Source organism: Malus domestica, chromosome 15, assembly GCF_042453785.1.
Source record: "Malus domestica chromosome 15, GDT2T_hap1".
NCBI classification, from domain to species: Eukaryota; Viridiplantae; Streptophyta; class Magnoliopsida; order Rosales; family Rosaceae; genus Malus; species Malus domestica.
The window spans coordinates 37,330,880-37,475,058 of NC_091675.1; the positions used below are offsets into that span (position 1 = coordinate 37,330,880).

Here is a 144,179-nt window from a genome sequence, read left to right on the forward strand (position 1 = left end):
GCGCGGGTGGCCAATTCCTCGAAGGTCCGTGGTTTAATGCCTTGAAGGATGTATTGCAAACCCCATTGCATGCCTTGGATGCACATCTCGATTGAAGAGGTTTCTGAGAGCCTGTCTTTACAGTCGAGGCTTAGTGTGCGCCATCTGTTGATGTAGTCAATAACTGGCTCGTCCTTCCACTGCTTTGTGCTTGTTAGCTCTAGCATGCTCACAGTGCGGCGAGTGCTGTAGAAGCGGTTGAGGAATTCCCGCTCCAATTGCTCCCAGCTGTTGATGGACTCAGGCTCTAGGTCCGTGTACCACTCAAAGGCATTTCCTTTCAGCGAGCGCACAAACTGCTTGGCGAGGTAGTTCCCTTCGGTCCCTGCGTTGTTGCAAGTTTCAACAAAGTGGGCAATGTGCTGTTTCGGGTTTCCCTTTCCATCAAATTGCATGAACTTTGGCGGTTGATAACCCTTCGGCATCCTTAAGGCGTCGATCTTCTTTGAATACGGCTTCGAGTACAACCCGGAGGTATTTGAGCTCCCTTCGTACTGTGCCTTGATGGTGTTGGTGATCATCTCTTGCAGTTGCTGGATAGAAAGAGATCCCATGAGTGCCGCTACTTGGTCTGGCTCCGGCTTCACATCGATTCTCTCCACCATAGGCTCATCTTCTGGGTTAGGGTTCTCGCCGTCCTGTGGCTCCAGTCGGCTGACGAGTGCAGCGATTTGCAAGTCTTTTTCTTCCACAGTCTGTGTTAGCCTTGCAATCACTTCATTCATTTGAGCCAGTTGTTCTTCGATGGAGGTAACGCCGATAGTTATGACTTGTGCGACCAATAGACGTGACTTTCCTTTAGACATCCAGGATGCTGATGAAGAACGTCGTTGGTTGCTTTGGGATGTCATCTTGTGTGCCTCAGCATCATGCTTCGGTGCCCCCAGCGAGGTCAGGTTGATGACGGACTCGCGCCTTTGAAACTCCCCTTGCTCCTTTAGCGGCACCAACTTTGAAGTGGAATGTTGAGGAGCGGTTGTGGCACCAATGGATGCTCCGTTCATGGCAGAAGTGCTCATGTTTCTTCCCTTTATGAGAACGGCTTGTCCTTTGCTTGATGCCATTGATTTTGGAAGTGTGCTTGAATTTCTTGAACGGAGAAAGAGATGAGAGGTAGAGATTGTCCCACCGAGCGTGCCAATTTGTGAACACGGAAAATTCTTGAAAGAAAAGAGACAAGAACAACGTGCACAAACAAATATTTTGTATTTGATGATTTTGGGTTACAATCTCTCTCAAATTTGATCATCTGATTCGATCTCCGTAAGGTGTGTATTTGTGGATATGTGATTGATCCAAGGGCCGTCGAGGCTTGATCTTGGATGAACGTTCTTTAAGGGCCATGGGCTTGATCTTTGAAGGTGGATTTGAGCGGATCTTCAAAGAGCCGTTGGGGCTTGATCTTGAGGATGAGTGTTTCTTCAAGGGCCGTTGAGGCTTGATCTTGAATAATGGTGATGAACGGATCTTCAAATGCTTTTGGGCTTGATCTTGAAGAACAGTGATGAACGGATCTTCAAGGGGCTTTTGGGCTTGATCTTTGAAGGTGGATTTGAGCGTATCTTCAAGGAGCCGTTGGGGCTTGATCTTGAGGATGAGTGTTTCTTCAAGGGCCGTTGAGGCTTGATCTTGAATAATGGTGATGAACGGATCTTCAAAGGCTTTTGGGCTTGATCTTGAAGAACAGTGATGAACGGATCTTCAAGGGCTTTTGGGCTTGATCTTGAAGAACAGTGATGAACGGATCTTCAATGGCTTTTGGGCTTGATCTTAAAGAACGGTTGGATGTGTGGATCTGTTGATGTTGTTGATCCAAGGGCCATCGGGGCTTGATCTTAGAAGAACGATGAACGAAGAACGAAGAACGAAGAACACTTTCCTCAAGGGTCGTCGGGGCTTGATCTTGAATTGGTGGATTGTTGATCCAAGGGCCGTCGGGGCTTGATCTTGGAAGAACGATGAACGAGGAACGAAGAACACTTTCTTCAAGGGCTGTCGGGGCTTGATCTTGGAAGAACGATGAACGAAGAACGAAGAAGGCTTTCTTGATTCTTCGGGAACCTGGATGCTTGAAAGCTTCGGAGTTTCAGAGCTTCAGAGCTTCAAGGTGTAATATGAATTGGTTCCCTTCAAATGAATGAATTAGCCTTCTATTTATAGAAATTTCCAAGGCCTAATTTTGAATATAATATTCCAGATGAAATAAGTCGTTCTGCCAAGTGTTGACACGTGTCCTGTTTGATGACTTTTCCAACTCATTTCAATTTTTTCGTCGAGTCACACGCTACGTGTAAAATTTATATAATACATGAGCGTTGAAACTTTGATTTATCGATCAACATTTATTTACCGAAATTTCGATGTCTACAATAACTACTTGGTTTCTAAGTACTGAATCTGCATCTTGGTGGAGACAAGAGGCTTATCAATTGACGCCAGAGGAAATTGCTGATTGAAAGTTGTTTAAGGAATTGTTTAAGAAAAGTTATTCCTCTAACATGTATGGATGATAAGAAGCAAGAGTTTACAAATTTGAGACAAGGAAAGATGTCGACGAATAAGCACTATAGAATGTTTATGGACTTGTCTCGTTACCATTCAGATGTTGTTGCTAATCCGGTTGAGATGTTACGTCACTCTAAGCTGGGTAATAAGAAGATCCGGTGTCCCTTGGCGACCACTACTCATTGTGTTTCTACCCGGAGTTTACGAGATTTTGTTGAAGACTCTGAGAATATGTTCAACATTAGTGATGAAGAAGAGGAAAAGAATGGGAATTAGAGGAAAGATGACAAAGGTAAAGGTCAGTAAGATCAAGACCTCGAAAGACTCGGAATTTCAAAAGAAGTGAAGCTAATTCTAGTTTTTCTAGTAGAAGTATTAGTGCCACTGGTCTGAGAAGAGGTGGTAGATTCAATAGAGGTCCCAGGTTCCAGAGGCAAAGATATATTGGTAAAGGAAATATGCTTTGTGCCGTAAGTACAATAATGGTCACTTTGGAGAGTGTAAGTGAGGAAGCAGTGGATGCTTTACATGTGGATGAATGGGACATAGAGCTACAAATTGTCCCAAAAAATCAGTAGATGCCCAACAGTCTTATTTGCCACCACTAGCACCAATCCAGCAAATTCCTGAATCTATTAGTTATGGTCAGATAGGCTGGGGCGAGGTATTCAAGCTAATAGAGGTCGTGGGGGACGACAACAAGCCCAAGGACGTGTTAATCACATATCGCTACAAGATGCTTAAAATCATTTGGATTTTATCAGGGGCACGTTAAACATTTTGGTCACTTTGCCAAAGTTCATTGGTGGTGATGCAGAAATCTTATGTTTGGAAGATGCTGTCAAAGAAAGTAGTGAATAAGCATGATCGAAGCATGCATATGTATTTCCCCATGAAGGACAAGATGGTAATATTACACCCTCGGCAATTATTACTTACTTATCAAGATAACAATAGGTTATCAGTATTGCAGGCTGCAAACCGTAATATTAATAATTTATTTGTTGGATTCGTTAAGTAAGTAAGCAGGTGGGTCATTATATGATAGTACTGTATTTTCAGGGTGTCTGATGACGGTGAAATATGTGGTTATGCTTGTGAATCCTATTCCTTTGGATCTGATGGATTTGGATGTTATTCTAGGCACAGATTGGTTGCTTTATGATCATGCCAAAGATAGATTGCTACAGGAACTCAGTTACTTTCCATCATTTTGGATCACCAGAGATTACTGTTATGGGTGAGCAAAATGGAATGAGGTATGCCATTATGCTGTTGTAAGAGCAAAGAGATTGTTATCGAAAAGCTGCCAAGGATACTTAGCTTATGTGGTGCTAATTGATGCTACATTGAGTAGTGTGGAAAATGTAAAGGTGGTTAGACATTTTCCTGTTGAGATTTCGGATAAGTTACCTGGGTCGCCGCCTGGCAAAGGTGTGGAGTTCACCATTGGTTTATTTCCAAGTGCAGATCGTATATTAAAAATGGCTCATGTAGAGTTAAGGGAATTGAAAATGCAGTTGCAGGAATTGGTGGATAAAGGTTCCATTTAACCCAGTGCATCACCTTGCAGAGCCCCAGTTTTTGTTGTGAGATAGAAAGACGGGACATTAAGGCTATGCATTGATTATAGGCTACTGAATTGGGTAACGATTGAGAATCATTATCAGTTACCATGCGTTGATGATTGTTGATCAGCTTTGAAATGCCTGTGTGTTTTCAAGATTTATTTGAGGTTTGGATATTATCAGTTGAAGTTTAGCAGTGAGGATGTTCCTAAGATTAATCTCAGGACTCGTCGTGGTTTATATGAGTTTTTAATGACACCATTCGGAATGACGAATGTGCCTGCTGCTTGTATGGGTTTGATGAATCAAGTGACTTTTGGGATATATGATATCCACTCAAGGTATTCAAGTGGATTCGTAAAAGATAGCAGCGATATATGACTTGGATCAACTACGAACCATGACTGAGGTACGGAGCTTTCTTGGCTTCGCAGGTTACTACAGACGGTTGTTGAGGAATTTTTCAGTCATTGCTTTGCCATTTTCAAGTTGGCAAAAAAGAGGGTAAGTTTGAGTGGGATGAAAATTGTAATCAAAGTTGTCAGCAGCTGAAGTATTATTTTAGCCCTAGTCTCGCACCCACGTGCGCCACACGCCGAATAGCCCACTCGCATGGCCCAGCCTTCTTCCGTCAAGCAGCCCACTCTCGCAGCCCAGCTTGCTCCCATAACCTAGCCTGCTTCCGTGGCCGAGCATACTGTTGGAAATGTGCCCTAAAACCAATCATATGATGATACTTTACGGACATTTCACATGTTAAACTAATCTAGTTTAATATCAAGGGCAAAGATTATTGTTTGAGCCGTCTCATATAAATGTTATATGCTTAAACGATAAGTCCAAGGAATATGTGATTGGGAGAATGCGATCTAAAGAAGTTAGATTCATGAGACCATTCTTTCGTAGACATATCCTAAACGTTCCTGATCATAGGATTGCCAATTGGGCATTGACAGTCCGTTAAGATTAGTACGTGCTGTGTCTTCTCTCAGGGAGAGTGACTAGTCTCGAGTCATTGGTGTGTGTGACATCAAGACAAGTACGTAGGTGCTCAATAGAGAATGAGTTCACTGAACACGATCAACGAAGAGTTCTCATATTCATGTCACATGAGAACTCATGGTTGGGATAATGCAAAGTAGTCCTTTGACCTGAGGCATCATAGTTGTCTTGTGGTTCAGTCCTTGATCTTTGATTATGTCAAAGTCACTCCATCAGGAGGGTGTCCACGGCATAGTTGGGGTTAAGCCACTTAGCTATGGAGGCAAGTGAATGCGCAACAAGGGATCTCTAACCTTCAAACCGTTTGAGGGAGAATACTCTTTGATATGATTAAGAATCTCTGGCCGGAGTATGAATGAGATTTAGGAAAGTCGTTCCAAATCACATTCAAGGTAATCGTATGAGCACACGAATTACATTGGATAGTAGACATGAATAAACTATCAAACCAAACAATGTGGTCAAGAGTATTGTATTAGAGAAAGACCGTATTGCATTCGTAATCCTAAACTGAATAGGTTCTCTACCTCTTCTGATTAGCTTGGGTAACCATGATATGCTGCTAGGTGTCACTCTTGGTTTGTGGAAGCCCTAAACGTGTATAAACACTAAAGGGAGAATTGAAAGTAAGTTTCAATTCACAATCGATTTGAAAGAGTTTTAATCGCCCACTGCCTCGCTAAAAGGAACCTAATGGATCGTACACCGTGTAAGGTGGAGATTAAAGAAACAATGGAGATGAGTAAGAATAATTAAATGGTTTAATTATTTATGGCAAGGATTAATTAATATGTTAATTAATCAAACGAATAAGTTCGTTAAAGACCTCGGGATAGTTTTGGACCTTAAGGCCCAATGGGCTTCGAACGTCAAGCCCATTGACTTAAGTTGTATGACAATTTAATAAATAAAGATTCATAAAGACCCAAAAGCCCAAATCCCTTATGTGGCCGGCCATGTGTGTTGAATTAGGGTTTTTGGTTCTTTAGGTCATTTAAAGAAATGACTATATAAAGAACTTTATAGCCTAAAATTCATTAAGGGTTCTTTTGGAGAAAAATTGGAGAGAACATGTCTCTCCCTTTTCTCTCTAGGAGGCCGGCCCCCTTGGAGGGATTAGCTAGCAATCCCACTCCTCCAAGGTCACTCATTTCTTCTTCAATCTAACCTTGGTGTAGACACTTAGAGGTTCTCAATTTTGGGAACTTGGAGAACCATATTCTTCCATCCAAATCCATGGATCTAAGAAGCAAGGAATAAAGGCCCTCTCCTTGGGTGATTAGCCTTTGCTTATGCAAAGAGGAATCTACAAAGGTATAAATTTCTCAACTCACTTTGATTTGAGTTGAGTCTTGGTTCACCAATCTACTAGGCTTTGAATTTCATGGTTAATGTTTTGTTTTTGAATGCATGCAAGCATGATTCCGCCTTTTAATTGTTAAATGCATGTTATAGATGTAATTCAAATGAACATGTTTTCACAAAATAATCCTTCACATACTCCAGCCGAGCAGCCCACTCTCGTGGCCCAGCCTGATCCCGCAGCCCAGCCTACTCTTGTGGCCTTCTAAGCAGCACAAATCGGTCCAAGATTAGTTCAACCACCCCGGCTATAAATTTCCAGACCGACGATCAAATCGGGAGCATTTTCACTACATTTTTTTTACGGATTTGACATTTCCCAACTCAAATCGCACGCCCGAAGTCTACCACACTTCCACTGCTCAAGGAGATACATTCCTTCCAAGCTCTTCTAACCCAAATGGAGAACAACACTTGTCTCGACAAGTCATAGAGTTGACGAGCACCCTTGCATAGTAGACGACCTTGGTGAACCAGCTTTTTACAGCACATCGAGATGCAACGTGCCCCAAACAAGGTGTCCCGAAGTAGAACAATGGCAGACAAAGAACCTCTTCAGCAGTGTCCTGGCAGGTAGCCACTCGACCAGCCACGAACCGAGGGTTCGGGTAATGTACACTCTCGACTGGGTCCTCGAGATAGCATATACTCCCGTCTTAGCGTGCGGAGGAGCATGCACTCTTGACTAGGCCCACGGACGAGCATACATTCACTGTTAGAGTTACACTCCGATAGTCAACTTGAGCAACCTTCCATGTGAGGTGTTCATTCGCGGTTAAGCCCTCAATGAGCATCTTCCACCTCATATCGGAGTAGGCAGCACGACAGACGGAGAGAAGTAGTCACTCAATCCGGCTCAAGTTCAATCGGTAGTTTACGAGAAATTTGCTCTTCTGCTAAGAACATACCACGTACATTGCAACCGTGGCATAGACGAGCCAAATACATAGAAGAACAACCTTGACTAGCAGGTCACGACTGGGGGCAGTCGAGAGTTCCGTTACCCCAACAAAGGTAAATTCAGGAAGAAGTAGATAGACTCTTGGCTAAGCGATTACGCAATTTCTAACGTAACGAGGTCACCGACAAGGCACTATGACAGGACATGACCAACACAAGCAGGTCACACTTCACGGATAAGATCGAGCATAGCAGCCTTCCAAAAATGACTTCCAACAGACCACCTGCTGTTCGGAAAATTGATCATTTAACTCTGGCAGACTCTTTTGTTCTAGTAGAGAAGTATGCACTTTGGGATGAGGCTCGCTGATGCACATTCAAGGACTTAAAGAAGTACTCAACATCACCTCTCTACTATCCAAACCGAAAGCAGCGGAAGACTTATTAGCATGTATGATGGTATCTAAAGCAACAATAAGCTTTACCATCATACGAAAAGAGATGAGGGCCCGACTATCTGTATTCCATAGTTCAAAAACTCTCATCAATGTTATTAGAAATTCAAAAGCTAACTTTGGCGATGGTTGTTGCAACCCGGAAGCTCAAGTTTTGCCTTTAAACGCACATAATTATCTTCATGATGCACTATTTTGCCTAATCCAGACGTGTGATGTTAAAGGCGTAGACCCTAGCGGATGTAAAGTTTTCTGACGAACGCAACAACTCGGCCCAAAAGACATGCCAAGGGTAGACGAACACTGAAAGGGCACACTTGAAAGCAAGTTTTTTCCTCATAGCCCCAAAAGATTCTACATAGGAGCAACATGCACCGGCAGTTGAGCACCACCTTCTGTTGCGCATCACACGACCCTAGCTTACCTTTACTCCATAATTTAGCTCTAGAGTGGTCCAATACTGGCATTTGAGCATCTCCTGCTACTTGTAACATGGCCCCAACTCCACGACTCCCTACCACGCATTCACGAGGTAACAGAACGGCCCAACGATGCCCCGAAGGTAGCCGAGCATGCCTTAGCCAAGCCTACTCCACCCGATGGAGACTTCTGGCATTTGCATGTTGACGGCGCATCTAACTACAAAGGTTCGAGAGCAAGCGTAGTCCTTGTCACCCAGACGGTTCGATGCCCGAGTAGGTAATCACTCTAGGCTTCAAAGCATCCAACAACAAAGTAGAGTACGTGACCCTACTAACAGGCTTTCGAATGGCAAAATACTTGACGATGAAAAAGCTCGCAATTCATTCTGATTCCCAGCTAATCACTAGCCAGACTACTTGAGGTGTTTCAGACTTACATCCTTACTTAAGTTTCGCGGGCAGACAAAGCTCACGCAGACGTACTAGTCGGCCTATGCTCCGCTCTCGACCACCAACATAAACGCTATATTCCGGTGAAGTATCTAGACATGCCAAGCATAGAGGTGGAGCCAGCAACTTAAGTGTCACAGGTTAATACAACTCCAAACTGCCAAAGTTTTATTATAGATTACCTGGTCAATGACACATTCTCCATGGAAAGGTTGGAGTCTAGAAGCTCCAAATAAAGGCATCACACTACTACATGTGGAACAGCATTTTCATCCAAATATCTTACATTGGACGAAATTTCCGCTGCCTAGCGCCTCTTGACGACCTAAAGGTTCTAAGCTTAATCCACGAAGACGTTTATGGAAACCACTATAGAGGCCAATCCTTAGCACAAAAGGCTCTTAACGCATGCTACTGCTGGCCTATCATGCACCGAGATACTAATAAGTTAGTACAAAAGTGTGAATGTTACCAATGCTACAAGTCGGTACCATTACTGCCCGCCAGCCAGCTACACCGGCAGACGAATCATTGGTCATTCATGCAGTGGGCAATCGATCTGGTATGACCTATGCCGCCTGCTACTACAGGCAGAGGCATAATGATCGTGCAACCGATTACTTCACCAAATAGGTAGAAGTAGAGCCCAAGATGACCAAGACTTAAACAGACATAAAGCACTTTATATAGAGGAACATCATTTGCCGATTTGGCATCATTCAGTTTATCGTCATCTACAATGGCCCGCAATTCGTGGGCAAAGATATGACGAAGTTCTTCCAAAAGTATGGCATCAAGCAACACATGTCCACTCCAAGATATTGTTAGATCCCACATTGCCTAGGGGAGTAGATCATTTATGCCTTATATGTACATGCTCACCTCCATACAACATGAGGCCTTTTGGGAGCTCACCGGCTTCGGGTTCCATAGAAACTCCGAAGTTAAGCGAGAAATGGGCCAGAGCATTCCCAGGATAGGTGACCCACTGAGAAGTTCTACTCGCGTGAGTTCCTAGAAATAAAACCATGAGGGCGTGATCGGGGCCCAAAGCGGACAATATCATGATACGGTGGAGTTGAGCCCAGGATGTGGTGGAGGACTAGGCTGGGATGTGACAGATATCCTCAAGGCAATAGGTGGGCCGAAGCATTGAGTAGAACAGTAAGGAGATGGCCACAAGCTTAGATCTGGTAGAGGATAAGCGCAAGTAGACCATCACCCGCATCGCAACCTACCAGCAGCAGTTCATCTCCAGCTACAACAAAATGGCCAAGATCCGACAATTCCATCCCGAAGATCTAGTCCCAAGAAAAGCCTTCATCACTACCTGCAGAGAAGGCTCCAAAAAAATGGATCCCATCTGGGAAGGTCCATACAAGATCAGCAGAGTAGGCGGCAAGAGTAATTACACTCTTGCCACCAAGAAACGATAAAAATATCGAAAAATAGTGGAATGCCTACAATATGAGGAAGTACCATGCGTGAACTCCCACTACATCAAAACCTGAAGACTCAAGTAGCTCGACGGGCACCATCTCACAAGTTGAGGACTATCTAGTTATTATGCAGTTCCTACCTTATAGCTAAGTTTTCGTTCGTTTCACTCATTTTTCAATGAGGAATTCATAAGTAATCACAACTTGGCTCATCTGTATGTTTACAACAACTGATTATTCTTGCACTTCAAAAGAAGACCACGTCCTTCTTAGGGACTCATCGCAGTAATTATGCCCCTCGAGGGACTAACCATGCTCTCTAGTGTCAGAGGGTAAACTAATTGCTCTCCAGTGCAAGAGGGCAAACCAATTCCCCTACACCCACATAGGTTAGCTCTCCAAGACAAGAGGATAAACTCTACAACTCCGAATATCCAGACGTGGATGAGCCTGGCTGCCCTAATATAACTATATGCACGATGGCCTACGTTGGGATTCCTCGAAGTAGCCACAATGGTCTTTTTCAAGGCTTAGCTAACTGAATGATTTTGGGTCTTTTGGCCTAATCCACGGGGAACCGGGCCCTAGAGACGAATGCGGCATATTACGCAGTACGCCCTAAAGCTACTATCGAGTGCACTAAGGTAGCCTACGGTTTCCAGAAGACTGCCTACGGTTTGCCCTTCGAGCAGTAAAGCCACGCTAGACTTATACAACCACACATTCTTGTGAAAGGTTAAACAAGCTAGCATGCATATACGAAGCTTTATTCACTACCGACATGCTACTTAGTTGACAAGCTTCACCTCTGCCAAGTGCGAAACGACTTACACCAAGTCCTAAAGTTAACAGCCTAGTGGTCTCGCAGACTTGTATGCTTCTGTAAGTAAGGCGTTCGGTTGTCGACCATATGGCTAACAACTTTGCAAAGTTTTACACCGACACCTGCGGCTGCATCGGCTACACTGGCCTATTTACTTATAGAAAAGTAGCACGCCTACCACTGATCTATAAAGTCTAAAGGTTAGGGCATGAACGAAAGAAACGAAGATGGAGAAAAGCAAATGAAGAAAGTTTATTAAATTTTCTAGCTAAATTGATAAACAACTAGCAAAGATTGAAGGAGTTCAAGCAAAGCAAAAAGAAACGAGGGAAATAAAGAAAATCCTAAAAACTACTAATCTTCAGTAGCTTGGACATTCCACGACTACTCGGTCGCTACACCTTCAGCAGTTGCAATATTCTTAGCAACAGCACCATCCAATGTTTTATAAGAAATAGAGAAAGTTTCGAAGTCTCTCCCAGCAAACTCGAAAGCAGACGGTCTACCAAAGAGATTATCTATATAACCCAGCTTGTAGAAATCAGCCTGACTCTGAACAAGCGAAGCTTCGAGCCCATCCTTTTCACCCTTCAGCTGCCTAATCTCATCGAGTAGACTAATATAGACACGATGTAGCTCATCCACTTCTTTCTTCAAACTTTCGTTGATCTTCAGTGCACCTTGGAGTTCCAACACTTGGGGTTCAAACCTATCAACAACATTCTTGAAGTGGATCACTTGGTTATAAGCAGCAATCAACTCTTTATCCTTTGCATAAGCAGCGGAACGAAGCTCAAAAAACTGCAAACTCAAGATCTTGAATCTGAGGTATATAACATCCAATATCTTTCTCTGCACTTTCATACTTAACTTGGATCGCGTCAAGCCTAGTCTTCAAGTCAATGATCTCTTGGTGAGCGATCTCAAGCTGTAGAGAAGTGAAGGCAGAAGTATTAGACCCCTTCAAAGCAACAAGCTCAGAATCCAACCTTTTGATCTTCTCGGCCGAGAAATAAGCTTCAGCTGCCATAATTTTGGCAACTTCTTTGGCAACCTTGCTATATCTGCATCATAGCAAGCAAATTAATCCTTCTATATTATGTCTATGCTTCGTAAAGGAACTTGGGCAAACAAACCTTTCTAACGCCATCAACAAACTTGGCACAAACGTCCATGTCTTCAAGCAGATCTGGTTTCAAGAGCACACAGATCTCAGTAGCCTTTATAGAAGCAGGCTTAGTACATTTCTCACAGTTGCCCATGCGAGCAGTCTCATCCTTCCCAGCAGGTGAATCAGTCTCAATAGCAGAGGGAGTGGGCATTGGTGTCACTTTAGCAACAAAGTCCACTTTATCGCTCTTCATAATAACAAGCCTCTCCAAATGTGAACCGGACTTAGCTCCCAAAGGACGACTTGGTACAAACCTCGACACTGAGGGCATGATAGGACCTTTACGCTGAACAATCCTATCAGCAATCGTACAAACCAATCTTGACATGGCAGGCGCCACATGCTCATATCTAGCAGCTTTATTTTTCTTCCTATTGGAAGAAGTCATGTTAATCACAGGATTTTCGGCAGCAGGCAGACCCTCACAAGCAATGGAGAAAATCTTCAGTTTTCTTAACCAGCATTTCTTGAGCAGGCAGGGAAGATCTCTTATTTCCACCTTTATTTATAATAGGCTCCACGACAGCGTTCAGACGAGCCAATGCATCCGCCTTGATCCTCTTTACCTTCTCTCTCAGGAGCAACCCATCTTTCTCTCTGCAAAGAAAAATAAGCATCCCACGCCATTCACGGTACTCAACATAGGAGCTCAACCCATATTGGTTTTTCCCTCATTTTTTTCTTGGACCAGCAGGTAGGAGACCTGCATGCCTAACATTTTAACAGCCCATGAGGCCCACGACCTTTTCATTTCTCTCAATCGCCGGCTTGTTTCGCCTCAGGACTAAGAGCCCAAAGGACATGAACCATGCTGCTTGCCTAGCACTGCGCCCTAGTGCCTCAATCCGCAACCCTAGCCGTGCAAGCTGCCTTTGGCTCTAGCCAAGCCAAGCAGCACAAGCTATGGTCCCTGCCACAACACCTCATTGGCCTATGCCGAGTTGACTCCTGGCCCCTGCCAGCTGACGTGCCGCACCACCCCAACGTAAGAAGACAAGGAAAATTAAATTTTTCTTGCCTCGGTGCGGCGCGGAGAAGACGAAGAAAGCAACGAAAGACGATCCTTTAGACGTGCAAGATGTAGAAGATCGCTAGAGGAGGGGGAACAAATATCCTCTAAGCTCTCTCTCTCTTGTAGGGTATAATAAATTGCTCTCCAAAGTTGATTTAATAACCCACTTAAGGTGGACTTAAATGTGCTTTGAGAGAAATTTATTTCCCTTTCCTATAAGGATCTAATTTCCTATTAAAGAAGGAATCAACATCAAAATAGGAAACAATCTTATGTTTCCTCAAGCAAGAAGATCTCTACACCTGCTGCCCTTTACTGCAAGCAGCCCAATAGGTGTGGGGGCGTTTGTGGAGCCAAAAATAATCACAAGGCAACACGTGGATTTTTGCGTAAAAATGACAAAATTACCCTCGAGGCACATCGGGATTCCTACACGCGAGTAGTGGACAATCATCCCTCAATCAAGTCAAAGGTGCCCAAATAGGTATTTATTTTTTAGACCTATTTCATCCGTCCTCAACATATCTTCTCCACAAGGTAACCTCCAAAACATTCCTTTTAAATTATGTTAATTAGTTAATTAATAGATTTATTACCTAATTAAACTACCAATCATAACCAAAAAGTACACAAGAGGTCAGTCACCTTCTCTCCCAAAGGGACCGGCCATGCATTATATATTTGACCTCATTTTCTCTAAAAAGTTAGGTCTACACTCTTGCTAAACACTAAAAAAATTCTCCAAATACTTTTCCCTCAAAATTCTAACTTTGGCATCGGAGGTTTTTCGGCCAAAGCCCCCTCCCCCCAAATTCATCGTGGGCGCGTGAGGCTTTTGGCCTTGACCTAAGGTGTTATTTGTTTTGTAAGTGCAATTTTGTCCAAGAATAAGGAGGTATAAATTTGCATCCACAATAGTAGAAGCAGTTTTTTAAAAGGCACAACAATACCAAACTAGCCATAAATGCAATCTTTCTAGTATTTTCATATTTTTATAAAGATATTTTTTTTGAAGTGTCATATAAATTTATACATATTTTTAAATTTGTATATGAATTAAATTTTAAGCAATTTGTCATATGAATTTTTTGAAATTATTAATTTGTTATTTCACCTAACTCTATTAAGTTTTCCATTCAATTGAAACATATATAAACACACGAAACACATATGAAAGACACGAAACACACAAAACCCCACGAACACATATGAAACACATGATACACATATAAAACACATAATAGAGATGCATAATACACCAAACACATGAAACACACGCAACACATACCAAATACATATGAAACACATGAAACACAACCTTCAACCATCCTCTGTACAAGCATAGGTTTAATATCTAACCATCACACAACATATTCACCAATCATCCATCTTTCATAATGTTTATGTTTCCTTAAAATCATCCAACTTTCATAGTGTTTTTGTTTCTCAAAATCATCAATTTCTTGTCAATAGGTGACACAGGAAGGCGTAACTTGTCAATGCAGATGACACAATACCAAGTAAATGTTGTAGCTGGGGAAGCAGAAATGAATAATGAAGAAGTCGAACTTGCAAACTCACTTATGCAATATGGGCACCATGCTAAATCTAGTTACCGTGGTTCTGTCATAGGTCGGCCATTTGTGCAGCATGATAGAGAAGAGTATCATGATCGGATAATGAAAGACTATTTCATCGAACGTCCGAGATATACTTCTCATGATTTTCGAAGGAGGTATCGGATGAGAAGAGAACTTTTTGAAAGCATCTTGAACACAGTTGTCCATCATGACCACTACTTTGCAAGGAAGATAGATGTCGTAGGCCGACAAAGTCTATCACCTCATTAGAAGCTCATATCTGTATTTCGGATGCTAGCCAATGGGTGCTAGTACATTGGCAATATTTTTAAATGAATACAAGTGTACAACAATATGACATCAAGTCTTTTGTCTAGTACATTGTTAATAATTATTGATGGCACCCTTGAATTATTGAAGGCATCTAGTGTACAACAATGTGTGTAGCAATGTGTCCAACAATTATTTAAGACATCTAGAATAAGCAAAAAAAAAGTATTGTTATATTAATAAGTCATAAAACCAGATCTAGAATAAACCATAAAAAAATGCATAATTAATAAAGACAATAATTAGCAATTAGCACAATTAATAGCACAAATCGGATCTTGAAAGAATAAACTATAAGTAATAGAAGCAATAGTTAATAACACCTAATTAAAAGAATAAATTATATAATATTAATACAATGATAATTAATAAATTACATAAAATTAATATAAATAATAATTATTAAACTACATAAAAATTAATACAACAATTAGTGATCATAATAATATTCACCACTTTGACTTGGTTGTGGATTTTGTGGTTGACTTTGAATATAGGCTTGAGATAAATCATCATCTTGAAAAATAGTCCTTGTGGTATTCTTTTGCATAATTTCCTTTTGCTTATCATGGAAGAACTTCTTCCTATTTGTAGTGTATTTGTTGAGGTCCTCCCTCATCATATCAAAATTGAACATTTCTTGCTCCATTTCTACTTGCTTCTCAAATGCCAAGAGCATTTGGTCAGTTTTTCCTCCCAAAAGCTATGGCTTTCGGTCAATTTTGCAAATCCAGAAGAAATCGTTGCACTAACCCGATCTTACATCTTCCCTTTTCTCTTTGCTTGTTTTTGCTTATCTCTTCCCGGGGGTCTTGCAAAAGAAGAAGTTGGGGTCACTAAACACATTCAATGATAACATTTGTGCTTCCGGCTTCACTACCAAATAATTTTCCCCATTGTTGGTCTGCATTGGTTCCCCACCTTGGACAATCCTTGAGGACGTCCCAAGCATGGTGAAACTTAAAAGCTTGATTTTTGGGCGTAGTTCTTGTCTTGTAAATCACCATTTCTTTCTCACCCTATGCAAGGAATACATAAATACAATTAGTTGCAAAATAAGATTATGTACATGACAAAATAAAATATCAACAAAGACACTCATCACTTCTACGACGCTCTTTCCACTAGCCATGTTAACCCCGTCTCTCTCCAAGCTTCCCTTCCATAAAGGGCACGCTTTGTTGATAACCTTCCACTAATTGTAAATACTACCAACTTCCCTTTGGGCGATTTTGGAATTTTCATTAAACTTATCAACGATTTTAGCCCACAAAATCTTTTTATTTTGATTCATGCCAACGATACCATCTTCGCTAATACAAATCCATGCCAAGCACAAAGCAACATCTTCCTCATATGACCAATTACAACCTCTAATATGATCTTTTGTTATCTTGAAAAATTTGGAAATGGGAAGAAATGGTTTTGGAAGATGGTAGAAAGAAAAATATGAAGAATTGTAGGAGAAAAGTGATATTTGTGTGGATATTTGGGCTTCAACGCTGGCTAACCAATGACCCATTTAAATTATGGTCGTAGGATTAGAAAAAAGAGCCGTTGGGATCATTATTACAACAGACAAGTGGGCGACAAGCCCATGTGGGTGGGGTTGGCCTGCTGCAGCTCTTGGCACGTGCGCGAGTAAATGCTGGACGTTTGAGCTTCAACGCTGGATTTTCACTCTCACATGTAGCCCACACCACTAATCTTAAGCCCAAATCCTAGTCGAAATTTGTCCAATTTATAAATTGTAAACACATAAACCTCATTTTGACCCAAGAGTTGGTGTTTTGGGGGTGGAATAGAACCCAAATTTTGAGACTTGCTCCAAAAAAAAAAAAAAAAAAAGTAGAAAAAGAACCGTGTTGATTTCAGGAACACAATCCCGCGCTTATTCAAAGCAGAGGCGGCGTAACCAAAACCCGACCTCAGGGAGTCGACTCCGCCTGGGTTTCCGTACTTCGTTCATTTCCGATCACCATGTCGGAGCCAATCGTCCTCTCCGACGAAGAAGATTCATCCCCATTCCAACTGTTCCACTGTAAGAAACGCCGAACTGAACCAGACCTAAATCCAAACCCAAACCCGAACCCGAACCCAAACCCTACGGTTCTCGTCCTCGACGACGACCCTACCCCACAGAAGCCCCGCCCCACCTCCACACCTATCGTCGTCCCGGAGACCCCCATGTCTGATCTCGCAATTGTGAAATGCACGAAAGCCCCTTCTGACTTCCAATCTAGGGTTTCAGACTCCGATCACAACTTCCCTGGTTGGTTGATTTCATTGCTATTGGAAATGCTTACTTTGCTTTTTGTTTAATATAATTCCTTATCCATTGCTTCTTGTGATAATTTTACTTTTGAATTAGTTTTTTTACTGTTTTGCTTCAAGTAATTGGTGCGTTTTACTGTTCTGTTCGGATCAAGTGGAATTAGTTTTGATTTCTGTTTCTCTGAAAATGCTGGAATTAAAAGATGGTGAATCCTCGAGTTTTAGCACAATATAAAACTGTTTCCAAAGATGGTTAGAAAAAAGTGTTTTGGCCAGAAAAGCTTATGACCAAGTGGACTTGGATTTTAGGGATTTCGTGTCAGAGAGAAAGGGTTTTGGCAGTTTGGAGGAACTGCGTGAGGATTAATGTTGAAAGGGTTTTATGGATTATGTGAAATATGTCACTTGTTTTGTGATTCCTCACTTTGGTTGCTGAAGGTTTGAGTATTAATGTTGAAATCTTTATTTACTTGTCAATATTAGACTTTTCCTTTTCGTACCGATACACATTGACTTCACTGGTCTTTTGTTTATATTCAGGTGTTAATGGATTGATATGTTTGGAATCTGATAATGAACCTGAAAGTGGTCGTGGAAAGCAAAAGGAGAAAGAGAATGAATCGATCACTAGTGGCTTTGGTGTGGTGGAGGACTTAGATTGGAGGTTTAGTTTTGTCGAGTCCACATGTCCTCTTGGTATGTTAATGTTGTATCTGGAGTTCCTTTGATCAGGGTTGAGGGATGACCTTTATTTATTGGTTTTGAGTGTGAAAATATTCAACAAAATGATTCCACTCTCTGGAAGATGCTTTCCTTCTAATATGGACACCTATTTACATTCTTATCAGGAGATGATCTAGCACATATGTCTGAGGGGAATTCTTCACAACCAACTTTGCAAGATGATATTGATCAGGTATTTTGACCTGATTCATTGTGGTAACTTTTATCCCCTAAAGATTATTGAACGGTTGTGGAGTAAGCAACACCTTTGGCTCGTGTTCCTAATTAAGGTCAGATGTTATAATTTCTGTTTGTGCAATTGACAGCCTCACCTTTCTTGTTTAATAATTATGTTTGTTTGGTCGGAGACTTGCCTCTTGTTACTCATGTTTTTTTTTTTTTTTTTTTTTTTTTGGGGTATAATCTCTGTGTGAGGCATTATATTTTCAAGAATTTAGACAATACATGGTTCCAAATGGTACAAAGCTTGTAAGAAGTGAAGTGAGTAAAGTCCCATGTTAGGAAAGATGAGGAAAAGTTCTATGAAGTAACACCTAATAATAAACATGAGACATTACTCGAGTAGTTATTTATCTTTCAATCAGAAACTTGATGAATTTCAGATTCTTTCTGATTTGGATAAAAAACTGATTGAGGAAGACATTTCAGATAGGAATGGTGAAAGTTTCATCCTGCAGTTTCCAATGGATGACAATTCACATTAGAAGATATTAGTCCAGTTATCTTCTAATCAGAAACTGGATGTGTTTCAAATCTCTTCTTTTGAGTGGGCCTTGCTCTTTGAATCCAATTATTATGTGTGTAGAATCTCCATGACCAGCCATAAAGGTATTGAAAATGCCCACTAGACCTTGTTCTTTAATGTAACCAACGGCAATAGACTAAAACTGAGCAAAATAGAGAAAACTAGAAAACACACAAGACTTATACTGGTTTGGCAGAACTTTTGCCTACGTCCAGTTGTGATTTCTCTAGGTAGAGAAATCACCGCTCCTTTGATTAATAATAGAGATTACAGAACTTTTGCAAACCCTAGAACTAGTCTCTCTCACTTGTCTCGGCTGTCACAGTTTTTCTCTTAAGCCTTGCCGCACCCTATTTATAGGCATAGGGTGCAGTTTACATGTCCTTTACAGATTATAATTCCTATTCTAAGTGGAATAGGAAATTAGACTTCCTTTCCAATTCCAAATAGACTTCTAGGATGTCTAATCTAAATTGGATAAGGAAACTAAGATTCTTTCCAAGCCCTTTTAGGAGAAGAATAGGTGCACCTTTTTTTTTCCCTAAAACAATCCTAAACAGAAAAGGACACTAATTGACGAGCCAAAACCTAACAAAAGGTTCACTTTTTTGAATTTCTTATTTTATATGAAGCTGTTTCACTTCTTTGCTGCTATTTCACACCTTCAATTGGGTATTTATCCTCAATGTAATGACATGCCGAGATTAGGTACTTGATTATCCTGAGAAAGAAAATATAATGGATCAGATGGGCAACATTACAAAACCGAGAAGAAAAACTAAAGTTGTTACTGATAATGAAAATACAACAAAAGAAGCAACAGAAAGAAAGAAGCTGGCAAAAGAGGAACGGACACGCTTAATGGAGGAAAAGAAGCTCAAGAAGCTAGTAAGTTGTTATTATGATTTGAACTTTATTTTTTCTAACAGAACAATAAGCTGATGGATATCCATGAAAAACAGGAAGAGAAGTTGCAGAAAGAAGCTCTGAAAGCTGAAGCAGCAGAGATGAAAAAAATCCAAAAAGAAAAGCAAAAGTGGGAAAAAGGGAAGTTTGCCTTAAAATCCATTGTGGCTGAGATTGATTCTAAAGTTGTGGAGTTGGGGTCAGTTGGAGGTCTGGTGTCATTCCTCGTTTCTGCTGAAGTACTTTGCATGTGCTTTTATATCTGGTAGCTGATACCTTTTTAAACTTTTTTGTAGGAAATTTGCTTACAAGGTTTGCTGAAAAAGGGTTAACATATCGTATAACATCAAATCCAATTGAAAGATCAATTGTCTGGACCATGACTGTTCCAGAACATCTTTCACAGGTAATAATTAGTTGTAGTGTTATCATATCACCTCGGACTCTAGTGGGATTCATAAAAGCAAAACTAGCTGGAATTTTTCTTCAAATAACTTCTGTGTGGTTCAACATTATTAGCCTTTGTAGCTTAATGGATCATAAAATTAGGCCAATTCAATTATTGTATAAAAATAGAAACCACATCATTAAAGGATAATTGTGGGTGTTATATTGTGTATTGCTGGAAGACTCACGAGTCGCTACCAAAGGTCTATGATATAATGATTGACTACTGTTGTGTTGCATCTTCATGGGTTATGTGAGTGGCTAGGTCAAGATCATTCTTTAAGGATTTCATGAGCTTCCTGCCTCTCAGATTAATTATTCAGAGGATGCCTTTACACTTCTTGTTAAAGTTTATGACAAAATATTATTTTTTGCGCTAAATAAAGGAATTAGAATTTATTTTTTTATGCATCCACTTCGTCCATGTATTAGCATAATATTATACATCTATTAACCTGAATATCTAATTGCAGCTTTCGCCCAAAGAAACAGAAATTCAATACATGTTGCTTGTGTATGAAGCTGAAGAATTTTGTAATGTTGTCATCAATGAATCTCTTTTGGATCATGTTCTTAGTGTTCGAAGTCGATATCCATCTTATACAGTGTGTTGTCTTACAAACAGGTTGATGGCATACATTAAGAAAAGGTGAGAGATTGCTAATAATATGTACTGTATCTTGTATTAGAATTTTACCTAGCTAAAGATATTGCACTGAAATTTTCAAGTATCGAAAAATGAAAATAAAAATGAACGGTGAACATGATTTAGATAATTAGTCTATGGATGATTTACTAATGTTATATACTGTTGCTTTCCCTTGGCCAGTGCCCTGCCCTGTGAGCATACTTATTTGTTTTTCTTTCTCATTATCTATTTAGTTAATTCATTAGAACATGCGAAATTCAGTGGAGTACAGAAACTATATTATAACTTGGACGCTGATTTCTACATCGTATGAAATGAAAGGTTACAGACATGGACTGTTTTTGTTTTATTTTTGTAAGAGAAGAAACACAAAAGTGATAAACTTGAGTTCACTAATCATTTGGATGGTAGCTCAACATAGTTGATTATGCGTCTGAAGTGTTCTTATCCCCTTCAGTAAGTAATTGGCATTCTATTCAAATAGGAGCAATTGATAAGTAAAAGAACAGATTATCAGAAAGGATACGCTTTATTTTCTTCATTTCAACTGGAGAGAATTTATATCCTTGTTGGGTATCATCATTTTATTATGATTACCCGTTAAATATCACATCAACAAAACAACCTGTGATGTTAAAAAAAGTTACTCTATTTTATTGTGTTTCCATTCAGATTGGTGTACTTTTTAAACAAATTATAGAATGTTTAGCTTTATTAACATGTCTTCATTTGTGTTATCCATAGAAATTCTTAAAATGTGTTTGTGAGAAGCATGCAACAATATTTTGTAAGATCTTATGTCTTTTTTTATTTTTGATCTATAAAATTTACTGTTTTTTAATTGTGATCTATAAAATTTACTGTTTGTGATGGCATGGCAGTTGCAATAGCTATTCTCCACCTTACAATAATTTTTACTTCTTGGATTCGTGCATACGGAGGGTGTAATGCTGCATCACATTGAGTTTTTTCCTTTTTTACAATGTTAGGGAACAAGAACTGTACAAGAACCCAACAATTCATAATAGCTGGAGACGCCCACCTGTTGAGGAGGTTGGAATACTAACACTTGGGTTTATAAGACATTAATACTTTCTGACAGTGAATCTTTAAATTCATAGTATTTTGACCTCTTTTCCTTTCTAACAGGTGCTGGCAAAATTGACCACTAATTTTTATAAAGTACACTCCAGGCAGTGCGCAGATGAGGCTGAACTTGCTGAACATGTTGTTGGTTTAACATGCAGCCTGTCATCTTGCCAATTTAGGTATTTGATGCTTTTACTTTTCTACTGAACTCAGAACCTTGTTACAGTTTAAGTGTGCTGTTAAAATCTATTTCCCACCAAATACAAGTTTTCTGGCCTCAAGATTTTCTAAATGCATTATACATTAATTATACACACTCATCTCCTCTAAAAAATTCTGTCCAAGGATCACAGAGCTTCACTCATGTTCCAACTTATCACTTGTTTTTCGCTCTATTTTTAGGGCTTGTTTGGATGTGCCACTCTAAAAAGTGCTTTTTCTCACTAGCGCTTTTTGTCAGTAGCACTTTTTTGTAGGCTACAAAAAAGCAGTGTGTTGTTTGGCAAGCAACTAAATAGGTGCTTCTACATTGCACAAAAGTGCTTTTGATATTAAAGTATGGTGATAAGTTAAGGACATTATTTTCCAAGGAGCTCCTCTCTCTTTCTTTGTACCAGATATGCATCAACTTCATCTCATATCATCATGATATGCACTGTTCATTTGAAAAACATGAGAAAGGTTGATGTAAATCATCAAGGTTTCTGATTTTTTTTTGAAAAATCAAGGTTTCTGATTTAGTGTGCAAGTTTTTTATAACCTGTCTCTGTTTGAACTTTGAACACCAACCTCCAGCAGAAAACTAAAGCAACGGATCCAATTTTTTCCTCCCCTTCCAAATTTGCTGCCGCAAATTGCAATGTAATTTCTTGTCCAATAAATATACTTAAAATATATACAATTCATCAAAAACCAAATAAACATATATCTTCCTCTTCTCCCCAATAACCAGTCTCGCACCACCCATAGTGAATCTAGGCAATCTTTCTTCAATTTCTTCTAATGGTTTTCCATTTTTCATGTGGCCTTCTTCAATTCCATTGAAATATTAATTTCTATGGAACTTTTGCAAGTGGATTTTGTCAATGAATTCGTACTAATTGTTGAGGATTAATTCCACGATATCAATTTCGAAATGGAAGTGCTTTTACTCATTAGGAAGCGCTTCAACTCTCTTAAACCACCATCCAAATGAGCCCTTAATTACGTAGAAAATGATTGTATTATCACTTGACGCAGTTTCCATTTCCTTGTTAAAATTCGCTTTCCCTTTGCATTTTCACATTTTAACTTATCAATATTCTGATTCTGCATCTTGTTTGAATTTACAGAAAGAAGTTAACGAGACTTGATGTAAATGCTAATGGATCCCTTATCCCTAAGGACTGCATTGACCGAACTTCAATTAAAAAGAGCCCATGGTGAGTAACATGATATTAACAGACTGATCATTATACTAGAATTAGAATATAAAAAGATAGCAGATTCAGAGAAGGATGGATTGTGAAAAGAAATAATAAGCTGCGGCTTCATATGATGAAAGTAGTAACCAGTGATAAGATGAAGCTTATTTTTAGGGGTCTGAACTCTGAACTGTGTAGGGCCTGTTTTGGAGTACTTCTACACAAAACACTTATGCTCATAAGAGATTTGTTAATTATTATTATTATTTTGAAAATTCAATCGCTTCCTCAAGGAGTAGTTGAAAGCACTTATTAACTGTTCTATCAAACGCTGCCAAAGATGCATTTGGTGCTTCTAAAAGCACCGTCAAATAGACCTTTCATTATTGTTCCCAGCACTCTAGGACAGAAGGGGCAACAAGAACCATGCACGATTAAAGTGGAGAGAATACAGAAAGACCTGCAACCTAATTGTCTAGTTGGTTGGGACAATCTGCCTTCCTTCAAGCCCTCCAACAATTGCCCCACAGAACTGGACCATGAACTTCCAAACTAAAACCAGATTTCTGGAATTTATGCTTATGAATAAGTCTTATTTAAATAAAGATCTCAAACACCAGTTTGAAATAGTTTCACGTAATCTTTTTCTTCTATTAGTTATCAACCAAACCTTCTCTGTACAGATAAGTTTGATTTGTATGTTTTTCATATTTGTATCAATTTTATTTGTGAGCATTTTATTTTTGTTACTAATTATTTTATTCGTCCAGGTTAAAAGCTTTGGTAGCTATCCCTAAGGTACAACCGCGATTTGCTATTGCTATATGGAAGAAGTACCCTACCATGAAATCTCTTTTGAGTGTTTACATGGACCCAAATATATCAGTAAGTGAAATATGCCTCTTTCTCTTTAAGTGTTTTGATGTATTTGCTTCAGTCTCTTTGGAGTGTAAGGATACTTATTTCTTTACAACATTTTTTTTTCCAACTTGGAATGGAGTTTGTAGAGTTTTCGGTTCCTTAACTGGTTCTCTGTTGTTTTTAAAATTTTGATGCTGTTTTAGAAATATTTAGTTCTTTGCTCCAGTGGACATCTTGTCCATTGTTTGCACTATTGCTCTCTTAATGAAATTTTGTTTCCTATTAATAGAGAAGTAAAGTTGTAAAAATTTGTAGATCAATACAGTAGTAACAAGTTAAAGTTTGAACATTGCTCATCCTTTCCGTTGTATAGGAGCCCTAAGGGCTTGTTTGGAAGATAACATCTGTAATCTTGGGTTACATTTCACTAGTCTGTTTGGAAACCGAGATATTAACAAATGCAATACATTATAATGAAACTTCCAATTTCTAAACCCTAGATTTGGATTAGGTACTTTAATGTTTCTTAGAATTGAGGCTAAATTTGTTAGGAATGCACTACCAAAATTAGACAGAGCAACATAAAAATGACTAGACGTAATATATGTGAGAGAACTTTTGAGCGACTCTTTGATAGGTGTCCTTTTGGAAATCCTTTTTTTAGTATCTTAGTGGTGCATTTCTAATGTTTTGGTAGTAGCTTGTAGTGCTTGAGTAGTTCATTGGTAGTGTCCTTGTAGGGCATTTAATTTCCTCGAATTGGTAAAGTTTCTTACTTAAATACAAAATTTAATATGCCAATTAATAAAAGAGAGGTGGTAGTTGGAAAATGTGCTGGTGGGTTTAGTGGTGGTAGTGCAGGTAATGGTGGTAGTAGGAAAACAAGAGGTGGTGGTGCCAACGAGTGGGGTGGGAGTGTAGGTGATGGTCATGGACTAGTGGTGGTGGCAGCATTGCTGGGAGTGCAGATGATGGTCACGGAAGTTTGGAGGTAGTAGAGGTGGTGGTGGGCACCGAGACGGTGATGATAGTTGCAGGGTTGGTGGCTGCAGCAGTGGTGGTGGGCATGTATGGGTTCTCTAACCTTGTGGAATTATAAATGACAATTGTTTATATGGATCTTAAAGTTGAGATTTATTACTTTCAAATTCCAAGTTTCTTTTTTTCTTTCCACACAAAACTTCTAAATCTATCTGATTATGAATCAAAAGAGGGAAATGGGTATGTCTCTTAATTATTTTGAGTTTTGTCGAGATTCCATGTTTATTTCCCTCATCCAAATGGAAATCCCTAATCAAAACATTGTGTAAAGGAACTAAAAGTCACCATCCTCTCATTTACCAAACAGATTTAAAAGGATTTGGGCTAACTTTAGGTTTAACTAGGTGAGAGAGTTTGGGTAAGGAGGATGGAGGGAAAATTTTGCCATAGAGTTAGACTACTTGCTTCTCTTTGTACATCATTTGTCAAAGCATTCCAGGAAAATTCCTTTTAGAATAATTATTCTTGATTGGGATGGGGAAGGGAAAAGTTCGAGCTAAGGGTTGACTGATTTTTCTCTTGAGTGTATCGATTGGTTTACAATGTAAGGTGAAATTACTCATTTGTCCCCATATTTTACGAGAAAAACAGAAGGATTAACAGAAGGAGTTATATGTCATTAGGCAGAGTAGTAGGACTCCAGGAGCTAGTTGAGGAACTAAAATGTAACTCGTCTAGAAGTTCAGGGGCCATTGCTACACTTAAGCCAAGCATGTATTTCTAATAAAATGAATGATTATTATGTTTCCTTGAGAGCCTGCAATATGACAACGGAGCAATATGACAACGGAGCAATATGTTTTTTCATTGTGATATATATTTGCTTGAGAATTAACTGTAATACAACCATTCAATATACAATATAATTTTATCATAGGCTTACATATGGAAAGCCCTTTCGATTATTGAATGGTCATTTCTATGTCATTGTGAAAATCATTTTCTTTGTTGTCTCTTAAAACAAAAATGGAAAAAAATGGCTTTGATAGAGTTTGTAGAGACAACAACTTGGAGGTTAAGTATGCAATGTTAATTGTTATCATTACAAGATTGATATTTGTTTACATATATGATATATCCCATGCTTCACAAGGCATGCTTACATCTATCAGCAATTCAGTACGCACATAGCTAATATCAAGGCAGAACTCAACATTGTTTTGTCTTGTATTTTTTCCTGAGTGTGGCCTTTCAGCTTGTTGACTCAGTGTACTCCCTACGTCGAACAATGAATATTTTCAGTTCTAATTACTTCTATGTATAGGTTCATGAAAAGGAATTTCTGCTCAAGGACTTGACAACAGAAGGTTTACTTGGTGATGACAGAAGATTAGGTGACGTTTGTTCCAAGAGAGTGTACAGAATACTTATGGCACAAAGTGGGTGCATCAAAACTGATGATATTGAGGATGGTGCTGATTTTTTCCGGTGTTGAATATCATTTATCTGGACAAAATAAGGTACGCATATATGCCTCTTTATCTACAATTTATTCTGCAGCGGAGCCATATCTTTTAGCAAAATGTTCTTTTTGGATCAATTACAAGTTGCATACTGTATTTACCAGTCAGTTTAATTTAGTACCAACTCTAGAAAACCATTCAAGTCAAACTCAAAATTGAAATGCGGCTATTTACTTCGTTGTTCTGACCATGCGACCTTTGAGGATCGAAAGTGTTTTTTTAACCCCAAGTAAATTGAGAATATTCTAAAATGCAAATGGCCCGTGTGGGCTTCTCCACCTCTACGAAAATTATGGTGCCATTGAGCTTCTTTCCAAAAGTCTTGTGGGTTCAACCTCCACCAGGCCACAATCACACTTGTTTGTCCCCACCATTAATTGATACCCAAATGACACATCACAAGTGGCTTTAATCTATTGAATAGTAGGAGGAGGTCCACCAGTGTGCCCTCTCTCATGATTCCATTTCACTCCATGAGCAGAGCAGATCAGAGTACCTACTCCAACTATGGTATCGCCAAACTTCTCCACTAAGAATAATTGTTGCTTTCTTTTTGTGAATTATTAATTGCAACCTTCGATTTTCGAATAGCTATATGCACAGTACAAACACAGAATCTATAATTTTTTTCTTATCGGAAGCAATATACAAGTTAAGGCATCCAAATTTCGTTTTTCTTTGTGGATGTATAATGCTCGATGCTTGTAATATTATGGAATATTCCGTAATATATTATGTAAGCAATTAGCTCCTGTAATATTCTTAATTGTCTGCCACCATATTTTGTCCTGCGCACAATATTCAATTCTTTAATTATCAAGTAAGGCATGTCATAGCCCATACATACCACACTTGGCTGTTATATATATTGAGTTTCTCATGCTGCATATGTATTTGGAACTTGAAAAGGTACTCTTGTAAGATCTCCCTCTCCCTGAGCAAGTCCGTTCTTTAATGGAGAAGAGCAAATCATTTTCCGGGTGCTACTCGAGCAACTACAAGGAGGTCCAACTTGGATTTGAGGACCGGTCGAAATCATATAGCTTCAATGGTCCTGTCAGCTACGGCAAGGCTGACGACTTGTCTTCAACATCTGGCAATCCAGAGCTGGAGAGAAGGAAGAGGGTGGCATCTTACAACATGTATGCCACAGAAGGTAAGTTCAAGTCGTCGTTCCGCAACAGTTTTAAATGGATCAAGAGCAAGTTTGTTGACACCTTCTACGATGAGTAATCAACTAAACCAAATCCTTTTCCTCCCTTTTTTTTGTTCGATTTTTTACTTTGTGAAGGTCAAGTAAGGTTCCATTTACCGTATAGTTTGTGTCAAGAGCAAGGCCTAGTTAATTGTAATGGACGATTTTCTAGGGATTGAATCCAGTGATCATATTAAGCTGTTCGTGCAGATGAGATTGCTTTGTTTTCTATGTATCAAATTTTCTTTTTTGTATATAAACATTGTGCTTTTGCTTTTCTTTTTTACTATATTCTACCGTTTTTCTATTAGAGATTGAACATACCAATACAAGTATTCTCTACCGAACATCTCCAAGGTACTAGGCAAATTATTTAAGGTAAATTTGTACTTCGATGGTTGATGTATCAATTTGCCATCAGGATTTGCCTTGCTAAAAGTTTCACTCAAAAGGGGTAAGGTAAATTAGTGAAATTTTTATTATTTTACTATTTTTTATTTCCTCATTTTAACAATTTTATAACTCAATTGTATACATGAGTTTTCAAAATTTTACTTTTTTTTTTTTTAACTAAAACCCTAATTGCTTAAGAGCAGTTCCACCTCTATAGGCAATTGGGCAATATTGCTCAAATTTAGAAAAGCAAGCATCAGCCCAGCTCTAAAATTAAGGCAATTGGTGGGCCCAATTTTGCCAAACTAGCCACCCAGTCAATTCTGAGTGGATCTAAATCTGATGTCATCATGATGTTTTATGTTTAATTATATATGTATTTTTTTTGGGGCCATTCTTGCAATCACAGGGGCAATGTGCCTATTTCTATGTGTTGGATTTCCAACAGTAAAAGATTTGGACTGTTAGATTTACAACGCTAAAAAAATTTGGATTCAAAACCAACTACTATTACACTGGCATGTTGTGGGCCGTTGGATTTATAATGGACATATTATCCAATTGTCCATATTAATCCCTCCTTTTAGGGTTAAATTTAAAAAAACAAATCATAAAAAGTTCCACGGATGTGCTATGCCTAGGAGGCACAACCTGGGTTGTTGGATTGCAAAAATATTAAAAATATAGAAAAATTAAAAAATTAAAAATTTTCCTATAAATACTTGAAATTTAAAATGATATTATCTTTCTATTAATTTTAAAAAATAAATTTTTAATACCAATTGTGCAGACAATTCATTTACAGGGTGGAAAAGCACTCAGTCAATTACTATTATTGAGAATGAACCCTACATTGATAGAAGGAGAGACATTTCATGGCTTATAAGTAAGCTAGCTACTCCATGTATTGTCAAATTAGTTTTATGGTAGAACTAGGGGTAGGCACAGTTCGATTTGGTGCAATTTTGAGTGAAACCGAAACTAAATTTTTTGTGGTTCGTTTCAGTCAGGTTTGAAGCCAAAACCAAGGTTCTAAAAAAATCTAGGCGCTAGTCAGACGGTGGGTAGAGGCCTAGCACCTAGGCGGGGCCTAGGCGGATTTAGGTATATCATATAAAATTAACTAAATTTACTATATAATATATAAATAAACCTTGAATAAAATGTTATTTTAAACAAGAATATATATAGGTAAGTATATATCTAAAATTTTAGACACCTTATGTTAGTTTTGTATCATTTTCTAAGCCCATAAGTTTTGTTGGGCCTATTATTATCATTAATAGAAAGATGGGCCTTTATTCTTGTTTTTGTCAGTTTGTTACTTGCTTAATACAAACCCTAAATAAAGTCTAAAGCTTGATAAAGCTTCTAAAAGCTATCGCCGTCAACCATTCAACCATTCAACCATTTCTGCAATTGCAGATCCATTTTTGCGCCTCTTCTTGCCGCCTAATAACCTAGCGCCCAGCCGCCTAATAACCTAGCGCCCAGCCGCCGCTGAGGTGGCCGCCTCAACCGTTTTTTAGAACACTGGCCAAAACCGAAATGAAAGCAAACTGTTTGGTTCAGTTTGAAGTGGTTTCAAACGATTTCGGTATGGTTCTTAAGAAAAAAATATACAGTTTTAAATTTACACCTATCGATGAATAAGACAATTTCAAACAGTTTCTGGTAAAGTTAGAGACGTGATGAGCCATAGTGTTTAAAGAATTTCCTCTATGCTAATTCACTACAAAATTCCTCTTCTAGTAGTGCTCCTACATACATATTGGGATATTGTGACGGGGGCCATTGTCATAATCTATCATGAATGTGTCTAGAGCTTTTGGGTTGTTGGCATGGGGAACATATGTATATTCTAACCAAATATAGTTGGAACGAACCGGAGGGGAACGATTTGCAGAGTTGAGGGTGAGGGCCTGAGGCCGACTGATGTGTAGAGCTTCTGTGAAGGGGAAGGATTTGCAAAGTTTCTGCTGAGACCGAGAGGCGATGTGAGCATCGAGAGCACTGAGGTCATCGAGAGAGAGGAGTAATGATATTGAAATTTGATATTATGTCCAAGACTAGAAAAAGATGAAATTCTTGTGTGGTTGCGTCTATATGGACTTTAACAAACAATTAATTAAAACATGACATCTCATATGTCATGTTTTAAACTTTACAATGTCATACCTTAATTTACAAATTCTTTGCAATGTTAGAGTTCCTAAATTTCGGTTCCAAGTGCCCACCCCTAGGTGGAACCCCAACTTTCTTCATAGTATTAGAGTATGTGTGAAGTCAAACAACCACACGCGCTCTATGTCACCTTATTGTGTTGTTCACGTGATGGCTTGAAATCACTATATGTGAGGGGTGTGTTGAGAATGAATTTCATATTGATGAGAGGAGTGACCTTGCATGAACTTATACAAGTAAGATGAATTATTTCCCATATTGCCAATTGATTTTATGGTGGAAACTTTGTTGTACTTTTATGCGCAAATGACAGCGAATTCTAATAAAATACCAAATATCAACATTGTAGACGAAAGTTAGAACAAACAATCTCAAAATAACACAAGAGATTTACGTGGTTCAACATAAGCCAACGTCCACGGGCGACGGGCGAAGCACGACGAGGATTTTCACTAAACAAATGGAGTTTACAAAATAGTGTTTAACTCTCAAAACTCAATTCTCACAAATTACAAACCTTAAACCAAACAAGTAGAGAACCCATAATAAACGAAGAAGATTCTTCTAAATTATTCTCTAACTCACAAATGGATTCTCACCAAATTTCCAAAAGAATGAGTCATGAGTTTGCCACACACTCATGACTCCAAAAGGTGAGCTCCACCCTAAAACCCAATTAGAGAAAACTCTCTAAACCAATGGTGACGACACACAAAATAAACTAACCCTAAGGTCTTATTTATAGTGCATATGGCTTAGGTTACCATGAGAATTCTAATCCTAGTTGGAAGTAATCCAAATACTAATCAAATAGGTAATTAACAAAATCTCACCACCAAGCAAAGAATACAACTACGAAGTCAAATCCAAATCCAAATAAGATACCAAAACAAAATGGGTGACACAAACCCAATTTCTGTATCATCCTAATTTTGATGCAAATCACAACAATCTCCACATCGGCGAGAAATTAGTAAACTTTCAAATCAATACAAACTTCAAAGTGGGATACAAAAAATACAAACGCAAACATGCACCAAATTCGTCCAGAAAGTGATCTCCACCACGAGTCAAAAAGTTCAAAAGTCTTTAGAACTTGAAATTGTTTGAGAAAATTAAATATTAAAAGTTTAATTTCTAATAAGTGAATGGAAATTATAGGATTCTATTTGAACCATCTTTTGACATATGGATTCTGGTTCGCAACCTTTGTAAGCCAATCGTGGTTGTTAGACGCAACCTAGCTTTGAGAAATGCAATGGTTGTCAGACACAACCTGACTTGGAGAACTGCAACTTTTCAAAAAGGATAATACTTAGGTATTGATTAGTCGGTACCCATTTTGCTCACCAAACAATGTGGCCCACTCCAATAAAATTAGGGATGTGATATCCACACACCCTATTTTATTTCTCACACACATTTTTAATTTTTCGCTGTCGGATCGGATAAATTGAAGAAAATCAACGGACAAAAATTATTAAGGGTATGTGAGAAGTATAACAGGGTGTGTGGATAGCACACCCCTAAAATTAAGATAAATGTTGATGTTTAAGTTTTATAATCAAGTACCCAAACATACTCTTCTCTTATTAATCACGTGACCAAACAAACCCTTTCGTCTTTTCTCCAACAAATCTGAGCATCTTCCATGCAATGGCAACCATGGCTTCTCTTATCCGGCGACCCCAATGGCACGAGTCCTCTTCTTCGGCAAGAAGCGTATGAGGCGGCGAAATCGAATCAGAATTCTAGATCGTCATTGTCCTGGTCATTGACGGTAGATGAAGACCACGACCTGAGATACCAAGCCATGGCTTTGGTGGCAGAGATTTGATTTTTCTGTCACGATTAGACCAGACTCACAAGTCTCCGTAGTGAAGGTCTGCTTCTTTCTCTTGGTTTGAATAAAAGCTGATGGACATTGTGAGGAAGAAGAAGAAGGGTGTTTTGTTGGTGGAATAGTAGAACCGTTGTGTTGGTTAGAGGGTTATGAGTAGGGATGGGTAAAATACCCACGGTTATGGGTAACTGTGGTTACCGTCTATTTAAAACTCACGGTTATGGTTATGAGTAACCGTTTAGATAAATAAACAGTTATGGATATAACCATTTACCCGTGAAATTTAAATGGACGATTATGAGTATAACTCACGGTTATAAACAGGTACCCATTTAACGTAAAAATGTGTTGTAAGTGAATAGTACCAGGAGTAACTTTTTAAAGTAAAAATGTCATTTTCATTTAAAATGAACAGTACCAGAAGTGTTTTGTTAAAATTCCCTTTATTTTAATATATGTAAGATTAAAAAAAAACATTAGCATCTAGCTAAGTTAGTATCTAGAGACATAAATGATTATGAACGGGCCATGTATAATATATATCTCTATCTATCTATATATGCCTCACTTGAGAGAAAATATAGTTGATATAAATAGGCCTATGTTTAATAAATGTGATTGAACGTGCTAAAGCATTTGAGTGTTCGAAAGTTTTGTTTTAGAGTATTTTGGAGCTTTGAATCATCTAGTATTCAAGATAATGATTACCTTGAGCCTTTAAAAGCATGTTATTGCCGGCTAATGCATACCTATATATATTAATTGAATTGATCTTGAGTTTTCAATAAATATTTGACCCAGAAATTAGAAATCGATTAAAGGGCCTGGATTGATGAACATATCTTTCTAAATAGAAATCCAAATATTTATCAAGTTAGCTTATTAGCAGACTGATGTGTAGTTCTATATATAGAAGAATATTAATTAACCTACAACCATGCATGATTCTTGTAATAGATTGACCATCAAATAATTGGGAGACATCACATATATTCATAAACAATAATGCTATTCTTATCATGTAATTGTACCACAATTATATGTTGGATAATATAAATGATTATGATCCTAATTCACATGTAAGTTCAATCAATTAGATAATACCCAAATGCACCAAACATATATATCAATAAATAAAATAGTAAAAAGGAAAAGGTAAAGAATGATCTAGACTGTGATATCAAGAGATGCGTGTTGTCATTGTCCTAAAGTCGTAGATGTCTCCTTACGTGCCAGTTATAATGGCTATCTACAACTCCAAGATACAACCTTTGAATCTCACAGAGTGTCTAATCCATAAGCACGATTACAATAGACGGGGTGCCAAGTAGTGATCAATTGCCCATTGATGATCAAGATGAGTAAGAAAATAATAAGGATTATATATGAGTACTGTAGTAGGGAGAGAAGGAAGACATTTGAATCTATGTTAACTTCTTTGTTCTGTTTGAGGAGTTCGCTATTTATAAAACTCTACATACCCCTTGATCAAAGATATGACTTCTCTAATGAATATGACTCTTCATATTTTTTATTTAAAATATTAATAAATAAAGTTTTGAATCTTTAAGAAAATAAATTAAATAACCAACAATCCCCCACAAGATTCAAAACTCCATAGAAATGTAGAAGAAGTAAATATATAGATATGAATGGAAGAAATTTGGGCAACTTGTATACCATGCAATAGGTGTAGGTGTCTTTTGGACTTGAACCTACACTTAGTGTTCACAACTTTCATCTGAAGGAATCATAGTGAACTATGTCTTGAACTAAACTCCTTTTGACCATAATACTAATTGTAACACACATGGTATTGATAAAAAACTTGGTGCGGGTTAGCACTATTTATGGTCATGTGCTTAATCTTGATTCTCATGAGAGTTATTAGAGAACAGCCCAATCCTCACAGTTGCAGCCTCACAACTACTCTCACTTAGGTGAGTTCTCCAAGAGTACATGTGACATGTACCCTGCGGGAGATTGCCCGCCTCGAAACTCATCCAGGGTTAATACCCTTCCTAACGTCACATAAAATAGCACTAAAGTCCTAGGGATGAGCGAAAGAATATCTCATGGATATCTTCATTATAATATGAGTGCTATAATGAGTCACGCAATATGGATTGTTTCTACCACATTGAACTTCCTTCATGGGATCTCCAATCACAGAAGTTCGGTTTATTCCTTAGGTGACTCCCTTACGGGCTTAAGCACATCCCCCTCGACAATGATGCGATGAAAGTTAAGCACTCAAATTAAACCCTCTTGTTGTCAAATTGTAGTATAAATGCAAGTAGAGATCGTTCTAAACCGGGGATTAGGAGGGCTTGCTAAAACCTCTAAACTAACTCAAAGACATAAAAACAAAGTTAAAAACGTTTGAATAGACTCAAAGGACTCAAAACAGATTCTAAAGACGCAAAACAACTTAAAAACACTCAAAATTGCATAAAAACACTTATTGGGCAGATTTGACTCTAACACAACTTTGGACGAAATTTGGGTTTTGACTTGAATCAAAACACTAAAAAACACTAACGAAATAGAAATTTAACACTTTGAAACAACAAAGTAAAAGGGGTATTTTGGTTTTGATGAATTCGAAACAAACAAACAACTTATAAAATTAGACAGATTGTAAAGCGAATTTAAGAAATGAGATGATGGATGGATTAGTTAGAGGTCCGTTCTTCGCACATGACACACTTGTACATGAATTGATTTCCAATTGCTTTTCAATAAACTATGATGCTCAACACCCCAGATTAACCGTGATGCACAAATTAACCCTCAAATTTTCCTTTACTCATTAAATTGGATGGATGCATGCGACAACCCAAATCATTCTCTAAAAGTCCCCTATATGAATGCATAATAGAGATACAATCAGAGATCATTACGTTCAATGAAAATCATAAGTGTTGACGAGACAATTATAACTATGAATGCATGATACAATTGCCAAGAATTCAATTAACGCGATTGTGATCAACAACCTTCACTACTCATGAATATAAACTTGTAACGATTAGGTGAAACTCATTTATATTCTAGCATCTAATTCATGCATGAAAACTAAGTATGCATCCTTAATAAACATACAAGAATCAGTTATGAATAAAATAGATAATTGAATTGCAATCACAACTTATCAAATCACAATTGGAAGAAATCAATTCAAATCTCAAGCATGTTCATGGCTTCAAACTTCCCCCTAACTAAATAGGGGTTTAGCCACTCTTAATTGCAACAAAATTAGAAAATAACAAAGTAGACATTGAAAGCAAGAACGAAGTACACCTAAAACGCTCCAAAGTTCCAAGCTTGAAACGCCAAGGACCTTTGTTTTCACCACCTTGTTGTAGCACAAGTGTCTAGTATGTGTATGGATATATGGATGGAATGGATTTTCACGGCTAAGAGATGAAAATGTATGGACTGGTGAGATGTAGTATGGCTAGATGAATGGATGGAGGTCACGGCAAGGAAATTGGGTTTGTGAATGAAGCTCTTTTGATGGATCAAGATTGTCCTTAGGAAGAGGAATGGTGGATGTATTTATAGGTTAAGGAGAGGACCACTTCAATTCCTTGCATGTGCAGTTTGTATGGGTGTGTGATGTCCATGTTTCCCTTTACATTTGCACACACATGACCTCCATCATTTCAGCCACAAATCAACCCATTTTCTGCCATGTTTCTCCTTTACATTTACACACATGTTCTTCATCATTTCAGCCACAAATCAACCCATTTTCTACCCATGTGTGTGTCTTTCCTTTGTTGTGTTTGTGCTGTCCATGTAGAGTGTGTGTATGCCCTCCAACCTGTGCAGTTTGCATGTGTGTAACTGTCCATGTTTCTCTTTTGCATGTGCCGTGCCTTCTCTTTCTAGTTGTGCATTTCCACTTGCTCCAAAGCCAAATGAGTGCAATCATAACCCGATTTGCTGCTGAGTGTTGATGACAAAGCAAAACACAAAACAAGTGCCTTTACTTTCTCATTTTATTAGCCAAATCTGCTTAGCCCTTTTCTGAACCTTTCAGTGTTACAATGCCCATAACTTCTTCTAGGAAAATGATATTAACAATCTGTAAATTTCTCCAGAAAATAGACATCCGTAGCTTTCCAAGAATATAAGGCTCATTTTCTCATTCATTCTGAGCTGTTCGTAACATGCTTCCAAAGTCAGCTAATCTGCACATGCAGTTTTGACGAATTTGTTACATAATATCTCACTTGTGCTACTTTTCTTTTCTTTGCTTGATAAATCACACAAAACACAAAAATATAGTAAATAGCTCAAAAATATAAGGAACTAACTAAGAAAAGGCAAGTGAATTTTATGTAAAATATATATAAATATGAGCTTATCAAATACCCCCACACTTAGCTTTTGCTAGTCCTCAAGCAAAATAAAGAAAACAAAACACAACCTAAACCTTCCAACGTTTGCCTCAGGGATTTCCAACGCACATGACATGTTAAAAATCATTATTCCCACAGATTTTAGTTATCTTCACATTAGAGCACATGCTTAATCACAGTCAACACTTACTAGTTCACATTTAACCAATTACAACGATGTTTTGAATGTAGTAACATGCCTTAGAGAATTTGCTCAATTCCTTACAAGATACTCTCTATTTTCACACATTTTCTGACTACACACTCTACACTAGTTATATGTGAGAAGATTGATGTAAACATGAAAACGAACACTCACATATATGTATAACAAAGAAAGCGATTTTCTAGAGTTATTAAGCATGTTTAGATATGATCTCATGAATGGAATGCTACTACTTAGATGCAAGAACCAGTGACACCATATGCTCATACCAATTCCAAACTCCACATATTGAAACGCATGACACTCAAGATGAAGTTAGGGGTTGTAACAGGGTTTAAGGGTAATGGCTAACAAAGAAAGGATAGGGATAACAAACGTTCTGAAAGCAATAGTAAGCAAAGTAATGAAATAGACGCTTGGAATTCACTTAATAATGCAGAAATTAACTTTTAAACACAAAGGGAAGATTTATGCAACACTTAGGGCTCCTTTTCACAACTTTTCTTCTTTTCATTCTATTTTCCACAAATGTTTTTTTTTTCTTTTTTCTTTTCTACCCGTGCCTTATTAAGGACTTTGTCACACACACACACAAGAATCACTTCCCCCACACTTGTTTTTTCTACAAAAGTTCAACAAAAGGAATTCCTTCTAAATTATGTTTTACTATGCTTCAAGAACAAGGGTATGGATGGTCCTAATCTAGGCTAGGTGAGGATAGTGTGGGTTAACAAAGAACATAGGCTACACAAGGCTCAACGGGGTTAAACTTAAACACATAATGAAATAGGGCACGACAATTTGGCTGTGGTGGTCACTACACAACTTCATCTTGAATATGTATTATGCAAATCAATAACATGCTTTGAATGAAATAGGCATGAGTTCTAGCATTTGGAACTAACTGATGAAACGTCTTCTAAGTAGCAACCAAGCAAAGAATAATGAGATCATGCAACGACTTTAGAAAATAATGATGCACAGATTATTCACTCTCCAAATAAACGTTTAGGCTCAAGTCTCACAAGGTTGTAGCGTACATTTGAGTTCCTTCTTTCAAGTATGTTACAAAACGGATTTTTCCTTTATGATTGCATGTGAATTTATAAATTATAACCACAACCAAGCATACACCAAAGAGTAAATCAAATTTTCATCCATGTTTATAACTCTCTTTAACAGTCATGCAATTAAAAACCAAATCCTCATCATTGAGTTGGAAGGTACCCTAAGACACAAATAAACATACAAAAACAACTCTTTTTGGGTTTTTCAAATTTTTATGAGATTTTCGGATTTTTATGTCAAAACACACTGAAACACTCCAAAACAGCTTAAAAACACTTAAAACAGTATGGAACAACACTAGAAGTAATGGGTGATAAACTCCTACGAATTTCATGCAAAGAATTTTATGTAAAACAATGGTTACCCCCCCACACTTAAATCAAACATTGTCCTCAATGTTTCAAGTATAAACTCACACAAACAAAAAACGAATAAAGATGACAAGTATGGCAAAGTAAAAATTAGACAGAGTAAAGTTTAAGAACGCAAATCTGGTTTTGGAGATAGATGATCTTGTTATCTTTCCACAACTTTGATCTCGAACTGGTTTGGAATTCTGAGCGAGGAATATGAGAGTTCCTTGGTTTCAAATCAGACTCATTTTGCTGGGTTGATTTGATTGTGCAGTCTGCATTCTTCTCTGCTTGTTTCTTCTGCACGGCGAGCAGACACGAGGTAGAGGTGTTGATCTGTTTCTTTCTTCAATCTTTCCAAGTGCCCACCTCTTGCTTTCTTTCTCCTTGTCCCTAGCTGATGATGAATTGTCAAATTGTCTCCATATGCTTCGAGGTATCATTTTCACTTCCCTTATCTGTTCCCTAGGCAGATGTGGTAGACGAAGAGGAAGCATAAAATGATGAAGATGAGTACTCGAGAGCAAGGCTAGGTAAGCAATCAGGAAGGGGTTCCAGGCAGTCGGTTCCAGATCGGAAGATTGGTACCAAGTGCTGGCTGATTGCTCTCTTTCTCCTTGTCCCAAAACAACGACAAGGAGAAGGACAGAGAGAAAGCATGATATGAGATACTCTTGCTTTCAACCTTCATGATATGAAATACTTTTGCTTTGGATGAGTTGTTTGCAGAGGTACCCCAGGGAATAAGGAACACTGAGTGACTCGAGAGGGTTTGTTGGAAAGGCATTCTCGATGAAGAAGAAGGGTTATGTATGTCTGCCTTACAATGAAGGGTGAAGGGTGACATTTATAGGAATTAATAACCGGTACTATTCTTTCACTCTTGTCAGCAACCGTTGGATGATTTAATAGTAAACTTCACGTGCTTTCTACTTCACAAGAGATCTTCGACAGATTGCTCGTAATTTCCGCAAGGCTGAGTGTGCATGTGACAGGTCTGGCAAAGTAAGTGCCTCTTCGATATCTGGAATCGGCACTTCGACAAACTGCCCGTGATTTCTGCAAAGCTAAGTCTGCATATGATAGGGTGGATGTATTTATGGTGAAGGGTGGATGTATTTATAGGCTAGGGAGAGGACCACTTCAATTCCTTGCATGTGCAGTTTGTATGGGTGTGTGATGTCCATGTTTCCCTTTACATTTGCACACACATGATCTCCATCATTTCAGCCACAAAACAAACACATTTTCTGCCATGTTTCTCCTTTACATTTACACACATGTTCTTCATCATTTCAGCCACAAATCAACCCATTTTCTGCCCATGTGTGTGTCTTTCCTTTGCCCATGTGTGTGTGTTTCCTTTGCCTATGTGTGTGTGTTTTTCCTTTGCATTTGCACACACATGTTCTTCATTATTTCAGCCAACAATCCACCTATTTTCTGCCCATGCCAAGCCCTCCATGCCGTGCCTTTCTTGTTGTGTGTGTGCTGTCCATGTAGAGTGTGTATATGCCCTCCAACCTGTGCAGTTTGCATGTGTGTAGCTGTCCATGTTTCTCTTTTGCATGTGCCGTGCCTTCTCTTTCTAGCTGTGCATTTCCACTTGCTCCAAAGCCAAATGAGTGCAATCATAACCCCATTTGCTGCTGAGTGTTACAAAGCAAAACACAAAACAAGTGCCTTTACTTTCTCATTTTATTAGCCAAATCTGCTTAGCCCTTTTCTGAACCTTTCAGTGTTACAATGCCCATAACTTCTTCTAGAAAAATGATATTAACAATCTGTAAATTGCTCCAGAAAATATACATCTGTAGCTTTCCAAGCATATAAGGTTCATTCTCTCATTCATTCTAAGCTATTCGTAACATGCTTCCAAAGTCAGCTAATCTGCACAGGCAGTTTTGACGAATTTGTTACATAATATCTCACTTGTGCTACTTTTCTTTTCTTTGCTTGATAAATCACACAAAACACAAAAACATAGTAAATAGATCAAAAATATAAGGAACTAACTAAGAAAAGGCAAATGAATTTTATGTAAAATATATATAAATATGAGCTTATCAGACAATTTTGCATTTAGCCTCCCCATGGCATGCAGATAAATGACTAACAGGTCATTTTACTAATTATGATTACCTTCACAAGGCATATATAAGTTTTCTGGTCATATATTTGCTCGTCGGCGCTCTTAAACCTGCACGTTATAACTAATCTGCAAGCTAAAAAATATTTTAGTCATAATTTCACATATAAGTTGTTTAAGATGCATAATTAATTATTCATAGCTTCACTAGAATAAACATGGGTACAAGCAGTGAAACATACCCCCACATTATGGCACTTATTAGAAAATTAATTTCATGAAAATCTCAAATCAATTTCAGTATATATAAGATATCCAAAGTAAGAGTAAATTACATGCACCTTGAAGAAAAGTTTAATATTATTTGTTTGTTCTCAAAGAGTAACTTACATGTCTTGCAATGAAGACAAAATATTAATCTATTATTGTGACCTTATTCTCATTGTGATACCAAAGCTCAACAAAGCAAAACTCAATCAACACACAATTCACAATTTGTAACATCTGATTAAGAGATGGAAAAGTAAAAGCCAAATATACTATCCCAAGTTTTTTTTTTTTTTTCTAGAAGTATAAACCAAGATGATCAACAAATATATTGTTTTGACTAAATCCCATAGTGACACGGCACGACTTATATATTCACTTTTGATTTTATTAAATTATTTTATCATCAAATGCATTGAAAGAACTAAGGGATACAATGTAACATCCCACATCGCCTAAACCCTATTTTATCATCAAATGCATTGAAAGAACTAAGGGATCCAATGTAACATCCCACATCGCCCAGGAGAGTGGGTCCTGTAAGTCTTATATGTATATTACTATCTCTACCTATCACGAGGCATTTAGGGAGCTCACTGGTTTCAGGTTCCATTGGAACTCCGAAGTTAAGCGAGTTCCCGCGAGAGCAATCCCAGGGCCCCCACCACATCTCGGGCTCGACTTCACCGTAGCATGATATTGCCTGCTTTGGGCCTCGACCACGCCCTCACAGTTTTGTTTCTGGGAACTCACACGAGAACTTCCCAGTGGGTCACCCATCATAGGATTGCTCTCGCGCGAACTCGCTTAACTTCGGAGTTCTAATTGAACCTGAAGCTAGTGAGCGCAGAAGGCCTCGTGTTAGGTAGAGATGAGAATATACATATAAGACTTACAGGATCCACTCCCCTGGATGATGTGGGATGTTACATACAAAGTCAGCAGTCCATCTTAAATTACACTTCTCTATAGTCAATATATAATCACTCATATATATAATAATTGACAATATTAGTAACATAAGAAGTTAACAGTGCAAGTAAAACTTATGAAAGTACATACTGCAAATCTTTTTTGCAGGTTACTATATATGAGGATGACAATATAATATAATACACAATGAATGAATTTTAAGACATAGCGAGGTGTCTAACATACAAAAATCAAAGAGCCATGAAAACTCAATAAATTCATGTTCAATGATTTAGTTTACCACCCAATTAAAATAACTTTTACTATGTTTAAGTCACACTATATTTCTTTTATACGATCTCCCTTATTTTTTTAACTGCAACCATGCAAGTTTGCGAAAAACATGATCAGAGGCAAGTGTCTAATATCAAAGAGATGCCATATAACTGCATTTCCAAGTTGTGTACCATGTAAAGATGCAATCAAACTATAATACCTGCCCCCTTTGGTCAAATTAATTATTACCAAACAGTTATGCAGTTTCAAGAACAAGAAGCATGTAGGAATAATTGTATATAAAATTAACTGTTCCAATGACTCGTTCCAGAAAACCAATTTCACTTATTTCTTAGTATGATATATATATATATATATGTAACTACATAGAGCATTACTTTTCCCTTTTGACGACATAGAATCTGAAACCCAAATTAACATGTTTTCGTCCAGAATTTTCAGATTCTAAGTCATTGTTTAAAATGATCATAACTCAATCAATTCACAACGAAATTTAGCAAATAATATATGGATTTTATAGAACTAGGAAGGATCTGCAAGACTACATAATTCTTGTTGGCATTCGATGCCTGTACGAATATTTACCAAGCAAGAAAAGTGACGAGTTAAGAGGGATTTTTTTTCTTTCAAGTAATTCTAGATGCAAACCCCTAATCTCAATCGTTTAAACCACAATGCTAAGTCATCGGAGGTACCAAGAAAATAATTACACAAGCAAGAAAGCGCAAAGAATATTGAATTTAGATTCAACCTGTAAGAACCCTAATTTAAAATATTTCTATGTAAACTGTATTCCTATAAAACGAATAGAAAATCTGTATGAAAAAGACATGGTCTGTATTGTAATACAAGTTTCGATCATTTTACCTAAATATTAAAATAACATAAAAAATAAAGCTTGTTCTTCCTAGTAAGAGAAGGACGGCCTCAGAAGTCTTAGATACAGTTTACACTATCTCAATAATATGAGATAATCAAGCAATGTAGGGAAAATATGTTTTAATCATCACCCGCCTTACTCAATCACAAAACACCATAGAGATACGTATTATGGATAATCGATGCATATACATGCAAACACCTTTTCGTTAAATTTTGAAATTAATAAATTGCGATAATTGATCACACAACCAAAATAACAACACATATAATTTCATAGGGTTTTCCACAACAGCAGAGATGCAATACATGGCTTTAGTTGTTGGATAATATAAATGATTATGATCCTAATTCACATGTAAGTTCAATCAATTAGATAATACCCAAATGCATCAAACACATATATCAATAAATAAAACAGTAAAAAGGAAAAGGTAAAGAATGATCTAGACTGTGATATCAAGAGAGGCGTGTTGTCACTGTCCTAAAGCCGTAGACGCCTCCCTACGTGCCGGTTATAACGGCTATCTACAACTCCAAGATACAACCCTTGAATCTCACATAGTATCAAATCCATAAGCACGATTACAGTAGACAGGGTGCCAAGTAGTGATCAATTGCCCATTGATGATCAAGATGAGTAGGAAAATAATAAGGATTATATATGAGTACTGTAGTAGGGAGAGAAGAAAGACATTGGAATTTATGTTAACTTTTTTGTTTTGTTTGGGGAGTTCGCTATTTATAAAGGGGTGTGCTATTCACACACCCCATTTTACTTCTCACACACCCTTGATAATTTATATCCGTTGATCTTCTTTAATTCATCTGATTCGACAGCCGAAAATTAAAAAGGTGTGTGAGAAGTAAAATTGGGTGTGTTGATATCACACCCCTTTATAAAACTCTACATACCCCCTTAATAAAGGACATGACTTCTCTAATGAATATGACTCTTCATATTTTTTATTTAAAATAATAATAAATAAAGTTTTGAATCTTTAAGAAAATAAATTAAATAACCAACATTATATACCAGCTTAGGTATCATCTGATGTGGCTATTCACGTCATTTCAATTAATCAGAACTTTTATTCAATTAAAATCAAGACCCAGAGACAGGAAACAGTGCAAGCAGCAGAACTTCCTCCTACACTTTCAACACAAGCAGAAGAAGCAACAACATATATGACAACTTGCATGCATCTCTTTCTCCAATAATTCGGCCTCACCAAAAACGATTCCCAACCACCGAAGGTCATCCTAATGCTTTGAAGAACATCAATCCCGATATTCTTAAGAACATCAACAACTTCGCGCTCTTGTAGGCCTCGATAAAAGATATCATCAACCATACTGAAGGCAGTGCACTGTCTCAGTTCCGCAGATCTCATTCAACATTGGACTTCCGAAACATTGATTTGGACAAGATGTGATAACTAGTACAGTGTGGATCGGACTGGACCAAGATTGAATAGACAAACGGATTTATCAGGCCAATTAAGCTGTTATATTCTTCCATGCGCGCTATTTACAAGTTCATATTTCTTTTTCCTCCATTTTTCGGTTTCTGTTTAGGGAACTGAGTTTGTGCTATAAATAAATCTTTGTATGGACCCCTTCTATACACGATTATTTATGCTAAATTCTCTTGGGAATAAATAATATACAATGACAAAAAAGTAGTAATTTTTATGATTCTCTTTGATTTAATATTTACTTGTATGACAAGCAATTGTTTTGCGGAAGCTCCAACCAATAGCTTTCCAAAAGTTGGTTTTCCTATTGTTTTTCTTGAAACTTCCCTGGTTTTTATGTTTTTAACAATCTGTTGCTCTGTTACTAGGTTTGTTGCAACTAAAGGACTTGCCCTTGAATTCACTATTTTTCTTTGAATTCCCTTGGCTTTATGCTTCCTTTTTTTCATGTTTCTTGACCCATGGAGTTTCCACCAGTTATTTTTTTTCTTCAGAATCACGGTTGTCGTCCTCGATTCTTAGCCTGACAATCAAATCCTCAAGTCTCATCTGTTTACGCTTGTGCTTGAGACAAGTCTTGAAATCTTTCCAAGAAGGTGGTAATTTTTCAATTATAGCAGCCATTTGAGATGATTCACTCAACTACATCTTTTTTGCATGAATTTCATGCAAAATAAGTTGGAGTTCTTGGACTTGACTGATGAGTGTTTTGAAGTCCACCATAACGTAGTCAAGAAAACGACCGGTAATGAATTTCTTCATTTCATCATCTTCAGTGCGATATTTCTTGTCTAATGACTCCCACAGAGCCCTAGCAGTCTTAAATAAGCTATACACATTGTATAATACATCACTTAAGCCATTGAGAATATAATTCCTACACAAGAAATGTAATTGGTGCCAAGTCTCAGCAACAACCACAAATTTGGTTGTCCTGTCAGGGGCTAGATGGTTTTAGAATATGGGCCAATTGAGAGTGGTCAAATAAAATAACATCTTTTGTTGCCATCTTTTGAAATCAGTTCTATTAAACCTTTCGGATTTCTCTCGAAGGAGGGATCACCATAGATAGAGTATGAGCCACACATTTTCCCTTATCGTTAATGCCATCATCTTTAGTAAGTCCTTCACATATATGAAAATTCCACAATTTGATAAAAAGTAAATAACAACTTTTTAAGAAATCTAACTAATAAATACAACAATTATCACTAAGTAAAAACAATATTGATTTTGTCTTAAGATTGTTAGTAAACATGTAATTATAATTGCTATATTTATAGAACTTTGAGAACAAAATACAAAATAAATTCGAAATTGTATAAAGAAAATGACAACATAAAAGTAAGATAAACTTTACGGATGATCGAGTTTAGAACGAGGTTCTATCTCGTTAAGACAAAATTGCCTCTTCACATGTGCTCAAGGATTTGCTTGACAAACATCTCCCAAGATATAACGATCGACTTTTTGTGGAAGTAGCACTTCAATCTCCAAAAAAAACCGAACTCAAAATTGTGTTTGAACTCTTTCTTGAAAAATCCTAAAACTATTGTATGCATGCTATGTAGAAGAAATCTGGATGAATTGAATGAATGAACAATAATGCTATTCTTACTATGTAATTGTACCACAATTATATATCACCTTAAGTGGTATCTAATGTTGTTGTCCACGTCATTTCAATTAATCAGAACTTTTATTCAGTTAAAATCAATTTAAAAACCAGTAATTAAAAAAAAAAAACTGCTTAAATTATGACTGGAGTTTACGAGGAGTTTGGTTCCATGACTCCTATGGGTTTTACGAGGAGTCTGCTTTCAATTCTTCACCACCACATTCTAAATCAACTTGGTTTTTTAAATGATGGAAAATTTCATGTGTAGTTTTTTCAGCTGCTTGCACTTCTGAAATTTCAACACCAAAATTTGATCCGATAGTTGTAACTTACTACAATCTCTAACATAACAAAATTCCACTTTGTTTCAAATTTTATATTACAACAGACCCAATTGTTTCTTTGAATCTCATGAACAATTAGACCGAATGTAAGCATGGGTACTCAGATTTTAGAACTTGGGTAGTGATTATAGAAGCTAATTAAAGTAAAGTTATAGTCTTTAAAGTGAAAGATTCATGATTTTTTTGCACAAAACAATTTCAGTAGATGTAGTGCAAATAACAAAATTCTCACACATGGCGATCAAGGACGTAGAAATTAAATCGAAATAGCTTAATTCTTTCTAGCTAACAACACTAAGCAATTAAATGAACAACAATATGAGAGAGAGAGAGAGAGAGAGAGAGACTGGTGGAGTTTCTCGGGGGTTCTCAGGCGGATCACAAATTGAACGGAGGAGGGCGAGAGGGTCAAAGATTGGAGGAGGAGCACAACCCAGATAGCCCATCGGTTGGAGTTCCGAGGAGTCTACTCCTTCCTTCCCCTTCTTTTTCACGACTTCCTTCTCCTTCACTTTGATTGTTTTTTAAATTAGTCATTTAATTGTTAGTTTTTTGAATTGATTTTAATTGAATAAACTGATTAATTTAAATGATGTGTATGTCCATATTAGATGCCACCTAAGATGATTTGGTACAATTACATGGTAAAAATAGCATTACTCATTCATAAATAATATTGCTGTTAATACGAAAATGCATGTTAAATGCCCTTATAATGGTGTTTAATTGTTAGAAAAAAAAAATTATGACAAATTTCTTTTGTAATTTTCAAGTTGTTAAAAAAAAAAAGGTAGACGAGTAAAAAACACAGTAAACGGGTTAAAAACGGATAAACGGGTACGTGGTTATGGTTAAATGGGTATGCGGTTACGAGTATGTTTAATCGTTTATAAACGGTTATAGGTATGTATATACCCGTTTATACAAATACTCAACAGGTAAACGGTTATGGGATAAAAGCTTAAATGGTTATGAGTAAATAATCACGGTTACCTATCCACCATAATTGTTGCCATCCCTAGTTATGAGATTGTTATATAATGACATATTATTACATTATTGGACCGCATACACAATAAGTATAATCAGTACTCACAATGAGTACCCAAATTTTACCCGTTCAAAAATGCAACCTTTGCAGTTTGCAGTACCAAAAGCATCTTGGCTGCCAGAAAAAATCCTTTGATTTTGAAAGGCTACCAATTCAAGTTTATTTTAATATATTATATTTGAAAAGATGCATTGGACACACATGTAAAAAGTATGGTATCTGTTCAACGTGAAAGGTTGAAAGGAAATGGATTCTCTCCTGAGCATATGCTCAGGATCCTGCTGAGCAGGACACAATGACCGTTGGATGAAAATCCAACGGCTACAATTATTATAACTTTAAAGATATCCCTCTGTTTGTAACCTTTGGATTTTCATCCAACGGTCCTCGTATCCTGCTCAGCAGGATCCTGAGCATATGCTCAGGAGAGAATCCATTTCCAGGTTGAAACTGTCTAAAGTGAAAAGAAGCAACGATTGGTTTTGAAAAGACAACCTTATAGGGGGAGGATCCCTTCCTCCTAATTCATCAAGTCTGAGGATCCAAACTATTGAAATTTGATCAAACGGCTAAAGTTATTATAACTTTTAAAGTGAGCTGTTGGATCAAATTTCAATGACCTGGATCCCCGAACTTTATAAATTAGGAGGAAAGGATATGGAGATGATTCATTTCCCTTATTGGGTGTGCCTTTTCCGATTAGAGGTATTAATGCCTATAAATAAAGAATCCATCTGCCATATTCATTCATTCAATTCATCCAGATTTCTAGTTCTATATAGCATGCATACAATAGTTTTAGGATTTTTCAAGGAAGAGTTCAAACACAATTTTGAGTTCGGATTTTTTGGAGATTGAAGTGCTACTTCCACAAGAAGTCAATCGTTATATCCTGGGAGATGTTTGTCAAGCAAATCCTTAAGCACCTGTGAAGAGGCTATTTTGTCTTAAGGAGACAGAACCCCATTCTAAACTCGATCATCCATAAAGTTTATCTTACTTTTATGTTGTCATTTTCTTTATACAATTTCGAATTTATTTTGTATTTTGTTTTCAAAGTTTTATAAATATAGCAATTATCACTAGGGTTGGGTTGGGTTCGAAATGGTTCGGTTTTTTACCAAATTCGAAACTGAACTGAAATTTCGGTTTGGTTCAATTTTTTTCGGTTTTTTTTTATTTTGGTTTTTTTCGGTTCGGTTTCGGTCTGGTTCAGTTTTTTCCATGATTATATATATATGGAGCTTGAATCACATGCTTCCTTGCCTTGAGCATCCTCATTCGTCAGTGAGAAATCAACCTACAACATGCCCTAATCAACATATTTGAACTTTAACCGAGAAGTCAACTTAACTCATGCTTTTCTATTTCATCTCTGCATTACATAATATTATACAAAAGCTTAATACTTACCAAATTAAAATCAACCAAAATGAGTTCAAAAACCAACAGTAGTAAACACGGTTGGAGCATTTGAGCTAAAACAAGAAAGACCCAACCGTAGAAAAACTAATTCAGAAACCAAAACAGAAAACTCAACCTAATTTACCAAATTAAAGTCAATCAAAATGAAAAAAAACCAATCTTTTTTTAAATTAATAGTTAAAATAAGGAAGAGATCGAACTCTCTTTGCGCTAGTGTCAGTTGAAGTAATCGAACTCCCTTTGCCCTCCTCCTTTGCTTCAGATTTGAAAGGAGCGAAGGAAAATTATGGTTTGAAGAAGGATTCTGTGGGGAGGACAGGAGAAGATTGGAGAGAGTGAATTGGAGGAAGATATGAAGGAGAGAGAGTGACTTGGAGGAAGAGATGAAAGAGATAGAGAGACTGAGGAAGTAGAGAGAGGAAGAAAACAGCGGAGGGGAGAGAGAGTGTTTGAGAAAACATGAAAACTGAAATGGGAATGAGTGACAGCTAGGGTTTGTAAACTTAAGAAATTTTATAAAGCATTAAATATTAGAAACCTATAAATATTTAAATATTAGAAACCTATAAATATTTTACTAGTACAACTATAGTGTCACAAAGCTTGCAGTCAAGTTAGCTTGATGTAATTATACCAACCTAGAGGGAAAGGGTTCAAGCCCTCATGCCAACATGTTTTTGAGTATTTATATATATATATATATATATATATATATATATATATATTTTTTTTTTTTTTGGGTTCGGTTCGGTCTGGTTTGATTTTCGGACCTCAAAAACCGAAACCGAACCAGCCAGATTCGGTTTGGTTTTCGGTTTTTGGTTTTTTGAACCCACCCCCAATTATCACTACATGTTTACTAACAATCTTAAGACAAAATCAATATTGTTTTTGCTCAGTGCTAATTGTTGTATTTATTAGTTAGATTTCTTAAAAATTTGTTATTTATTTTTTATTAAATTGTGGAATTTTCATATATGTGAAGGAAAATGAGTGGTATTACTAAAGATGATGGCATTAGTAACGATAAGGGAAAATGTGTGGCTCATGGTCTACCTGTGGTGATCCATGCTTCGAGTGAGATCTGAAAGGTTTAATAGAACATATTTCAAGAAGTGCCAACATGTTTTTGAGTATTTATATATATATATATATATATATATATATATATATATATATATTGGGTTCGGTTCGGTCCGGTTTGATTTATGGACCTCAAAAACCGAAACCGAACCAACCAGATTCGGTTTGGTTTTCGGTTTTTGGTTTTTTGAACCCACCCCTAATTATTACTACATGTTTACTAACAATCTTAAGACGAAATCAATATTGTTTTTGCTTAGTGATAATTGTTGTATTTATTAGTTAGATTTCTTAAAAATTTGTTATTTATTTTTTTATTAAATTGTGGAATTTTCATATTTGTGAAGGAAAATTAGTGGTATTACTAAAGATGATGGCATTAGTAACGATAAGGGAAAATGTGTGGCTCATGCTCTACCTGTGGTGATCCATGCTTCGAGTGAGATCTGAAAAGTTTAATAGAACATATTTCAAGAAGTGGCAACAAAAGATGTTATTTTATTTAACCACTCTCAATTTGGCCTATATTCTAAAACCAGAACGTCTAGCCCCTGATAGGACAACTGAATTTGTGGTTGCTGCTAAGAATTGGCACCAATTAGATTTCTTTTGTAGGAATTATATTCGCAATGGCTTAAGTGATGCATTATACAATGTGTATAGCTCTATAGACATCGAAATTTTGGTGAAATAATTATTGACCAATAATTACAATTTCAACGCTCACGTGTCATATAAATTTTTACACGTAGAGTGTGACTAAACCAAAAATCAAAATAAATCGGAAAAGTCATCAAATAAGGACACGTGTCAACACCTGGCAGAAATGATTTATTTCATCTGAATATTATATTCAAAATTAGGCCTTGAAAAAAATTCTATAAATACAAGGCCATTTCATTCATTTTAGGACACCAATTCATAACCAATACACATCACACCAAAACCTTGAAGCTTTGAAACTTTAAAGCTCCCAAGCCAATCCCGAAGGATCGAGAAAGCTCTCTTCGTTCTTCGTCAAATCCTCTTCAAGATCAAGCCCCGACGGCCTTTGAAGAAAGTGTTCATTGTTCATCATCCGTTCATCCTAAGATTAAGCCGCAACGACCCTTTGGATCAACAACATCAACAAATCCACACATCCAACCGTTCTTCAAGATCAAGTCTAAAAGCCCTTGAAGATCCGTTCACCCATCAACATTCAAGATTAAGCCCAAAAGCCCTTGAAGAAATCCACACAACTGTTCTTCAAAATCAAGCCCAAAAGCCCCTTGAAGATCCGTTCGTCAACCTTCAAGATTAAGCCCCAACGGCCCTTGGATCAATAGCACAATCCATAAATTTACGCATTATGAAGATCGAATCAGAGGCTAAATTTGTAGAAGAGATTGTAACCCCTAAATCATTAATACAAATATTATTTTGTACACGTATTCTTATCTCATTCATTGCAGAAATATTCGTGTTTACAAATTTTGCACGCCCGGTGGGACAATCTTTACCTCTCATCTCTATCTGCAAATCCGTAAAAAGCATAAATAGCATCAAGGAAGGCTCAAGTTGTTCCCGTAACTAACGCGAAGAACAAGAGCGTCCTCGTCGCAGGCGGTGTCACTTTGGGCATCACAATTCGAAGCAAGGCAAGAGCTCTTTCTGCAGTCTCTTCCACCCCTGCATCAACTCTGCCGAAGGAACAAAAGCACCCAAGGCACAAGCCTGTGATCACCTTGGCCTTGCTAAGGGCGCCAAGGGAGGAAAGCTCTAGGAAGTACTCCGAGTCCTTGTTTTCCGATGCCGACTCGAGCGACAGCACAGCCATGCAAATCATGGCTACCAGAGCAACTTCAATTGAGGAGCAGTTAGCTCAAATGAATGAAGCGATCGTAAAACTTACACGGACTGTGGAGGAAAAAGACTTGCAAATTGATGCACTTGTCAACTAACTAGATGCAAAGCCCGACGTGAAAGTCGACCCAATGGTTAATCCATTAAAGAAAGAAGTCGATGTAGAAGAGGAGCCTCCAATGGAGAAAGTCGAAGAAAAGCCGGAGCCAGACCAAGCAATGGCATTCATGGGATCTCTTTCTATCCAACAGCTACAGGAGATAATCGCCAGCACCATCAAGGCGCAGTACGAAGGAAGCTCGCATGACTCCGTACTATACTCAAAGCCCTACTCCAAGAAGATTGACGTTTTAAAGATGCTGAGAGGTTATCAACCGCCAAAGTTCATGCAGTTTGATGGAAAGGGAAACCCAAAGCAACATGTCGCCCATTTCATTAAAACCTGCAACAATGCTGGAATAGAGGGAGACTACCTCGTCAAGTAGTTTGTGCGCTCGCTGAAAGGCAACACCTTTTACTGGTACACAGAACCTTGAGCCCGAGTTTGTCAACAGTTGAGATCCGCTAGAAAGGGAATTCCTCAACCGCTTCTATAGCACTCGCCGCACTATAAGCATGTTGGAGCTGACCAATACAAAACAGTGGAAGGATAAACCTGTCGTCGACTACATCAATAGATGGCGTTCATTAAGTCTACATTGCAAAATCAGCTTTTTGAAACATCTGCCATTGAGATGTGTGTTCAAGGCATGCACTGGGGGTTACATTACATCCTTCAAGGTATAAAATCGAGAACATTTGAGGAGCTGGCAACTCGATCCCATGACATGGAGCTGAGTATTGCCAATCATGGGAAGAAGGAGCCGATCACCGACTTCAAGAAGGATAAAGTGTTGTCCTCAAATGTAGACAAGACTGGAAAAAAACCCTCAAATGAAGCTTTTACTGTCAACACCACACCCATCAAGACCTCTCTCGTGCCTATCAAGACATCCTCCGCGCCTATCAAGATCTCCTCCAATACCAAAGCAAATGAGATAAAGAGAGGTGAGCCTTCTCGCACCCAAGACAAGTATAAAAACACCTTGAGGGAGCTGGAGGAAAAGTCGTACCCTTTTCCTGAATCAGACATGGATGCAATGTTAGACGACTTGCTGGAAAAGAAGGTGATTAAGTTACCGGAATGCAAGCGCTTTAAAGAGATGAATCGCGTAAACAATCCTAAGTACTGCAAGTACCATCGTATCGTGAGCCATCCTGTTGGCAAATGCTTCATCCTCAAAGAACTCATCATAAAGCTAGCACAACAAAGGCAAATCGAGCTCGACCTTGAAGACACGGCCGCAACTCATACTACTACAATTGCATTTGGATCATTCGATCCCGTGCCTCTCCAAGTGACACTCGACCATTCCCGTCAATGCTCAAGCTGCATGACACTTTCTGCACAAACATCACTGGGGGCAAGCGACCAAGATGCACATACCGATGACGAAGAAGAATGGACATTGGTGACCTACAAAAAGACAAGGAAACCAAAACCACAAGCCACAAGGCCAAAGGTGGAATAAGGGAGAAAGCACCATCGTTGCAATAATAGGAAGCCCAAAAGAAATGTAAAAGCTGCTAAGCCAACATACACTGGGGAACCTGTGGAGCAAGAGCCACGTATTCTTGTTTCCTTGCACGAATACTTCCCGAATGACTTCTTCCAACAGTGCACTATCGCTACATGTCACATGGTTGAAATAGAAACGGAAGAACTTTCAAAAGGCAAAGTCATTGCCATCGAGGGAGAAATTACCCTCACATCCAAAGAAGGCATGCCAACACACTTTAGCATCGAGGAAATGCTACGATTCCCAAAGAAGATGCAAAGAGCACTAGCAGCGGTCTTGGCGAGTCCCGACGACCACGAAGTGCAAGAAAGTAAGGACGAAGGCTTGAAACTTTGACCACATGAGTATGCCACTTGCTGTGCTACCCATGACACAATCCACTTCATTGATGAAGACTTGCTGCTAGGATCCAAGCCTCATAACCATCATCTCTTCGTCTCTGGGTACGTAAGGGAGTATAAAGTCAGCCGCATGCTTGTGGATGGTGGATCGGCCATAAACATCATGCCGAAGTCAACAATGACCACAATCGGCATCAAGGTGGATGAATTATCCTTAAGCCATCTACTAATCCAAGGTTTTAATCAAGGAAGACAAAGAGCGATGGGCATGATTCGAGTAGAGATGACCATTGGTGAACTTAAATCAAGCACGATATTCCATGTGATTGATGCAAGAACTTCCTACAGCCTGCTCCTAGGAAGGCATTGGATCCACAAAAATGGAGTAGTACCATCCACCCTCCACCAATGCTTAAAATTCTACCAGGAAGAGGTAAAGGTGATCCAAGGTGATACCAAGCCATTCACCGAAGCGGAATCACACTTCGCAGACACCAAGTTCTACATGGATGAAGACATAGTGCCTGAAGCTCTTCCAGAAGAGATCAAACCCACGGGCAAAGCAACACCTAAAAAGCAAGAATGGCAAGCCGTGCCATTTTTAGGCAAAAATGATGACAAGCTTGTTAAACCTGCAACAACCAAAGAGAGTAGGACGCCTTCAGAAGGATCGAACACACCCATATTCCGATATATCCTGATGTCAAGAACAAAGAATGGTCAATCCTCGTTTGAAACCAGAGCAAGTAAAGTCGACATAGTGGCACAAGGATAATGTGAAGTTGCCCAAGATGAATGCAGTTTTTCCACTGACACAGCTAGGCAATGCTAAGGTTGCAAGACTACCACAAGGCTTCATAAAAGCTCTGCCAAAGGGGGTGGAACCAAGCTTTCTTCCAACCAAGAGGACCAAAGAAGGTTTTGATCCAAACGCCTACAAGCTCAAGTTGAAAGCTGGGTATGACTTCGCTTCCTCTTCGAATCTTGGAGAGAAGGTTTCAAACACTGTCAACGACAAAGAACATAACCTCACCAAGACTCAAAAGAAGTTGAAGGAGCATGGTTATGGAGTTGACAACAACAAAGTTGGGCTCGGCTTCACACCAAATGCACCCGTGAAGATTTCAAGCATAGCGAAAAATGCTAGCACTAAACACATTAGCTCATCGGACGTCAGTCATCGATAGGATGAATCGTTCAAGGCCTAGAATTTCGGCACTTGATCGCATTGGTCGTCAAGACCAAACCTCCGTTTTCAAGAGGCTTAACACACAAACATCCTAATGCTCTGTTTTTTAAAGGTTGTCAAAACCCAATCAACGAAGCAACATGGCTAACTTTCCTCTGCGATGGTCAGCTTTGGAAAAACTTGAAGACAACAAGAAGCCTTCTAGAAATAGGGAAATGACGCCAAAGGAAGAAAAACTCGACGGTCTGGCAAGAAAATATGATGTTCGAAGCTCTATTCCTTCAAGGATGAAACACCAAGCAATCTTGAAGGTTGACACAATTGGATCACTGAAAATGAGAAGGCACACCATCATTTACACCGGCTAATCTTCACACCAACAAGCCCGAAAAGATGACACTGAAGAGGAAGTTCAAGACGTCTCCACGTCACGATCCAAGAAGGTAAAGAAGATGAAATCCCAGATGAAGACGTCATTGCCGCACCACCACAACTAGAGGATAGGGGGTAAGCCACGTTTGATGATCTCAATGAGCTCAACTTAGGCACAAAAGAGAAGTCGAAGCCTATCTTTGTAAGTGCGCTGCTAAGTGCAGATGAGACAAATGAGTATTACCAACTGCTACTAAAGTACAAAGACATCTTTGCTTAGACCTACAAGGAAATGCTCGGCCTTGACCCTGTCATCGCTGTGCATCATCTTGCAGTTAAGCCTGGAATGCGACCGATAAAGCAAACTCAAAGACGATATCGATCGGAGATCATCTCACAAATTGAGGTTGAGATTGACAAGCTAATCGAAGCAGGCTTCATTCGAGAGGTGCAATACCCCAAGTGGATTTCCAACATCGTCATCGTTCTTAAGAAATCTGGACAAATACGTGTTTGCGTATACTTCCGGGACCTCAACAATGCTTGCCCGAAGGACGATTTCCCCTTGCCAATCATCGAAATCATGGTGGATGCAACCACTGGCCATGAAACACTGTCATTCATGGACAGCTTTTCTGGATACAATCAAATTCGCATGGCTCTCGAATACGAGGAACTAACAGCTTTCTGCACTTCAAAATGTATCTACTGCTACAAGGTGATGCTCTTTAGTCTAAAAAACGCTGGAGCCACATATCAACGCGCAATGCAGAAAATCTTCAACGACATACTACACAAAAATATAGAATGTTACGTAGACGATGTGGTGGTCAAGACAAAGAAAAGATCAGATCACTTGAAGGATTTACGAATAGTGTTCGAAAGGTTGCGAAACTACAACCTTTAGATGAACCCGTTAACGTGCGCATTTGGCGTCACCTCTAGAAAGTTCCTCGGCTTCATTGTCAAGCATCGTGGCATTGAAGTGGACCAATCAAATATCAAGGCCATTCAAAGCATGTCTGAACCAAGAAACTTGCATGAGCTGAAGAGTCTACAAGGATGACTAACCTTCATCAGGCGTTTCATCTTCAACCTTGCAGGGCGTTCCGTTCGTATGGGACGAAGCATGCCGCAATGCTTTTGAAAGCATAAAAAAGTATTTATCAAGTACACTTGTCTTGAGGGCACATGTGCCCGGAAAACCGCTCATATTGTACATCGCCTCTAAGGAAAGTTCAGTTTGAGCACTCTTGGCACAAGAGAATGAATCCCAAAAAGAATGAGCGCTTTACTACCTCAGCCGAACTCTCACAAGTGCCGAGTTGAACTACTCCCCAATAGAAAAGATGTGCCTCGCCTTGGTGTTTGCCATCCAAAAGCTCAGGCATTACATGGATGCTTACACCATCCACTTGGTTGCTAAGGTTGACTTGGTCTCAAATACGTCATATCCAAACCAGTTTTGACAGGGTGACTAGCTAAATAGGCGTTGCTTCTTAATCAATACGAGATCAACTACATCCCAGCTAAAGCCGTCAAGGGACAAGCGCTAGCAGACTTCCTCGCTGATCATCCAATCCCAGCCGATTGGAAAATCTCAGACAACTTGCATGACTAGGAGGTGTTCGACATCGACATCTTCTTGACATGGACAATGTTCTTCGACGGATTCGCACGAGCAGACGGAGCGGGGGTAGGAGTGGTATTCATGTTGCCACAAAGGCAAATACTACCTTACTCATTCGAACGAAGTGAACTATGCTCCAATAACGTTGCTGAGTACCAAGCACTGATCATCGGGCTCCCAAAGGCGATCAACATGGAAATCATAGCCCTTGAGGTATATGGCGACTCCAAGCTCATAATCAATCAACTCTTAACCGAATATGAGGTGAGGAAATATAATCTCGTCCCATACTTCTGGCTGGCAACTTAGTTGCTACAAAAGTTCGAGGCCGTGACACTAGAACATGTGCCAAGAAAAGAAAATCAAATGGCAAAAGCTCTCGCCACCCTAGCCTCGAGTATGACACTAGGAGAAGACGAAGCTGCAGACGTGCCAGTTTGCCAAAGATACCTGATCTCGCTCGTTACTGAAATGATATTGGATGATACAAACGTCATCTCGGTACTTCCAGTCGATGTTGAAAAGTGGAGACAGCCGCTGATCGACTACTTGAAGCATGGAAAACTTCCAAATGATCTTAGACATCGCTCTGAAATACATCAACGAGCACCTCGCTTCCTCTACTACAAAGAAACACTCTACCGACGCTCTTTTGAAGGAGTACTTCTGAGATGCCTAGGCGAGGAAGAAGCCAATCAAGCCATGGAAGAAGCACACTCAGGTGTATGCGGAACGCATTAGTCTGGACCAAAGATACATTTCCTACATTTCCAGCTCAAAAGGATGGGTTACTATTGGCCAAGCATGGTGAAAGATTACCTGGAACATGCCAAAAGGTGCCAAGCTTGCCAATTCCACGCCAACTTCATACGCAGCCGAACAAAGAGAGATTGTCACGAAAGAAGAAGCGAAACACTTTGGGCATATAGGAGAACACATAGGACTCTTACCCGAGCTACGCCTTGTTCTTTCGTATATGGCGTGGAAGCTGTTCTACTGCTCGGGAGTCAAATCCCCTCACTAAAGATAGCCATACAAGAAGGCTTGACTGATGAAGAAAATGCAAAGTTACGCTTTCAAGAGCTGGAAGCGCTAGATGATAGAAGGCTCGAAGCTCAACAACATTTGGAGTGTTATCAAGCACGACTCTCCAAGGCCTTCAACAAGAAAGTTCACCCTCGTTCTTTTCAAATGGAAGATCTCGTCCTTGCATTGCGTAGGTCTATCATCACAACTCACAAAACAAAAAGCAAGTTCACATCAAAGTGGGATGGACCTTATGTAATACAAGAAGTCTACACTAATGGCACATACTTAATCATGGCAGAAGACGGCTTGAAGATCAGCCCCATCAATGGCAGATTCTTGAAGTGATACTACCCCTAAAACAAATGGACCATGCTCCTGGCTCACAAAAGCATAAACTGCGCACGGCACACAAAAAAAATCCAAAAAAACAAATGTATTTGAACTACGTCATGACTTGATCCCTCCTCAACCGAGGGTATGCAGGCAACTTGAAACTTCAAAACTTCAAGTACAGTCACATCATCAATAAAAACGCAAACACTTTAAAGAATCAAGAGCAAATTCAAAATGTGAATACTTTATTTCTTTAAAATGAAGGATTTGGCTACAAAACTTTATTACAATGATCAACAACAAACAAGGCTTAAGGAAGACATTACTAGAGAACTATGTCTCTAAAACTACAAAAACGATCCTCAAGCAGGCCTTCCAAAGTCTTCAAAGTCTCCACATCGGTGAGAGACAAGGTAGGCAACTTCATAGCCATGCCTTTCTCTTGCTTTAGGCATGACATTTCATTCTGGTATTGAGAAATTGTAGCTTCCTGCTTCGAGAGAACACCTTCAAGTCATGATTCTTTGATTCCCAACTGCTCTCGCTCCCGCTCCAACTCTTGTAGACGCACTCGGACGGAAGCTAAAGAGGTCCCTGTAACTTGATAATCTTCCAAAACAGCTTGTTGAGAAGACCAGACTTGGGCAATTGATAAATCCATTACCGCAAGTTGTTGAGCTCTAACATCTGGACTTAACTTCTTCGAGGAAATAGCACACAAGGAAGAATACTCAGTCGAGGTGGCCATAAGTTCGGCAATCTGGACCCTCAAGGGCGAGGAATCAACGTTAAGGTTGTCAATTGCAAAAACAAGTTTCGACAAATCCTCCTTAAGCAACGTAAGGTCTTCCCATGGGCATTTTGAAATCCTCTCCTCAATATGGCTTTTGACATCCATGGCGACATTAAGTCTGATGCGATGGATAAGATGCTCAATACCACAAAGGTTCGGCCCTCTTAAAGAGACCTCAGAGCTAGCTAGCAAAGGTGTTGGACGCATGACGGGCCTTTGCATACCCTCACCTACATGTGGCAAACTAGGGCAACTTGGCGGATTCGAAACGGGCTCTGCACCAGGAGGATTCCCAATCTCCTTGTCTGTAGGTAAATTACCTTAAAATAGAATCTCCATATAAGAATGAATGCCTGTGTTCGCCAAATCAAAAGAACAAGAAGGCCCAACTTAAACAAGACAAAGAAAGATGTTAGAAATCAAAGCTAAAACAATGAAAGCAAAGTAAGTCACAAGAAAGAAATGAATATGTACATCTTTATCAAGTGACACATGACCACCAAATTAAGAAGGCCTAAACGCTTCTTTCTTCTTATGACGAAAATTGACGTCGCTATCAGCCTGAGCACCTTCAAGTGGTCGCTTGTTTATAATTTGTTGACGCTGTTGCTAAACAAATCCATTTTTGCACGAATCAACCTCATCATCCGCCTCTTCATAAGGATTCGGATGTTGAGGAGACAAGCACAGGCGTTGAGGAACTAAAACCACAGGTCCATCTTGCAAAGGAGCTGCACTCGCACAATCAAGCGGTACCAGCTGCGTATGAATCATAGAACAACCTTCTCTTGGTGCATCATTATGTAAGCAAGAAGAATTGGTACCACTTGCCGTCTTCAAGTTTTCATAATGTACCTTTAACCACCAATTTACGTAAGCACGAGTCACCAGATTGTTCTTGAACTCATCTTTGGCCGGCAGGGTGATAGAAGCATTTGTACATGCATGGGTATAAGACTCCCAATGCATATACACGGCTTGCAAGGATTCCAATCGGGCTTTTTCCTTTAGCTTGCCAGGCACATTTTGGACAAAACTAAATTACCTGCTAAAATGGTAAGGACTATACAGCTGAACGATGCATCGGTCTTCTTGCCGCAAAGAAACATACCCCGAACGAAGACTTATAAAATAAGACAAGTCTGAGAAGTAAAGATGCGAATCATCCATGATACCTCATCGCACCGAGCCCACTCTTGCCAGCTGATCCATCCTCAAGCCTTCATAACTTCTAAACAGTGTTTGTGCCTGCAAATCATCAAGGCCCTTCACAGAAAACACACTAGAATACTTCGTCATCAAAGGCTCTAGCTTAACTGAAGTCGATGAAGAAGACCTTAACTTGTCTAAAGTTGACGAAGAAAAATGAGTGCCAAAGTACTCACCCGACCAACCATACAAGTAGTGGTAGGGAAGTACTGTAGCACAATCTTTAGTGTTGACCAAGTTTGAAACAACACCCAAGCCATTGTAAATGTTGGCTAAGACCGAAATAGCAAGGCTAAAAGATTCGCCTGAGGCCATCTTGCTAGCAACTTTGAAGACTCCGGGAAGGACGAAATTGATGTCGTCTTTAGGGAAAACGAACTTACAAAGCCAACAAGCTAAGAAAGCGGCTAGATAAGATTCTTCCAAGTGCTCTGACACCATGCCAAGATCCTCAAATGCCTTCAACTCGGTAGGGGTATGGCGCCCAGCTTGACCATTGACACCTAACGGATCTGAGTCTCCCTTAGGCCTGGTTGTCTTGTTACGACCACTTTTCTTCAAACACTTTTGGTACTTCATGACATCCCAATACCAAAACTGGATCCATGAAGAAATCTTCACGCCTGAGTTACCCGGGGCCTCTTGGGAAAGCTTATGGTACGCCCAAAACAAATAGCAGCAACTTGCAGGCAATCCTCGACTGTTGCAATAAGAAAACTCCTCCACACTAGGAACAACCTCGTCATAAAATTTTCCTTGGATTAGCAAGCCTCCTATCTTGTGAATATCCCTAAGTGAAATTGACATCTCCCCTTAAGCCGTGTGAAGTGTGTTGGTTGTTGAACACCAATGCTCAAAGAATGCACGAAGGACGGAAGGATGACAATCATAACTGAACAAAGATGCATACATAGCATGATAAAGGCCCATGTTGGTAAGCACATCTTTGGAACGGCTCAAGAGCCATTCCCAGTAAAACTCAACAAAGGTAGCTTCTCTAGTAGTCGACAAGGTGCTGCTCCAAGCCATAGCTCCGCTACGAATATGATCACCAAGAAGCTCAGACGAGGTCAGATGATTGTCACGAACATGGTACGAAGAGTTCAAGATAAGAATCCTCGAGGTGCATGCCTTCTTTTTTGTATCTGGTTGAACAGAATTCCCAAGATACTTCATAAAACCACGACTTAATATGCATGGAGTTGTCTTTTGCGGGAAGAGCAAGCGCTTTAGGACCAGTAAGTGGCGCATAAAGCTTCAACGTTGTTCCCTTGTCTTGCGAATCACCTTCCTTCACAAGAATGGTGATGGTGCTGCTCTTAAAGCACTTGAAAAATACCATGACCTCAAAAAAAAAAAAAAAAAATCAGCCACAAAACTTGAGCAGCACGGCAAAGAGGGTAGCTATAAGATAGTCTTTCTGAGCGGCGGCAAGAGGTATGACGAAGTCACCTTCGAGGAAAGTCATGACCAAAAAGTACTGCATAGCATAAACTCGCTGCAGTCTTTTGCACAACCCCGCACGGTAAAAGTGATGCACTGCAACAAGTTCCAAGCGCGGGCAAAAGAACCTCCGTCGAAACAAGCAAGGAAATTCACCAATATACACTGTGTACCTTAAAAAAAGAAAAAAAAAGTCAAAAAAAAAAGGTCGCATGAAAGTCAAAACCCACCAACCGTGTGTGTGCATATGTGTGTGTGTGTGTATGTGTGCATATATATATATATATATATACACATACATGCTAGTCAAAATCAAAAGCACAATGAACCATGTGTATGTGTGTTTATATATATATATATATATATATATATATATATATATATATATATACGACATCCTTTCGGTGCCCAGCAGAAAATAAAAATCACAGCAAGACCTGAACCTGTGGCAACAAGCGTAATAAATAAAGCACAACGAGAGGTGATCAGTGGTAGTCGTGGCACAGCCCAAGCACTCTACAACTTAAAGGAAATTGGATGGGGATCAGATACCTGTCTAAAGCCTTACATGAGGGTTTATTTATATACGACTGGATTTAAGAAACTTGATCGACATTGCAGAACAGATGCAATGCAATGATGATGCCTTTTTCTTCCCTTTTGGGATAGTAAAAGTTGTTGATGCACAAAACCAGATGTCTTGGAACAACGTAAATCCGACTGTGAATCTGCAAGAAAGTAAAGAACACAAAATGTATCGTGGTTCACCCCAATGTTTAGGCTACGTCCACACTGATATTGTATTTCTCTGTTTTTGAGAGGATTGTGAGGGTGAGAGCCTCTCAGAAAAAGAGAAAGTTTAAGAGAGCTCTCTGTTTGTGAAGATGAGAGCTTGAGGATTGTGAGGGTAAGGAGGCCCTTTTATAGACTAAGGGCTCCTCCGCTTTTTACATATTTGCCCATTCATTTATTACATAATTACATTTGAGTCCCCCGAGTATATATACGAGATTTAAATACGGAGGCCCTAAGTATGGTACAAACAGTAGTCCCCCAAGTCTTCAGTCAAGAAAGTCTTTTGGCTGGAGACTTGAAATTCAGTCCATGTGTAGGCCGAAGTAACTAGATGTCGTCTAGAACTGAATACTCGATATGATGCGGTGCTCAATGTGAAATGATGCTCAACTAGAAGTAGAACATGTTGCGAGGCTGCTCAGCTTGTGGCTTATGTTACCTTGGTTGGCTCGGCTTGTGGTGTTGAAGGTGAGGGAGTTCTTTTTATAGAATAGGGCTCGCTCCTTAATACATAAATGATGGGCTAGAGTTGATGCTCGCGGCAAGGCAATTGCTCAGTAGGCGACGATGCTCTCTAATGATGGTGAGGGAGTCCCTTTCATCGAATAAGGGCTTGCTCTTCAATACATAAGTGATGGGTTAGGAGTGATGCTCGCGGCGAGACGGTTGCTCAGCTGTCGGCGATGCTCTGTAATGAAGGTGAGGAAGTCCCTTTTATAAAATAAGGGGTTGCTCCTTAATACATAAGTAATGGGTGCTCTCTAATGAAAGTGAAGGAGTCCCTTTTATAGAATAAGGTCTCGCTCCTCAATACATAAATAATAGGCTAAGTCCTCCAAGTATTTTTCATGAGGCCCAGTTGTGAAAGCCCAATATATGGTACATAGTGTAGTCCCCCAAGTCTTCAGTCAATAGAGTCTGTTGGCTGGAGACTTCAAATTCAATCCATGTATGGGCCGAAATGGCGGTTTGTTCGGAGGCGGTCTTTGTATACCATGCACTGAAGCTTTGTAGGTGAAGCTTTGAAGCTGGAGCTTTTGTAAATGAAGCTTTTAAAACTGGAGCTCTGTAAATGAAGCTTTCGAAGCTAATTGACATGAATGATGCTCATGAATGTTTATGTTGATTGACATGAGTGATGCTCATGGATGTTGACATGAGTGATGCTCATGAATGTTGACATGAATGATGCTCATGAATGTTGATATGAGTGATGGTCATGAATGTTTATGTATGATTGACATGAGTGATGGTCATGAATGTTTATGTATGATTGACATGAGTGATGCTCATGTATAATTTTGGAGTACTGGACGTACTTTTGATCACCTAGTTGGTGATAATAGCGGCAGGCTACTGAATAATTTTGAAGTACTGGACATACTTTTGATCACCTGGTTGGTGATAACAGCGGTAGGCTGCCGAATAATTTTGGAGTACTGGACATACTTTTGATCACCTGGTTCGTGATAATAGCGGTAGGCTGCCGAATAATTTTTTTTAGTACTGGATGTACTTTTGATCACCTGGTTAGTGATGATAGAGGGCTGACTCTTTTGGGCATATGGGCATTCGCCCTCCACATAACATTCCAGCCCATTATTTTGGGCTTGCCGTTTTTTTTTATATGATTACCCTCTGATGGGGTTATACAGATATCTCTGAAATATAAGAAAAATAAATTACATCATTCAAAAAATAAATCTGACCCTCTGTTCAATGGGTCATGCCTATAATTTCATTTTCTGCATGCCATCACCACCGCAATTATGTCTCCTTCTTTTTATCTTATTTTGCTTTCTACTTTGCTTTTGCTTTTGTTTCTGTTTGTTCTTTTCTTTTTTTTTCTACTTTGCTTTTGCTTTTGTTTCCCACTGCGCCTTTTTCTTTTGCTTTTGTGTTGTAGCTCACTTGATTGCTTTTGCCTTTCCTCTGCACTTTTGTTGCTGCTGCTGCTTTCGGATTCATCGCCTTAGAGCTTTCGCCGCAGAGCTTCAGTCTTGATCTCATTTAATAGGTCGTCTGCAGTATACAGAACATCTTTGAGTTCATCGAGCCACTACCATTTTTTGAAAAAGGCTCACGGAGTCACCACAGCATAGCTCAACTCGCTCCCTTATTGTCCACCTCAGCTTTTCCCACACTCCACTCTCTGTCAAACCCAAACCACCCAGCTAGCTATTGATCTCTAGTGGTACTTTTCTTCCCGATGTTGGAAGGTGTCAACAGCTAACTGGAACTTCTCTTTTTTGCTTCTGGGCTATCATCTGCTGCTAAAGTTGTAAAATTGTGTCGTTCATCAACAGTGGAAGTAATAACTGGCATCCATACATCAGCAGTACCACTCAACAGTGACTTCACCTGAGGATCTACAGCCATCGCTGAAGAAATCATCTTATCTACATCATCCAACTATGCCGATAATTTATCCAACTCCTTGGCTATTTCCAGCTCGTCCAGATGCTGCGTTGACTTCGACGGAGGTTTTGTAACCTCCAATCCAAGGGCTTCGATTTTTGGACGCAATTAAACTTCTTCTTCATTGGTCAATGCTTCCACCTGTTGGAGGAGACAAGAGAAAAGCTGAAACAGTTGGGCATCTGGCTTTCTTTCCTCTGCCATGGGAGAGATTCATCACCCGTCACGTGTGTTCCTTCGAAACAGTTTCGCTTTTGCTTCGGTTTTAACTAGGCGTTGCCGTGAGGTCTGAGTGGAGGAGGACAGTAAGAGTCAGAGAGCAGTGCGAACTTGCTGTAAAAAAGAAAGAATCTTTGGGGCTCTTTGGGGCTCTTTTTTATGCTTAAGTTTCTTTTTCTCTCTATAAATTGAATGGGTGTGTCTCTGAGTGTGGGTGTTGGGTTGTTTGGTTCTTGGGTTTTCTTTGCAAATTCACGGTGGTGAGATGAAAAAATGAAAGAAAACTGACATAACTTTTCATGTCGTTTCCCACAGACGGTGCCAAATGTTGATGCACAAAACCGGAGGTCTTGGAACAACGTAAATCCGATCGTGAATATGCAAGAAAGTAAAGAACACAAAATGTATCGTGGTTCACCCCCAATGTTTAGGTTACGTCCACACTGATATTGTATTTCTCTGTTTGTGAAAGGATTGTGAGGGTGAGAGCCTCTCATAAAAAGAGAGAGTTTGGGAGAGCTCTCTGTTTGTGAGGATGAGAGCTTGAGGATTGTGAGGATAAGGATGCCCTTTTATAGACTAAGGGCTCATCCCCTTATTACATATTTGCCCCTTCATTTATTACATAATTACATTTGAGTCCTCTGAGTATTTATACAAGATCTAAATACGGAGGCCCTAAGTATGGTACAAACAAAAGTTATTTTAATTATTTTGTAATTTGCTAAGTGCAATTGGACGAATGGATGCAATGCAATGATGATGCCTTTTCTTCCCTTTTGGGAAAGCAAAAGTTATTTTAATTGTTTTGTAATTTGCTAAGTGCAATTGGACGGATAACAAAAAAAAGGAGGAGTCTTAGCACCAAAAGCAAGAGCATGGAGATATACAGCAAGATACGATGCAATGATGATGTCTTTTCTTCCATTTTGAGAAAGCAAAAGTTATTTTAATTGTTTTGTAATTTGTTGAGTGCAATTGGACGGATAACAAAAAAAGGAGGAGTCTTAGCACCAAAAGCAAGAGCATGGAGACAGACAACAAGATACAATGCAATGATGATGCCTTTTCTTCCCTTTTGAGAAAGCAAAAGTTATTTTAATTGTTTTGTAATTTGCTAAGTGCAATTGGATGGATAACAAAAAAAAAAAAGTCTTAGCACCAAAAGCAAGAGCATGGATACAGACAACAAGATACAATGCAATGATGATGCCTTTTCTTCCATTTTGAGAAAGCAAAAGTTATTTTAATTGTTTTGTAATTTGTTGAGTGCAATTGGACGAATAACAAAAAAAAGGAGGAGTCTTAGCACCAAAAGCAAGAGCATGGAGACAGACAACAAGATACAATGCAATGATGATGCCTTTTCTTCCCTTTTAAGAAAGCAAAAGTTATTTTAATTGTTTTGTAATTTGCTGAGTGTAATTCGACGGATAACAAAAAAAAAAAAGGAGTCTTAGCACCGAAAGCAAGAGCATGGAGACAAACAGCAAGATGCAGTGCAAGCAGTAGAGCAAAGAAGAACGTCCATAGCAGAAGGAAGTTATGGCCGTCCTATTTGGTTTATGGCCAATTTATGGGATCAACATTGCTTGAATAAAGCAATTAGATGATCACAATATCACAATATGAGGAAACAGATTCACACATCAAAAAATAAATAAAAAAGAAGTGTAAAATAATAAATAAAAAAAGGCAATGATGGCCATCATTGCTTTGAAAGATGGATTCGTATGAAACAAAAAATAAAAAATAAATAAAAATATATAATAAAGTAAAAAAATACATTGAATGAAACGAAACTCATTTATTGATTTCTTTAAAAATTTACATAAATGTACATTTTACATGAGTAAAAAAAAAAAAAAAAAAAAAAAAAGGAGCCTTCACAAAGGTTGATCAGGTGACGCTAGAGGTTGATTGTTTGGAGCCTTAACACTCGGTAAAACTCTAGAGGACGAAGGCAATAGGTGCATCTGGAGTAAAGCCACAAACATCTTATGGTCACTCTGAATCCTTTCGGATTCTTGAAGCTAGTCAAGTTTTCTCTTCATGCTCGTCGAGTAACTATTGGTAAGCATGTGCAACTCTCTGTTTTCATGCTTAAGCCCTCTCATCTCTTGCTTAAGACTCGCCACCTCAGTCCTCAGTGACTCAACTTGACGAGTTCGAGCAAGAATGCGTTGGCCCATATTTGATACGGAGCTCGCACACTGAACACTGAAAGCCAGAGAGTCTTGAACAGCCAGCTTATCAGACCGCCTGGAAAGGATCCTGTTGTCCTTGGGGGTGAGAAGATTTCTAGTTACCACCGTAACGGTTATGTCATTCTTCATCACAGAGTCCCCAACTGTAAGAGGACCGGTGGAGGATAAGAATGATGGATGCCATACGTTGTCTAGAGAAGACATATAGGTCGGGTAAATCGAATTCTCAGAAATACAAAAAAAACAGGGAAATTCCTACATGCGGCAACTCTCTAAGTGTGTTTTCGAACACGATTAATGCCTCTATAAAAAAAAAAGAGGCAACATGGCCGTTCAGAGATCGAAGAGGCACCGCTTTCCTAATTTCAAAAGGACCGGCTTTTTTGGATTTGTCAGCACCTTCCACACGTAACCTTAGTTTGCAGAAAGCACGGGCAACTTTGTCAAAGATTTATGACAAATTCCAAAACGCTTGAATCTTACTGTTTTAATTACCCAATGGTTGTTGACAAGAGTAAAAGAATAGTACCACTACTGGCTATCGGGAAATTCCTATATATGTCGACCTTCATCCTCCATAGCAAAGCAAACTTGCAAAAATGCCCAACTCTTCCTCACCTTCGAGAGTACACTCCCAGCAGAGCCTCTCGAAATACTCAGTTTTCTTCCTCTCCAGGAATACCTCTGTAAACAAATGACACCAAAGAAAAAGTATCTCATATCATCAGGGTAGAAAGCAAGAGTATCTCATATCATGCTTTTTCCCTGTCTTTTCCTTTACCCTTGCTCTTACCTGCAAGACAAGGAGAAAGAAGGCAATCAGTCGGAACCTGAAATCAAACTTCCGATCTGGAAATGATTGCCCGGAACCTTTGCCTGGTTGCTTACCTTGCATTGCTCTTGGGTATTCATCATCACTGAGAAGTAAACTCTGAAGGACCATTTAAATGCAAAGGTTGCATTCCACTCTTGCATCAGGGGCAAATACTGCAAGAGATCGAAGCAGAATGATCAATGATGAGCTGGAACAGATCACTATAGCACGACACCCTTTCTTGCAGAACCGCATAACCCAAATGGAGGAGTCTAAATCAAATCCAAACTCGGCATCGTTGCCCTAATCAAAGAACTCGAGAAGCTTCAATAGCCTTTCGCTAGCACCATTACCGAAGATCAAAACCTCGCTGTGCAACACAATCAAATCGCCACCATTCCTTCGAAAGCAAGAGTATCTCATATCATGCTTTCTCCCTATCATTTTCTTTGTCATTGTTCTTACCTGCAGGACAATAAGAAAGAGAGCAATCAGTCGGAACTTGAAGTCAAACTCCCAGTCAAGAACCGACTGCCTGGAACCCTTCCATGATTGCTTACCTAGCATCACTCTACCAGGGAAATAGACAAGGCATCAGAAGATACCACATCTGCCTGAAGAACAGATAAGGAAAGTGAAAATGATACATTGAAGCATGTGGAGACAAGCAAAGCAAAACACATGCCGATTCATTTGCTACTTCTTCAAAAGCAAAAATATCTCATATCATCAGGGTTGCAAGTGATCTAGATTTGGCGGACTTGTTTTGACCCTCAAATTCTTGAGTTGACTCGCTAGGCGTTATGAGCTACACATGCCAATTCACCACCTTTGAATCAAATCCTTAAAGATCAAGTCACCAACTTGAAGAAATCACGTCCGATTCAAGATCAAGTATCCACCCTCCTTGAACCAAATTCAGCTCCAGATAAAAGGAGTAAATCTAGACATTTTGATGCAAGTCTAGCAGAAGAAAACCCTAACCCAGTTCAAGAATAAGCTTGTGGAAAGTCAACAATTGGAGGAAACCAGAAAATCCTCCAACCTAGTTCAAGATCAAAGCTGTGGAAAGTCAACAAACGCAACAAAATACGTGCCGATTCATGCACTACCAAAGCCAAAGATCACCTACCACGTGAAGCTCCTTGTGGTCCAATTTAATTCAAGATCAGCCTCGACGGCCCTTGAAGAAATTTCAAACAAAGTTCAAGAACAAGCCTCAACGACCCTTGAAGAAATCTCCAGCCTAATTCAAGATCAAGTCTCGATGGCCCTTGGATCAACATTTACATTAAGGGACTTCAAAACACATCTCCTACACGTGACAAGCACATGTATACAACGCGCCTTGAAGTGGGGGCATTTGTAGACTTCGAAATTTCAATGAAATAAATGTTGACCAATAATTACAATTTCAACGCTCACATGTCATATAAATTTTTACACGTAGCATGTGACTAAATGAAAAATCAAAATAAATCGAAAAAGTCATCAAATAAGGACACGTGTCAACACCTGGCAGAAATGATTTATTTCATCTGAATATTATATTCAAAATTAGGCCTTGAAAAAATTCTATAAATACAAGGCCATTTCATTCATTTTAGAACACCAATTCATAACCAATTCACATCACACCAAAACCTTGAAGCTTTGAAACTCTAAAGCTCCCAAGCCAATCCCGAAGGATCAAGAAATCTCTCTTCGTTCTTCGTCAAATCCTCCTTCAAGATCAAGCCCCAACGGCTCTTAAAGAACTTCCACCAATTCAAGATCAAGCCCCAACGGCCCTTGAAGAACTTCCACCAATTCAAGATCAAGCCCCGACGGCCCTTGAAGAAAGTGTTCATCGTTCATTGTCCGTTCATCCTAAGATCAAGCCCCAACAGCCCTTTGGATCAACAACATCAACAAATCCACACATGCAACCGTTCTTCAAGATTAAGTCTAAAAGCCCTTGAAGATTCGTTCACCCATCAACCTTCAAGATTAAGTCCAAAAGCCCTTGAAGAATTCCGCATAACCGTTCTTCAAAATCAAGCCCAAAAGCCCCTTGAAGATCCGTTTGTCAACCTTCAAGATCAAGCCCCAACAACCCTTGGATCAACAGCACAATCCACAAATTTACGCATTACGAAGATCGAATCAGAGGCTAAATTTGTAGAAGAAATTGTAACCCCTAAATCATTAATACAAATATTATTTTGCACACGTGTTCTTGTCTCACTCATTGCAGGAATATTCGTGTTTACAAGCTCATTTAAGACTGCTAGGGCTCTGTGGGAGTCATTAGACAAGAAACATCGCACCGAAGATGCTAGAATGAAGAAATTCATTACGGGTCGTTTTCTTGACTACATTATGGTGGACTTCAAAATAGTCATCAGTTAAGTCCAAGAACTCCAACTTCTTTTGCATGAAATTCATGCATAAAAGATGTAGTTGAGTGAATCATCCCAAGTGGCTGCTACAATTGAAAAATTATCACATTCTTGGAAAGATTTCAAGACTTATCTCAGGCACAAGCGCAAAGAGATGAGACTTGAGGATTTGATTGTCAGGCTAAAGAATTGAGTAAGACAACCGTGATTCTAAAGAAAAAAAAAAACTGGTGGAAACTCCATGGGTCAAGAAACAAGAAAAAAAGGAAGCATAAAGCCAAGGGAATTCAAAGAAAAATAATGAATTCAAGGGCAAGTGCTTTAGTTGCAACAAACCTAGTAACAGAGCAACAAATTGTTAAAACCATAAAAACCAGGGTAGTTTCAAGAAAAACAATAAGAAAACCACCTTTTGGAAAACTATTGGTTGGAGCTTCCGCAAAACAATTGCTTGTCAAACAAGTAAATATTAAATCAAAGAGAATCATAAAAATTACTACTTTTCTGTCATTGTAAATTATTTATTCCCAAGAAAATTTAGCATAAATAATCGAGTAAAGAAAGGATCCATACAAAGATTTATTTATAGCACAAACTCAGTTCCCTAAACAGAAGCCGAAAATGGAGGAAAAAAGAATTATAAGCTTGTAAATAGCGCGCATGGAAGAATATAACAGCTTAATTGGCCTGATAAATATGTGTTCCGTTTGTCTATTCAATCTTAGTCCAGTCCGATCCACACTGTACTAGTTATCAAATCTTGTCCATATCAATGTTTCGGAAGTCCAATGTTGAATGAGATCTGCGGAACTGAGACAGTGCACTGCCTTCAGTATGGTTGATGATATCTTTTATCGAGGCCTGCAAGAGCGCGAAGTTGTTGATGTTCTTCAAAGCATTAGGATGACCTTCGGTGGTTGGGAACCGTTTTTGGTGAGACCGAATTATTGGAGAAAGAGATGCATGCAAGTTGCCATATATGCTGTTGCTTCTTCTGCTTGTGTTGAAAGTATAGGAGGAAGTGCTGCTGCTTGCACTGTTGCCTGTCTCTTGGTCTTGGCTATGCATGCTTCCCGTTTCACTATGGATGCTTCCCATATCCTGGCTGTGCCAACTTCCCATTACTTGCCGGTACATGTTTGGTTCCGCCTTCTTTTCCAGCTGCGAAAACTAAACAAGTACAAAAACCATATTTGTACATCGATCGTCATGAGCTATGCGTATATGTATATCAATCACATGCATATGCAGTACAATATTACGACTCCATTTATAAATAAGAGGCGATAGTAATTCAATAGTTACCTTATCTAGTCAGAGAATACAGATCGGAAAATTCTCTAATTTTACAGGTTTCTTCAAAGAATTTTCTAAGGATAATGATAGTTTCATTTATTATGTAAGGCGACGGTATTCACATACCGTTTTTCACCGTATGCACACCATGTTTAATTCTAACATTTGGATCGATTAAAATAATGTTCACATTTCATTTCTCTTCTCAAAACTACTAAATTAGGGAGACACCGCCAAGAAACTTGTGAAACACTTAACAGTTTAACTGAATTACCCAATTAAGTGGAACTAAGAAAAGGATTAATTAATGGATAATTCAAATGAAAATATTGATTTAAGATCAGAGATTTATGAAGGTGCAGAATTTACTTCATTAGAAGATTCAAATCCTCCACCGACCTCTTGAACCTTTCTCTGAACCAGTCCGCGATTTGTTTGAGACAGTTGCTTTGGTTTGGAAGTCCTGCTTGTACATAATTAAGATGGAAAAGCACACTAATTAGCAATTGTGTTTTGGTGGCATTTAAATAAAAGCCCTCGCTAGATTTCATAATTTCTTGAAGATTTTTACAAGATTCAAGACGGTCGTTGTGAGGGTTCCGTTTCTGTAACTCTTCATTACAGAAAACCATTTTGCTATGAACATAATGCACCATGTCTAATGTCAATCAAACATCGGAATATGCCTTCTTAACCACCCAAAAAACAGAAACAGCAAATCTAGCATGTAATGAATGATGGAAAAATGCAATTGATACGCTAATGAATTTGTAAAATTGTACACTCGAAGGATGTATTGATCAAATGTTAATATTATGTAAAGCGAGATTAGATCATCCCGATATCATCAGCTTGAAGGGGTAGATTATCCCAATTTGCGTTATGTAAAGTAAGATTTGATCAAACGTTAAAAACTTCATAAAAACAAATTATAAATTCTAGTATGGGTCATCTTTCCTTCTTTCAGTCTATTGTAATGCCTAAATTAATCAAAATAGTGAACGAAAGTAAATTGCAACGTATAATTGAAATGTGAAATAGCATACTTCTTCCGATCCTTGGCGTGAGTGCGTTCGTCCTCCTCTTTATACATTACTGGTAGAGCTGAAAGGTCACATGCCAACGGACTCGAACTAAAAAACTGAAACCAGAAAGAATTTACAATTTGTAAATACATGTTGAGGGGATACTAAAAGGGAAGCTAGGGACCAAAAAGAAGTAACGGAAAATATTGATGACACGAAGAAAGAGCTTCTGATTGTACTCACTTGACTTTGGAGAGCAGAAGCAGCACTGCCACGAGATGCCGGGTCCAGAGCAAGAAGTGTTGTTAAGAGATCAAATGATGATCTTGAGAAGTCCCTGAAGAATTCTTCATAACTAGGTTTGTAATGTTGTGGTGGTCGGAAGCTTGTTGGTAACTTCATTTTCTTCCAGTAATCCTCTCCGGGTAAACCACAAAGCTTGAAGATCTTATGAAGTTGCTCAACCTGAATACGCAAATTAATGTCTCTGCCTATGTAAGTTCTCAAAAATGATGGTGGGATCAATCGATGATTCCTTGTGTGAATATAATTGAAGTTTCTGGTGTTGAAAACGAAGTTTAGGATAAAATCATTTTACCTCGGTCCTCCCAGGCATAACTGGCCTCCCAACAAACATCTCTGCCAACAGGCATCCTGCACTCCAAAGATCAATACCAACTCCATAATCTGTAGAACCTAACAAGAGCTCTGGCGCTCTGTACCAGAGTGTCACAACTCGGCTTGTAAGAGGACGTTTCTTAGGAGGGAAAAAATTTGCAAGCCCAAAATCTGCAATTTTCAACATCCCATTTCTGTCTATTAGCAAGTTGGAAGCTTTAATGTCTCGGTGTAAAATCCCGTTTTCATGGCAGTGCTGGAGACCAGCAAGAAGCTGCTGCATATAGCACTTGACCTGTATGAAAGATAAAAAGGAAAGAAAAAAAAAAAACTTCCTAAATCTGTCTGTCTGATCATTTATTACTATGAATTCCACACCATTTCCGTTACACTCTTAGTTCATCTGTACTTACGCGCAAATATAAGCCCAAAAGCTACATAACATATATAGATGAAACAAATTTTTAGGTGTAGGGATAGATGACGAGGAAAAATGCCAACCTGGGGTTCAGTGAGCCTCTTTCCAGGACGTGAGATTACTCTAGTCAAGTCGGACTGCATGACATCAAAGACGAGATATAGACTATACTGCATTCTTGATGTAGCTACCCCTTCAAGCTTGATGATATTGGGATGATCTAGCTTCTGTAGCATCGTTATCTCCCTCGCCATAAACTTGACACTCTCTGGCTCTGATGTGTCAAACCGGACTTTTTTCAAAGCGACAATCTTTTTGGTGTCCCTGTCACGAGCTTTGTACACATTGCTGTAGGTTCCCTGCCCTATCTACAACAAAACAAACAAAATATCAAAACCCAGATTCAGGTTGCTTGTCCACCAAGAAATCCCAACATCCTTATTCAAACAAATTAGTAAGTGGAGTCTGTCTAGAGGAGTAATAAGTTACCTTAGCAAGTTTATCATAGGAGTCTGCAGTCTTTGGAACGAAACCAGCCAAGACATCTTGAGGCACATTCTCAACCAACCACTTTGGCCAGCCATTCACAATATCATCATCTCCTCCAATCTTCTCCAACGTCATCCTTCCCGAAACATTCCCACCGTTCTTACCTCTCTCTTTCTCTCGAACAACCAAACCTTCTCCTCCTCCTCCTCCTCCTCCTCCTCCTGCTCCACCGGTTCTACCACCATCAGCAATCTTATCCTCCCCATTGAACACCGGCTTAATCTCCTTCCTCGAGTGTTTTTGGGTAACGGGTCTTCCTCCAGTGCTCCCCTTGACATAGCCATTGTCCCATTTCAACTTGTCAAGGACTTGAAGGTCATGACTTGGGGAGTTAGTTTTCGTCTGAACACAACCCATTAAGTCTCTGACCGACTTTGGAGTGGACGATATCACCTAGGCGGTGGCAGCAATGGTGGTGGTGGTGAGCAATGACAGCACGGTAAATCCAGTGATTCCAATTAATGAAGAGATAGTTGGTAATTGGTACAAATTTTTCAGAAAATGCGAAATGGAAACAAGAGCGAGTGACACTGGCGTTTCTTGGCCGGCATTGCCTCGGAATTATACCAACCATTACATTGTCTTTGTAGTCGGCTCCTCTTTCTCCGCCTTCATAGAAATCAACATTCAAATATATATATATGTAGGGAAGTGTTATTGGCCTCCAAAAATCTCATTCTACACTCCTCACAAGTGTATTTTTCTTTCCTAATATAGAAAGTTTGAAGTGTAGAATGAGATATTTGGAGTGCTAATAATAATTCCCTATATATATACATAGAGCCTTTAAATAGAGGGATCCCCATTTAAAAAAAAATGGGGACACTCTCATGATCATTGGATTGGTTTTAATGAAATTATGTGGTTGAAATTCAATCACAGGCCACACAATCTCAACCACATAATTTTATTAAAGTCAAATCTAACAGTAAAGAGGATGTCCCCATTTTTTTTATGAAAAGTGAGGATCCCTCTTGTTAAAGGATCTGTGTGTGTGTGTGTGTATATATATATATATTTTGTTAAAAATATATATATTGTTGTAGGTCTATTTAATTGAATTAATCTAAGGGATTAGAGAGAGAGGGGGCTGGCGGTAGCAAGATGGAAGAGAGAAATTTAATTGTGAGGTGTATGTTATATCACCCCCATTGTGCCTTTATTTATTGTAGTAGAATATGTAAAAACCTTATCCTTTTAGGATTACAACTCTTAATAGGTAATCAACTCCTAATATGAATATAAGAGATATCCCTATATCTACTAGGATTTACACGATCACATTCATATTCTAAATATGACTGCAACACTCCCCCTTGAGTGTGTAAATACTCAATAAACCATCGCATTAGATCTTCAACATATAAGGTAGAATAGTTGATGAAATTATCTGCACAACGGGTGAATGCGAGTCTCAAATTTAAAGAAAGTATATATTGGTAGTACAACGCACAAAACCTTGCTATGGTAAAACCTAAGGCATGGGGAAAACCCATAGACTAAGGAGAAAAGTGAGAAGTATTTATAATGTCTAAAAGAAACGTCAGATAGGACGAAAGTAGTGAACTTAATGGAGTCTGATCATCCCAGGATGGGTGCCTCATCAAAATCGCGTTAGGTGGCAAAAACCCAGTGGGAAAAATGCTCTTAATCGTAGGAAAAAAAGTATATTAAGATCAATTGAGTATGCTTCAAGATACTCCCCCTGAGTTAGACATAACTTAAAAATAAGAGAACTACAGGCGATTCGATCTAGATAATTTACACATTCCGATTCCTTGGACGAGCTTCTGAAAAGTAGACTTGGGCAATGACTTGGTGAAGAGATCGGCCAGGTTGTCCTAGGAATGAATTTGCTTGACTTCAATGTTCTGATGTTGTTATTGCTGGTGTGAGTAAAAGAACATCGACGCTATGTGCTTGGTGTTATCTCCTGATGAGTCGATATTTTACTATATATTTTACCCTATTCTTAGTATCAATTTATTTGTTATTTTGATAGAATTTTGATACTTTGATTTATATTCTTAATGTAGGATATTTAACTTCCTCTAGAGCAAAAAGTATTCAAACAGATGAATTTTGAAGTGATTCCAATTGGAGGATATTCGTGTGCCTTTCAAGATGATTGTATCAAAATTCCAGATTTTTCTACCGAGCCGTTTGACCGTGGTGATGAAATTAAGGCCCAACGTGCAGCTTTCCCAGATTGACATTTCTGGACATTTTAGGTATTTTGGAGGTCAAGATGGCATATTTTGAGGAATGTTCCTTCTGAGGATTTGTAGGGGACTTCTTCAGATTTCAAACAAGACATTTTGGGATCAAATCGGAGTTGATTTGGTCGGTTAAAAGACTAATTTTCTGAGAATTCCGAATTCTAGTTCAAATAGGAAACCTTTTATTTTCTGTTTTATCATTTAATTATGTTTCCTAGTTTTATTCTAAAACCTTTTACTAGGAGGATTTTAATTAGAGTAGTATAAATAAGGCTTGTTAGCCATTAGGGTTTTTTTTACGAAACATTAGGGGAGAACGCATTTTGGCTTTAGAGAGCTTTTGAGGATTCAAGTTTATTTTCAAGGTGTTTTCTATCCATGTTAATAATAATATTTTATTTTATGATTGTTCATAACTAGTTTCATTTGCTAGGGCAATGCCTTGATCCTTAGCAAGAATATGTAGTTTCTTTTCAATTTACTTATGATATTATGCATGCATGTTTTGAATTATTAATTATTGTTTTAAACTATCTAATTGTCTTGATGATTCGCCACCATTAGGATTTTTAGAAAAGTAATTTGATGCAATTTTGGTCGGAATATTCCCTGAAATTGGCGCTGGCTTCTTGTGGTTAATAATTGTAATTTCACTTAAGATGAATACCACATCTTAAGGCTTGCATGGTTTTTCAAAGGATTTTCATAAAGCAAAATGAGTCTTTCATGTTCAGATTTGATCCGAACGTTCAATTAGAATATAAATTAGGAAAACTAACCTTCAAAACATGTATGTGTAATTCATAAGTAATTGGAAGAACTACATATGATTGTTAAGGTGACGGCGGAACCCTAGGCTTTTACAATTTACTTTTCAAAAACCGTTTTCTTTTAGTTTATTTTATTTTGTCACTTTATTTAATTATTTTCTATTAAATTCGTTTTTATTATTTGAAATCACAAAATCAACCTTTTTTTTCAAAACTTTGTTTTAAGTAATTAATTAAGATTTGATTTGTTACAAATTATTCATTCAATCCCTGAGGAGAACAACCTTGCTAGAGCCGACTATACTACAATTACCTTGTACTCTTGCAAGTATTTATAGTGTTTTTATCCCTACTTTTGCAGGTGGTAAAAACCCTATCATCTCCCTTGATGTATCCCTTCTTTAACTGCTTGATACATGTTGCCTTGTCTTCAAAGATCGTCGTAGGAAGGTCAACAACAAAAGTAAAACTACTAGTGCTTCGAATATGTTTCATAACTGCTCTCAACCAAAAGCACTCATGTGATGATTCATGCAGGGCGAGAATCTCAGCATGGTTCGAAGAAGTTGCAATTAGTGTTTACTTGGTAGACCTCCAAGATATAGCGGTGTCTCCAACAGTAAAGACATAGCCTGTTTGAGAACGTGCCCTATGTGGGCCAAATAGATATCCAACCTATGCGTAATCAACAAGGCGAGAATCAATTCGAGAATCATAAGGGGTGGCAACATTCTAAGATTCATGGGTATAGAACAAGCCCAAATCTGTCATACCGTTGAGGTAGCATAAAATGTCTTTAACACCATTCCAGTGCCTGCGTGTGGGCGCATTGCTGTATCTAGCGAAAAGACTAACAGCAAAGGAGATGTACGGTCTAGTGCATTGAGCCAAGTATAATAAAGCACCAATTGCACTTAAGTATGGAATTTCGGGTTTCAAAATCTCTTTCTCATCCTCCTTTGGACGGAAGGGATCTCGTTTAGCATTTAGAGTACGAACGACCATAGATGTACTCGAAGGCTTCGCTTTATCCTCATTAAAACGTTGCAACACCTTTTAGTTGTAGTTCGATTTATGTACTAGGATTCCATCCGAACAATGCTCGATCTCTAAGCTGAGACAATATCAATTTTTCTCAAGATCTTTCATCTGAAATTCCGATTTCAAGTGTGCATCAATTTCCTCAAGCTTTACGGGAGTTCCAATGAGGTTCATGTCGTCGACATAAACTGTAACAATTGCAAATCCGGAATATAACTTCTTTATGAACACGCTACGGGTATAATTCATTGTTCACATAACCCTGACTTGTCAAATATTCACTCAGATAGTTATACCACATCCACCCGGATTGTTTTAATTTGTAGAGTGACCTCGTCAATATAATTGAGAGAGTGTTCCGTGGTCTAGAACTATTTGAACTAGTCAATGGAAGTCATTCTGGAACTTTCACATATATTTCCGTATCTAGATCCCCATAGAGATACGCAGTTACCACATCCATAAGCTGCATATTCAGGTTTTTCAGAAACTACCAAATTGATTAGGTAGCGAAACATTATAACGTCCATTACAGGGGAATACGTCTCTTCGTAATCAATCCCAGGGCCCTGAGAGAAGCCTTGCACTATGAGGCGTGCCTTGTACACACTATTTCATTCTTCTCATTACGTGTCCTCACGAAAAGCCACTTGTAGCCAACAAGCTTCACATGTGATGGTGTAGATACAATAGGTCCAAACACTTTACGTTTCGCAAGCGAATCGAGTTCGACCTAGATTGCTTGTTTCCAGTTTGACCAATCGGTTCTATGTTGGCATTTATTAACAGAACGTGGTTCAATCATTCAATGTCATCGCTAAGCATGATGTCAATAGCTACTGTGTACGCAAATACATCGTCGACAATCATCTCATTCCTATTCCAAACCTAATCCAATACTGCGTAGTGGTTCGAAATCTTGCAATTCTCAAGAGGCTGGGTTATCTCATCTAAGACATCACCATAATCTAGAATAACCTTATGCGTTGGAATGGACGCGTGAGCGATGGTAGGATTCAAACTAGGGTCACTAGTTGGTGCCGTTTTCCTCTTCCGGGGTTGTGAATCATTTGAACCAATGGGTCTACCATGATCTTTTGATCCACAACGATAGCACATATTCATTTCAGTGGAAGTTGACTGAACAGGAACTTTGCCCTTATTCTTGAAGTTTAGGGCTTTAGGGGCAAGGGGTGGACACTACTGGGTCACATTTCCTCCCTTGGTGCCGGCACTTTGTGGATCTTGGGCCCATGGTGGGGCTTGCCGTCCATTACCACGGCCACGACGATTCTTTCATCTAAAGGTAGGCAAACGAGTATAGGAATTGCGGGTCGGGGCAAGTAATCACGGTTTGGGACGGGTACAGGCCGGTTCCTAATATTTTAGAGAACAAACGAGGTGGGTCGGGCCAGGTCCTTTTCATTTACGGGGTGGGCTGAGTCCAGATACTTATAATAAAGGGGTACCCAGACCGACCCGTTTCTAATTATAATGAACGGCTGAGATTGACTTATAACCTATCATCCAATCTCAACCTTTAGTTTCTACCCTAGGTTCTACACGAGTCCAAGCCAAGGTTCCAGAATCACAGATGCCTCTCTATCCCTCTCTCTCGCTCATCTCTTTCCTTCTCGCTCCATCTCTTTCCCTCTCCTCCATCTCTCACGCATCAATGCCTTCAACCTTTACTAATAGTTATTGCAGCCTCTTTGTAGTGGTTAGCTGATCTTATCTTTGATTTGTAGTGGGTTTTCTTGTTTTAATCAATTTTGATGATTTTAGTTTCATTTTTTGAATAATATTTTGGATTTAGAATAATAATTTAGGGTGGTTAGATGAAATATTTTTGGATTTGAAACCCTAAGATCTTATCAACCTTTTGGTTCATGTATTCAATTTTGGGGTTATTGTATTTTTTTTCCTTTTTTTGGGTGAATTAATTACTTTCTGAAATTAGATGAGGATTAATTAACCATAGTTTTAGAAAGCATCAAGAGTTTAGTTACTTTAGTACTTGTTTCTTTCATGGTCAATTTTATGATCTTTGATTTTTTAGAGGTGTAGGGGTGTTCTAATGTGTTAATGAAATTATGTTCAAGTGGGAGTTTAAATGCTAGAGGCCACCGACGTAGTTCATCTCTTTTAGCGTGATTTATTTTGGTTTGCATGATTTGTCAAAGTTGTATTTATATGTGAACGTATTACACATACTAGCACTCTTCTATGTATATTTGTATTGTTGATATTCAGTCGTTCACCCCCACCCCGGGAAAGATCTCGTTCCTAAGAACCAGCAGGAATATGCAGCAGCTTCTTTGAAGCATAAGTTATAGATAGAAATGATTCTATGCTTACTGTTCTATTTAATTAATCCGTTCAAGGATATAGGAATAGGCTAGGTGATCTATGTGTTCAATTTGTGTAATCTGTGCAGTTGCTGTGTGATATGTGCAACTACACATAAATGATGTGCAATATGTGCAGTTGCTGTGCAATTGTCTTGCACTCTTGAAGATGGAGTAATGTTGGACGTTTAATGTTATTGCAGATGTTAATGTGGATGTTATTTCAATTTTAATGTTTATGTTTTTTTGGATTTGGAATAGCATGCAAAAGCTTGAAGCTTGAGGCAGCTTGATGATCGCATATTTTACTATTTATTTACTCCAAAAGTTACATTTTCTTGTGATAAGTTGGACGAAAATGAAAGGAATTTCAGAGATTGGTGCATTTATGACTAGATTAATAATAAGGCAACATTCCTAAAATTTTTGTTTAATTTCTAGTCAAGGGGGAAATTACTGGAGCTTTTGCTCTTTTGGATTCATGTGCAGGTTTATTTAAATTCATCTTATTCTCATAATTTATATGTAGGGTCTACATAGAAAAAAACTGGCAATATTTCTATCCCTTGGATACAAGATGGACGATTCTGTTTTGCTTCCACGTGGCCACTTCAATACCTAAAGGGCATCAAACTTCATTGTGATCTGTCTCAAAAGATGATTGAAAGGCTTGCGACTTTTACCATTTTCCAGGAGGAACCGACTCACTATCTCATGGAAAAGTGGGGAATTGACTGCTACAAAATCAGAAATATGGGAGATCGCATCAAAGAGGCAGTGATTGAGTGGGTGAAATTGCAGCTGCGAAATCGGTGGAGAATGAAAGGAAGGAAACAGAGGTCCTCGGTTCATAGATTCCAGGGTGTTATAATTCAAAGTGAATATATTTTGGAATGAGGATGTCGATGCTTATGGGTTTTGGCGTGAAGGGAATTTTTGCTTTACAAAATAAGAGAGACTTGGCTGTTACATAAATGGATTTATTGATGGCAATGAAAGAATTATTGAAACAAAGTGGAAGCAGCAGCAAGGAGATCAAAGGCACGAGCTTACTGTTAATAGATGAAAAATTCATTTGGGTGCTTTAATGTACCAAAGAGTGGCCAGCACATCTTTGAAGACTTCTACCGTTTCTTCTTTTTTATTGTCAGCAATCAATTGGGGTTAATCTTTCGTCGGTTACGGAAACGTAAAAGGGGAAAAGAAGGAAAAGAACTAGAGAATTTTCTTCTTCTGGAATCAGAGACAAGGGGACAGACGGCAAGACAAAAAGCAGCAGAGCACACGGGGATTTCAGGCTTTTCTAAACTTAGTTTTTCTTTTAATTTTATTATGAATTCAAGGATATTTCCAGTTATGTTTCGGAACTAATTTTCCTTAGCTAGGGCTACGATGTAGCCATGACTATGAATGCTTAATTTCTGAAGTGAATTATTTCAAGTTTTCAATTTCATTGAGTATCGTTTGCTGTGTTTATATGCTTGGTTTTAGTCTTGGTGATTAGCTACCATCTTGAATTTTACTTGGTAAATTTGATGCAAGTTGTGCAGATGCCATGTTTTCAACTTGAGTGATAGCTTCTTGCAAATAGATACCATGAACTGCCGAGTAGTAGATGCCATACTCTAGGATTTGTGTAGTCTTTATATAAATTTCCACTGATCGTAATGAGTTGCATTATGTTAAACTATTCCAAATGCCATGGATGGTTGCATATTGGAATATACGTAATAGTCTAGATGCCATAGATATTACATGTGCTAGGGAAATTTGACTATCAATGAGATTGAGTACTCGTTAATAATTCACTGCAGAAAATAAGTTGAATTGGTTATGGTGAGTCGGATGCTCTAGCGTTTTGCTCGACTGAATTACAATTTGTGTTCTTGGCTGCCACTTTTTGCATTGTGATCAAACTTTCTTGTTTTTATTTGTTTTTACTACTAGTTTCAATTCTCAAAACCATCTTTCATCAATCTCTGCTAGTTTTACTTCGTGCAATTGGATTTAAGTTAGTTGATAGGAATTAAATCATTTTCTAAGGGACGATATTAAGTGCTTGCTTTCTATACTATCAAACGATTCGTACGCTTGCGAGCATAAAATTTGGAACTAAGTTGGACTAATTTCGGTTAGTTTTAATTTCGCAACAAGTTTTTGGCGCCGCAGCCCGGGATTGAAATTTAATTCTATCTCTTTCTTATTTTGATTGCTACGTGTTTTTGTCTTATTTTAATTTTTGTTTTCTTTCGTTTTCAGGTGTTCCTGTGAAGTTCATGCATGGTCGTCGTTCTCGAAGTCTTGAACTTGTGCCATATAATCCCGAAATTGACAGGACGTTTCGACAACTACTAAGGAAGCAAAAGAAGCAAGAACCAACGGAGAGGATGGCCCTTCAAGACCCAAATGAAAATCGTGCTCTTATGGATTATTCGGCTCCTACTGTTGGAGCCACATCGTCTTGTATTGTGCGTCCAGAAATAACGGCTAATCAGTTTGAGTTGAAGCCATCTTTCATCCAGATGTTGCCATCATTTTATGGTCTTACTACTGAAGATCCCAATTTACATATTAGCGACTTTGTCGAGATATGTGAAACTTTGAAGATCCAAGGGGCAACTAATGATGCTATTAGATTGCGGCTGTTTCCGTTTTCATTCAAGGACAAGGGAAAGTCTTGGTTTAACTCTCTGCCTGCTAATTCTATAACAACTTGGGATGAGTTGGCAAATCAATTCCTTCAAAGATTCTTTCCTCCTTCGAAGACTTCTAAGTTGCGGAATGAAATCATGACTTTTGCCCAATTTGATTCTGAAGCTTTTTACGATAGTTGGGAGAGGTTCCGAGATTTATTGATGAAGTGTCCTCATCATGGCTTACCGGAATGGTTGCAGCTGCAATCATTTTATCAAGGACTGACTCCCGAAAACAAGAGAATGATTGATGCTGCTAGTGGAGGAGCTCTAATGACAAAGACAGTTGCCGAGGCATCCGCCCTTTTCAAGACATTAGCTACTCATTCTCAACAGTGGGGAGTGGAAAGAGGACCACCCAAACGTGCTGGAGTGCACGAGATTGACGCCATGTCTACCATGGCTGCACAGATTTCTAACCTAAACAAAAAGTTTGATAATTTGATGAATGTTAAATCTATGAAGTCTTTTGATGTGGTTTGTGAAATATGTGCAGGTATACATGCAAGTACCGAGTGCCCGAACATTGGTTCATTTCCGGAGTATATGCAAGAGCAAGCAAATCAAGTGAATGATTTTTCTCGTCAACGGAATAACCCATATTCGAACACTTACAATCCTGGTTGGCGTTTTCATCCAAATCTTCAATGGAATAACAATCCGAATGTTATGAATCCTCCAGCTAGGCCGCCTCCTACGACTTTCCAACCACAAGAAAAGAAGACACCAGTGGAAGACTTGATAGCTCAACTTGCTACAAACACAAATAACTTCATTCAAGCAACTCAGACAACACTCCAAAATCAGCAAGCTTCAATTGGGAAGCTGGAAGTTCAAGTTGGTCAGATTGCTAGTGCGTTGAATGAAAGAGAGATCGGGAGATTTCCAAGTCAGCCGGAAGTGAATCCGAAGAACCAAGAGCACATTAAAGCTATTACATTAAGGAGTGGCAAGACCATAGAAACCGAGGGTGCAAAGGAAGAAAAGAAGCCTGAAGAACTGAGAATGATTCATTCACATTGCTAGATGAGGAGTTAGCACAAGAAAAGATTTATTCACCACCTGTTCCATTTCCTCAGCGTTTGCAAAGGGCTAAGAAAGACAAGAACTTTTCTGAAATTTTAGATTTATTTAAAAAGGTACATATTAACATTCCTTTGCTTGATGCAGTGAAACAAATTCCGAGTTATGCAAAATTCTTGAAGGACATCTGCACCAACAAGAAGAGGTTTGTGGAACACGAAAAAGTGATGTTGTCTGAAGAGTGCAGTGCCGTTTTGCAACAAAAGCTGCCCCCAAAGTTAAAAGATCCAGGGAGTTTTACTATTCCTTGTACAATTGGCAAATTTTCCTTTGAAAAAGCTTTGTTTGATTTAGGAGCCAGTGTTAATTTGATGCCATTTACTATTTTTAAACAGCTTGGTCTTGGAGAAATGAAATCAACTTCGGTATCTTTACAACTTGCTGATCGTTCGGTTACATATCCAAGAGGAATCATTGAAGATGTTCTAGTTCGAGTTGATCAATTCATTCTACCGGCTGATTTCTTGGTACTTGACATGGAGGAGGATCGAGAAATTCCAATCATTTTGGGCCGTCCATTTATGGCTACCGCTGGAACTCTTATTGACGTCCAAAAAGGTCTCCTCACTTTGAGAGTTCAAGGCAAGGAAGTGGTGTTCAAGGTCTTTGAGGCTATGAAATATCCAAGTGATTTTGAAAGATGCTTTCGAGTTGAGGCGTTGGAAGAGCTAGTGAATCTGAAATATATAGAGCAACATCCAGATGATCCTTTGGAAGCATGCTTGGTTCATTCTGAATTGAGTAGTGAAACGAGGGAAGATGTAGTTGCTATTTCAGCAATGTTAGATTCTGCCCCTGTACACAATCAGCATCGGAGACATTATTTTGAGGCTTTGGGACCAGCTCCAAAGAAAATTCAGCCATCTATTGAGGTTGCACCTAAGTTAGAGTTGAAACAATTGCCAGAAAATCTGAAGTATGCTTATTTAGGGACTGCCGAGACCCTACCTGTCATAATTGCTGCAAGTTTGAGTCCACTTGAAGAAGAAAAATTACTTAGGGTACTGAGAGAGTATAAAATGGCGTTGGGATGGACTATAGCTGATATAAAGGGAATCAGTCCAACGGTTTGCATGCATAGAATATTTCTTGAAGAAAACAGCAAGCCTACCATTGAAGCTCAAATGAGACTCAATCCTCTTATGAAGGAAGTTGTTCGTGAAGAAGTTCTTAAGCTTTTGGATGTTGGGGTCATCTACCCAATATCCGATAGCAGATGGGTAAGTCCACTTCACGTTGTTCCGAAGAAAGAAGGCACAACTGTGGTCAAAAGTGATACTAATGAGCTGCTGCCCACAAGGCAGAAAACGAAGTGGAGAGTCTGCACAGATTACCGAAAGATAAATGATTCCACACGGAAAGATCATTTTCCACTTCCGTTCATTGATCAGATGCTGGAACGACTTGCTGGCCATGCGTTTTATTGCTTTCTTGATGGATACTCGGGATATAATCAGATTGCTATTGCTCCCGAAGACCAAGAAAAGACCACATTTACCTGCCCCTTTGGTACTTTTGCGTATAGGAGGATGCCGTTCGGATTATGTAATGCACCGGCTACTTTTCAAAGGTGTATGATGAGTATATTTTCTGATATGGTGGAGCGTTTTATAGAAGTATTCATGGATGACTTCTCTGTTCTTGGGTCTTCGTTTGATAATTGTCTTCACAACTTGGTCCTAGTACTGAAAAGATGCCAAGAGACTAATTTGGTGTTGAATTGGGAAAAATGCCACTTCATGGTGCAAGAAGGCATAGTCTTGGGGCATAAAATTTCAGCGAAGGGTATCGAGGTTGATAGAGCGAAGGTTGATTTGATTGTAAAGCTTCTACCACCAACTTCAATGAAAGGAGTTCGAAGTTTCCTTGGTCATGCGGGGTTCTATCGAAGATTTATCAAGGATTTCTCAAAAACAGCCAAGCCTCTTAGTGATCTTCTTCAGAAAAATGTTGTTTTTGAGTTCGATTCTGAATGCTTATCAGCTTTTAACACCTTGAAGAATCTGCTCACTTCAGCCCCAATTATGACAACACCCGATTGGAGTCTCCCATTTGAACTGATGTGCGATGCAAGCGATTATGCCATAGGAGCTGTTTTGGGGCAGCGAAAGGACAAACTTCCTCATGTTATTTACTACGCAAGCCGCACTTTAAACGATGCACAGCTCAATTATTCCACCACAGAGAATGAGATGCTTGCTGTAGTATTTGCACTTGATAAATTTCGGTCGTATCTTATTTGTTCGAAGGTTATTATATACACAGATCATGCGGCCTTGAGGTACTTAATGTCTAAAAAAGATGCAAAACCAAGGTTGATCAGATGGGTTCTTCTCTTTCAAGAGTTTGATATCGAGATTCGAGACAAAAAGGGGTCCGAAAATGTGGTGGCAGACCACTTGTCAAGGCTTATTCAAGATGGTGAGGCGGAATCAACTGTACCGCTCAATGAAACTTTTCCAGATGAACACTTGTTTGCTGCCCAACATGGAAAAGTCCCATGGTTTGCCGATTTTGTAAATTACTTGGCTAGTGGTGTGATTCCGAACGATATGAGTTTTCAACAAAAGAAGAAATTTCTCTCCATGGTCAAACACTATTTCTGGGATGATCCGTACTTGTATAAACATTGTCCAGATCAAGTGATTCGCCGATGTGTACCCGAAGATGAGCAAATCAGCATTCTCAATCATTGCCACTCTCTTGCGTGTGGGGGACATTTTGGTGCCTCAAAAACAGCAGCAAAGGTTCTCCAATCTGGGTTCTTTTGGCCCTCTTTATTCAAGGATTCACATGCTTTTGTTGCATCTTGTGATCGCTGTCAAAGGACCGGAAATATATCTCGTAGAAATCAGATGCCTCTTAATAATATTCTGGAAGTTGAACTCTTCGATGTGTGGGGAATTGACTTTATGGGGCCATTTCCTTCTTCTTTCTCGAACAAGTATATATTGGTAGCAGTTGATTATGTGTCAAAATGGGTGGAAGCTGTTGCCGTTCCTACAAATGATGCCCGAGTTGTTCTCCGATTTTTGAAGGCAAATATATTCACCCGTTTTGGGACCCCTCGTGCTATTATTAGTGACGGAGGAACTCACTTTTGTAACAAGCAATTTGAAGCTCTCTTGGCAAAGTATGGAATCACACATAAGGTTGCTACACCTTATCACCCTCAGACAAGTGGACAAGTGGAAATTTCAAATCGGGAAATCAAGAAGATTCTGGAGAAGACTGTGAGTGCTTCGAGAAAAGATTGGTCGAAGAAGTTAGACGATGCTTTATGGGCATATCGCACTGCTTTCAAAACTCCAATTGGCATGTCTCCATATCGGCTTGTTTTCGGTAAAGCATGTCACTTGCCGGTTGAGCTAGAACACAAGGCTTTCTGGGCAATCAAGACACTGAATTTTGACATGGAAACAGCTGGGGAGAAAAGATTGTTACAACTCAGTGAGATGGAGGAATTCCGGAACGATGCATATGAAAATGCCAAGATCTATAAAGAACGAACTAAGAAGTGGCATGATCGGAACATTCTGCGGAAAGAATTTCATGTTGGACAGAAGGTGTTGCTGTACAATTCAAGATTAAAATTGTTTCCTGGAAAGCTTCGTTCTCGGTGGTATGGTCCTTTCATGGTGGTGCAAGTTTATCCATATGGCACGGTGGCAATTCAGAATTTGGAGTCGGGAAGCATATTCAAGGTTAATGGTCAAAGATTGAAGCCGTATGTGGAAACAAATTTTGATACCATGAAGACGGTGACCTCACTTCGAGATCCAGAATAAACCGCATATAGTCCGGCTGAAGACTATAAATTTAGCGCTCCATGGGAGGCAACCCAGGCTTTTATTATTTTTTTTTATTTGTTTCATTTAATTCAGTTTTGATGGTTGTTTTCTGCCTTCTCTGTTCTGCTACTTGCTGACTGATTTCTGTTGGTGTAGGGATGTCTAGCTGTCACATAACAATGATGGCAGTCCACGAATGTTTAAGTTTGGGGGTGGCTACTGCATTGAACACCATAGCTGCCATGTGAAGCATAAACCAGGGGAGTTTCTCTGTCCAAATGCTATTACTCATTCATCCTCCCTTTCTTCTTTTTAAGTACTTTATTTCTAGACATTGAGGACAATGTCTCATCTAAGTTTGGGGGTAGGAGTGAGATTTTTGAGCCCTGATTGAAAGTTGAATTAGTCATTTTAAAGCATGGTTTTGTTTGGTTTTAGTGTGTTATTTAAAATGCATGAGCTGATTTCATGTTGCCAGGTCCTCCACTTAGTCAATTACTATAGTTAGTTGTCTTTGGCTTTGAATTCATCGTTTCTTTGTCTTTGGTTAAAAAAAAAAAAGAAGAAAAATCTATAAAAATTAGAAACTTTGAAAAATAAAAAAAAAATAAAAAATAAAAAAAAATTTGTTTTTAATTCTTGTTTTCATTTAGTTTTTTGTTAGCTTCCTGACCCAATGATGAAATTGAATTGAATTCGAACTATGGTTATTGAGAAAGTTGTAAGCATGTTTTAGGTGAATCTCTTTATTCTTTTTGTTAGCTTTATACACGTTCGATCATCCTTGAAAAGACCAAATGCACATAGCCTTGTTGATGTGAAACTAAAGCATGGTTTAACACTTCATATGTGAATACAGTGACTTATTGTAATCCTTGTGAGATTTTGAGCCTATTATATGATTGAACTATCATGCATCAATCACATTTGTTCTTGTGCGTATGATCTCATTCTTACATGTATCTCTAGAACTTGCTTTATACCTCTCAATTCATTCATCAATTCAAGTAATAACTTGGAAGTGATATAGGCTATTTTTGGATCGTTTGAGCCTTTCATGCCTACCTTATATGCTAATTGTATCCTTAGTAGCCTGTTGAGCCTTTAACTAAGCCATTTCTTTGTTAGCCACATCTCTTTACCATGCTCTGATATTGGAGTTGAGCCCATATACATATACCCATTCCTTATTGTTTTGAGAAAGTATTACATAGGTTGTGCTTTTGGGGTTGTGTTTATATAGAAAAAAAAATGAATGGAGTATGTGTATTACAATGAAATGTGAATTTGAGGGGTGATGTAGCTTTGCAGATTTGAGCATGATTAAAAAAAAAGGGTTAAAAATCTGCAGGCTACTGTCATTATTGTGGTAGTATCAAGTTTTCATTGAGTAAAAAAAAAAAAAAAAAGTGCTGAGAAGTTGAAAATGTGTTATGCACAAGCTTACTTTTATTCTTAAATGTCAATGTTATCAAAAGTAAAGCTTGAGAATGCAGTTGTATATTTTAGAGGCCTAGTGTTTGGATGCAGAGTATTAATTTCCATATGAAGATGAGATGGGGGAGCAGCAAGTGCTACGGGTTATGTTGTTTGTTTTCAATTTGAGTGGTGTGATATTGGTGTTGGAAAACTACTAATGTGTACTTTCTCAAAATTTTTGGTTTCCATATCTTATCTTTCACTAGCCTATCACCCTTAGCCCCATTACAACCCAACTAAAGTCCTATAGATTCAAGTAATTACATGATATTGATAGCGAGGTAGGTTGACAAGCAAGCATATGGCGGCATGTTTGATTGAGATCACTTGAGTGAAACACACTATCCAAAAATATGAGTGAATGTGTGTATGCCCGGTGAGGATGTCACTTGTTCGCATATGATGATTTTAAGACGCTTAGAATTGCATTGGCATGGTTAATCCACACACTACACTTCAAGGATGATTGAAAGGTTTTTGCTAAGAATTGGAATGTGGTTGATTCACTTGCTTTGTGCTTACTATGGACTTGATTATGATGCATCTTGCAAAAGATTCGATGAGGGTCACCTAGGGAAAGCTAACGTTTTTCATGTTATTACTTGTTCTTATGTTTTGTTCTTTTGCTCGAGGACTAGCAAAATGTAAGTTTGGGGGTATTTGATGATCGCATATTTTACTATTTATTTACTCCAAAAGTTACATTTTCTTGTGATAAGTTGGACGAAAATGAAAGGAATTTCAGAGATTGGTGCATTTATGACTAGATTAATAATAAGGCAACATTCCTAAAATTTTTGTTTAATTTCTAGTCAAGGGGGAAATTACTGGAGCTTTTGCTCTTTTGGATTCATGTGCAGGTTTATTTAAATTCATCTTATTCTCATAATTTATATGTAGGGTCTACATAGAAAAAAACTGGCAATATTTCTATCCCTTGGATACAAGATGGACGATTCTGTTTTGCTTCCACGTGGCCACTTCAATACCTAAAGGGCATCAAACTTCATTGTGATCTGTCTCAAAAGATGATTGAAAGGCTTGCGACTTTTACCATTTTCCAGGAGGAACCGACTCACTATCTCATGGAAAAGTGGGGAATTGACTGCTACAAAATCAGAAATATGGGAGATCGCATCAAAGAGGCAGTGATTGAGTGGGTGAAATTGCAGCTGCGAAATCGGTGGAGAATGAAAGGAAGGAAACAGAGGTCCTCGGTTCATAGATTCCAGGGTGTTATAATTCAAAGTGAATATATTTTGGAATGAGGATGTCGATGCTTATGGGTTTTGGCGTGAAGGGAATTTTTGCTTTACAAAATAAGAGAGACTTGGCTGTTACATAAATGGATTTATTGATGGCAATGAAAGAATTATTGAAACAAAGTGGAAGCAGCAGCAAGGAGATCAAAGGCACGAGCTTACTGTTAATAGATGAAAAATTCATTTGGGTGCTTTAATGTACCAAAGAGTGGCCAGCACATCTTTGAAGACTTCTACCGTTTCTTCTTTTTTATTGTCAGCAATCAATTGGGGTTAATCTTTCGTCGGTTACGGAAACGTAAAAGGGGAAAAGAAGGAAAAGAACTAGAGAATTTTCTTCTTCTGGAATCAGAGACAAGGGGACAGACGGCAAGACAAAAAGCAGCAGAGCACACGGGGATTTCAGGCTTTTCTAAACTTAGTTTTTCTTTTAATTTTATTATGAATTCAAGGATATTTCCAGTTATGTTTCGGAACTAATTTTCCTTAGCTAGGGCTACGATGTAGCCATGACTATGAATGCTTAATTTCTGAAGTGAATTATTTCAAGTTTTCAATTTCATTGAGTATCGTTTGCTGTGTTTATATGCTTGGTTTTAGTCTTGGTGATTAGCTACCATCTTGAATTTTACTTGGTAAATTTGATGCAAGTTGTGCAGATGCCATGTTTTCAACTTGAGTGATAGCTTCTTGCAAATAGATACCATGAACTGCCGAGTAGTAGATGCCATACTCTAGGATTTGTGTAGTCTTTATATAAATTTCCACTGATCGTAATGAGTTGCATTATGTTAAACTATTCCAAATGCCATGGATGGTTGCATATTGGAATATACGTAATAGTCTAGATGCCATAGATATTACATGTGCTAGGGAAATTTGACTATCAATGAGATTGAGTACTCGTTAATAATTCACTGCAGAAAATAAGTTGAATTGGTTATGGTGAGTCGGATGCTCTAGCGTTTTGCTCGACTGAATTACAATTTGTGTTCTTGGCTGCCACTTTTTGCATTGTGATCAAACTTTCTTGTTTTTATTTGTTTTTACTACTAGTTTCAATTCTCAAAACCATCTTTCATCAATCTCTGCTAGTTTTACTTCGTGCAATTGGATTTAAGTTAGTTGATAGGAATTAAATCATTTTCTAAGGGACGATATTAAGTGCTTGCTTTCTATACTATCAAACGATTCGTACGCTTGCGAGCATAAAATTTGGTACTAAGTTGGACTAATTTCGGTTAGTTTTAATTTCGCAACACAGCTCTTGCCCACCCCTACTTTCGTCGTTTGTGGCTACTAGAATTGGTCGGGTGCACTTCAGGCGCGGCGTTCGATCCAGTCGGTTGGGCTTGATGATTCTTTATCAAAAGCTGGTTTTGCTTTTCAATGAAAAGTGGGATAGAGATCAAATCCAAAAATTTGGTGAATTTCTATGCCCTATATTATTGCTACAGGACTATTGGTGGCACGGAAGGTCGAAAAGGTATTCTCCAGGAGATCTGATTCGATTAGTTCCACTTTACAGAACTTCAGCAGTGATATGATTCTACAAACTTTAGAGTTGTATTCATTCACATACTTAAAGTCTTGGAAGCGAAGATGTTGTCAGTCGTGTCTTGCTTCAGGCAAGTATATGTCTTTCTGGTGATCGAACCGGTGGGCCAAAGCAAGCCAGAAGGTGCGTGGGTCCTCCTCAGTGAGGTACTCGGTCTGCAGGGCATCATGGATGTGTCTTCGTCGACAGGGTTGTCGTCGGTGGATGCCTCGATGGTGGCTCTAATACCCTTTACAGTAACATGGAGCTTCACGTTTTAAACCCACTTTAGATAGTTTTTTTCCGGACACTTCCGGAGCAGTGAAATCGAGCTTGTTTAAGTTTGACATGTCCCTAAAACAGAGGTGATTAGTCATATGGTGATCCATAGACATATATCGTAGAACATTCAGGTTCTATAGACATGATAAGTTTTGAATGAAAACTTCAAGTTTCAAAGGCACTAAATATGAAACTAGAGGTTCAATTTAGTTTTTATGAATGATTAGTTCATAAAGGAGAGGTTCATGTAAGAAACACAGAATGTAATATGCTGATTTAAGTGTAGTGGATTTAAGTTTCTTCGGGAACTCAAGTGTGAGAGCTTCGTTACTACGAAAGTATGTCAACGGTTCAAAGTATAAAAATAAATTATTGAATCGTTAATGTCTAAAAGTGATATTCAGGTCAATAATTTTGGATTCATTATAAGATTAATGGATTGCAGGTTACTTTTAATTAATTTAATAGATTGTGACCAAACAGGGTCGATCGTGGAAGCAAAATAATGCCAAAAATAATAGCATTGGGTCGAAAAAACATAGCCCAAAAAGTTCGGCTAGTGGCTGTGAGTAGGGGGCTTGGGTGTGGCTGCAATAGCAACTCATAAGTGGCTATAGGCCACGGGCCGAGACAAGGAGCCCAGCAGCAAGCTGCTGGCGTTTGGGCTGAATAGAGGGTACAGTCAGGCCTAGCAGAATGCTAGCCTTGTGTCTGGGTCGGGGCAAGTGCAACCCATCAAACAAAGCTGCGGGAAGCGGGCCAGGGTGCAGGGTAAAGCCCAGCAGCCTAATGTTGCTGGCAATGCAAGCCGGGTTCACAAGGACAAGTCTAGGAAGGCCGCGGGTTTCCTTAAAGAGCAGGCTGGGACTTTAGGCCCATGTAGGTCAACCAGGCCGAAGGCTTGGGGGTGTCCGTGTGGTTGCAGCAAGGCCTAGAGGGCTGCTGCTGTGGTGGTGTGGTGGTGGTATCGCACAGTGCCCAATGCCATATATATATATATATATATATATTTTTTTTTTTCGACATGGTTAGGGTTTGAAAAAACCCTAGAATTGCTTCTAATTTATTTATATGCTTTGACTCACAAATTCCACATAGCAATTTAATTACATAATGCATGAAACAAATATATATATATATATATTGACAAATATATGAACATATACAATATATATATATATATATATATATATATTATCGAAAGGAAAATATAAACATAGAGGGATTCATGCATCATGGGGAATGTTTTCATGATTCGTGGACGTTTCAAATATCTTCCTTTAGTTTAAGCGTACCTAATTGGCAGAAAACAAAGAAGAGCCTTTGAATTTTGTGGAAGATAGCCTCCTCCTAGGATCCGTCAATTCCTCAGCTTCAGTCAAGAGCATGCTGATAACGTGTTGTATGCCTATTTGATTGAATTAATCTAAGGGATTAGAGAAAGAGAGCCGGCGGTAGCAAGAGGAAAGAGAGAGATTTAATTGTGAGGTGTGTGTTGTATCACCCTCATTGTGCTTTTATTTATAGTAGTAGGATAGGTAAAAACCTTACTCTTTTAGGATTACAACTCTTAATAGGTAATCAACTCCTAATAGGAATATAAGAGATATCCCTATATCTACTAGGATTTACACAATCACATTCTTATTCTAAATATGACTGCAACGTGTGTGTGTGTACACACACATATTTCATATTTCGAGGAAGCCTTTAAGGAAAGAGATCTCTATTTTTTTTCATAAAAATGGGGATTAGTTGTTGGGCCCACACCAAATCAAACTTTAACGATCCAAACTGTTTATTTTTCAAATTATACTTCACAGATCATTCTTGCAAAATATTAGCCACATCGGAAATATTTGAGGCATCTAATTAAGTTCAAAGAAATTGACGAATATGTTCTCTAAAATACATTGAAATTTCATTGTGATAATTAAATAGATAAATGATTTCGGATTGAATTGAATTTTTGCAAAAATAATCTATAAATCGAAACTTACAAAATAAACAGTCTCAATTTTGTGTGTATATGGTATTTATATATTGCTTTGTAAAAGGACTTGGTACGGTGTTCTCAAGAAAATTGAAAGGGCCAGCACACCACATCCCCAGAGTTCATAATCAGTCCCATTTTCTTCATCATTACAATTTACATCCACTTCCTTCTACCCTTTTTCATTTACCCAAAAATTAAAAGGAAAACAAATTTTGCAAACGGGAGAGCACAAAAATCCCCATCGTTAGAATGCACACAATATTCCGCATAACCACAAACGCTTCTAATAATATTTGGCACAAAAGTTATAAGTGTTGGTTGTAAAAGCATTTCGGTTTTTATTAAAATTTTGGACACGCACTTCAAGTCAAAGCTCTTACGAGCGAAAGTGCTTGATCAAGTACTTCCAATCCAAACGGTACAAAATTTTAACAATAATCTAAATGCTTGCTGGAAGAAAAACTTTCAACCTTTTCCCCCTTTTCCCAAAAAAAAAAAAAAGTCTTTAACGTTGTCAGAAGCACATTTGGTTATATGAGCGCTTTTAGTAACACATCAATTCATCTAATATTCATTTTGGCAAGTCCAGCTCAAATAAATTTGGCAAACTTCCACAACTGTACCAAGCATTGATCTGAGTATTCGGCTACTTAACAAATCCACCGATGCTGCTTGTACTCTCTCCAGTGATGAGCTTCTGGGAAACGGGGAGGCCAAGATCAAACGGCCCCAAGGAGTCGGTCTGTGTGTGTCCAAGCAGTAAATTAAAACCATTAGCAATTTACAATTTCAGAAACTTCAAAACAATCAAATCACTTTCGATAAGATATTCAAATACCCATTTGATGCCTGACAGCCCAAGACTTCTGTCATCGTTGTTCACTCGCGAACAAATCATGAGAGCTGTATTCGATTCCTGACAAGCACGCTGGTCTTGCGGCAGCCCATCTACATTGTTAGACTGCAATAGACATCCAACATAAGATATTCTCATTTTACTTCAGGTTTTCAAAGGCTTGAATGGCCCAAGTGAGTTCATACCCCTGACAAGGAACACCATGCTGTTTCAAATCTTGACAAAGCCTTTATCCCAGTGACTTTGGGATGATACTAGTGAGAATTAAATAGCCTAAAAATAGCCTCGCCATATGATATTACACGCTATAGGCGAAGGCTTTCGTGCCTTGCTGTTAAGTAAGGTGGAAGCTAGCTACTTGCTTGTTAAAGGTGCTTAAAGAGACTTACGCAGGACGTTAAAAAAACAAAGCAATGTATTGACGTTGTCGTCCTATCCTGATCAAGTAAACTTTTGAAAGGTGTACAAAACCAAACAGATGATGAATACATCAATGGATAAGATATACCAGAAGTGACTGATCAATCAGGTTCTTTTAAGTCTTAACAATATAAAAAAGTAAACGACAGACAAATTTGATATCTCATTTAACCAAATCAAAGGTTATAACACCCTTCAATGTCAAGACATTCCGAAACTTGACTTCAATATACTAAATATTCACCATGCCCCATTTCAAGACAAGTTCTGATTACCAGTTGAAACAATTTCAGGTTGATGAAAAATCCAAATATATTTATGGAGTAGGAAGATCTATGGAATTTATCATACCAATCCAACAAAGTAGTGTTCGAAGCATAGTTAATTTAAATGAGACCGAAGCCACAAAACATGAAACACAGATTTAAACAACATAAAAATAGCTCAGTTGCAATAACAGAATGAAATGCATGAATAGAACTCAGCTAACCTTTGCTGCATTAGGGAACTTGAATAGTTTAGAACCAGGATTCTGGTTGAAACCTCCACGACTTCCACCAAACCCCAGAACATCTTTTCCCGACAAAGATAATTTTTGAGAAGGAAATGCATGGCAAGTTTCTTCAGCATCAAAAATAGATAAGCATGAGTCATGAGTGGATGGCCTTTGACCTTGCGGATGTGGCAAGCCTGCATTGCTCTCAACTGGTTGTGCATAAAATTGATCGAGCTTGCCCTGCATGGATGCTTCAGACAAGAGGCCACCAATGCTTATAGAAGGACAATCCCACAATGCAAATGACTTTGAATCATTTTTTGTTTCAGTAGGATGAAAGCCTTCATTTTTCCCAATTTGTTTTTCTTCACTGTTATTGCACTTGGCCTGTAAAGATGCTTCAGAAAGTAGGCCTCCAATGCTTATATTAGTTAAACTATCAAGCAAAAGTGGTTCCTGAGTATGGTTACCCATACTCCTCCGAATATCATCCTAATTATAATAAGAGAAAAAACTTCAGACAATCATTAAAAATACATCAAAGAAACATGTTGCATAAAAGTAAAACCTATAGCTCTACCCAACAAATTTTCCATCTGGGATTTTAAATTTTGAACAAAGGGACAGAATAATTATCAAGACTTGTATTCTCAACCCAACATTTCATCACATCTATATATTGCATTCCGGTTTGCATTTCCAGCTTAATGCATTTCATTCATAATCACCAGAAACAATCAGAATTCAAACTCATAGTAATATTTTAAGAGATTAAGAACCAAAATATCCGAGGTAAAGTAGGAGTAGCCGCGTTTGAAGATAAGATGAGAGAAAATCAGTTAAGGTGGTTTTGACATGTGAACCGAAGACCTACAGAGGCTCCGATTAGAAGATGCAATTATGAGACAGAGGCTCAAAAATGGTTAGAGGAAGACCTAGGAAGACTTGGAAAGAGACTCTAAGAAAAGACATGGAGTACTTGGAGCTAACGGAAGACTTGGCGCAAAACTAAGGGCAGTGGCGTTCTAGGATTCATACAGCCGATCCCACTTAGTGGGATAAGGCTTTGTTGTTGTTGTTGTTGTAGTATAGTGATATTTTTAAGGTTAACCCATTTAAGGTATGTGATCGCACACACATGAATAAAAGAACAAACAATCAAACAGTGAAAGATTAAGCGGAAAATTTTACCTTGAGATCAACAACTCCAGTAGAAATATTCTCAGTATCTGCATTTATTGTTTCTCTTGCATTGATTGATCTGAAATCTTTTGTTGCTAACACAGTGTGTTTCCCTAATTCATCATATACATTCTCTGTGGCGGCGCTTCTACATCTCTGTTCGACCTCAGATTGTAAGTCATTAGCTGATGTTGAAGGTTGATCAGCACCTTTAGGTTCAGAAGAGAGCCAGCCATACCTTAAGAAGCATATCAAGTCAGAAAAATTAAATAATATACGTTAACTAACAAAATTGAGTAAAGACTTATACCTTAAGCGAAAAACTGCAGGGCATCCAATAGCTGCATAGACAGCTCCGGCACTAATGTCTCCATCATTCAGTGTCCATCTTCTGTTACTAGACATACTGTCATGCATCTTATATGGGAATAGAACCGGCTCATTAAGAGCAACGCTTGAATTCCCCCACTTGTCATTAAGGTGCTTTAGCACAGAAGTAATCTTCTTCTGTGGTCTAAGAATGAGTTCTAAATATGGATGATGTCCATCCTGAAAATGAAATAAAAGGAAAACAAACTTAGAAATTAAAGTGACAAAATCTTTTAGCTTGCAGATACATAGTGCTGTTCTAATTTTTCATATCTTCATGATTTATGATCAACCTTTTCCAATCGTATGCGAGTGACTTCATTTACAGGGAAAAGCTGCAACTTGATCTTTGACTGCGGAAGAAGTATTTTCCCTTGACAACACTCAAGATCAGGTGGTCCCTTTGTTATTCCTGAAAAGGGCCCACCTTTGTCAGGAAGCTCCAAACACATGCCATCAGCACGCCCACCTTTCCCTAAGAAGGATAAGATGCAACTAATTAAAGGAATGCCCAAGATAGGCGCAATTGAAAATTCAATATGCATAACATCTCAGAGCATGGACAGGCTAATCAAATCAAAGGACATTGGTCTAGAATTATTTGTAATATTTTGTGGAAAACCTTCTACATGCAAGAAAGTACAAGAATGACCAGTTGAGTTAAAAGCATTCAAGCATTACTCAGATGAGATTTCCTACCTGTTGCTTTGGGGCAGACTCGGGTAGTTCTCCCTTGTTTCTGTTCTCTCATGCTACTTCCCATACCTGCTCTGCTTTCTATAGGAACCTTGATCACCTTCCTGTTTGTTTCTCTACAAACTTTCATGCTGGTTTGGCTTCACCGATCTTTAGCCTACTGTCACGCAGTCCTTCTCCTAAGTAAGACAATACTGCATTTTTTGCAGGCTTCAACGAAATTGGATATCAAGAAAGAACTAATTAATTGGTGTACACCAAGAGTGTTCCATTTTTGTTTAAATTTCTGTTTCTCGTTTTCTTCTATATGAAACCAGAGCCTATATCGTTTGAATGGCACGAAAGCTACGCTGCCCTGTCTCACACATATTATCCTAATTGTTTCCTGCAATTTTCTACCCAAAACATAGATTTCATAATAACCTGCGCGAAACAAAACCCGAAGCACAAATGACCAGCCAATTAAAATTCTGCACTGTAACGATCCCGTGCTCTCGTCAGTCCAAGTTCAACTCTTCCAAATTGACACTCCAAATTCGAAAATTTGAGAATTCTCCGTATTAAATTAAACGAATTTGAGATTTAATTTAAAGTTTGAAGATCAACCCCTTGCCAGAATTATACACACACACACACACGGAATCCCAGTAACTACAGGAGCTAGGGTTTCGATGAATACCCATATAAACAAACGAAAGTAAATTAAACGATTCTGAATGAAAATAGTGTGCCCTAATTTCTCGTAATGGAGACCCAAACAATAAAGAATAAAAAAACACAATTGAATCTGTAAACATATATAGCTCTTGGGTCGAATCACTTTACCATAATTTAGAAGAGAGAGAATCGTACCTTAATAGGAAGAGGGGGAGAGAGAGAGAGATTGGCGGGAATGAATCTGGAATTTACAAAGCTCTGTTTGAGTTTGAGTGGGTCTCCACTTATACATACAGCCGACTTAGACCAAATGCAATTGATGGGAGAGGATAAAAGCTGAAAATTGGGCTAAAATAGGTCTCGGAGAAAAAATGATTTTGGGCCTGATTCCCAAAGTTTAATTTTGGAATAAGCCACTTAGTACAACGGTATAGTGGTATTTCTCTTTACTTGCAAAGAGGTCTTAGTTCAATTCTCGTCAAATGTGAATTTAAATCATATTATTGCTAACCCATTGTGAGGTTAAGTTCACCTCGTCCCCTTAGTGTCGATAATATCGTTTGTTTAAAAAAAAAAATTCTGGGATAAGCACGCCCCGTTTTTCCCCCATCCGCAGCCTACCGACGTGTGCTACGCATGCCACGCGACAAAAGCATCAGCTGCTGGGTTCCACGCTGACGTGTGTGTCTACCACTTGCAACAAGCTCAAAGGCTCTTTTTTGAGTAGTACAAAAAAACTACCTTTAAGTATGGATCGGACCACAATCTAGTACATTATGTTTTAAAAATTGTAATGTCATACCTTAATTTATGAATTCGTTGCAATATCACATCTACGTTAAGCTTTTTGTTAATTTGACTGTTAACTGATAATGTGGCAAGAGCAGGGCCCACTCCTTCGCTAACTAGAATAAAAAATTAATTAATTAATTAATAATTTATTTATTTATTATTAATAAAATTTTATAATTTAATAGTCAAATTGACGAAAACTTAACGGAGGTATAACATTGCCACGAATTCATAAGTTGAAGTATGACATTACAATGTTTAAAACATGAGGTATGAGATTAGGGTTCAACCCATAATTAAGGTAGTTTTGTGTAATTTATCCCTTTTTATTTAATCAAACGGTTGTAACATTTGGTTGATCCAATGATCTAAATTTAAATTTAAAGCACTCCCCCTCAAATATTATGGGGGGGGTTTGTTTGTGTTAGAGCAAGGTCTACCCGTTGTAGGAGAGTAAGGGTAAGGGCAAGACACTTGAATTACCCTTACTATTTACTTTAAACAGTAGTTACCTTTGTGCAACTCAACCCTTTCGAAAAGGAAAGGATGATGGCAAGGGCGATGGCTATTCACAAAAAAAAAATATATATATATTGTTATTCTTTTTATGTTTTATTGGCCTTATCTTCCACATGTCATTATCACCTAAATTTTTTATGAGATTTTCAATAAATGACAAAGATACTTGTTTGTAAGTGTGTTATGTGTAATTGTGTTACTTGTAGGTGTGTTGAACTTTGTAAGTTTGTTTAAGTGTGTTTAAGAAGAGTGTAATAAAAATAAATATTGAGTTGTGGTGTGGTGTTGTGTGAAGAATGAATAAGATGGTGAGGTAAAACATAATAAAAAATATTTTTTGTATTTTGTATTTTGTATTTTTATTTTTACTGTTGAATTAATCCTGATTGTTGAATTCCAAAATTTTATGAAATTAGATACAACAGATGATGCCAAGTAACACAACTTATAAAATCCAATTTTTTTTACTGTTGGACAAGGTTCTAAAAGACGCTAGACGCTAGTCAGGCGGTGTGCTGAGGCCTAGCGCCTAGGCGGACTAAGCGAATTTAAGTAAATCTATTGTATTTCATGTAAATAAGTGTCTGTTTATACTTCAAATATATATAATTTCATCATAAACTATAAAATAGAATGACATATATATTATGAAATATTGGACATAATGGAAGCATAGAGAGCAAACATATAATGTATGTTTATTTAAGTGTTCAATAAGTCTCTTACAGTTTATTGAAAATAATAAAATGTAAAAGGAAAGTTATTTATTTTCTATCTAAATGAGTTGCAACCTAGGCATGTGTCTAGGAGGGTCTGGGTGGGTTAGTTAGGCTAAACGAATGTATAGGCAGTCTAGGCGGGCGCCTAAACAGGTCTAGGCACCCTTTCTTAATTTTCAAACGCCTAAGCATTAATCGGAACGATGGTCAGCAGCCTACGCTTAGGCGTCGCTAGACAAGGAGTTTTAGAACAATGTTGTTGGAAATTCAATGACCTCAGTTGAGAGGACCGTTGAAAATCAACAGTTGAGAGAGATGCTGCAGGCTCAGTGCATTGCACGGGGCCCTGTTGGCTGACGTCGCCCTGGCATAATTGACTGAGCAGCCCAATAGTAGTGGTGGAGTCCAGCAATCGGCCACCCCCTCCCTCCATTTTTAGGTCAGTGGATGTGGGTTTTTGGGGATTCCTGCCTTCTTAACAAACTTGTGGACATGCTCTTAAGTAGGCCTAATTGAGCTTTTCATGTTGGACCTTTTAGCTAAAGTGGTGTAGCTTTCATTTCTATTTTGGGTTTTAAAGGCTCTATTTGAAAGGAAAAATAAAACATTAGTTTTCAGTTTTATGGGAGTCATACATATCATCTCTCACTTGCGAAGCAAATTACATAGTACGAGTACATCTTCACATAATGTTCTATGTCAATGAAACAAGAACACATGGATAAAAAAACTTACACACGTCTTTATTTCATTAGCATAAGACGCCACTGTGACGGTGTACTTGTGTCATGTAAGTCTTTCTCTCTACTTATAAATGAAGAAGAATTGTGAAGACCTATATTTTATATATATAAAGAGATACTTATTTTAATCAAATAAGTCTAATAGACTTTTACGGTAGTATTTGACTTAAAAGCTATATTTTTATATTATTCATTTTAATTTTGTAATGGTTCAGTACTATGGTTTGGTGATATTCCTCTTCATTTGAAAGTGAGAGATTTTTTTTTTTTTTTGAAAAACAATATATTTTACACTAGGGGGAGGACGGAGTTCGGCTAAGTCATATAATGGACAACCTAATTTACCTCTATATCGTGTTTCATATCTGTTGGTTTGTATTATACATGTATGTATATCTGCGTAGACGTATGGCTATCAGACCTTACAATTGGAGATCATCTTACCTACACAAAAGTGATAGGACAGAACCTATATATAATTATCACATGCTAAATATTATCTCTTATCTTTATTATAGGTTGTTGTATAGAAGAAGACTCAAGCATGGTAATTAATTCGAACATATATCCTTCTTATTGGTTTTAAGAGAAACTATATATGTATATGCTGGTATTCATGCATATAACTTTGCACGAGCCTGAGTAAACCAAGCTAGCTTTCTCGGCATGGAACTGTCTGCATATGTTCATAGATATAGTTTCAACTGTATCAAGTATAGCATGTGTTTAGCGTTGATCAACATATAATAACTTGTAAATTAGTATTGCGGAATCGGTATACTTAAATATGTTAATTAGGATTAGGGTTCATGTCATGCATTTGGTAATTTGCTCATATATGTGAATAGGATTTTATCAAGGTGGTGAACTATTACAAAGTTGGAGCAATGTTTTGGAATTTAGGTAGGAGAAATACAACAAACCTTTACATGGATTGATTTTATTAAATCGTGAAGTACTATATTCGTGTTGTTTGAGTAATGTGGTTGGGTGTTATTTGGATTATTGCTTCAGTTGGTTGTTTACCTATTATTACTACTGGAATGTTATAGTTGAGATATATTGTGACATATGAAAGATGAACTGATGTTAATTGTGCATCATTCATGTGTGTGAAGTGGTTACAACTTCGATGTTGAGAAAGGAATTAGAAATAAGGGTAGTTGGAAATGATCTTTTGTGTAGTTGAGCCAAACTCTTAGTAGGTACCGGGTCTCAAGCAAGCCCATAGTGCATAGATTCTTTAAGGGTAATTCAGAACTGGTGATGAAGAGTTTAGGCAAGATGATTAACAAAAGGGAAAATTGGGATGATTGAGTTACAAGGGGGTTAATTTGTATAATAGAACACTCAAACCACCGTTGCAAAGGTAAAATGCATGGTATGGGTCGTGCAGGTCAGCGTGTTTTATTATATTAATTAATGGGTAGAGATGAGCATTGCACTCATGCATTGTTACCGATAGTAATTTGATATTTGGTTACATGATTTTAGGACACTTAATTAGTATTGTCAATTTACTGTGATAAGGTTATGTCCGTACTGAGCTTTTGAAGCTCACTCCTTTATTGTTATGCAGGTTTACGAGCTAAACAATCGAAATGGTAGGCAGGATGAGACCAGATTAGATGTGAGGATAGAGAATTTATGTTAGAAATTTAATATTTAAATATTAGTATTATTAATATTTAAATATTAAATATTCAAGTGAATGAAAAATTAAAGTGGTCATGGAAAGGTTTGACCAGCATATTTTAAGGGTTGTGTATGTTTGAAAGGGCTGCATGGCTGCAGCTTTTTGTCATTTGGAAACTGATGCAATTTTGAATAAAGATTGCATCTCTTGACCTGGAAGCAGCCGCAATCTCTGGAAACAAATGCAACTTTAAACAAAGGTTGCATCCTTTATCTTTTGGAAAGCAGACACAATCTTTGAAAATGGGGCATGTCAATGTCTATAAATAGACCACCAAGTCAAGCATTTTAGAAATACTTTGCATTCATAAATCATATAGAAATTAGAGTAGTTTAGTGTTCAACAAAGAGAGAGTTTTAAACACTTTTGGTTCGCTGTTTTTTGTGGATTGGAGTGCTACTTCCGCAAAGAGAAAGATCGTTGTATCCTGGGAGACATTTGCCAATGCAAACCTTGAGGCACCACTGAAGGGCAATCTTGTCTTAAGGCTATAGAATCAAATTCTAGCCTCGATTGTTGGAAATATGCCCTGAAAGTCAATCTTTGGAAGAAACCTTTCGGGACAATAAATGGATGTATAGACGACTCTTATACATCAAATGGCAAAGATACTATTTAGGACTATCTCTATAAACGATATATGTCCTAAATGGTGAATCCATGGACAATGGATCGATTGAAGAAGTAATCTAATGAAGTTAGACTACAGAGACCTTCTTCACATAACCATCATGTCCAAAAGGTTCATGGTCATAGGATTGTCGGAGGGATACTGACAATGCATAGAGCGGTACATACTATGTCCACTTCAATTAGAAGGATGGAAAGTCTCATCCCATTCGTGTAGTGACGCTAAGACAAGTATGTAGGTGCTCATTAAAGAAATGAGTTCACTGAACACAATCGAACGAGAGTACTTGCTTGGAGGTCTACTCACATGTCAAGCAAGTAACTCTAATAGTTGGAATAATGTAAGTAGTCCTTTGACCTGAGACATCATCGTTGTCTTGTGGTTAAGTACTTGATCCTTGATTATGTCAAAGTCACTCCATCCGCGGGTGTCCACGGCATAGTCGGGGTTAAGCCACTTAGTCATGAAGGCAAGTGCATGCGCAACAAGGAATCTCTAATCCTCGCTAAGAGAGGATGAATACTCTAAGATATGATTCTGGAATCTTCAGCTGAAGTATCGAGCGTAATAAAGGAAAGCGTTCCTATACGACTCAATTGAATCATATAAGAAGGAATAATCACATTAGGGATTTGACATAATATATCCATACCCTAGTGATGTGATTGAGAGTATTGTTTTAGAGAATGATCGAATTGCATTGTAATTCCAACTGAATAGGTTCTCCTAACAACTTCTACATTAGCTTGGGTAGCCATGATATATGGTTAGATGTCACTCATGGCTTGTGAGTTCTTCTAGATGATTAAATGTAGTCGTCAAAGAAGAAGGTGAATTAAAAGTATGTTTTAATTCACTAAGTGATTGGATTAAATATAATCAATTGGATTGGTGCCAATCACCTCACTACCTTGCTAATTAGAACCTAAAACGATTGTTCACCAATACACTATTGTAGTGAGTAATTAATGGATGATGGAAATAATTAATTGGATTAATTAAGTGTTGTGATTAATTAGAAAGTCTAAAGAAATCATAAAAGCGATATAAGATCGTTTTGGGCTTAAAGAAACGTTCGGGTTTAATTGGGCCCATTGGGCCTAAACCCATTGGGCTTTTATTCAAGCACTGGATGACTTAAAATAAATAAAAGCCCAAAGCCCAAACAACACAAAGGGGGCCGGCCAAAGGAGGGAGAGAAAGGTCAAATGTTGACTTGTTTCTTTTTGGCTATAAAAGGAACTTTATAGCAAATGTTTCATTAGGGTTTTTTGAAGTGTTAAAAGAACAAAAGAGAAAAAGAAAAATATCTCTCTAACACTCAAAGGGCCAGCCACCATAGGGGGATTTAGCTAATCATCTTTTCACCCCTTTGGTTATTCCTTCATCCTTCTCACTACACTAGTGGGTGAGGATCTTTAGAGGTTTTCAATTTTGGAAACTTAAAGAGAACCTAGGAGCACTCATACTAAACAAAGTGGAGGAGGCAAGGAAGGAGGCTAGGCTCAAGGAGTTCAAGGAGCAAAGGGCTTGGAGGTGGTCCATCCTTGGTCTAAGATCTACATCAAGAGGTATAAAACTACTCCTAAACTTTGTTCTTATATAAATTTGTTGTTGATGCATCTTACATAAACCTATGCATCTTGAAGGGGATTTACATGACTAAAGCTTTGATAATATATGTTGAAATGCTTCCGTTGCTTTCGTATATAAAATTTGAATTGTATATGCATGCTAGTCACTAGAAATCCCACATGAATCTCATAGTTTTCCCTTCAAGTGGTATCAGAGCCAAAGGTTTATGTATGATGTGTCCTTTTGGATTTTATGCATATGGGTTTTAATTTTATGTATGACATATTATTGCTTCATTCAAAGTATGTTTATCTTTTGTTTTTCAATTGTTGAAAAATGTAAATCAATAGTTGAGAAAGATATGTATGCAAAAAGTGTTTTGGATGCATGAATGAAGAATGAGTTTAGAACAAATTTTGGGGTTTTGAGTCATAGGGAGGGCACGGCAAAAAGGGGTTTTTTTGGCTAAGTGTTTGTGTTTTTATTTTGAATCACACACACACACTTTAAAGCTAGAAAGTAGAAATCTTGTCACTTTTGTTTTTGGGTTTGAAAAATCACCAAGAATATACAAATCTTGAAAATGTGTTCATGGTTTTGTTCTTGGTGTTCATGGTTTGGTTTTTGGTGAAAATGGTTTTATTTGTATTTCATGCATTGTTTTGTGGTTTTGGATGATGTACATACCATCCATAGCCATCTCAAAATTTATTCAAACCTAGACTTGTCTAGTTAAATTTCCATCACCCTTTTCACTAAAGTCCTTAAAGCAAAACCAAGTGACAAGCAAAATTTAATTATTTTTTTTACTTTATGTTGGTTCAATGCAAGATGGGTGAGACTTCCCATCTCACCTTAATGTGGCCGGTCACCCTAGTGGATTACCCACTTGTGGGGCTATTTTGTAATTTTTGAAAAGTTGATATTTACTTTCAAGTATTTACGGTTTGACCCCTAACTTTTCATATTTGCATAATAGGCCCCATCTATCTAAAAAGTTAAAATATTTGATTTTAATTTTGTTAGTTGATTAAACTCATAATATTATTATGCCCATATGCACTAAATCTAATTGTTTATGTTGCATTCCCATTGATTATTTAATGTGATTAAGTAGTAAGAAAAATGGGTGACTATGGACTTATGCCTTAAACGATAATTGAGCTATGAGATAAGGCGCTAAACTCAAATTGTTTGAACCTTGGGAATGTGTTTTAATTACTGTTTCAATTGGATCTTGTCACGTTGGACATTAATCTATCTCTCCCTCTTAGTATGTGTAATTTGTAGGAATTTGTACAAATCGGTTTGTAATTCTTATTACTTCTTAATCTCTTTTAGTTAGTTGATTCCCTCTAGTGCTAGACTAGAGTTTCTTTAACTATTGGTAAGGAGACATAACTAAAAGAGGGTTTTGACATGAGATTAAAGATTAAATGGGTCCAACGCCCTAATTAGCAATGAATGATCGTCTTTCATTTCTAATGGCTCAATGAAAATGTTTTAATTGGATTGAAAAGCACGTAATTAAATTGACACAACCTCCCCGAGTTCTTATTCAACAATGTTGGCTCGTTGTTGCAATAACCTAATAAGTCCATGGTCATCCAAGAGCCTAAGATAACTATAAAGTCCAAATTCAAAGGAATGCAAAAACCGTAGTAGTAGTAGTTACTTCCAATATTTGAAAAATTCGTTTTTGATATTGATTTGTTTTTCTTAAAACAAATAGTGGGAGTATCATACGCTACTAAACTATAATGAATACAATTAGTAGTTATATATATCTCCAATATTTTGAAAAATGTTTTAATATTGATTTGTTTTTTGAAAACGAATAGTGGGGATATCATATGCTACTAATTTCATTAACTTTGGACTAGTAGTTATAATAGGACACCATTTATTTGAATGTGATTAAATAAATAAAATTGATGAGACCTTAAAATCCCTCAACCAACATACAATATTAAGTTGAAAGCGTAAGAGTGCTTTGAACACTTTTTCGTGGCCTTCCACCGTGGTAGGCTCCAATCGTTTATGACTTGTACACCGCCTTCACCCTATCATGGGGGAGTGCAAAGTGCATGCTTATACTCAGGAGGAGTTTATTTAAAACATTTGATGTGGTTAAGATAGGCAACGAGTGTGGCCAACATCGTATCATCGTGAGGTCATACTTGAACCCCTATCTAAACCGGCATGGTGGGACAAAACTTAACTAAGAGAAATGGTGCCAACATCATATCATTGTGAGGCATTGTTCTCTAGAGGCCAAAAAGATGGGTAATCACAAGAGGTTGTTGTGAATGGGTAGTAATACCCTCTCATTATTATTTTTGCTAGCCAACATCGTATCATCGTGAGGTGGGCTTGGTAATAGTGAGCCTCCCATAACCCGCTAGGAGCTTTCATTGAAATCTCCTGGATTCCATCTTGAGGGATGGAATTTGCCAAAAATGGTGGGTGGTGTCACTCGGTTTAAAGACCCAAATCGTTTGACTTAATCAACAATCAAACTAATTATTTTATTGTTTATGTATTTAGATATGGTTGGAAGCACACTCGCGAAAATACTCGACACATATTGCCTAGAGGGGCACAATTTCCTATCATGGTATTGTAATGTCAAGATTCTCCTAATATTGGAGAAGATTGTTTACGTGCTAGACAAGGCCCCACCTCACATACCTCTCGGCCCTGAGGCCACTGAGGATGAACGTGCTAAGTATGACAAGCACGTTGAGGATGACACACAAGCCAAGTGCTATCTGTTGGCTTCCATGAATGAGGAGCTACAGAGACAGCACGAGGGCATGGACAATGCATCTTCCATAATACTCCATCTTACCGAGTTATATGGTGAAGGGACGTGCAACCGTCGCTTTAGCATTGTTAGTGAACTTGTAAAGACCAAGATGGTCAAAGGGGCTCCAGTGCATCAACATGTAATGAAGATGATAGGACTCATTGAACAATTGGAGAACCTAGGGACTCCACTTGACGGGGAATTGGCCCAGGACTTCATTTTGGCTTCTCTTTCTAATTCATTCTCGCAGTTCGTTATGAATTACAATATGAATAAGATGGATAGTACTCTCTCTGAGTTACTAAACATGTTAGTAACTGCCGAGAAGACTATGAAGAAAGAGAACGTTGTAGGGACTGCTGCAGTAGCCTACAACAAGCCATCCTTTTCCAAGCCTAAGCCACAAGGCAAAGGCAAAGGGAAGGAGAAGAAGTCACCCACTCCTAAGCCGCAAGGAGGAGTGAGGAAAAAGAAGGCAAAGGAGCCCAAGGGGACTTGCCACCACTGTGGAAAGGAGGGGCATTGGAAGAGGAATTACAGGTTATACCTTGCAACTTTTAAGGACAAGCCACAAGGTATGGTTTATGTTCTTATCTTCAATTCTAATCGTTAGATCTTCTAAATATTTATATTTGATATAAAAGGCTAATCACTTGTATATTTGTATATAGGTGGAGGAGCCAAGTAGAAGAGGAACAAGCAAGGAAAAATGTGGAGAAGGGTTCGGCCACTATGTTTTTTTTTTTTTTGCTTACTACTTAGGAAGTTTATTAGGCATTTAAAGATAGTCTTTAAACTTTCTTATTTTGTTAAGAACTTATAATGTGGCTTCATATGATGGAAGACCACTATTGGTGCCTACATGAAGGTATATAATTAGTCTCTAAATGTATAGAGCTAATTCTTTTTGTATTAAACATTATGAATGTTTGAATTATCATATCAATGTAATGTGATGAATGCCTTCTAATATATTATTTCCTTAAAGTAGTGTTATGAATTGAATATTGTCTTGTTGTATCCTAGTTGAGATACAAGATTTATATCACTTATTGTAATGTGATAACCAAACTTTAGACTTATCAATTATGGATAGATCTCACATGTAGGACATAAAAGGATACAATGAATCTTTAGATTTGGTTCCAATTGTCTACCTATGAGTTCTATATGAATTGACAAAGGTCTAGAGATTCCTTTCTTAATGAAAAGGAAGATCACATTATAATGATATAAGTAATAAGAAAAACGTTTCTTATATGATTATCACTTAAACCACAATAATCAAGATCACTCTTGATTCAATTAGTAGTTTTGAACAACTAATTGGGCATTCTTTAAATTGTTTTAAAATGTCAATTGTGTTAGTGATTAAACCAAAAAAGAAGTGTCTAAATCTATAAAATGTTTAAAGACTTTATTCACTTAATAACGAGACATTAACTTAGTGAAGATTGAAACAGACGAGCTTGAAAGGTTTTAAGGCTACTACACAATGTCCTCTACCCGTATACTCCACGTTTATACATTTTGAATGTATGAAGTGATTTCTCATTAAAGTCATGAGAAATAGTGGGAGGTGTGAAAATGGATATAAACTTAAATATGATTGGTTTATAGTTGTCTAAAGAATAATAGTACTTGACTATTATTAAGAGTTTGTAATTTTAATTGTTAATGGACTCAAGCTCTTCAAACGTTAAAATTCTATGTTGTGTAACATTCTAAAGAATAGTCTTTGAATGTTGGTTTCGTCAACCTAACATAAAATGGTTATATGTTGGGAGTTGTCCATCATTCTCTTTTATGAGAACAAGCTAATAACAAAGCCCATGGACAAATTTGATGAAACAAAAGGGAATTGTTTCAAAATGAGTCACAACATATAGTTTAACAACAAGACAATCCAAATTCGACATCTTATGTAACAATAACGCCCTATGTAGTTTTGATAAAGAATTATATCAACCACCTAGAAGGAATGGTTGAGTTTCTATATCCTTAGTAGGAGCCATGCTTCCACTAAAGACTTGGATAATTCTTATATGACTACATTAAAGGTCTTAGTATGACTAAAACTTGTAGTATGGTGTATGACACCATATAATTTAAATGAATGGACTTGATAAAGCAAGTCACACATTTCAAATGGAATTACTTTAGAAGCAATTCTTTTGTGTATGTTCGTTTAAAATAACTTGTGTTAGCTAGCGTTGTTGATAGTCTCAAAATTGTTGAGACATCATCAAATAAGCTAATGGATCTCAATGATTGTCAATAGATCCAAGACAAGTTAGTGGGAGCAATATGCATTCAAATCAAGAAAATGTAAGTGTTAAATTTTTGAATGAATGCTAAGTTACAACAAGGCCAGTGGGAGTGATGTCATAATTTGAGCAACAAGATATGAATGAAGTCTATTTGATAGACTTGATAAAACATAGATGTTACTCGAAAAATGACAAAACGTGACACGGTCAATTTTAAAGTATAGACTTGAAATTGGACTTATTGATATAGCAAGGCTATCTCAAGGATGTTATTTGGGGAAATTAAATCTCAAATGTTGAAGATTTAAGAAAGCATTTTCCTATATGATAGCAAATCACTTTCGTAACCCTTACAATGAATGTGTCACAAAATCACAAAAGGGACACATGTATGGACTTGTGAGTAGATATCCAAAAGTGAAGAACCACAGGGGTTGTCACTTTAAGATATTACTATATCCCAAGATCAGAACCAAAGCAACTAATAGAGTATTATTGCCTTTAAGAAAGGAACATCAGAGTGGGACTCTGGAAGCGTGCGTTCACTTAGGTTATAAACCAAAGTGAAAATAAGCCATTTTAACAAATGGAACTTCATAATGGATGAAGTACTAATCATATGAATGTATTGTAAGTATTGTACTACAATGGTCTCAAGGTTGGAGCAAAGTTTGTATAAAGTATACAAACGAAATATATGACGATATATTGTTTTAGAAACTGCTTCAAAAGGTGTTTTGAATGGAAGGGGTTCTTTTAGAACCAATGATTGAATCCAAACCATAGGTCGTTAGTAGGACACTACGATGTAATGGGGCTATAGCTCAAGCCATGGAATCAAGGTCTCATCAAAGTATTCGAACACAAGAAAGAGACATCATCAAATGTTTTGGAAACATTTGATAAGTGAATCCCTTTTAAATAAAAAGGATTAATACATAACCAAGTTAACCTACGAGCATAAGCTCTCTCAACTAGCATGTATAAGATACACTAGTGATTGACTTTAGTGCAAGTGGGAGATTGTTGGAAATATGCCCTGAAAGTCAATCTTTGGAAGAAACCTTTCGGGACAATAAATGGATGTATAGATGACTCTTATACATCAAATGGCAAAGATACTATTTAGGACTATATCTATAAATGATATATGTCCTAAATGGTGAATCCATGGACAATGGATCGATTGAAGAAGTAATCTAATGAAGTTAGACTACAGAGACCTTCTTCACATAACCATCATGTCCAAAAGGTTCCTGGTCATAGGATTGTCGGAGGGATACTGACAATGCATAGAGCGGTACATACTATGTCTGCTTCAATTAGAAGGATGGAAAGTCTCATCCCATTCGTGTAGTGACACTAAGACAAGTATGTAGGTGCTCATTAAAGGAATGAGTTCACTGAACACAATCGAACGAGAGTACTTGCATGGAGGTCTACTCACATGTCAAGCAAGTAACTCTAATAGTTGGAATAATGTAAGTAGTCCTTTGACCTAAGGCATCATCGTTGTCTTGTGGTTAAGTACTTGATCTTTGATTATGTCAAAGTCACTCCATCCGCGGGTGTCCACGGCATAGTCGGGGTTAAGCCACTTAGTCATGAAGGCAAGTGAATGCGCAACAAGGAATCTCTAATCCTCGTTAAGAGAGGATGAATACTCTAAGATATGATTCTGGAATCTTCGGCCGAAGTATCGAGCGTAATAAAGGAAAGCGTTCCTATACGACTCAATTGAATCATATAAGAAGGAATAATCACATTAGGGGTTTGACATAATATATCCATACCCTAGTGATGTGATTGAGAGTATTGTTTTAGAGAAGGATCGAATTGCATTGTAATTCCAACTGAATAGGTTCTCCTAACAACTTCTACATTAGCTTGGGTAGCCATGATATATGGTTAGATGTCACTCATGGCTTGTGAGTTCTTCTAGATGATTAAATGTAGTCGTCAAAGAAGAAGGTGAATTTAAAGTAAGTTTTAATTCACTAAGTGATTGGATTAAATATAATCAATTGGATTGGTGCCAATCACCTCACTACCTTGCTAATTAGAACCTAAAACGATTGTTCACCAATACACTATTGTAGTGAGTAATTAATGCATGATGGAAATAATTAATTGGATTAATTAAGTGTTGTGATTAATTAGAAAGTCTAAAGAAATCATAAAAGCGATATAAGATCGTTTTGGGCTTAAAGAAACGTTCGGGTTTAATTGGGCCCATTGGGCCTAAACCCATTGGGCTTTTATTCAAGCATTGGATGACTTGAAATAAATAAAAGCCCAAAGCCCAAACAACACAAAGGGGGCCGGCCAAAGGAGGGAGAGAAAGGTCAAATGTTGACTTGTTTCTTTTTGGCTATAAAAGGAACTTTATAGCAAATGTTTCATTAGGGTTTTTTGAAGTGTTAAAAGAACAAAAGAGAAAAAGAAAAATATCTCTCTAACACTCAAAGGGCCGGCCACCATAGGGGGATTTGGCTAATCATCTTTTCACCCCTTTGGTTATTCCTTCATCATTCTCACTACACTAGTGGGTGAGGATCTTTAGAGGTTTTCAATTTTGGAAACTTGAAGAGAACCTAGGAGCACTCATACTAAACAAAGTGGAGGAGGCACGGAAGGAGGCTAGGCTCAAGGAGTTCAAGGAGCAAAGGCCTTGGAGGTGGTCCATCATTGGTCTAAGATCTACATCAAGAGGTATAAAACTACACCTAAACTTTGTTCTTATATAAATTTGTTTTTTATGCATCTTACATAAACCTATGCATCTTGAAGGGGATTTACATGACTAAAGCTTTGATAATATATGTTGAAATGCTTCCGTTGCTTTCGTATATAAAATTTGAATTGTATATGCATGCTAGTCACTAGAAATCCCACATGAATCTCATAGTTTTCCCTTCATCGATCTCTTAAGGTTCTTCTATTCCTTGTTCTTCTTGCATTTGTAGAGATTTTATTGTGTATTATTTAATAATTTATAATAAAATATATAGCAATTTTTCCATAACTTTTTCCAACAACTTAAGACAAGATTGAATTTTGTATGTTCTTTCTTGCGTCATTGGCATTATAGTACTGATTGGTATTTACATTTTATATATGAAGCATGATTCATGATTATGATAGTAATTTCGATGCATGCTCTTAAATTAATTACTTGACAAACCAATTTTAGATATAGCAATTAAACCTTAATTTTTCAAACAATATCTTCCGGTTTTGTTAAATTGTTATATTTTATTAGCCAAGTATAATTAAATAATCTTGTGGGTTACGGTGTTAAGAAACTAAAGTCTGTTTGTTTCTTTAATTACAATATATTTATCTGGTATGATCTTTCTCTTAAGGGAAAATGGATGATGCTAGTAATTCTAGTAAATTGGGCAGCATGTGAATTGCGAGTGTTGTGATCGTGGTGATCCCAACTTCCACCAATCATGGTGAGAAGCCTGAGAAGTTCAATGGGACAGACTTCAAGAGGTGGCAACAGAAAATGTTATTTTACCTCACCACTCTGAACTTGGCAAAGTTTCTGACTGAAGATGCGCTTGTGTCTAGAACTACCGCAGAAGAAGTGGCTGCAGTAGATGCATAGAACCATTCTGATTTTCTTTGCAAGAATTACATCCTCAATGCATTAGATAATGCACTACACAATGTGTATAGTCCAATTAAAAATGCAAAAGCCTTATGGAACTCTCTTGACAAGAAATATAAAACTGAAGATGCTGGCATGAAGAAATTCGTGGTCGGTCGATTTCTTGACTACAAGATGACAGATTCCAAGAAGGTTATCAATCAAGTCCAAGAGCTACAACTTATTCTTCATGAAATACATCTGGAAGGGATGTCGCTAAGTGTGACCTTTCAAGTGGCTGCAGTAATTGAAAATTTACCTCCTGCTTGGAAAGATTTCAAAAATTATATCAAGCATAAGCGCAAAGAGATGGGACTTGAGGATTTAATCGTAAGATTAAGGATTAAGGAGGATAATCGTTGCTTTGAAAAGAAGTCTAACAGTCAACTTATGCAAGCCAAGGAACACATTGTGGAGGGTGGGTCAAAGAATAACAAAAAGAGGAAGCATTCTGGTGAAAGTTCAAGCCAAGGGAATTCTAAGAAGTTCAAAGGCAAGTGCTTTGTTTGCAACAAGATAGGACACCGTGCTAGCGAATGTCGAAACCGCAAAGGACAAGACAATTCGAAAAGGAAGAATAATGAGGTACACATAACCGAGGAAGAAAGGTTGTCCTAAGAAATATCTAACATAAATCTTGCGGCCGTGGTATCTGAAGTCAACATGGTGGGAAACACTAAGGAATGGTGGGTTGACACTCGGGCTACTGGCCACATTTGCTCTGATAGAAAAATGTTTACCACCTACCAAGAAGTTAATCATGGAGAGCAACTGTTCATAGGGAATTCTTCTACATCCAAGGTTCAAGGCCTAGGAAAGATAATTCTAAAGATGACTTCTAGAAAGGAACTTACTCTTAACGATGTGCTTTATGTGCTTGATATCATAAAGAACTTAGTCTCCGGACCATTGTTGAGAAAAAATGGTTTCCGTTTGGTTTTTGAGTCTGCTAAGTTTGTATTAACAAAGAGTGGAATGTATGTTGGGAAAGGATATCTCAGTGATGGTCTTTTCAAATTGAATGTAATGACTGTTGTACCCAAAATTATCAATAAAGTTAATTCTTTTGCTTATATTGTGGAATCGCCAAATATATGGCATGGGAGGTTAGGGCATGTGAATTATGATACTATACGTAGGCTAATTAACATGAACCTATTACCTAAGTTTCATATTGATATAAGTCATAAATGTGAAACTTGTGTGGAAGCAAAGTCAACTAAAGCACCATTTCACTCCGTTGAAAGGAGTACTGAACCTCTAGAATTAATTCATGATGATATATGTGATCTAAAGTTTGTGCAAATTAGAGGAGGCAAGAAATATTTTATTACTTTCATAGATGATTGCACAAGGTACTGCTATGTGTATTTGCTAGGAAGCAAAGATGAAGCCTTAGAAGCGTTCACAAATTATAAGAACGAAGTTGAGAATCAACTTAGCAAAAAGATAAAGGTTATAAGAAGCGATAGGGGAGGTGAATATGTTGCACCATTTTCTGAATTTTGTATTCAGCATGAGATTATGCACCAAACTACTGCTCTTTATTCACCTTAACAAAATGGAGTTGCTAAACGCAAAAATCGTACATTGAAAGAAATGATGAATACTATGTTGATAAGTTTTGGGGCAGCTAAGAATTTGTGGGGAGAAGCATTGCTTTCTGCAAACCACATTCTCAACAAATTACTTCACAAGAAGTTAGATAAAACACCTTATGAATTATGGAAAGGCAGAAAGCCTTCTTATAAATTTCTCAAAGTTTGGGGGTGTTTAGCTAAGGCAATGGTCCCTGATCCTAAGAAGATTAAAATAGGACCTAAAACCATTGATTGTGTTTTCATTGGTTATGCCATAAATAGTGGTGCATATCGATTTCTGATAGGAGCATATTTATGTGCCTTAGTTAGCTAGTTCTTATGCATTTTCGTTATGTTTTCTTAGTTAAAGTAGTCTCTTAAGCTATTTTCATGTGTTTTCAGGTTTTAAGGGCATATTATACAAAACAATGCAAATTGGAGCTTTTTGGAGCAAAAGTGAGCTTGGATTGAATAGCACATGCTTGGAACAAAAGGGTTGGACGAAATTGAAGATTTGAAGATTTGAGGATTCCTAGTCCAAGAAGGAGTCCTAGTCCAAGAAGGAGTCCTAATTGAAGAAGGATTCCTAATCAACGAGGGATTCCTAGTTGAAGATGGATTCCTAGAAGAATGAAGATTCCTACTCAAACAAGGTTTCCTACTTGAAGTAGGAAAGTTAAGCCTAAAAGTTGCTATTTTGGGTTGAACTTTCCTAAACCTAAATGGCCTTAAGTTTCAGCAACATTAGAAGGTTCCTAAGCGTTGGAAGACACAAAGAAAGGTTTTAGAGCATTTCCTTATCCTTGTCGTGGGTTAGGTTCTATTTCCTTTTGGTTTTAGGTTTCTAGAAGCCCTATCCTTTTTCCCCTAATCCTTGCCGCACCTATCCCTTTCTAGAACCCTTTTCCTTGCCTTGCAAGGCTTTCTAGAAGCCTTATCTTACCCTATCCAAACTTGCCGCACCTTGTGGACTTTTTCCCTTGTGGATTCTGATTTCTAAGCCTTTTTCCTTGTGGATTTGGGTTATCCAAGTCCATATCTGATTACCCTAGGGTTTTAAGTGCCTATATATACTCATATTTCAACCCTTGGCCGAATTACCACCTCCCATATACATCATTCATGCCAGAAACATAAATCCTCTCTTTGCCGCAGCCTTCCACCACCATACTCCATAATTCCTGCCAAAAACCACCCCTTGCCGCACCACCCATCCATCCTAAACACCACCATACATCCCCCATCCATTCCACACCATTCATAACCCCAAATACCTGTCCAAAATCTCTGTGTCGCAGCAAGGATGAAGGAGGAATCGTGGATGCACCTGCTGTCCAAGTTGGAGTGTCTAGGTGTTCTCTTTCCTTGGATTTCAATGTTTAAATTTATTTATCTTTGCTTTGTGCGTATGAGGAACTAAACCCCCCTTGGCTAGGGGGGATTCGAAACCATGTTTATGCTTGCTATATGATTTGATTACTTCTAATTGCATTTCACAAGTTGTGAATTCAATTTACTTATCTATATGAATTAAAACTGATTTGTGTGTGTTGGTTGAGAGTGCACGCTTAATTTTCATGCATAAGTTTGATGCTAGGATATAAGGGAATTTCACCTAATCGTTATGAACTTATATTCAAAAGTAGTAAAGGTTGTTGATCACAATCGTGTTAAGTAAATTCTTGGCATAAGTTTCATGCAATTCATAGTAACAAGTGCCTCGCCAATGCTTATGATTTTCATAGAACTTAATGATCTCTGCTTGTATCTTTGTTATGCAATTCATGCAGGGAACTTGTGAGGAATGCTTTGGGTTGTCGTATGCAGTTCATCCAATTCGATAACTTTAGGAAAATTTGAGGGTTAATTAGTGCAATTCACGGTTAATCTGGGGCGTTGGGAATTCATGGTTTATTGAGAAGCAATTGGAAATCGTTTTGTATGCAAATGTGACATGTGTGGAGAAGAACTCCTTAGCTAGCTTTCCATCCATTCACTTTAACCAAATTCGTTTTTAAAATCTGTTTAAGTTACAAAGTTTCTGTTTTGTTTTTAATTTCGTCAAAACCAAATCCCCATTTATTTTGAAGTGTTAGATTAGTTAGAAATCAATTTAGTTTGTGTTTTTAAGTGTCTTGAGTCAAGTTATAGCCTATTTTCGTCCAAATTGTGTTTTGTGTTCAAAACTGCTCAGATTGTGTTTTTAAGGCAGTTTGGAGTGTTTTTTGGCTGTTTTGAGTCTTTTGGTTTGTTTTAGTGTTTTAGAGTTTAGTTTTGCATTCTTTGAGTCCAGTTTAGTGTTTTAAACTTTGTTTTTACGTTTTGAGTCAGTTTTCAAGTGATTGAGCAATCCCTCCTAATCCCCGGCCTAGAACGATCCCTACTTACATACTTTGCTACAATTGATAAAAAGAGGGTTTAATTTGTGTGCTTATATATTTCGCATCAATTTCTTGTACATAAATCGGATAATCCCGAAGTACATGTTAATACAATATTTGAATCAAGGAATGCTACATTCTTTGAAAACGTATTTCCATGGAAAATTGCACAAGAACAAAGTTCTTTGAAAAGAATTTATGATGACTTTAATAGCAGTCATAAAGAAAGTAATGTAATTCTGTAGACCGAGAACATGTACAAGATATTGAACCAAGACGTAGTAAGAGGGCTAAGACATCAACGTCTTTTGGACCTGATTTTCTTACTTACTTATTAGAAAATGAGCCTCAAACGTATAAGGAAGTTATATCATCTCCATAAGCTCCATTTTGGAAAGAGACTATTAATGCTGAAATTGAATCCATCATGCAAAATCATACATGGGAATTGGTGGATCTTCCTCCTGGAAACAAACCTTTAGGTTATAAATGGATTTTCAAAAGGAAGATGAAAGCAGATGGATCTATTGACAAGTACAAGGCAAGACTTGTCACCAAAGGTTATAAGCAAAGAGAAGTCTTAGACTATTTTGATACATATTCGCCAGTCACGAGGATAACATCCATCCGTATGTTGCAGCAATTCATAATCTTGAGATTCATCAAATGGATGTCAATACTGCTTTTCTAAAAGGTGATTTGGACGAGGAAATTTATATGGAACAACCTGAAGGTTTCATAGTGCATGGCCAAAAGAGAAAGGTATGTAGACTTGTTAAATCACTTTATGGTTTAAAACAAGCACCTAAGCAATGGCACCATAAGTTTGACACTACAATGTTGTCAAATGGATTTAAAATAAATGAGTGTGACAAATGTGTTTACACTAAAAGCACACAAGAGGGATATGTCATTGTGTGTCTATATGTCGATGATATGCTAATTATTGGTAGCAATCATGAGATTATTAAATCTACCAAAAGAATGTTGGCTAATAAGTTTGATATGAAAGATATGGGAGTTGCAGATGTTATACTAGGAATCAAGATTTATAGAACGTCTGAATGACTAATTTTATCTCAATCACATTATATTGAGAAAATACGTACAAAATTTAATAATTATGTAAGTAGTCCTGCAAAAACACCATATGATGTCAATTTGCATTTATCAAAGAATATTGGTCAATGTATATCTCAAAGTGAATATGCACGAATAATTGGTAGTCTAATGTACATTACAAATTGTACACGTCCGGACATTGCATATTCAGTTAACAGATTGAGTAGATACATGAGTAATCCTGGAAAGGATCATTGGAAAGCAATTGCAAGGGTTCTTGGTTATTTGAAATTTACGCAGAACTATGGATTGCACTTCACAAGATATCCAGCAGTACTTGAAGGCTATTGTGATGCTAACTGGATATCTGATACACAATACTCGAAGTCCACGAGTGGATATGTGTTTACTCTGAGAGGTGGAGCCATCTCATGGAAATCCTCTAAACAAACGTGTATAGCTAGATCTACTATGGAATCTGAGTTCATTGCTTTAGACAAAGCAGGGGAAGAAGCTGAATGGCCTCGTAATTTCTTAGAGGATATTCCCAATTGGCTGAAGCCGGTTCCCGCCATATGTATACATTGTGATAGCCAATCAGCGATTGGAAGGGCACAAAATCATATGTACAACGGTAAGTCTCCACACATATGTCGTAGACATAATACCGTTAGGCAACTTCTCTCAAGTGGTATAATTACCATTGATTACATAAGGTCAAAAGAAAATATAGCGGATCCGTTTACTAAAGGTTTGACTAGAGAGCAAGTTTATAAATCATCGAGGGAAATGGGTTTAAAGCCTATGTCTTAATAATCGCCATAATGGCAACCCAACCAAACTGACTGGAGATCCCAAGATCTAGGTTCAAAGGGACAACTGAATTGTGGATGATTCAGTGGGAGCACTGCGGAGATAATCTCCTACCCATGTCCTATGATGAAATAGTGCTATCTGCAGCGTGTTTAGGATAAGCTTTGCTTTTAATGATTCCTATACTTGGAAAGAACAAGTGGGGTATTGTGCAGAATACTCTTAATGGGATATCACCTACATGAGTGTGAAAAGTGGCCGTTTCTATGAGAATTATAAGGCTGAATTCTCTAAAGCACTCAGGATTACCGGGAATTGTTCAGGGCCAAAATGAACACAACCGTAGAACCATATGTGTTCAGAGGAATACCGTGTGAATATTATTGTCTTGGTTTACATCAACGGCTGAGCAGTTCAAGACATCGCGTTCACTGATTAGCTAGTAAATCTGATAATATTTCACTAAGGAAGGTTCAAAGCCAAAAGCTACCTCTCCCTATACGGTATTTGTCCAATTAAACTCTCTCTAAGTGTTTGCATCTTCATTTGCATTAAATTTTGTTAATTTTCATTCAAGTGGGGATTGTTAGAAATTTAATATTTAAATATTAGTATTATTAATATTTAAATATTAAATATTCAAGTGAATGAAAAATTAAAGTGGTCATGGAAAGGTTTGACCAGCATATTTTAAGGGTTGTGTATGTTTGAAAGGGCTGCATGGCTGCAACTTTTTGTCATTTGGAAACTGATGCAATTTTGAATAAAGATTGCATCTCTTGACCTGGAAGCAGACGCAATCTCTGGAAACAAATGCAACTTTAAACAAAGGTTGCATCCTTTGTCTTTTGGAAAGCAGACACAATCTTTGAAAATGGGGCATGTCAATGCCTATAAATAGACCACCAAGTCAAGCATTTTAGAAATACTCTGCATTCATAAATCATATAGAAATTAGAGTAGTTTAGTGTTCAACAAAGAGAGAGTTTTAAACACTTTTGGTTCGCTATTCTTTATGGATTGGAGTGCTACTTTCGCAAAGAGAAAGATCGTTGTATCCTGGGAGACATTTGTCAACGCAAACCTTGAGGCACCACTGAGGGGCAAACTTGTCTTAAGGCTATAGAATTAAATTCTAGCCTCGATCTCTTAAGGTTCTTCTATTCCTTGTTCTTCTTGCATTTGTAGAGATTTTATTGTGTATTATTTAATAATTTATAATAAAATATATAGCAATTTTTCCATAACTTTTTCCAACAATTTATTCATTTTGGCCTTGTAAAGAATTATTGAGTTTCTTTTATAAGAGGAAATTTATATTTTCCACCCACTTTCACTTCTCCTTTTATTTTATTTTATTTTTAGCTCGCGTGGCGGGCGTGGGGTTTCATTTTTCCGCCAACCCTGGGTCCGGAGTGTGACAAGAATACTACTAAACTTAAATGGTAAATTTACTATACTCTTATATTTTAAGAATTTGTCAATGTAGTTCTCTTGTTAATATGACACAAACAATCTATTGATTGATAATGTGTCCAAGTAAGCCTCACTTCTTTTTTATGTCTGTATGATGATACAATGATACATTTATCGTATTTTAGGGTAAGTTATATGCTTTTAGTAATTGTACCTTGAAAATTCAAGCGGAGTATATTAGGATACTTTTAGCAGGATGAAATATAGTCATTTTTATGAAATTTTACCCTTGAATGAGAGAAAAACTTAAAATTTGGACAAAAAGTCAAAATTCATAAATTGATTACACCAATTTCCTTATTTGGATTCAAGTGGAGTATGTTATCTAAGTTGCCTTGCACATGAATGTTAATGGCCATTTTTACTCAACTGTGTTGAATTGGCTGCAAGTGTGACCTACTATGTAGTACTGCCAAGTGAGGAGAAAATTATCAATATGATTAGGAGTTAAAATTAACTTGTTGACACTCCTAGTATCATTCTATAAGTTTTAAATATATGACATTGCTACAAGTGGTGGATTGGCCTAATGGTTAGGATCTTTTTAACTCACTGCATCTCACATTCAAACTTTTTCCCATTCCCTTAGTGTAAACTAGTGTAAATTATCGCTTAAATTAATGGCTAATTTCGCTCAGAGTACGGTGAAAGCCTGAGAGTCTTGAGTATGCAAAGCAAAAGGGCAGCACGTTGAGGGGGGGAATGCCACTACCTAGCTAATGAATGACTGCTTTTCACGTTTCTTGATACATTTCTAAATTATATATAAACAAAGACAAACACCTCACTCACTTTTCTCTTTTTAATTAATTAAGGATCATTGGAAAATATGCACATGCCAGTTTGGTGCATGTTTATAAAAGGGATCATTGGGAATTATACATATAATTTGGTATATGTATTTGCTAGGTGTTGAGGCCTAAAAATATGACATGCAAACCCGGTCAAGTCTCAAAGCCTAATTGCTATATGAGCTTCAAACACATACAAAGGTGCTAAATCAAGAAAGAAAAATATTTACAATCATGCCACACTACCGTTGTTAAGTCGAACATTTATATAAATTCGGCTATGCCGACGCAAATCCATGCATATATGTCATGCCAAGCCTTATCATGTTAATCACTATTCACACTAAAGTAAGCCCAATTCACATGCCCTAGGCTTGCCAAGTGAATTGTGGTGTGGATGGTTACGGAAGTTTATCGGGCCTATGCGGAATCAAGATTATGAAAGACTTTAGGCTGTTTGGGAGCCCAAAGATCCAAGCCCATAACCTTTGAAATCCACGTGGGTAAGTTTGAGAGAGAGCTGACTTAGTTTCTTTATTTCCCTAGCCAGTTAACCAACTTAGTTAGGAAGAAACCAAACCCTAAACTTTAAGGTCACGTGAAACCCTAGCAGAGCATGCATTTAATAAGGAGAAAAGTTGACTTTCCCTTCCCAGCACACATAGAAGAACAATGCACAAAAGCTAAAATACCTGTTACCAGAAGTAACGCCTGAGAAAGTTGACTTGGGAAAGCAGCGCCTCGAGAAGAAAGCCTAGTGCAGGCTTCACGAGGCCTACAACGTCTATTTGTCTTACACCAAAATGGAAATAGCAGAAGGACTAAGGGGAAAAAGGAGAGAAAACCAAGCCACATTTAGAGATTCCTTAAGATACCTAAAAGGGAGTCATTCATCTACAAAAGGTAAGTCATAAGCCATTGAGGATATTTGATAACTTAGTAAAAAAAAAAAAGGGAGACGTGAGAAGGTTGTGTTACACCAAGCTAGGGAAGTCTCTCCCTAAGTGCAAACATCATTGAAACCTCAAGGAATATCACCCCTGCAACTTGAGTGTTTTCCATGGCTTTCCTTTGAATATCCCAGCCATCTAAAGCCTTGTTACCACCCTAGGAAACTCATATTATCCAACCTGGAACACCATACAACCATGCAAGCTCTCTCTCTCTCTCTCTCTCTCTCTCTCTCTCTCTCTCATACTAAATTGATAAACTTCTAGCTTCCACACCATGCCTCACTTGAGCAAGCCGTTGTTTGCTTAATCATGGTATCTTCGAGTTATTGGTCTAACCCGGATATTTCGTAAGAGGTGCTGATTCTTTCAAGGTATTTCAGGACTTGGACCAAATCCAAACCAAGGGAGACAAGAGGACATTCTCAAAGCCTAAGTTCACATTGAGCTAAAAGTCTCCCAACACTAAGAAATTAAAACATAAATTATAAAAGAACCAATTGCTAATTTGGTCCATGCACTCATTAATGTGTCAGTCCTTACTATTATATTCAAAGCTATTATGTACAATTTTCTATCAATTTAAATCTCGTAACTTAGTTTCATGTATGGGCACATTACCCTCTTAATCCATAACATCAATTCCATTTTGTTCAAGCTTTTGAGGAGAAAATTGCTTTCACATGTGGCAAAATAGAAGAAAGGAAGGGAAAAAAATCACATGTGAAATTTAATACTAGCACTTTGAGAGTGAAAGGTTATGTTTTGAAAAAAACAAAAAAGTCTAATGAGAAAGAATACTTCATACAACATAAATACCAACTAGTCATTGGTTTAGGTGGTATATTTCTCCATTTGGTTGAGGCTTTGAGTTTGATTCAAGTTGATTACGTAGGTAACGAAACCATATAAGATATTTAGTTATGGTTAGTTCTGTCACATCAGTGCATAAAAAAAATCAACATTGTAAAAAGAATAAGAGGAAGTTGAAACCAATTTTGTGGTCCAAAGTCCCAAGGGTCAATAGAAGTGTCATTTTTGTTAGGCAAATATCCAATCTTCAATAAAGCTAAAGATGTTGTAAACATTGGTGGCTAACCACTAGATGATGTAATGGATGACTATTTCAACCACTTTAGAGCACTGTAGCTTAATTGGCAGCAAGGCAGCAATCACTATCATCTGTGCCTATAAAAGGGAATGTTGAGGATGAGAGAAAATACATAGAAGCCAAAAAGTTCACAGAAGAGGAAGAGAGAAAAGAGAGGAAGAGGAGAGGAGATAATAGAGAGAGGGTTATTTCTATACCCCTATTATTCTAAATTATAATGAAAGCACCACTGCTGCCCCGATGACGTACTCCAGTCACACTAATTGTAGAGGAACCTTGTAAATTTTGTGTCTTGTTTATTTATTCCACTGCACACACCATCGATTTTACAACACGTTATCCATACGAGAAGCTCTCATGTCAGTGGAAAGCACAACGCCATAAATCCAGTGAAGCATTACTTACTTTTCACTTCTGCTAGTCAAAATCTCACAGAATAAAAGGTATGTCCATTTTCTGTCTCTCCCACCGCGCCTGAAGCGCCCTACCGAATTCCAATGAGAATTGAAATTTACAAAGACCTGCAGTCATCACGAGATGAGAAAACTCGTACTTGACAACTGGTTTCCAGAGATCTAGAAGAATCTCATCAGACTTGGAAACCCATATCGCGTCGTTTTCGACGGATCTCGAGAACTCCCATGAATACTCGGTTGTCTGAGATGGTGATGGCAGGACTGGCTCCACACAAGCCTCCCTCTCTTGTGCCTCCATCAACCCCAATATCATTTATCTCTTTGTATAGAGGTTCTTGCTTCGCGATGCCATGTTTTTTGGGTCATGCAAAAACAACGCCAATCTTTGGTAGCCCTTTTGGATTGAATTGAATTTGGGCAACCTCCACAACAACCCAGCTGGCCCTGATTGGTAGAGACAGAAAAGGAAGAAAAATAATAGAAAAAGGGGATTGATGGAATAGTAAGGCACATGTGAAAATAAAATATAAAGGGATTTGGTGCATGGCACCATGCTGCAGAAGGAAAGAAAAAAAAAATAAAGGTTTGAATAAGTGTTGACAAAAGAAGGAAAAATAATAAACAAAAGGGGGTATGATACTTCTTGTTATTTATGTGAATTAGTGTTGGTTTAAAACCCTTTCACAAGTTCTATTTACTTTAAAGCAATTTATTTATCATGGACGGTTTTACCACCTACTGTTTTAAGTTTTGATTTATATGAATGGTGCTGAATTAAAGCCCTTGTCACAAGCTTTATTTACTTAAATGCAATTTATTTACTATGGCTGGAATTACCGCCTATTGCTTTAATTTATTTATTATACTTATCTTTTGTTACGATGAGTATAACAAGGACCCGAAGTTCCTTGATTAGATTAGAACCTGTAGTTTCTTGATCCTCATCATATAAAAATGATTGAACCCGAAGTTCTATCATACAAAAAGATCGAGCATGAAGTCCTTTGATCTTCAAGATCAAGACATAAAGTTCCTTGATAAGTACCATAAGTTTGAAGTGCCGCAGTACCTCAACTTAATTGTAATAAAAGCCAGAGTCTCAGTCTACAGACTATTAAATAAGGACTAGAAGTTCCTTATGTCCATACTCAAAATGGTTTAGCAGAAGCATTTATTAAGCGGATGAAATTGATTACCCGTGCTCTGCTTATGAAAACGAAATTGCTAGTTTTCTACATGGGGACATGTCATTTTACATGATGCATTATTAAGTTCGGTTGAGACCAGTTGCCAACCATCAATATTTCTCAGTACAACTCGTGTTTGGGCACTAACCAAACAGTACACATTCATGAGTTTTTGGTTATGTTATCTAAGTGCCTATTACACTGTCATAACGTACTAAAATAAGGCATCAATACAAATTGAGAATTTATGTTGGATTTGATTCATCATCTATCATTCAATATTTAGAACCCTTTACTGGGGATATGTTTACCAAATAGTTTGCAGACTGTCATTTTGATAAGACAATTTTCCCGCCGTTAGGGGGAGAAAATAACATCGTTCCAAAAGAATGATGAGGAAATATCATTCCAGAAGAATGATGAGAAAGGACCGTTCCAGAAGAACGAAGAGAATTTGTCTTATTTTGATTCACAAAGCAATCAACATGAAAATGAAGACAAAATAATTCAATGATGCAACGAAAGTGATGAAATCACATATACTTGCTGCAAATGTGCCTACAAGAATTAATGTTCCTGTTGGACAATATAGTGAGGCAGTAAATGATTTCTCTGTTGCACGTCTGAAGCGTGGCAGACCTTTAGACTCAAAACGTTTAGTCATTTGAAAGAGGAAGAATATGGCACTCCGAAACTATTGCATTCCCGAAGCATTACTGTTGCATGCCGGAAGCATGACAGTCGCCGCATGGATACACATCACAGAAAGGACAATCCACGGACATGGGAATATTGATGCCTCATGCATGAAGCATGATAGACGTATAAGTTCCAAATGACTCAACTCCCGGAAGTGGAGATTAAAATCCAAGCTCTATAACGTTCAAGAAGAGGTTATGATCCGCATTTTCTAAATTACGATTATCCTGGAAGAGATAGTGTAATACCCTTGAAGAGGCAATGGATATCAAAAGAAATAAAAAGCTTTTATGCATGCGCATGAACCTGAGAATATGGGATCATAGATTGATGATAACCAATGGTAATTTTGGTTTTTACAAGTAGCTACTAAATTCATCTATGAGATGTGTTGATATTGAGTCTCGTTCTTTTTCGTCAACAAAAATAATTGGCCAAAATGGAGAAAGGCAATTCCATTACAATTTTGTAAGAACGTGGAAAAATGGACCTATATATTTGAATATAATACAAATAGCCAAAAGATGTTGAACCAAGGAGGTTACATTGGGCATTTGTAATACAGTGAAATACACTTACATGATATGACACAAGGTTGTAAACGAGTTCATATGAATGGAGAATTATATATGAAGGGTTGTGAGTCGCCCACATAATATCTCCATAAGTAAATCCCTCAATTATACATGGGAGCAAGTTGCTTTGTATAAATTCCAAGGGAAAATGTGTCATGAAGTGTAGAAAATCCCTGAAGGATTCAAATTGCTTGAAGTAAGCCCCGGAAGGGTAAAGCATAAATTATGTACTTAATACCAATGGATGGTATAAATTGCCGTAGTGAGTACTATTATTATGATATTGTTGCAACATACTAAAATACCTTGCAAGAGTTGATGATATTAAATTAGAACTCCTGAAGAATTGATGATATTAAATTGAGACTCCTGAAGAGTCAAGAAAGATTATAAGGTGTTGAGAGAAATATTGTCTCGAGTTGCAGATCGAACAATCTACCAACACGAATCTTATCCATGATGTTTATGATATTAAAGAATCATATGGATTGAAGATCATGAGTTGAACACTCAAGTGGTTATTAATATTTAGACACTAAGAAAAATCATTCATCCTCGTGAAGGAGAAGATAAATTGATACTTGGTCCAAAAGTACTGCATCTTAGTGAAGTATATGCTTTATTGCATTTGACACAATACATTGAATGAAATAAAGCTTATCTATTGATATCTCTGAGAAATTACAGACATTTACATACACATGAAAACATGAGGGAGCCTTCACAAAGGTTGCTCATGTGAAGCCTCAGTACTGGGTGAAACTCCAAACGGTTGAGACAATGGGTGTCTTTGGAATGAAGACTTGAACCCCTGATTGTCACTTTGAGTCCGACCTCAGATTCTAGTAGCTAGTCGAGCTTTCTTTTCATACTCATCGAGTAATATTTGCAAGCACGTGTAACACTCTATTCTCGTGCTTGAGCCCTTTAATCTCTTGTTTAAGACTTGTCACCTCAGCCATTAATGATTCAACTTGGTGAGTTTGAGTAAGTAGGCGTTGGCCCATATTGGATACAGAGTTTGCACATTGAATACTGAGAGCCAATGAGTCTTGAACGGCTGACTTATCAGATCGGTTTGAAAAGATTCTGTTATCCTTGGGAGTGAGAAGATTCCTGGCTACCACTGTAGCGGTTAGGTCATTCTTCATCACAGAGTCCCCAACCGTAAGAGGACCATTTAAAGATAAGAAAGACGGGTGCCATATATTATCCTGATGCAACTCGCCTGTATTAGTCCTAAGACTCAAATCTAAGCAAATGTTAGATGGGCAAGCCATTTTTCAGAAATGATGAAGGAAAAATGGGTCAAATAAAATCTCAAAAGTGAAAGAAGGGGAAAATTTCTACAGGCAGTAACTTTATGAGCATATTCTTGAACACAATTGATGTCTCTATAAAAAAAGAGGCAACAAAGCCACTTGTTCAGAGATCGAAGCGGCAGGCTATCAAATTTCAAAAGCTAGATTTTCAGGAGAAAGTCGTCAACATTTCTCAGACGCAATCTCAGCTTCTGGATATCACATGCAACTTTGTCAAAGATCTTTGATAAAGTTGAAAACGCGTGAATTTCACTATTCCAACTACAACATTGTTGCTTACAAGTGTGGATGACAAAGCCACATCCACACCATTACTTGCTATTGGGGAAATCCCTATATATGTCGACCTTTATCCTCCATGGAAAGGCACACATCCAAAAATCCTAACTCTCTCTCTCTCTTATTGCTGAAAATGCATCTGCAACCAAACCTCTCAACATACTCAGTTTTCTTTCTCTCCAAGAATACCTCTTCAAAAACAAGTTATACCAGAGCAAGAGTATCTCATATCATCAGGGACAAGAGCAAGAGTATCTCATATCATGCAATCTCCTTGTCCTTTCCTTTGTCCTTGTTCTTACCTGCAAAGACAAGGATAAAGAAAGCAATATGTCAAAACATCCACTCAAACTCCCGATAAGGAACCGACTGGCTAGAACCTTTCCTGATTGCTTACCTAGTATTTCTCTCGAGTAGTCATCTTCAACTATTGTTGGAGCTGGGTCTCCAATCACCAAGAAGTGATGAACCATCCAAATGCAAGTTGCATTCCACTCCTGCATCAGTGGACAAATCCTAGAAGAGAAGATGTCACACATGCATGGGGGAAAAGCAGGGAAAATACCACTTATACAAGGGGAACAAGTAAGGTAAGTGAAAATGATATATTGAAGCATGTAGAGACAAGCGCAACAAACACGTGCTGATTCATCCCCGACAAAGCCGAAGATCATTTGCCACGTGAAGCTCCACATGGTCCAATTTCATTTAAGATCAAGCCTCGAAGTCCTTGAAGAAATCATAAGTCCGATTCAAGATCAAGTATCCACCACCCTTGAATCAAATTTCGCTTAAGATAAAAGGAGTAAAATTCAGACCTTTGGAGGAAGTCTAGTAGAATGCCCTCCAGCCCAGTTCAATAACAAGCCCGTGTGAAAGTCAATAAGCACAACATGTATGGTACTACTCATTAGAGGGAGCATAAAAAAACAAATCAAAATTTTAACGAGTCAATCGAAGATTTGTGGTCATCCAAGGGGGAGTGTTGTAAACATTGGTGGCTAACCACTAGATGATGTAATGGATGACTATATCAACCACTTTAGAGCACTGTAGCTTAATTGGCAGCAAGGCAGCAAGCACTATCATCTGTGCCTATAAAAGGGAATGTTGAGGATGAGAGAAAATACATAAAAGCCAAAAAGTTCATGGAAGAGGAAGAGAGAAAAGAGAGAAAGAGGAGAGGAGATAATAGAGAGAGTTATTTTTGTACCCCTATTATTCTAAATTATAATGAAAGCACCACTGCTGACCCGAGAATGTACTCCAGTAACACTGACTGTAGAGAACCTCGTAAATTTTGTGTCTTGTTTATTAATTCTATTGCACCCACCATCGATTTTACAACAAAAGACATAATTAGGCATCAAATTAATGGACTCAAAGAAAAGTATCTTTCACATAACCGAGCACATATTATTTATATGAAAACTGTGTTGAAAGTTCACCAAACCCATTTCTATCACCACATGAACAACAATGAATAGAATAGGAATGTGACTTTTATTGGCACAAACGAACAAAGAAAATAACACTCATATGCCCCATCTCCTAAACACATCCAAAACCTACCTTCCAAATAATTGTGGCTTCTCAATGATCAAATAAAATTTCAATTCCATCCCCACAAGAATCATTATTTCATACAAGAGCCTTCAATCATATTATGATACTTCAAGCGACTAATATCAACTCACTAAGTTATACGGTACTAACCAACTATAACTTATTGTATTTTTTTACTCAACACATAAGAGGTTTCAACTTCGAATCATGGCTTTTTAATTCATAAAATTAAAATTGTATTGACTCGTAAGATGTTACTTAGTATTACTATCAAGTAGAATTCTTCTTCACTTGTAAATAGAAGGTGTTGGAGCAATATTAGAAAATGTGAGAATTACTCACAAGAATTCCAATGATAATAATTAGGGTTTTTGTCACAAATAGTTTCTGAAATTGACCCACCACATTAAGATGGTTCTTGAATTTGAAAATCGATCAATGTATTCCTTGAAAATTGATATCGCAAATCAATATAGTCTTTTAGTTAAAAATTATGTTATGTGCTGATGTGGCATATAACTGGGTCCCTCAAATTTATTTAAATATTGTAATGTGGATTAACTAATTAAATAAATATTAAAGTTAATTAAAAATAATAATAATTAAAAATTGAGGAAAAAAATCTCTCACTACTCTCTTCCCCACTCTCCTCGACGCCAATACAACTCATTCCCCACCCAAGCTCCTCTCTTATCTCCCAAATTCACCAAACCAAACTGGGAGATTGAGGTATGAAACCAACAATGATGTCGCGGCCACATCCGTAGCTAGAAACTAAACTGGGAGATTTAATTTTATACCAAAAATTTTCTGTTCTCTTCCCCTTTCTCCTCGACCGTAGCAGCTAGAAGCCAACAACGATGTCGGCGGCGACATCGCCCACGGCCCACCACCCAGTCCTCCTTTCCACTTCTCAGATTTTCCCCATCTCTCATTTTTCTTCTCTCTCTTCTCGATTGGGCGAGGTCTTGAACGACAAATCGGACACTGCAAGTGAATTCGACACCGATTCACCGCCACGCGATTCCAATTGTCGTGGTTGGCTGTCGTTTGACTCGTTGTCTTCAGCTTCCTCTGTTTGGGTTTGTCGACGTCGGTGTAATTGAAGGCGATGGAAAAAAGAACACTGATATTTAATTATACCAAAATATTTTTTTAATATTTAAATATTTTTAAAATCACATAATAATATTTAATTAGACTTGTGGGACTTAGTTATGTGTCATATCAGCAGATAACATAATTTTTAACGGAGTTGTGACGGAATGATCACATTGATTTGCAATGCCAATTTTCAGGGATTACATTGATCGATTTTCAATTTCAAGGACCATTTGTGATAAAAATCCTAATAATTATAAGGAAAATCACAACATCATTTATGTACAAAATCAATATAAAAGTAAAGAGAAGGTAAGAAAAACTGACAAACTTGAAAAGTGAGACTTGCATAAATGCAATGACTAAAGACAGAATTTCATCCTTACTCTTGTGCTTATAGTTCGGTAGGCGTTCATCTCCTAAGATTCAACAATCAATAATCCGAAGTAGAAGCATCGCAATCTTCGGACTTTGACAACCTAACATATCCCGTACTTTCAAGACACAATTCGGCGACAAACGATGAATTAGAAAAAGAGAGGGATGAAACCCTATTTTTCAAGAATAAAAATTAACTCTAATTGTTGTACTTTTACACAACTGTGATTAACGATTATAAAGAGCCTAAGTGACTTCTAGGAATGATTGTAGTGGCTGTTCACTATTGATGCTATCTTTTCATCTAATTCATATACCATTACAAAAGTTATGTCTTTTGCATAATGATACTACTGCATTATTTGGTTTTATTAGATCATCTCTAAATTTAAACTTGACAGATTTTGACATCTTTTAAAATTTTGACATATTTTTCACCTTATCTCCCAAGACCTCCCTCGAAGGTGGGAACATGGGCATGGGCAGTACAGCCGGAGTCACCCCACAGGCGAAACCAACGAGGCTAAGATTCGACGGCGTCGACTTTTGGGTGGCAAATTGAGGCATCAGCTGAGGCCAAGCTTTGTAGTTCCAATTCATCTTCATCGGCTGAGACTGACTCTCGATCATTATCAACAATTAATTATTATAAATGTTTTAAAACAATAAAAAATTGGTAAAAAGTATTTTAATAATAAATTAAAAATTATTTGAAGGTATTGTCAAATTTGACAATAAGAGGGAGAACTGCCATTACATGTCACGCCACATTAGATTTGACTTATCGATTGGAAAACATTGTTGCTGCCTTTTTTTGAATATTAATGTTGATTTGTACATTTTGACATATTGTTTGGAGATACTCTTAAGAAACCTAATTATATGCACTTTGTTCCTCAACTAGCATATATTTTTTCATTCAATTTTGAAATTAAATATTATAATATCTAATACATATTATAATATAAAATTCTAACTAGAGGTCTTAATTCGAATTTCAAAATTGATGAATTTGCAACTAATTTTTTCACTCACCCTCTTAGTGTAAATATATCGATGTATAAAAAAAAACTCAACACAATAATCATTGTCACAACCCGTCCCGAAATTAATTTATCGTGGATGTGAAATGACGGAATTGCCCTTAAAGGCTATTAAGGTACGTGTGGCATGTTATTCGAATAAATGTATACTCTCCTAAGTTCTTGGAAAATTTAATTAAGTAGATTAAATGGTATACAAATTGTGTGGTTAGGGAATTAAAGTATGGTTTGTTTTGGGTGGACCACACACACACACACGGGACAAGCACCTCCCCATGCCCTCTCTCTCTCCCTTCGAATTGTACGGACGAGCACCAAAATCCTTCAAAACATCACAGATCAACGTCAAAAAGGTGAGTTCCTTCATCCTTGCAACCTCTTGAGTCGATTGGTACTAGTTTTAAAACTAGAAACCCTCGAAATCACGTGAAATCCGAACCCCAGTTTGATGTCACTGTTCATGCACACGTGAATTGTTGATTTCCAAGGAATTCTAAGCTTACAGGGAGCTTAGTGAGGTCCCAAGGAAGCTCGGAGTACTTAGTTTGAAGGTTTTGGACGTCGGGATCGTAGGGTTCGAAGTTGGCCGGTTTTCTTGAATTTTCTCCGGTGAGATTTCGTATGTTTTTTAGCCTTAAAGTAGTATAACGTGATTCTACATGCTTAGGGCTTCATTTTGATATAAAATGCATAAAAAATGGTTGAGAATTGATGGAGAACAAGGAGATTGAAAAATCTCCAGTTTTCCGACGCCGGCGAAACCAGTCTGGCGACTGGAGGTAGGGGACGACGCGCGTGGGGACGCATAGGTCCGTACCATTCCTGGTGCGTGAGGGCGCATGGCAAGTCCAAAATTTTTTCTAAAAATTGGGTGATGATCCTGAGGTTGTGTAGATCAATGTGGTATATTCATATACCCAAATTGAGCATCGTATGAGAAGTTATTACGTATTGTTGGTTGTATGCTTTAAATAACGTTTTTATAGTTGTTTCGCATATGGGTGAGACCTATCCCGAGGACGAGCGCGTTCAAGGGCGTCACAGGGGTTACGACCCTTCGACTTAACAGTGAGTGGGCAGTATTTCTGTATTTACATATATACTATTGATTTTTCCAAGAAATCGAATATAAATGAAAGTATGTTTTAAAATGCCATGCATGCATATTATCTGAAATATATGAATTAGTATTTGATGCATATATGTGAAATGGTGTTGTGGACGCACATGTGAGTATCATGTGAGTTTTATGTTATTCATATGGTTCATTGATGATGTGAATTGTGTTGAGAGCTCATAATCTGCACCCCTGGTGTTAATGCTTATATTATTCACCCCACACCATAAGCTTACCTTGGATCCAAGTAGGTGTATGTCATACAGACTATTAGAAGGTTCTGACATGTCGTACAGACCATTAGAGGTGGTTCCGACTTGTAGGTGATTTTAGATTATTATACAGCTGTTGATGAGAGAAGCACTAGAGCGTATTCTTACACCTTTCTTATCGTACAGACTACTTCAGGTAGTTCCGATTTATGTGCAGAGTAGCGCCGTACAGGTCACAGTGGTGACTCAGGTTGGATTGGATATTGAGCTATAGATTTAACCGTACAGGACAACTACAGGGTCTTCGGTTGATTCATTATTCCACCTGTTATATTAATGCATTCTTATTCTGTTGTTGACGTTTATAGCATGGCATACTTTCTGGTTTTTGATAAAGATTGGTGAATTGAGATATTTGAAGATTTATATGCATATTATGTTATTTTCTGGGAAAGTATACAGGTTTTACAGCGAGGGATTAGAAATGTTATTAAATGAAATGTTTTCGAAAAGTTTTGTTTTACTGACCCACTCAATCTTGTTTTGCGCCCCTCCAAGTTCTAGTTAGTAGCGTTGGCAGCCCACGAGGATTCTCACGACGTACTGACAGACTACATAAATGTAGGACTCACCTTCGGGTGTTGTAATTTAGTTATAGTCCTACTTGACTGCACTTAGTACTTACGCTCTGAATATGTGTGTTTCACACTTAAACTCACTCTAGCATGTTAGTTGGTTGTTATTGCTAATAGTTGGTTTTTATTCCTTCGTATTTCTCTTATCTTATTGCTTCTGCATCTCACTTTTGGTTACGTCACACTCACGTGACGGCCAGCACGCCTTGATTCTAGGATCGGGATGTGTCAGTTTGGTATCAGAGCATAGGTTTACAGTCTTGTATAAATTGTTAATGCTCTAATGATCTTTTGGTGTGTTCTGTCAGAACTATACCGCCTCGTAGGCAATCACGTCGGGCTTCTGAGCCTAATTTCCCTGATATAACTCAATTAGGGGAAGCGATGGCCCATGCCTTTCAGAATGTAATCCGTCCTCCTCCTCCTCAGAGAACACCCCTGAAGACTATGTACAATCTGAAATTAGACCGCTTTATGGGTAATGAGGGTCATAAAGGGGTAGAAAAGTGGTTAGACCATATTGAGAAGACCTTTCAGGTGATGCAGAGTCAAGAGAATCTTCCTGCTAGTAGATGGGTTGAGACCACTACTTGGTTTTTAGGACGAGAGCTAGCAGCTTGGTGGGTAAATCAAACTCAGTTTATGTCACCTGAGATGGCATCGGATTGGGAAGTACTCAAAGAGAATTTTAAGAAAAGATTTGTTCCCCCGGAGTACATTGATCGTAAGAAGCAGGAGTTCACTCAATTGAAGCAAAAGAATATGTCGGCGCATGAGTATTACAAGAAGTTCACAGACTTATCTCACTATGATCCTGATACAACTGGTAATCAGGTAGAGATGCTTCGCCGTTTTAAGTAGGGAACTAAGAGGAAACGGTGGACTTTTGCTAGTGCGATTCCTTGTACCACTTATCATGAGTTTTCTGAGATTTTGGTTCGGATGGAGGATTCCAAAAACCTTCCTAGTAATAGTGAGGAAGATGAAGATAAGAATGATAATCAGAGGAGAGATGACAGGGGTAAAGGTATCTCCACTCAGGAACCCCGCAAGACACAGAATTTTAAGAGAAGTGGAGAGAGCTCAAGTTCTTCCAGTGGAGGATTTAGTGTTACAGGCCCAAGGAGAGATGGAAGATTTACTGGTGGACCCAGGTTTCAGAGGCAGAGAAACTTTGGTGGTGTTGGTGGTGTTGGTGGTTCAGGTGCTCCGTTGTGCCGCCGTTGTAATTTCAGACATCATGGAGAGTGTAGGAGAAATGGTGGTGGTTGTTACACTTGTGGACAGATGGGACATAGAGCTGTTCAGTGTCCCAAGAGTCAGCAGAGGTATCAGCAGTCTGCTATGCCACCTTCAGCGCCGATTCAGCAGAACTTTGGATCAGGCAGTTATGGTCAGAGGGGTCGTGGTGGTGCTTACCACTATCAGGGTGATGCTGCTCCCTATGCTTTCGGACAGAATCAGTATTCCCAGGATCCTTATTTTCAAACTGTTCCCATGATCCTGGAGGTTATACTTCATATCCTTCCATGCCAGCTAGTGGATCTCAATGGTATCAGGGAGGCCAGCCCCGACAGGGAGAGGTTGCTGCTAGTAGTGCATGACCGTCTAGGCAACCTAGTCAGACAGGATAGGGACGTACTTCTCAAGGACGAGGTAATCAAGGTAATAGAGGTCGTGGAAGACGACAGCAAGCTCAGGGACGTGTTAATCACATCTCACTGTAAGATGCTCAGAACCATCCAGATTTGATTATGGGTACATTAAATATCCTTGGTCACTTTGCTAGAGTTTTGATTGATTGTGGTACTACACATTCTGTGATTTCTCATACATTTGCTCAAATGACACAACCTCACCCTACACCTCTAGGATTTGATTTAGAGTTTGCTAAGCCTAGAGGGGACAAATGTTATGTTGATAGTGTTTATCCAGGGTGTCCAGTGATGGTAGATGGTGTAGTTATGCCAGCTAATCTTATCCCGTTAGATATTGTGCATTTTTATGTGATTTTAGGGGCAGATTGGTTGCATTATAATCATGCCCATATAGATTGTTACGGGAAATCGGTTACCTTTCATCGTCCTAGACTACCAGAAGTTACTTTTGTGGGTGAAAGAAGTGGGGTGAGACATGGTGTTATTTCTACCATGAGAGCAAATAAGTTCTTATTGAAAGGTTGTCAAGGATACTTAGCACATATGCTGTTAAATGATGTTGTTCCTAGCAGTGTGGAGGAAGTTGGAGTAGTCAGGCACTATCCTGATGTATTCCCAGATGATTTGCCTGGATTGCCGCCAGACAGAGATATGGAATTTTCAATTGATTTGTTTCTAGGTACGGATCCTATATCTTTGACTCCATATAGAATGGCTCTAGCTGAATTGAGAGAATTGAAAATTCAGTTACAAGAATTAATTGATAAAGGTTTCATTCAACCTAGTACTTCACCTTTCATTCAACCTAGTACTTCACCTTTCATTCAACCTAATACTTCACCTTGGGGAGCTCCAGTGTTGTTTGTAAGAAAGAAAGATAAAACCTTGAGATTGTGTATTGATTACAGGCAATTGAATCGGTAACGATTAAAAACCGTTATCCATTGCCTCGTATCGATGATTTGTTTGATCAGCTCAAGGGTGCATGTGTGTTCTTTAAGATTGATTTGAGATCTGGCTATTATCAGTTGAAGATTAAAGATGATGAAGTACCTAAAATGGCTTTCAGGACCCGTTATGGACATTATGATTTTTTGGTGATGCCATTTGGATTGACTAATGCACCAACAGCTTTCATGAGGCTAATGAACGAAGTATTCCAACAATATCTTGATAGGTTTGTCATTGTTTTTATCGATGATATTCTGGTATACTCTAAGTCGAAAACAGATCATATTCGACATCTTAACTTTGTATTAAAGAAATTGAGGGAGCATCAGTTGTATGCCAAATTTAGCAAATGCCAGTTCTGGTTGAATCAAGTGGCATTTTTGGGACATGTAGTATCGGCACAAGGAATTCAAGTAGATCCTCACAAGATTGCAGCAGTGGAGAATTGGGAACAACCACGAACCGTCACTGAGGTGCGGAGTTTTCTTGGTCTAACAAGTTATTATCGACGGTTTGTTCAAAAAATTTCTATGATTGCTTTACCACTAACGAAGTTAACCAGGAAGGATGTTAAATTCGAGTGGGACGAGAATTGTGAGCAAAGTTTCCAGCAGCTGAAATATTGCCTCACCCATGCTCCAGTATTGGTACTTCCTGATGATAGCGGTAACTTTGAGATTTATAGTGATGCTTCCTTGAATGGTTTGGGATGTGTTTTGATGCAACATAATAGAGTGATCGCCTATGCTTCTCGGCAGTTGAATATTCATGAAAGGAATTATCCTACTCACGATCTTGAGTTGGCAGCCATTGTCTTTGCTTTGAAGATTTAGAGACATTATCTATATGGCGAGAAATGTAAGATCTTCACAGATCATAAGAGTCTTCAGTATCTTTTTACTCAGCATGATCTTAATCTTCGTCAGTGAAGGTGGATGGAGTTACTAAGTGATTATGACTGCACGATTGAGTATCATCCAGGTCGTGCAAATGTGGTAGCTGATGCACTGAGTATGAAAAGGGAAATTGTAGAATATGTAAGTAGGTGTATTGTTTGCCAGCAAGTCAAAGCAGAAAGAAAGAAGCCTTTTGGACGGATGCAACCACTTCTTGTTCCTCAGTGGAAATGGGAAAATATAACTATGGATTTTGTGTATAAGCTTCCACGTACATAGAATGGATTTGATGGCGTTTGGGTGGTTGTAGATCGACTTACCAAGTCAGCACACTTCATTCCAGAGAGGGAAAAGTATCCCCTAAATAAATTGGCTAAGTTGTTCATCACGAAGATTGTGAAGTATCATGGAGTTCCAGTGAATATTATTTCTGATCGAGATCTAAGATTTACTTCTAAGTTTTGGATAGCTTTTCAGGAAGCTCTTGGTATGAAATTGCTTTACAGCACTGCTTATCATCCTCAAACAGATGGACAATCAGAGAGGACTATTCAGACGTTAGAGGATATGCTAAGATCTTCAGTGTTACAATTTGGGGATTCTTGGCATGATCGCCTAGACTTGATGGAATTTGCCTACAATAATAGTTTTCAATCGAGCATTGGTATGTCACCATTTGAGGCACTTTATGGTAGAGCTTGTCGTACGTCATTGTGTTGGTCAGAGGTTGGCGAAAGAGTACTAGAGGGTCCAGAGATTGTGGATGAAACTACTCAAAATGTTCAGGTGATTAAGTCTAACCTGAAAGCGGCCCAGGATTGACAAAAGAGTTTAGCAGATAGACATGCTACTGATCGAGTATATGATGTGGGTAATTTGGTATTCTTGAAATTGTCACCTTAGAGAGGTGTAGTGCGGTTTGGAAAAAAAGGCAAGCTAAGTCCTAGGTACATAGGACCTTATAAGATCACTGAGGATTGGTGAAGTTGCTTACAGATTGGAGTTGCCTCCAGAGTTATCTTAGGTACATAATTTGTTTCATGTCTCGATGCTTCGACATTACGTCTCAGATCCTTCACATGTGATTCCTCCTCAACCTTTGGAGATTAATCTGGATTTGACGTATGATGAGGAACCAGTGACTATCTTGGATTGGAAAGACAAAGTTCTAAGGAATAAGACAGTGAGCTTAGTAAAAGTATTGTGGAGGAACCACTCAGTGGAAAAAGCTACTTGGGAGACGGAAGATCGAATGAGATAGATGTATCCAAGGTTATTTTATGACTATTAGTGGATTGGGTGTTGTATGAATTTTGAGGATGAAATTCTTTAAGGATGGGAGATTGTCACAGCCCGTCCCGAAATTTATTTATCTTGGATGTGAAATGATGAAATTGCCCTTAAAGGCTATTAAGGTACGTGTGGCATGTTATTCAAATAAATGTATACTCTCCTAAGTTCTTGGAAAATTTAATTAAGTAGATTAAATGGTATACAAATTGTGTGGTTAGGGAATTAAAGTATGGTTTTTTTTTGGTGGACCACACACACACACACGGGACAAACACCTCATCGTGCCCTCTCTCTCTTCCCTTTTAGTTTCTCTCTCTCTCTCTCTCCCTTCGAATTGTACGGACGAGCACCAAAATCCTTCAAAACATCACGGATCGACGTCAAAAAGGTGAGTTCCTTCATCCTTGCAACCTCCTGAGTCGATTGGTACTAGTTTTAAAACTGGAAACCCTCGAAATCACGTGAAATCCAAACCCCAGTTTGATGTCACTATTCATGCACACGTGAATTGTTGATTTCCAAGGAATTCTAAGCTTACAGGGAGCTTAGTGAGGTCCCAAGGAAGCTCGGAGTACTTAGTTTGAAGGTTTTGGACGTCGGGATCGTAGGGTTCGAAGTTGGCCGGTTTTCTTGAATTTTCTTCGGTGAGATTTTGTATGTTTTTTAGCCTTAAAGTAGTATAATGTGATTCTACATGCTTAGGGCTTCATTTTGATATAAAATGCGTAAAAAATGGTTGAGAATTGACGGAGAACAAGGAGATTGGAAAATCTCTAGTTTTCCGGCATCGGCGAAACCAGTCTGGCGGCTGGAGGTAGGGGACGACGCGCGTGGGGACGCGTAGGTCCGTACCATTCCTAGCGTGTGAGAGCGCGTGGCAAGTCCAAAAAAATTTCTAAAAATTAGGTGATGATCCTGAGGTTGTGTAGATCACTGTGGTATATTCATATACCCAAATTGAGCATCGTATGAGAAGTTATTACGTATTGTTGGTTGTATGCTTTAAATAATGTTTTTATAGTTGTTTCGCATATGGGTGAGACCTATCCCGAGGACGAGCCCGTTCAAGGGCATCACGGGGGTTACGACCCTTCGACTTACCAGTGAGTGGGCAATATTTCTGTATTTACTTATATACTATTGATTTTTTCCAGAAATCGAATATAAATGAAAGTATGTTTTAAAATGCCATGCATGCATATTATCTGAAATATATGAATTAGTATTTGATGCACATATGTGAAATGGTGCTATGGATGCACAGGTGAGTATCAAGTGAGTTTTATGTTATTCGTATGGTTCATTGATGATGTGAATTGTGTTGAGAGCTCATAACCTGCACCCCTGGTGTTAGTGCTTATATTATTCACCCTGCACCACACGTTCACCTTAGATCCAAGTAGGTGCATGTCGTACAGACCATTAGAGGGTTCCGACATGTCGTACAGACCATTAGAGGTGGTTCCGACTTATAGGTGATTTTAGATTATTATACAATTGTTGATGAGAGAAGCACTAGAACGTATTCTTACATCTTTCTTTTCGTACATACTACTTCAGGTAGTTCCGATTTATGTGCAGAGTAGCGCCGTACAGGTCACAGTGGTGACTCTGGTTGGATTGGATATTAAGCTATAGAATTAACCGTACATGACAGCTGCAGGGTCTCCGGTTGATTTACTATTCCACCTGTTATATTGATGCATTCTTATTATGTTGTTGACGTTTATGGCATGGCATACTTTCTAGTTTTTGATAAAGATTGGTGAATTAAGATATTTGAAGATTTATATGCATATTATGTTATTTTCTGGGAAAGTATACAGGTTTTACAGCGAGGGGTTAGAAATGTTATTAAATGAAATGTTTTCAAAAAGTTTTGTTTTACTGACCCACTCAATCTTGTTTTGCGCCCCTCCAGGTTCTAGTTAGCAGCGTTGGCGGCCCACGAGGATTCCCACGGCATACTGACAAACTACATAAATGTATGACTCACCTTTGGGTGTTGTAATTTAGTTATAGTCCTACTTGACTGCACTTAGTACTTACGCTCTGAATATGTGTGTTTCACACTTAAACTCACTCTAGCATGTTAGTTGGTTATTATTGCTAGTAGTTGGTTTTTATTCCTTCGTATTTCTCTTATCTTATTGCTTCCACGTTGCACTTTTGGTTACGTCACGCCCACGTGACGGCCAGCACGCCTTGATTCTAGGATCGGGGTGTGACATTCATGATGTCTAAAAAATGTACATTAATCAAATAATATTGCTTTGTGATTGATCATGTTGTTGTCCTAATTATTTAGAAATGTGATCGTATAAATTCTAGGAAATCCTTATGAATTCTACCATATCTTTTCTTTAGATATTATTTTATTAGAGTTGTAATCCTATTGAGATAAATAATTTACCTTCCTACTACTATAAATAAAGGCATGATGAGTTGAGATCAAACACACCTTAGAATTACATCATCTCTTTTTTTTTTGCCACACCCCTTATTCTCTGCCCTATAATTATTTAGTCAGATAGACTTACAACACGTTATCAGCATGCTCTAGCCTGGCGCTAAGGAACTAAAGGTTCGTGAAGGAGGTTCTTCTACAGATCCAAAGGCTCAATTTGTTTTTTGCCAATTAGGTTTTCCTAAAATTCATGTTAGATATTTTCAATGACCATAATGCATGGGGAGAGACGTATGGCTATATTTAGGGAGGCGGTGAATTCATGCAATTTGGTGGATCTCGGCTCCATCACTTGGGGGGAAAATAGCGAAAATGACGTGAAATGTCTTTTGGATAGAGGATTTGCCATGCGAGATTAGGGAGACTTATTCCCTTGCTCTTGCGTGGATTATTTGAACCTCTCTAAGTTGGACCATCTAACAATCTTGGTTGAGATTCCTACACTAAATTCTATGGTACGTAGGAGGACTAAATGTTTCTGTTTCGAGGAAACGTGCTTGCATAGAGAAGGGTGTGATGATGTGGTAAATGAAGGATAGAGCTGTGAGGTTGGGGGGTAAAATTCTTCTAGGTATATTCCAAAATCAAAGCAACTAGTCTGGCACTGTTTGATTGGCAACAGAGTACTTTTGGTAATACAAAGAAAGAGATTGGAGTCGTAAGGGATAAGTTGGGGATTTTTAAGCCCTACACGGAGAAGGTTATTTTGCAGATGAAGGATCTAATGGAAATGTGGGATTGCTTAATCACTTAGGAAGAAACCTATTCGAGACAAAGATCACTGGCTATGTAGTTGAAGGAAGGGGACCGAAATTTGAAGTGGTTTCATAAAAGAGCGTCAAATAGAAACATAAACAACTTTATCATAAGCTTACGAGATGAGGATGGAATTTGACAGGACTCTTGGCAAGGTATTGAATCAGCTGTTTTATAGTACTTTAAGAATTTTTTACTTCACAAGGTGTGTTCCCTAATGCGTGTTTATACAAAGAAGGAAGTCAAGGGTGTGTTGTTTCAAATGCATTCTTCCAATTCACCAGAGCCTAATAGGATGTCATCTTTGTTCTATCAAAAGTTTTGGCACATTGTTGGTGGTGATGTAGTGAGAGTTGTTCGGTTGTTTTTTGACACAGGTAAGCTACTGAAAGAGGTTTGTTATACGCATGTGGTTTTGATATCGAAGGTTAATGAGCCTCATGACTTGTCTTAGTTACATCCGATTAGCTTGTGCAACATCCTATATAAGATATGTGCTAAGGTGTTGGCAAATCGGTTAAAGCTAATATTATCTTTATTGATTTCTCTGTTTCAAAGTATGTTTGGACCCGGGGGCTTAATCTCCGATAATTCTTTTTTG

At 38.0% G+C, this 144,179-nt stretch overlaps 5 protein-coding genes across 12 annotated transcripts; 3 read left to right on the top strand and 2 right to left on the bottom strand.

Annotated features, from left to right (window-relative positions):
* The first annotated feature begins 16,729 nt into the window (after positions 1–16,729).
* On the top strand, positions 16,730–28,161 carry LOC103454208 (crossover junction endonuclease EME1B). 2 transcript variants are annotated; one of them, XM_008393801.4, is made up of 13 exons: positions 16,730–17,330; positions 17,873–18,028; positions 18,181–18,248; positions 19,530–19,709; positions 19,784–19,937; positions 20,024–20,133; positions 20,648–20,823; positions 21,813–21,876; positions 21,973–22,091; positions 23,244–23,333; positions 24,086–24,200; positions 26,482–26,677; positions 27,590–28,161. In XM_008393801.4, exons 1-12 carry the CDS (start codon positions 17,039–17,041, stop codon positions 26,650–26,652), a joined length of 1,695 nt encoding a protein of 564 aa, XP_008392023.3. In that variant the 5' UTR covers positions 16,730–17,038; the 3' UTR covers positions 26,653–26,677; positions 27,590–28,161. The 2 variants fall into 2 exon arrangements, with proteins under 2 accessions (XP_008392023.3, XP_017178057.3); XM_017322568.3 differs by having other exon boundaries at positions 19,569–19,709.
* A 28,935-nt stretch (positions 28,162–57,096) lies between these two features.
* Positions 57,097–57,471, top strand: LOC139191897 (uncharacterized). Its single transcript, XM_070812928.1, has one exon. It carries the CDS (start codon positions 57,097–57,099, stop codon positions 57,469–57,471), a length of 375 nt encoding a protein of 124 aa, XP_070669029.1.
* A 13,653-nt stretch (positions 57,472–71,124) lies between these two features.
* LOC103454246 (probable serine/threonine-protein kinase At1g54610) lies at positions 71,125–74,634 on the bottom strand. The gene is made up of 7 exons (XM_029093462.2): positions 74,218–74,634; positions 73,812–74,096; positions 73,291–73,605; positions 72,936–73,157; positions 72,714–72,808; positions 72,037–72,130; positions 71,125–71,532 (listed from the first exon to the last, which is right to left on the bottom strand). The coding sequence occupies exons 1-7, from the start codon at positions 74,632–74,634 to the stop codon at positions 71,125–71,127; spliced, it is 1,836 nt and encodes a 611-aa protein (XP_028949295.2).
* A 20,456-nt stretch (positions 74,635–95,090) lies between these two features.
* Positions 95,091–99,779, bottom strand: LOC103414940 (TSL-kinase interacting protein 1-like). 7 transcript variants are annotated; one of them, XM_070814108.1, is made up of 8 exons: positions 99,650–99,779; positions 98,801–98,991; positions 98,395–98,513; positions 98,043–98,281; positions 97,742–97,970; positions 96,545–97,042; positions 95,617–95,739; positions 95,091–95,520 (listed from the first exon to the last, which is right to left on the bottom strand). In XM_070814108.1, exons 2-8 carry the CDS (start codon positions 98,925–98,927, stop codon positions 95,425–95,427), a joined length of 1,431 nt encoding a protein of 476 aa, XP_070670209.1. In that variant the 5' UTR covers positions 98,928–98,991; positions 99,650–99,779; the 3' UTR covers positions 95,091–95,424. The 7 variants fall into 7 exon arrangements, with proteins under 7 accessions (XP_070670209.1, XP_008351520.3, XP_028950386.2 ...); XM_008353298.4 differs by having other exon boundaries at positions 98,395–98,576; positions 98,801–98,976; positions 99,650–99,771; XM_029094553.2 differs by having other exon boundaries at positions 98,395–98,576; positions 98,801–98,954; positions 99,650–99,761.
* Positions 99,780–120,117: 20,338 nt separating this feature from the next.
* LOC139191898 (secreted RxLR effector protein 161-like) lies at positions 120,118–121,076 on the top strand. The gene is made up of 2 exons (XM_070812929.1): positions 120,118–120,520; positions 121,003–121,076. Exons 1-2 carry the CDS (start codon positions 120,118–120,120, stop codon positions 121,074–121,076), a joined length of 477 nt encoding a protein of 158 aa, XP_070669030.1.
* The last annotated feature ends 23,103 nt before the right edge of the window (positions 121,077–144,179 follow it).

Coding starts and splice junctions, on each gene's coding strand:
- LOC103414940 (XM_008353298.4), bottom strand. CDS start 98,927: ATGAAAGTTTGTAGAGAAACAAACAGGAAGGTGATCAAGGTTCCTATA. Junction 97,971..98,042: donor CCTGCAGTTTTTCGCTTAAG/GTATAAGTCTTT, acceptor ATGCTTCTTAAG/GTATGGCTGGCTCTCTTCTG. Junction 95,740..96,544: donor AGTTCCCTAATGCAGCAAAG/GTTAGCTGAGTT, acceptor TGTCTATTGCAG/TCTAACAATGTAGATGGGCT.
- LOC139191898 (XM_070812929.1), top strand. CDS start 120,118: ATGAGTAATCCTGGAAAGGATCATTGGAAAGCAATTGCAAGGGTTCTT. Junction 120,521..121,002: donor ACAAAATCATATGTACAACG/GTAAGTCTCCAC, acceptor TAAAGCACTCAG/GATTACCGGGAATTGTTCAG.
- LOC103454246 (XM_029093462.2), bottom strand. CDS start 74,634: ATGGGTTGTGTTCAGACGAAAACTAACTCCCCAAGTCATGACCTTCAA. Junction 73,606..73,811: donor AGAGGCTCACTGAACCCCAG/GTTGGCATTTTT, acceptor TCTTTCATACAG/GTCAAGTGCTATATGCAGCA. Junction 72,809..72,935: donor CTTCTGCTCTCCAAAGTCAA/GTGAGTACAATC, acceptor TTCTGGTTTCAG/TTTTTTAGTTCGAGTCCGTT.
- LOC139191897 (XM_070812928.1), top strand. CDS start 57,097: ATGGCAAAAGCTCTCGCCACCCTAGCCTCGAGTATGACACTAGGAGAA.
- LOC103454208 (XM_008393801.4), top strand. CDS start 17,039: ATGTCGGAGCCAATCGTCCTCTCCGACGAAGAAGATTCATCCCCATTC. Junction 20,134..20,647: donor TTCCAGAACATCTTTCACAG/GTAATAATTAGT, acceptor ATCTAATTGCAG/CTTTCGCCCAAAGAAACAGA. Junction 23,334..24,085: donor TCAATTAAAAAGAGCCCATG/GTGAGTAACATG, acceptor TTATTCGTCCAG/GTTAAAAGCTTTGGTAGCTA.